This window comes from Bos taurus, chromosome 4 (assembly GCF_002263795.3).
Source record: "Bos taurus isolate L1 Dominette 01449 registration number 42190680 breed Hereford chromosome 4, ARS-UCD2.0, whole genome shotgun sequence".
Lineage (NCBI taxonomy): Eukaryota > Metazoa > Chordata > Mammalia > Artiodactyla > Bovidae > Bos > Bos taurus.
Genome location: NC_037331.1, coordinates 40,951,220 through 41,095,398, shown reverse-complemented (window position 1 = coordinate 41,095,398; position 144,179 = coordinate 40,951,220). Strand labels below are relative to the sequence as shown.

The 144,179-nt window shown below is 38.9% G+C and overlaps 1 protein-coding gene across 3 annotated transcripts; it reads left to right on the top strand.

Annotated features, from left to right (window-relative positions):
* The first annotated feature begins 33,815 nt into the window (after positions 1-33,815).
* GNAI1 (G protein subunit alpha i1) lies at positions 33,816-139,570 on the top strand. 3 transcript variants are annotated; one of them, XM_005205328.5, is made up of 9 exons: positions 33,816-34,067; positions 34,577-34,741; positions 104,903-104,945; positions 105,042-105,183; positions 115,699-115,856; positions 119,245-119,373; positions 126,914-127,043; positions 128,083-128,236; positions 137,457-139,570. In XM_005205328.5, the coding sequence occupies exons 1-9, from the start codon at positions 33,926-33,928 to the stop codon at positions 137,645-137,647; spliced, it is 1,254 nt and encodes a 417-aa protein (XP_005205385.1). In that variant the 5' UTR covers positions 33,816-33,925; the 3' UTR covers positions 137,648-139,570.
* Positions 139,571-144,179: the final 4,609 nt, after the last annotated feature.

Below are 144,179 nucleotides of genomic sequence, written 5' to 3'. Positions count from 1 at the left end.
CACTACAGAGTGATCCACACTACAAGTCTGGTTACCATCCATCACCACAGAGTCAGCCTTTATCCATTTTGCTCACCTTCAACCCCCTTCCCCTCTGGTAACTACTAACCTGTTCTCTGTATCTATGAGTTTGTTGTTTATGATCTGTTCCTTTGTTTTGTTTGATTCCACATATAAGTGAAATCATACGGTATTTGTCTTCTTCTATCTGACTAGGTGAGGTCTATTTGTTTGTCTTCCAGTTTGCTGATTTGTCTTCCCACTTCATCCTTTCTGCTGTTGAACCCTCTATAGTGCATTTTTCAGTTCCGTTATGTTCTTTGCTTGGTACCTAATTATATTTTCCATCTCTTTGTTGAAGTTCTCATTCATCTGTTCTTCTCCTATGATTGCTGAGCATCTTTATGGCATTACTTTGAACTCTTTATCAGATGGGTTGTTTTTCCATATCATCAAGGCCTCTTTTCTGGGATTTGTCATATTCCTCCATCTCCTCATTTTGTCTGACTCTGTGAATTTGTCTATATGTATTAGATAAAACATCGGCCTTTTGCAGTCTTGAAGAAGTGGTCTTGAAGGGTAGGAGTGTAGACGATGAACCATGGGGTCTAGAGTGCTGTCCTTCTCACCCCCTAGAGTCAGGTGCTTAAAGGTCATCCCTTGTGTGGACTGCAGGTCCCCGTTGGCGATGGTGGAACCTCAGTTCCTGCACAGGGAGTTGGGGTGTGATGCAGTCCCCCTGTGCAAATGTGGCATGGCTGTGGCACAGGGAAGTTAAGCATACAGGCCATACACCTGGTATCCATGTGGTGCAGCTGCTGATGCAGAGTGGGCTGGATGCAGGGAGCTTGCCCAGCTGCAGCTGTGCTAGTGTGTGGGGAAGGCAAGGCTCAGTGCACTTGCCAGAACTTTGGTCGTGGCAGAGCTGCTTTGTGGGGTGGGTGAGACCTGGGGCACATCTACCATGCTAGCAAGCTAGAGGGAGGCACCAAAAATGGCTCCCACCAGCTCTGTCAACAGCAAGTTAGAATGAGAGTGCACAAATGGTACCCATCAGCTTTTTCATCCCTGGAGAAAGTCATTTCAGTATTCTCCCTCTCCTCTGTCAGCCACATTAGGATTAGTAACTGGATTTCCCTCACATACTGTCTGGGTGTTTTTCAAGCTCTTGCTTTTTGATGGATCTCAGGTCAAGTCAGTTTGTGGTTGAGCCCTTTAAAGAGCGGGTTCTCGGCAGCTGTGTGGGGTGGGTGGTGTGCAGAGAATGCCCACTGGTGCTACCAGGCTAAAGGGAAGACTCCAAAAATAATGCCCACTAACCTTTCTGTCCCTGGAGAAAGTCCCTGCATGTTCCTGCCTCTCCAGGGAGGAGGTGGAATATTTGTGTCATTTCACAGCCACTTCATGGACTGACAGAGGTAAATGCCCCTTCTCCAGCCATCCTGAAGTTGCCTTCTCTTCACAGAAGCAGCTAGAAAAAGATTGTATCACTACTCACTGTGGGTAAAGACCCTCAAAAGTAAAAGTATTTTAATTTGACTGGGTCCCAGGTGGTAAACTGGCATTATCAGCTTTGAAAATTAAAGATGCCACTGCAGAAACTGATATAATTATCTTCATTTAAAAATATATTTATTTACTTATCATTTATTTATTTGGTTATGGTGGGTCTTAGTTGCAGCATATGGGATCTTAATACCTTGACCAGGGATCAAACCCTGCATCCCCTGCATTGCAAGGTGTATTCTTAACTGCTGGACCACCAGGGAAGTCCCTTCATTATTTTTTTAAAATTAAAAAAAGAAAAAAACATGATTATCTGTATCAAGGGTGATTCTTGAAAACACACACATACAAATATAATTTATAGTTCTAATTGTGCTGTTGCTGACTATGGGAATATAAATTATATAAAGAATTTGTAAGCTCAGTTTCTTCCTCTACAAAGAACACTTGCCTCACAGTTACCTTATATATTGTTTCATATTTTATTTTGTATACATTGTATAATATTTTTGTGAGTTTCCACAGTCTTCTACTGCTGCTACTGCTAAGTCACTACAGTCGTGTCCGACTCTGTGCGACCCCAGAGACGGCAGCCCACCAGGCTCCCCCGTCCCTGGGATTCTCCAGGCAAGAACACTGGAGTGGGTTGCCATTTCCTTCTCCAATGCATGAAAGTGAAAAGTGAAAGTGAAGTCGCTTAGTCGTGTCCGACTCTTAGCGACCCCATGGACTGCAGCCTACCAGGCTCCTCCGCCCATGGGATTTTCCAGGCAAGAGTACTGGAGTGGGGTAGGTGTACCCTTCTCGGTTATCATATTCTAGCCCTGTTACTTTTCTTTGAGCTAATTTGTAACGTTATAGGTGGTAGATAACTAAGAAAGAAATAATTCTGTCTGATAGTGGTTTAATTGACTTCCTCCTCTCTATGAAAAACTAATTTTGTTGCCATTTGCAATTCATCTGAATATTCCTCTTTTCCATAATAATTTATGCTGTTCTGACTTCTCCTTTGAACCAAGAACCCCTGATAGTAACTGCCCTTTCTCTTCATCCAGTGTGGATGGGTTGCCCTCCAGGCTGGCTGTACTGCTACTGGTGCTTCCCTTCATTGTCATCCTCAAAAATTCTGTCATTTCTTGAGAGCTGATCCACTGTGTACTGTATACTATATCTGTCTCTTTTCTTAATTTGCATTCATCTTTGTTCAAAGATATACTCTAGTAGTAGCTTCCATTAATGAGTGACTGAACAGTGTGTGTATATGTGTGTGTATGTACATAGATATATCCTCACATACCTAAAAATGTCCTCATTTTACTCTTTCTCTCTTTGTTTTTTATTTCTGTCGTACCATATGGCTTGCAGGATCTTAGTGCTCCAAGCAGGGCTTAAACCCAGGCCCTTGGCAGTGAGAGTGCAGAGTACTAGCCACACTGGACCACCCTTTACTCTCATTCTTAAACATGAGCTTGTCTTGAATATAAAATTATTCACTAAATATCACTTTTGTTAAAACTTTTGAAGACATTGCTCCAAAATGCCTTAGTAAGTGGACTCTGAATCCTCATAGACTTATCTACTAATTTTATTTCTATACTTCCTGTTTTCCCCCCTCTGTGTTTTGTTTTACTTTTGGTCCTTGGATTTATCTTTCAATTATTTTTATAATGCTATTTATTTCTATCATTTTTGTCCTCCAATTGTTTTTTTTTCATAGCATCCTATTCATATATCTATTAGACAATATTAGAATATTTTCACATTGAAAAATATTATCCCATATGTTATCTCTATTTTCAGTGGTTTTTTTTCTGGTATGGTATGGTTTTTTTTTTATTGCTTTATTCATTCCTTTACTACTGTTTTAGTAAGGTTTGAAAAGAAAGAAAAATAACATGTGATAAATAATTTGGTTAAAGAAAGACATCTCTTTTTAATTTTCCAGAATACTGATTTTTGGTTTTCTATTTGTACTGAGTTGAATAGTGTCTCTCCAAAACAAATGTTGAACCGGTGAATGTGGCCTTATTTGGAAATAGATCTTTGCAGATGTAATCAGCCTAAGATGAGGTCATACTGTGTAGGATGTGTTCTAAATCCAATATATCTGATGTCTATATGTGAAAGAAAAAAATTTGGCCACAGAGGCTCACTCAGGGGAGAAGGGACCTGAAGACAGAGGCAGATGTTAGAGTGATACATGTACAAGCCAGAGGCCACCAAGGATTGCTGGCAGAGATAAGAAGCTGGAGGAGATAAGAAAGGATTCTACCCTGGAGTCTTCAGAGGAAGTATGCCTTGCTGACCCCTTGATTTTGAACCACTAGCCTTCAGAATCACGAGAGAATAAATTTCTGTTGTTTTAAGTCACCCAGTACTTTGTTACAGCAGCCCTAGGAAACTAATACATCTTTCCCCATTAAGATGGATTTATATTTTAGCAAAAACAGAAAGATTAAGTTACTTTTGCAAAACTTGTCTCAGACTAGTTCATTCTAAGCTTCCTTTTCAAGAAATACAAAATGCAGACAGTTAAAAATCTAAACCTCTTCCCTGTAATCATACAATGTTGAAAGAATTAGTGTTGTCTTTTCCTTCTTGGTGGTTTCTCCTGGTCAGGTCAATTCAAGCACCCAGTGGTAAGTGCCTAGAATAAAACAGTTTTTCCCATGCTGATAACTGCAGGTAAAATTATACTTTTATACATTTAGCTAATTAGAAGGGGAGGTGATGACTGCTTTTTATATATAATTTTACGATCTGGGCAATTAGATGCCTTTTTCTATACAATGAGATTGACTTTTTTTTTTTTTCTTTTATACCTAAGAATTTTTTCAGCTCTATGCATAGTTTTATTTAAATATATTTTAGTTCAAGACTAATGAGAGATAGAGGGAAATGTATAAACAAAAAATGCAAGCCAAGAAAGGTATGTGTTAAGGAAGAGAAGAGTTGATTCTATCAGATGCCACAGACTCCAGCACGGGGAAGTTACTGACATTTTTGGTGCCTTGAGGGGTTCTCAAGCAGAGACTAAATTCCAATAAGACTGTGATTGAACCAGAGGTGAAGAAACAGAGTAGGGAATGCTCTTTTTTATGGAGAAGTCTGGTTTGCAAGGAAGGAAAAAGAGGGGCAGTTACAGAATGTTAATTTTAGAATAAGAGATTCCAAGTGTTTATATTTAGAGGGGAAAGAGTTTGAAAGGAAAACCAGGTGGAACTGAAGTTGAAATACAAGAGAGAAGGAAAGATGGAGGTGAGATAGGAATAAGGAGGGAAAGGTTGGGGAGGGAGGAGAGAGAAACAGAGATAATGAGAGGTGGGAGAGAAGATAATTAGTTATGATGTTTTCTTGAATGAAGGGGACACTAATATCTAAACGATGGCATATATTAGCACTAGCTTTGAACGTAGAAAAATGACTAATGTGATTTCAGGGAGTTAAGTGTGGAGGGGACAGGAAATAATAACTCTTGATTTTCTGTGAAGTTAGAAAGCAAAATCATACACTGAATATATTTATAGAAAGAAACTAAATTGAATAAGCTGAAATTATTCTTTTATTTCAAAGTCAAAATAGTAAAAAGAAAAGAATGACTACACAAGTGTTTTGAGAACTCTCTTTAAAACAACAGAGAAGGAGGATCACTGAGTAACATCAAGTGTCCTAAACACAGGGCTTCTTAGGCCATTAACAGAAATTATAATTTCACACAGCCCGTCAACCTTGTGTATTTAGCTCATTTACAAAACAATAAATGACAGGTATAGACTGTGGTTTCAGATGCTAAGAGACTGGTAGGTTCTGCTATTTTATCTGAAGGCTCTAAGTATCCTGTTTCGATTTAAGAAAAAAAAAAAAAAAAATAGTGCTTCCTCTGGAAGGAGGATGTGGTTTTATGAGACATACTTTTACTTTATTTGCCTAAGTGCTCTCTTCACAGGGTGTAAGGAAAAGCTGCATGGAAATTTTACTTGACTTCATCTGGTAACACTGCCTATTTCAGGAAAAAAAAGAATAAAACTGTTCATTAAATTTGTAGTTCCTATAGATAAACTGTAAGTTCCTGACACAAATTTCAAAATCAGTCAAATATAGATAAGTGACTGACTGAAGTACTTTATGTCAGTCTGCTTATTTAGAAAAGAAAGCACTTTCATCAGCTAAGCATATAATTTATTCAATCTTCTCAATTAAATGAGCACATTCATAATTAAACATGACACAAATGTTTGCTAGAATGCCAAGAGGCACCCAGAAAAAAGACTCTTGTTTGAAAAAAGTTGTATAGAGATTTTTGTGAAGCACACAGCTCAAGGAAAAATTGTATTTTAGTATTGCTGTTCGTAGTCATGCCTTTGCTCTTTGCTCTTATCATTTCTGTTTATGAAAGTAATCTAGACCGAAAAGGAGAGTAATAGTGCAGGTGTACTTTCTGTGTTCAGCTTGGGCACATGGTTACTTGTAGCTGAATCCATTTCCAAGTGAAATCACACAGCATTTGATATGAGCAAATCCTAACTTGTATGAAAATGATCTCTATTTCTAACAAATTATTCAACACTGCCTTTACTGTGAACGACTTTGTGATGCTTTTCTTCCTGCATGCTGGGTTAATGATGAAAGAGCAGAGCAGCTTTGAATGTGGTGCCTGTCTTCTTGGTTTTTTCCTTTTATACCAAAGATTTTCCTTCAGAATGGATTTTAGTTTTGCAAATGGTAGGACATTGTCAGGTTCAAGAAGACTAAGGAAAGAGAAAAAATATGGAAATGATCCTAGCCACACTTAAAAACATTTATCGTACTCATGTAAATGAGACTGCTTTAACTCAAAAATCAGAAAATGAGGGTTCTTAGTACCACAGAAATAGAATAACTGAGTTTGTTTAATGCTTCTTTTCTTAATATAACAACCCATTTCGAGGTTTATTGAGAGGTAGAAGAAACACTTTGTGGTTGGAAAGATCTTCATTCAACATATAATTAATTGATAAAGCATTACATTCATGAAATTTTATATTTGACACTTTCATACTTTTATTTTCCTATGAAAGGATGAAACTTATTTTAAAAAATGTATGTTATACAATAGAAATTTTATCGTAAATATAGAATAATTCAACTAGGGGAAAAGTAACAGATATTAATAAAAATATGTGAAATAGTTTGTAATAGAATAACAGCAGATACATAGGATATGAATCATGCTATTGTTCTCAAATTCTTGATTACTTTTTATATTTTAAAAAGTTTCCACAAGCATGGTGTGCAAACTGAGTTTTGCATTTTCAGTTAAGAAATCGAGATAAGCTATGAAATTGTCAGTTTTACTGATTAGCCTAAATCAGTACATAACTAAATATTAACGTAAATTGTACATACCTAAATATCTGATAATACGTAGAATGATTAACATACTGATTTGCAGTAATTTGGGTAAAGTCTCAGTCTTTAAAACAAAAGTCTGATTTCCATGGTTCTGCATCTCTGGATATTGCTGGGCCTAATGCTTAGACCCTCAGGACACATCAGTATTACTAAGATTATTTATTGCAATTTGCATATGTTCTTATTTATAAGAACTGTCTTTATAAAACACTCTGAGTTATTTGTATCTAGGTCTGTCTTTTAGGGCCATATTATTCAAATGTGGTATCCACATCTGGAAGCTTGTCAGAATTGTAGAATCTCAGGCTCTACCCCTGACCTGCTGAAGTAGAATTTTAGTTTAATAAGACTCTCGTATGTTCTGCATGCACATTAGATTTTGAGCAGAAATGCTTGAGGGAGTAAAAACCTAGTATGATAGAAGGTTTAAAGGTCCCAGGTGGTGTGGAAAGAAAATTCATTCCAAAGAACTTTAGCTCAAATTATATTCAACTTTACTTTTTCACATCTTGGGTTTTCTTTAGAATCTGTAAATTATAAGTGGATCATTTGAGTGAGTCATTTTGAATGAATGGGCATAATTCAGAATTGAGTAGAAATAAGAGATTTTATTTGCATAGTACTCTAACTTGGAAACTTTTTTAAAATAAAAAAGTATATCAAGTAATTATTAGTGACGTATTTTTCTGGTTAATTTCCTCATTATTTTAAATCATAACTTCAATGATACTCAATATGCCCCTGAACTAAATATAAAAATCCTTAAATATTCAAGTGATTGAGTATTCTATTCACTTTCTTTGCATGACTTGAAAAGATTTCCAAATCTAAAGAAGCTACAATAGGGAAAGTGCACATGAGTTGGTCTTATTTTGGCAATTCATTGAATGTGTATGCTGGAAGGTTTTCTCCCTTCACATGGAGTCCTCTACAAACATTTATTGAGTAAATGAATCATTGTTGAATTGGAGACAAAGACTGTTCTTTCAAAAATCTGTTGTACCAGGAAAAGATATAGGGCAGTATCCAAAAGGAAGATACATTTAATGTTTTTGTTTGATTATTTATAAAACCAGAAAGGCAATTTATTATTTAAAGATATGAATTACGTTATCAAGAGGAAAGGAAACTCATGTTTGCTGATCAGCACTTTCTCTTTCTGGTACAACTATGTGTGGGAAGCAATATTATAATCAGACAGTTACTGTGAGTCAAAGACATTTGATGGGTGATTATAAATGCTATTGCCATCAAGCCTGAAGAACTGATACATAGGTTTTTACCATTGTTGTTCAGTCACTAAGTCCTGTCTAACTTTGCAATCCCATGGACTGCAGCACACGAGACTCCTCCACCATATTAAAGCCACAGAATGGATATGTGATTTACTGGGTTCAGGGTCAATCTTCATCTGATTAGTACAAGAGACATTTTATTACTGTTTGCTCTACATATTCTTCCTTTTCTTTTTCTTTCTTTTGGAAAAATGCTTAGATGGCAGAAAGAATGGATTGAGGGAAGCCAATCCAGTTAGGAGCCTATTGTTCTACTGTGTGTGTGCTTATGTTTATCTGTGTCCCAGTTTAGCAGGAACAGGTCTCATTTACACCTGTTTAACATCTTATCACCCTACTTATTTAACTTATATGCAGAGTATATCATGCGAAATGCCAGGCTGGATGAAGCACAAGCTGCAATCAAGATTGCCGGGAAAAATATCAATAACCTCAGATATGCAGATGACACCACCCTTATAGCAGAAAGTGAAGAAGAACTAAAGAGCCTCTTGATGAAAGTGAAAGAGGAGAGTGAAAAAGTTGGCTTAAAACTCAACATTCAGAAAACTAAGATCATGGCATCTGGTCCCATCACTTCATGGCAAATAGATGGGGAAACAATGGAAACAGTGGCAGACTGTATTTTGGGGGGGCTCCAAAATCACTGCAGATGGTGACTGCAGCCATGAAATCAAAAGACGCTTGCTCCTTGGAAGCAAAGCTATGACCAACCTAGACAGCATATTAAAAAGCAGAGACATTACTTTGCCAACAAAGGTCCATCTAGTCAAAGCTATGGTTTTTCCAGTAGTCATGTATGGCTGTTAGAGTCGGACTATAAAGAAAGCTGAGCGCCGAAGAATTGATGCTTTTGAACTGTGGTGTTGAAGAAGACTCTTGAGAATCCCTGGGACTGCAGGGAGATCCAACCAGTCAATGCTAAAGGAAATCAGTCCTGAATATTCTTTGGAAGGACTGATTCTGAAGCTGAAACTCCAATGTTTTGTCCACCTGATGTGAAGAACTGACTCATTGGAAAAGATCCTGATGCTGGGAAAAATTGAGGGCAGGAGGAGAAGGGGACAACAGAGGATGAGATGGTTGGATGGCGTCACCGACTTGATAGACATGAGTTTGAGTAAACTCCTGGAGTTGGTGATAAGACAGGGAGGCCTGGCGTGCTGCCGTCCATGGGGTCACAAAGAGTTGTACACAACTAAGTGATTGAACGGAACTGAAACTGAACATTTGTCCATGATTTTTTATTTTTATTAAAGAATTAGTATTTATATGGGCTTCACAGGTGGCAGTAGTGGTAAAGAACCTGCCTGCCAGTGCAGGAGACATAAGACATAAGAAATGTGGGTTTGATCCCTGGGTCGGGAAGATCCACTGGAGGAGGGCATGGCAACCCACTCCAGTATTCTTGCCTGGAGAATCCCATGAACAGAGGAACCTGGTTGGCTACAGTCCATAGGGTCACAAAGAGTCGGACACAACTGAAGCGACTTAGCGTGCTGAGTTGTTAGATCTACTCTTTGTATTCCCAGGTCTGTCATCATCTGTCGGGAACACGGTTGTATCTTTTAAAATAACCTTTGATAACCACCAACCTTTTCCTGGGGCTTCCCTGGTGGCTAAGATGGTAAAGCATTTGCCTGCAATGCAGGAGACCTGGGTTCGATCCCTGGGTTGGGAAGATCCCTGGAAAAGGAAATGGTTACCAACTCCAATATTCTTGTCTGGAGAATTCCATGGACACAGAAGCCTGGTGGGCTACAGTCCGTTCAGTTGCAGAGTCAGACTGAGTGACTAACATTTTCATGTTCTGGGCCTCAGTGAACTCAAAATAATGAAAAGCCCATTTAATGAAAACTTTAGTATTAAACATCTACTTTTTAAACAAGTGGATATAATGTGAACTTGCACAGAAAGCTTATCAATGGATACCATTCACCACAGGAGCCAGAGTAAAGCTAATACTAAGCGAGAAAACACATTCTCTGAAGAAACATTGTCTAAGACAACAAGTAGTACATGCAGTTGATACACTTTGTTCAGAGAAGCCTGAGTTTTCATTTAGATCAAATGAACGTCTTTCTAGATAGCTGTATTTATTTTCAATCCCAATTTTTCTTGGGCACATATGGAAAGTGAACCAGTATCTCTGATGTCAGTTTTATATGTGTCTTTAGATGCTTTAAATAAGATTTCATTTGAATTAATTCCAATAATGCTTCAGGTTTTTTTCTACCAGCTCAAGGAAGCAAAGTAAAATTTTGGAGGTGATACATCTGACATTTACAACATTACATAAAAGTTGTAAATTCAATTGAAAGGTTCACCATGTAAGATACAGTTATTTTTACACCGATAAGATGAATGCAAATTTTGATTGGGCAAGCTTTGTGGTAGAAACAATGTGGCTAATTTAAGAAACCTATTTTATCAATTAGTTATTGTCACATTAATGCTACTTAATAAATCATCCCCAAATTCAGTGGCTTAAAAAATTACTTATTTGTGTGAATATATGATTAGTTGGCAGTAAGAAGGCCAGGTAATAGATGAATGCAGTAATCAAGAGTGAGATGATGGTGGCTCAAGCTAGGATGATAGGAGTGAGGACTCAGGGAGAGGTAAGAAGTGACTGAATTTAAATGTTATACATGGTCAGCTTTGCGTCAATGACTTGGGCTATGTTAGGTTGCTACTTTATTATATATCTCTCTTATCCTTCCTGTGGTCCCAGTGGAATAAACAAGGACCTGTTCTTCTCAGAACAGGTTATGGGAAAGGCTCTGGAGAGCAAGCAGAAGTGCTGCAGACTTCTTAAAGCCTAAGGTCAGAACTAGCACACTATCAAATCTATCCATACGCCACTGGCCAAAATAAGCCAAGGGCTGGGGAAGTAGATTCTGCTCAGGATGACAAGCGTATGGATGAAAAGCTTTGGGCCCATCTTTCAATCTACAATCCCTTTTTTTTTTGTTTTTAAACATTGCCTTGTGGCATGCAGAATCTTAGTTCCCCTCAAGGATTGAACCCATGTTCCCTACTTTGGGAGCATGGAGTCTTAACCACCAGACCACCAGGGAAGTCCCTCCAAACCCTTTTGAAAGCAATAAACACTTAAACAAATAAATTTGGAATTGGCTGTGGTCATGCATAATTGACTGCATCACATAAAGTACAGTGCTCCATAGTCAAAACAGAGGATGTAGATGTCAAAATTTATGCTTTTTAGTATGTTCACAGAGTAATTAAACTACAAAATTTGGGCGAATAAAGCTAATGTTAAATAAACATAAAGGCACTTCAGCATTGACGTATGTGGTTTTTCTCTTTGCTGCTCATCATCAATTTGATTTTTAAAAACATCTGAGACTTGGGAGACATAATTTGTAAAACAACCTAGAAGGCCTACAGTGGAATTAAACTTCTTTAAAAAAACTAAAAGTGTCTGAGTTTGGGTTGCATTTTATTCAAAATTAAAGTTGAAATATTTAACCAAAATGTTCTGCAAACAAAACAATAAAAAACTTCCATTTAGGGAAGAAAAAGTATTTAAAACAAAGCTAAAATCCAGAAGACATTAAAATATATTTGTTTAAAAGCAAAGGAGAAACTGAATAAATTAAGGTTGAGAACTCAAACAGAGAACACAATTTTTGAAGAGTAAAATTGCACTTTGGAATATCTCAATTTGAGATGAACCTTTTGACAGAGGCCTTATTCTTAATAAATTTATAAATTTTTAGAAAAATTGAAAAAAAGACCTATGCTATGTTGAAACATCAAAACAATAACAGAAGTAACTGACAAGTTTTTTTTTTATAAAACGTACATTAAATAAAGATTTTCTGAATGGAAACAAAAAGAAAACCTGTCAAAATATTTAGGTCAAATACTTGCATATCTGAATGGCAAAAGTAAAAAAGAAGAACTGACAATATCCTCCAGTTAGCAAAATTCGTTCAGATCTTACCAGGCATCTTAATGTCTGTAAGAGATTACATGTTTAATTAAAAACACAATGGTCCACAAAGAAATATTACTATAAATTATCAACAATCTCAAGTTTAGTAAACATAGAATACAAACTTGAAGAATATTGTAGGTAACTGTATAAAAACAAAATAGTTAAGACATTTTTTAAGAAAATCTGCTGAAAAAAATATATTCTTAAAAATACTAGTGACATTATATAACAAACTGATTAAAGAACATGAATATGTGGCAAGATTAATTTTTGTGCTTATAATTTTTAATGTTTATATAATCAATGTACATAATTATTGAAATTTTTGCTTTAACAATTACATTTACTTTAGAAATCTTTGTGTAGTTTCAGCATTATAACAAATAATTGTGGGAATAAAGAGATAAACATTTTAAAAAACTATGTAATTTTTATATCCTTAATTAAATTCCTTTTTAAAAAAATTTTATTGAAGTATAATTGATTTACAATGCTGCATTAGTTTTAGGTGTAAAGCAAAGTGATTCAATTTTATACATACACATGCACACACACACACACACACTTATATATTAATTCTCTTTCAAATTTTTTCCCATATAGTGTACTAAGTAGAGAGTCCTGTACTCTACAGTATGTCCTTGTTGGCTATATACTACATACTATATTATACATATACTGTACTAAATATATACTATATATTTTTTTTATATATAGTAGTACATTGTATGTTAATCCCAAACTCCTGATTTATTCCTCCCTGCCACGTTTCCCATTTGGTAACCATAAATTTGTTTTTTATATCTGTGAGTCTGCTTCTGTTTTGTAAATAAGTTCATTTGTATCATTTTTAAAAATTAGATTCCACACATGAGTGATATCACATGATATTTGTCTTTCTCTGACTTACTTCACTTAGTATGATCATCTCTAGGTCCATCCATGTTGCTGCCAAGGCATTATTTCATTCTTTTTAATGGCTGAGTAATATTCCATCGTATATATGTACCACGTCTCCTTTGTCCATTCCTCTGTCAATGGACATTTAGGTTGCTTCCATATCCTGGCTGTTGTAAATAGTGCTGCTATAAACACTGGAGTGCATGTATTTTTTGGATTATGGTTTTCTCTGGATAAATGCCTAGAGGTGAGATTGTTGGATTATACGGTAGCTATATTCTTAGTGTTTTAGGGGACATCCATACTGTTTTCCATAGTGACTTTACCAATTTACATTTCCCCCAACAGTGTAGGAGGGTTCTCTTTTCTTCACAGCCTCTCCAGCACTTATTGTTTGTACTCTTTTTGACGATGGCCATTCTGTCCAGTGTGAGCACCTCATTATAGTTTTGATTTGCATTTATCTGATAATTAGGGATGTTAAGCATCTTTTCATGTGCTTTTTGCCCATCTGCATGTCTTCTTTGAAGAAATGTCTTATCTTCTGCCCATTTTTTGGTTGGATTATTTGGTTTTTTGACATAGAGCTGTATGAGCTGTTTATATATCTTGGAGATCAATCCTTTGTTACTTGCTTCATTTGCAAATATTTTCCTCCATTCAGTGAGTTGTCCTTTCATTTTAAAACTGTGTAATTTAATTTGATTCTTTCATTCTCCAAATTGAGTTTAAATTATCCAAAACTGAAATTTAAAATAAATGGTCAAACCTACATTTTAGTAGTATAGGCCTGACATGATAGTCTGAACTGAGCAGATGCTAGTTGTCAGAAATGTGGATAGAGTTTAATTATATTTAATTAAAATTAATTAGAAGTGAAATAGACATATCTAGATTTTATATTTTGATTAGTGGATCTGGTTAGTATAGTTAGTTTAGTGAAAGTCACCTGTTAATAGTTGGTGCTGGCCTTCATGGTATTAGAAAAGACAGATACAGTTTGATAGGAAACTGTTTCCAAGGAGGAGGATCAAGAGATAGTGGGTCTTGATGGTTGGCTGACGCCTCAGAGATGAGGTTTTGATACATTGAAGGGACAATTATTGCTAAGTGACCATGTCAAAGTCATGTGTCCTAACAAATGTACTGAGTTTTGTTCATTTGAAGCCTTTGAACGTATTTTATGTGTTTTGAAACAGTATTAGAATAAATAATACATTTTCTGTGTTTATGTTGGTATGACAGACTACTAACACAAGAAAAATAATACTGTTATATATTAATTTTGTGTGAGACCTAGTCAAATCAATTAAGAGTGCAGTAATAAAGGGAATAAAGTAATAAAGGGAATAAAAAAGGGAAAGTGATTACATATTTTCATTTACCCAGTAAACATAATGCATAATTCAACTAAAAATAAATCTATTGAAATTCAGTGCACTAAGGAAATTAAAAATTAATATATTTGCATTCTCTATTGCTTTATTTGATTACTCTTGAAAAAAATAGTTTTGTTATATACAAGTGGACACACAATCATATACTGAAATCACAGCCCTTTTACTGTACTAGTTGATAATGTACAGGTATAACATTAAAAAAGATAAATATAAACATAAAAATATGGAACAGTTTGGCATTTTAGAGGGTGAAAAAGACTTTTAAATTTTAATCTGGTTAATTTTCTTCATCTGATTTATTAAGACACCAGCTGTTGCTTTAGTATGCATTAGATTTTTTATTTTTGTAATCTTGTTATGGTTATCAAAGTCTATGTTTTTGTGGTTTCTGTCCTTCAGGATCTCAGATTATTTTATAGTTTATCTTATTCACTTATTTGAATATTTTAAAAGAAATTTCCATGCTCATGCAAATGTATGTATTTTAGAAAATCCTGTGGAAAATATGATGTAGAACCCTTCAACATTATAAAATATGATGTAGAATCTTCCATTAATACTACAGTAAATGGTAGTTTTAAGACATTCCATCTCAGGAACTCTATTTAAACATCACTCTATTGAAGACATTTAGTCTGGCCGGGTGTCAGCAAATGTAGATAATCAAGTGCTTCCCAGATCACTAAAAATGAAACAGAAACTAGGCAAATGAAATGAAAACAGAATCAATTAGATTCTAACAAATAATTAGAAAGCAAATTCTAAAGTTTACATTCAGTTCAGTTCAGTCACTTAGTTGTGTCTGACTCTTTGTTACCCCATGAACCTCAGCACGCCAGGCCTCCCTGTCCATCACCAACTCCCAGAGTCCACCCAAACCCATGTCCATTGTGTTGGTGATGCCATCCAGCCATCTCATCCTCTGTCGTCCCGTTCTCCTCCCACCCTCAATCTTTCCCAGCATCAGGGTCTTTCAAATGAGTCATCTCTTCACATCAGGTGGCCAAAGTATTGGAATTTCAGCTTCAACATCAGTCCTTCCAGTGAACACCCAGGACTGATCATAGGACTTTATTTTCCTAAACCTTTAAAAATATGTGAGTCATATTACTTGATACTCTCATCCTCAGATCTTGAAAAGTAACCCATTCATTATGACATCAAAGTACAACAGATGTTGTGCATCTGTTGTGAAACATCCCCTCCTTCTCCTAGTGAGAATGTCACTCCCCAGTTAGTTCCCTGTTCGCCCCCAGTTAGTTCACTGTTGCTCATATCATCCATTCACGTGATACTTGCCTTTTCTCTCCCACAGTCTTTAACTCTCAGCTGAGGTACACTCCACCTTATTGCTCACTGAAAAAAGTTACTGCAGGGGGGCTCCCTCATATTCCCAGCAGATAATCTATTCATTTTCTCTGCACTCCTACTTGGAGTAGGAACGGAGTGTCCAATCAAGTCTGTTCTTGCAGGCACCGGCCGCCTTCCCCTCTTGGCTTATCAAGGACTTCAGTTCCTCAGCCATGCCTCCTCCCTACTACCTCCTCAATCTGTTCATCTGTCATTAGTCTCTTCCTCTGTACTGGTGTAATTCCATTAGCATACAGATATTCTCTACTAGTTCCTTAAAGATAAAAAGGCTGTATCATGAGGTTTGCAAGATCTTAGTTCCCTGACCAGGGACTTTGCAAGATCTTAGTTCCCTGACCAGGGGTTGGATCCATGCCCTCAGCAGTGAAAGCATGGAGCCCTAACCACTGGAATGCCAGGGAATTCCCTGCTATTTCCATTTTTAAATCCCTTCCCTAACCTCATCATTTCCTCCAGTTACTGTCCTATTTTTCTACTCCTCTTTCCAGAAAATGATATTTAGTTAGTGGCTTTATGTACTCTCTCCAACTTCATTTCTCCAATTCATCCATCAGACAACACATATATGACTTTATTCTCCCTTCCACTGACTCTTCTTTTGAAGGTCACCAGCTACCTCAGAGTTGCCAATTCCAACAGAAATTTCTCTATATTTAACCTACGTGGCCCCTTGGCAGTATGTTCAACATGACAGGAACACTGTTATTATGGAAGCCTTCCCTCCTGGACTCCTTGACCTAAGAGTTTCAGTTTTTCCTCATACGTCACTATCTCCTCAAGGTCTGTTTCTGATGTAGATCTTACTAAATGCCGTCCTGGTGTGCCTCTTACTCTTTATTATCTACATCTTTGTCTCAGGTTGTCTTTTTTTTTTTTTTTCCCCTCATAGCTTTAGATAGTATTCCTGCTTTCCCACATTGCAGGTCTATTTCTCCACGTCAAATATGTCCTCTAGGTCTGAATCCTGGCTCATGAAGTCTAGACTCATGTATTCACCTGCCTATCTGACATCTCCTAGACACCTAAGTGGTAGGAAATGTTCAAAAGGTAGCTGATGATTCTCTCCCCTAACCTATTTCTTCCTCTATTCATAGTAGTTCCATTTTTTAATTTTTTGAGTAACTGCCACTTTGTTTTCCACAGAGGCTATATCATTTTATACTCCTACTTTATGCAATGACTCTGCCAGTTATTCAAGTCAAGAAAAAAAAAAAAACTTAAAACTAAAAATCATACTTGATTCCTTTCTGTTCCATACCATCATCCATAAATCCAATTGATCACCAAGTCCTGTTGGTCTAATTAATTGTAAAATATGTCTTGAATTTATCTAAAAGATGTCAGTTGTCTTTCTGAACTTCACCAGTCCTAAATCATCTTCATTGTTTTGCCTAAAATATCACAGAAACTTCTTACAATCCCTGCTCTTCTCTGTTTTTGTTGTTCAGTCTGTAAGTTGTGTCCAACTCTTAGAGACTATAGCCCACCACGCTCCCCTGTCCATGGGGTTTTCCAGGCACGAATACTGGAGTGGGTTGCCATTTCCTTCTCCAGGGGATCTTCCCGACCCAGGATTGAACCTGCGTATCCCGCATGGACAGGCAGATTCTTTACCTCTGAGCTCTGTTTGCTTCCCAGGTGGTACTAGTGGTGAAGAATCTGCCTGTCAACTCAGGAGACACAGGAGATGTGGGTTTGATCCCTGGAAAAGGAAATGGCAAACCACTCCATTATTCGTGCCTGGTTTATTCTCCAATTGTTCCCCATAGCATCTTTCCAAATACGATCAAGCTCCTATTTACCTCTGCAAATACAGATCCCTTGTGTTACTTCTCAGTTAACAGCCTATTCTTCAGTCAGCTGCTCTTCCAGTATCCACATTGCCTTTCTATGGAAGGAAAAGACCTTCCTTCCACTCCTAGCCTTCCATTGGCTTATTCTCATCCTTCATATTTCAACTCAAATATTGTCTGTTTTGCAGAGTCCTCTCCTCCCCCAAACCATTTACGGTAGCCTCTGCCTACCACTCTTTATCTTCTCACTCTGCTTATTTAGCCCTACACCTGTCTATCACCACCTGAAAACATCCAATTTGGTTTCCTTCCTCTTTTTTTGGCATGTGGGATCTTAGTTCTCCCAACCAAGGATCAAACCCATATACCTTGCATTAGGAATGTGAAATCTTCCTTAACCACTGGACCACCAGACAAGTGTCCTGATTTGGTTTCTTCTTCACTCTTTATCCATTTGAATATTCATTTGAATGGGTGCTCCTGGAGAACAGGGACACTAACACTCTGAATGAATTTCATTTTTTTTTTTTAAGCCTAGGTCAGTGTTTGCCCTGTATAGCGATTGATAGCTAACTGTTGAATAAATGTAGAATTAAATGAATAGATTATTTATAAAGTATGTTTGTTATATTAAAAAGGTCAGAGCATGAAATTGGATGACATGACAATCTAAGCCAAACTCAATGGTCAATATGCTCAATTGTCTAGAAAATTCAAAAAATATAAGTAATCCAAGAATATCTGGAGCAACAGCACAGCTGAGAGAATAAAAACAAATATACTAAGTTTAGAGAGACACATTTTTTCTCTTTTGAAAACTTACAAAGAAATGTATATATAATTGCAGAAATCTTAGAAAAATATATAAGGAAAAATAATCTAAGTATACCTGCTATCCCATCAACATGTCAAAACCTCAACTAATATTTTATTACATAACTTCCATATTTTCCCAGGATATCTACATGTGGTCATTGAGCACTTGAAACATGGTTAGTGCAAACAAGGAACTGAATTTTTAGTTTACTTATTTATTTGTGTTGTTGTTTAGTTGCTCAGTAATGTCTGAATCTTTGCAACCCCATGAACTGCAGCATGCCAGGCTTCCCTGCCCTCCAGTATCTCCTGGAATTTTCTCAGACTCAAGTCCATTGAATCGGTGATGTCATCCAACCATTTCATCCTCTGTCGCCCCTTCTCCTCCTGCCCTCAATCTTTCCTGGCATGAGGGTCTTTTCCAGTGGGTTGGTTCTTCACATCAGGTAGCCAAAGTATTAGAGCTTCAGCTTAAAATTGAGACAGTATAAAATATTTTTCTCAAAAACCACTTTATTGTTTGGTGTGACTGTGTTTTGCTTAATTGAAAATACAGTGTCTGAATTGAGATGTGCTGTAAATGTAAAATATATGCTGTATTTTTAAAGCCAACATAAAAACATGCAAAAAAATTTAGTAATAACTCTTATGGATTATGCCATTGAAACATGTATAATATCATGTATGAAACGAGTCGCCAGTCCAGGTTCAATGCACGATGCTGGATGCTTGGGGCTGGTGCACTGGGATGACCCAGAGGGAGGGTATGGGGAGGGAGGAGGGAGGAGGGTTCAGGATGGGGAACACAGGTATACCTGTGACAGATTCATTTCGATATTTGGCAAAACTAATACAATATTGTAAAGTTTAAAAATAAAATAAAATTTAAAAAATAAATAAAGATGGAGGAAAAAATATTAATATTTAGGATCTAATGGATTAAGTAGAATTTTTTTAATATAATCTATTTTTATTTTTTGGATATTTTTATTTTTTAAATTGGCAAAAATTTAAATTACATTCATGGCTTATGTTATACTTCTATTTAATATTACTTTATACACATACATCTATATATATATATATATATACACATAGACATATGTAGGGTTTTATAAAACATATCCTTCTAAAAACTACTTCCTTGAATTAGTGATATTGTACAAACATCCTCTGAAGTCAGTGAATATAGATCTATATTTTGTTTATTTGACTGAGTGCTTAGTATTTCACTATGTGGAATATTAGATATATTTTTTTATTACTAAACATTTAGATGATTTCTAAATTTTCACTCTTATATACAATGCTGCTGCTGCTAAGTCACTTCAGTCGTGTCCGACTCTGTGCGACCCCAGAGACGGCAGCCCACCAGGCTCCCCCATCCCTGGGATTTTCCAGGCAAGAACACTGGAGTGGGCTGCCATTTCCTTCTCCAATGCTAGGGGCATAATTTAAGCAATGTTTATATATGAGACATGGTTATAAAGACCAAATACCTTCAATGCTAAATTCTAAAGCAGTTAAAGAAGGCAAGGAGAAATTTTTAGAAAAACCATTGAAGTAATGAAAATAACAGAAAGCAAAAGTAATAGTGGATTATTATACCTAAGGGTGAAAGAATGGATTGAGAATCAGTCACAAGGGGTTCCAGGAGGAACACAAGTAGTGACAAGAAGTGTTTTCATGACAATGAGAACAGGAACAAAGACAAGACAGAAGCGACTAGAAGCTGGGGCATCAGGGCTGTCTGAAGACATTTGGTCCAAATGACCTTACCCAACTCCTCCACATATTGTTCTAATAGAAGATGCTCCTAAGAATAATAAAAGAGAGTTTAAGTTTCATACCTTCTGTTTATTAAGGCAGAAAGTAAATAACATATTGTGAAGATTGATATCAATAATAAATTATGTTTTAAAATTCTATTTAAGATGGTTCTAATTTTCTCGGAAAATATGTTATATGATGATTTCATGTCTCCGAGAACACTTTAAAAATAATTTTAGATAAATGAAGCACTGTCTTTTTATTTATTTTTTTGAGTAATGATAATTATTTTTCTAGTTTTTTTAAAAATTTATTTTGGCTACACTGGGTCTTAGTTGTAGCATGTGGGGTCTTTTTAGTTGCATGCCAAATCTTTAGTTGTGGCATGTGGGATCCAGTTCCCTGACCAAGGATTGAACCTGGGCCCCCTGCATTGGAAGTTTGGAGTCTTTAACTGGAGAACCCCCAGGAAAGCCCCTTCTATTTTTAAAAATAGAATACAAGTTCATGGATTTAAGAGGCTAAAAGCTGTGGCCTACATATGTTATTTTTGCCTCACTCTAGAAGATGCTATGAGCACGTAAGAAGACAAAGAGCCTGCATGGACAGGTATACTGAACCAGCCCTCTGGAGAAAGTGTGTGTTATCTCTTTTCTGATAACACATCAGAATTTACCCACCTAGGGCAGCCTCAGGGGTTTGCCCAGGGAAGGATGTGGAATGGAATGGTTCTCAGACCAGTTCAAGGAGGTCTTTATCCTTTGTGTTCCAACTTGTTAGATCTGCTCCAGGTGTCCAGAATCAGTAACAACATTGTCTCCAGAGAACTTCTAATACACTTCACATTAGAGAAGATAAATGGAGTAGGACTGTCTTGTTTTCCAAGAGCTTTGAGTCCACTCAACCCATATATATGTTCAGTGATTCAGTATTGTATGAATTACAAATTCCAGAGTTCTTAGGCCACTGACAGGTTCCTAGACAACAAAAGATTAAAACCTAATATAGAGAAAATTATAGACTTTTATGGTATTATATGGGAATAAATTATAATACCATATTTAGCATTGCTAGAAAAAGTCTTTTAAAATTTGAATCCGTTATGCTACTTACTCCATAAATAAAAACATAAGACTATTAGTTAAGAGCAGTACAGTTACATTTTTTCAATCATCTTATTTCAGGAAGGGTTTTGTGTCCTGTGTCCCACATTGGAATTTTATTGCAATCTCATTTGACTTAAATAGATAATAAGTGGTATCTAGGCGTTGTTAAGGGCTTTCCAGGTGGCTCAGTGGGTAAAGAATCCGCCTGCAATGCAGGAGACAAAAAGACACAGGAGACGTGGGTTCGATCCCTGAGTCGGGAAGATGCCCTGGAGGAGAGCATGGCATCCCACTCCAGTATTCTTGCCAGGAGAATCCCATGGACAGAGCAGCCTAGCGGGCTACAGGGTCGCAAAGAGTTGGAAACTACTGAAGTGTCTGAGCACAGGGAGGCCAAGAGACCAAGACATGCTGTGCATCAAAGCTGCATGGAGTAAAGAACTTGTAAAAATCTCCTGTGTGGTAGGATAAGCTTCAGCCTCCATCTAACCCAAAAAAGTCCTTTAAGAAAAAAAAAATAACCTAATGTGGTTTTTAATTGACTCTGTGTAATTTGGTTTCTATGTCTGTTTTATAGACATTATGTAAATGATGTAAGAGTGTGTGTATGTGTGTGTGTGTCGGGGGGTGGTGTAAATTAAATATGTCTGGATGGAATCAGTAAGAAACAGAAGAAATGTATGCAGAAGCAGAGGCAGAGCACACACTGCCTCGGATCTCCAGAGCAGGGAGGCAGCAGCTGAGTCAGGGTTATAAGTGTGTTATTTCCTGTGACCTGCCAAACAACTTGTTGAGTAATTAAAACATATCATTTCTGTAACTGATGAGGAAGCTAAAAATCATTTATCCAGTGTCTTATAGCAAATTAGTCTCAAGACAGGATTGAAGCCTGTATGTTTCTTCACTCCTAGGCTCATATTACTGCACTGAACTTAACTGTTATGACACCAACAGAACAGGGGTGAGTATACCTTAGTGGCAAGAATCAAGAAGACACTGCTTTTCATGTTTTTTAATGCTTTTAATGAAATCACCAAGATTACCTCTTATTCATTTGTCTACTCGTTTATATATACTGGTTGAATTCCTAATCTGTGACCAGCACTACAGTAGGTGATAGGATGGCCCTTTGCCTATAAGTAAGAATAGTTTGACAAAGTGAATCTTAAAATTATGAAAGGAAAAGACTAAATAGTAATGGAAGACCATGCAGTTCACAATGTTCTCAATTTCTACCCCCCCCCCTTTTTTTTAAGTTCTCTTTGAAATTGCAGTGTCACACAAAGCCTGATTTGGTGTCAGCAGCAGAACTGGATAGTTAAAATTTCAAAACTAACCACATCAACCGTCACACACTGCTGGCAGGAATATAATGGTACAAGCCCTCTGGAAAACAGCTTGGCAGGTGCTCAACAAGTTAAACATAGAATTATCATATGAAGTGTTAGCTGCTCAGTCATATCTGACTCTTTGCAACCCCATGGACTGTAGCCCATCAGGCTCCTCTATCCATGGAATTCTCTAGGCAAGAATACTGGAGTGGGTAGCCATTCCCTTCTCCAGGGATCTTCCTGACCCAGGGATCAGACCCTGGTCTCCTGCATTGCAGACAGATTCTTTACTGTCTGAGCCACCAGGGAAGTCCAGAGTTATCATATGACCCAGCAATTCCACTCCTAGGTGAAGTGGAATGCTGAAGATAGATGAAAACATGTATTCAAACAAATACTTATGAACAAATATTCATAGCAACAATATTCACAATAACCCCAAAGTGGAAACAACCCAAATGTCTACCAACTGATGAATGGAAACATGATAAATGATGAAAACTGATGAATGGAAACATGACATACCCATACAATGGAATAATATTATCAACAAAAAAGGAAATGAAGATTAATACAGGCTATACCATGGGTGAAACTTAAAAACATTATACTAAATAAAAAAACCAGCCACAAAGGATCATATGTTTATGATTCCATTTTTATGAAATGTCTAAAATAGGCAAATACAGAGTCAGAAATTAGATTAGTAGTTGCCAAGAGCTGGGGTTTCCCTGGTGGCTCAGTGGTAAAGAATCCACTTTCCAATGGAGGAGACACAGGAGATAAGGGTTTGATCCCTGGCAACACCCTCCAGTATTCTTACCTGGAAAATCCCATGGACAGAGGAGCCTGGTGGACTAGAGTCCATGGAGTGGCAAAAGAGTCAGACACAACTTAACAACTAAATAACAACAACAAGGGCTGGGGTGGGTAGGGAATTGGGAATGACTACTAACGGGTGTGAGGACTCTTTTTTTTGGCATCATAAAAGTGTATTGAAATTAGTGGTAATGGGTGTACAATTTTATAAATTAAAAACTATTGAATGGTACACTTTAAAATGCTGATTTTTATATGTAGATTATATCCCAACCACATCACATTTCTAGTTGTGTGTAATAAATAATGTGATAATAAAATCACTCTCAAAATGAGCACTAACCGCTGCAGTCACTGCTTCCATTGCTACATTGTCCTTCTCAGTGTTTTCCTATGCTCTCCAAAATTTCCTGTCAGCTACTTTATGTTAAGTAAAAGGATTCTTAATAATCTGATGAACTTCTGAAAAAAAAATTTTTTAAGATTTATTATATTTTTTTACTTTTTTAAATTAATTTAATTAATTTATTTTACTTTACAATATTGTATTGGTTTTGCTATACATTGACTTGAATCCACCATGAGTGTACATGTGTTCCCCATCCTGAACCCTCCTTCCACTTCCCTCCCCATCCCATCCCTCTGGGTCATCCCAATGCACCAGCCCCGAGCACCCTGTCATGCATCAAACCTGGACTGGCGATTCATTTCACATGTGATATTATACATGTTTCAATGCCATTCTCACATATCATCGTGCCCTTGCCCTCTCCCACAGAGTCCAAAAGATGTTCAATACATCTGTGTCTCTTTTGCTGTCTCGCATACAGGGTTACCGTTACCTTCTTTCTAAATTCCATATATATGCGTTAGTATACTGTACTGGTGTTTTTCTTTCTGGCTTACTTCACTCTGTATAACAGGCTCCAGTTTCATCCACCTCATTAGAACTGATTCAAATGTATTCTTTTTAATGGCTGAGTAATACTCCATTGTGTATATGTACCACAGCTTTCTTATCCATTCATCTGCTGATGGACATCTAGGTTCCTTCCATGTCCTGGCTATTATAAACAGTGCTGCAATGAACATTGGGGTACATGTGTCTCTTTCAATTCTGGTTTCCTCAGTGTGTATGCCCAGCAGTGGGATTGCCGGGTCATATGGCAGTTCTATTTTCAGTTTTTTAAGGAATCTCCACACTGTTCTCCATAGTGGCTGTATTAGTTTGCATTCCCACCAACAGTGTAAGAGGGCTCCCTTTTCTCCACACCCTCTCCAGCATTTATTGCTTGTAGACTTTTGGATTGCAGCCATTCTGACTGGCGTGAGATGGTACCTCATTGTGGTTTTGATTTGCATTTCTCTGATAATGAGTGATGTTGAGCATCTTTTCATGTGTTTGTTAGCCATCTGTATGTCTTCTTTGGAGAATTGTCTATTTAGTTCTTTGGCCCATTTTTTGATTGGGTCTTTTATTTTTCTGGAATTGAGCTGCAGGAGTTGCTTGTATATTTTTGAGATTAATTCTTTGTCCATTGCTTCGTTTGCTATTATTTTCTCCCATTCTGAAGGCTGTCATTTCACCTTGCTTATAGTTTCCTCTGTTGTGCAGAAGCTTTTGGTTGTAGTGGTCTTTGTTGCTTCATGCAGGCTTTTTCTAGTTGCAGTCGGTGGGAGCTACTCTGTTGCTATGTGCAGGCTTCTCATTGTGGTGGCTTCTCTGGCTGCAGTTGCAGCTCATGGGCTCTAGAGCACAGGCTTCATAGTTGTGGTGCACGGACTTAGCTGCTCTGCAGCATGTGAGATCCTCCCAGACCAGGGATCCAAGCGGTGTCCCCTGCATTTATTGCAAGGCAGAATCTTAACCACTGGACCACCAGGAAAGCCCTGAAAAAGAAGTTTTGAATTTTACTTTCAAGGACTAAGAAATGCTTTGAAGGTGTCCCACCAACATAAACACTCTTCCTCAGCCAGGTGTCCAGAAGGAGCTGTTTAGGAAAAGAACACAAGCATTTTGTGAATCAAAGCGCCACTCTGCAAGCAGCTGTGTAGCCCTGGGTGACCCAAGGAGAGCTTTGGTTAAAGGATGAGGGTGAACTTGTGGTGGAAGCCTGAGAACTAAGCAGCACTTCTCCGTCAACAGATATTAAATATTTGCGGGCCAACACACTTAGCTTGCTTGGGCAAAACGGTGTACCCCAGGCAGACCTTGAGCCCACGTACCCACCCAGAGTGCATCAAAGGACAGAGAAAAGCTTTGCTGAGGCCAGGACTGCATCTGCCCACCCCACGAGGATTAGAAACAGGTCATGCAAGGGGAGCATGAGTCCCTAGGAGGAAACCAGTGTACCAGCCCTCATGCTGTGTTCCTGAGTGATTGAATTTTTCTTCCTGGATGTTAGGGTTATAGCAACAGTGAGCTGGGAATAAAGGGGGTAAGGATAGGCCAGGCGCAGGAAACAGTGACCAGAGATTTTCTGCCAATACATATATTTTATACCAGTCACTATTCAGACAGGAGACAAAGTCTGATCTTTAGCACTAACTAATTGACTCTGTTTTACTGTGGTTGTATGTATGGAAAACCTTGAAAATTTCATGCCTTAAAGTTCTTCATACATGTTTTTTTTCCCGCCCCCTCCCCCATTCAGTGACCCTGAACTCTTACAAAGAACTCATTTCTTAATATGTTAATATAAATCATATTTTGTCCTTTTTAGCCCCTAATCCATATATAGCCTAATAACATGTTGGTATATTCAACAAATGTTTGCTAACCTCTTTATTACCATGATTTGAAATAATATTGCTGTTACCAGTAATTGGGACAGAAAAGCACTCAGTGCTTCCCTGAATCCCCTTGGCCTGGCTCCTAATTCCAGTCCTGATCAACCCTTCTGTTGCAGTTCCTGCTGAGCTGAATAAGACACACACATGCGGGTTTCACAGTTTAAAGAGAGAGCTACCGGGAAGAAAAACAGCTGAGCAAGCAGGAAGCAAATGCTGCAGGGGAGGTATCAATACAACTGTTTTTTTAATGTAATGTAGTAAATAAACACGTAGACTTTAATAAAGCCAGGTGGCTTTCTTTAAGAAGAAGCTCGCTTATGCTTCAAGCTTGGCCCAAGGTTTGCTCGATCCTTTTTTAGAATAGCATGTTGAAATTTTGGTCAGGTCACACAAATAAATGTGAGGGGAAAAAACAAAAAAAGACATGACCTCATTCTTAGGCTTATTCTCACGAACAGAAGCATGCAATTTAAGAAGCAGGAGAAGACAAGGCAAATAGGAAGCACAAAAACCAAATCATTTAGCATTGTCCACCAAAATACAAATAGACACTATATCATGAATTTTACTATTCTGTAATTTCTTCTCTCTAGATCTTACTCAAACCCTCATCTTGGCCCTCAGCATCCTCAATTGTTCTCTCCACCTAATCTTTTGTTTCATATAAGAGTGAAATACTTAAACTCTTGGGTCTGACAAAGCAGAAAGAAAAAGTACAATAATTAGGAGCATATGATGTGCCAGGAACTGTGTTATCCTTGATGTTATTTAATCATCAAGACACATCTGCTGATATATCCAGTTTAGCAGAGGCTCACAAATTCCAATTTAGAATAAAGTTAGAGTAAATTCTGACCACCTAAGCATGGTCTGCCCCACTCTGCAGGATCTGACCCCATCTCCCTCTCAGCCCCCATCTCTCTCACCCCCGCCCCCCGCCTTCACTCTTATGGTTCAGTCAAACCAGTCTTTGGGTTCCTTGATTAGGCCAACCTCAGTTCTATCCTGGGGACTTAATACTGGCACTTTACAATGAGACTGGAATCCTCTTCCCCCAAATCGGGTTCCCTCTTCGCCTCCAGTTCTCTGTTCAAAAGGGTCACCTCCTCAGATTGATATCCCTGAACCCTCAGTTGAAAGTAATTCCCCCTGAACCCTTGGTTGGAGGAACAATTACTTTCTGGTTGCTAGTTACAATAGTCAGAGTAACTCCCTATTATGGCCGTGAGAGCATTACACTCGGATCCCACTTTAGGGGAGTGTAGTTGGCTGGCCACCTCCAACTGCCCCATCTTTAGGTCCACTGCAGTATTCCCATCTGAGGCTGCCCAAAGTCCATGACAGAGCAAGGTGGGGGTCCTAGACCTGGCTGTTTCTGCCCAAGGCAGGATTTGTCTAATGAGCAGTATTTACTGGGGAGTAGGGAAAGGGAGCCCCGTAGGCCTGGTTAAGACTTTCTCAGAGTCACACCATAGTCTGAGACTCTTCCTACACAATTCTCTCTCCTTCCCCAGGTGTCAGAGTTGCATCCCCTTTGAAAGTTCACCCCATCTCTTCCTGTTCCCATCTCACCTTTATCCTTCACAGGCATTTCCCCCAATAAATCTCTTGTGCCTAACCCTGTTTTGGAGTTTGCTTCTCAGAAGACCTGAACTGGTGTATTCTCTTGTAAAACACTTTGTTTCTTTATCTTCAGAGCACTTACAACTATTTTTAATTGTATCATGTTTAATTGCTCCGCTTACCTACTTATTTAACATCTCTCTTCTACCACTGCCCCTAACCCAACATAGTAAATCTTGTTTACCACTTCACTCCCAGTGCTAAGAGCATTATCTGGTTCATGACAGGTCTTTAATAGTTGAGTGAAAGAATCAGTGGTTCAGAAGGTTAGATTTATACTCTAAATCCAGCTCTTCCTCTTTATTTGTTTACTATGGGCATTTATGTGCTAGTGATTGGAGATAAAACAGTAAACTAAAGAGATAAATTCTCTGCTCTTTTGAATTTATGTGCTAGTGAGAGAAGGCAGGGAGTAAACAAGTCACAAAAATATGCGTGTGATGTGATAAGTTATAAAGAAATGGCAGTGCATAGTCAAGGAATGAAGAGTGACAGGTGGGTGGGTAAGCAATATATCTCCCTTTTAAGATGCCACTTAACTGAGACTGGACTGATGCATGAGCCAAGCAGATATCTAGAGGAAGAGTGTTCCAGGCAGGGTGAACAGAAGTACAAAAGTCCCATGACAAGTGTGTTTGGCAAGTTCAAAGAGTAGCCTGCATGTTAGTGAGGCTGAATCACTGAAGGCAAGGAGAATGGTAGGAAGTAATATTGAGTGTAAAAAAGTGAGCCTGATAAACCAGCAAATCTTTGTCGTCATAAGAACTTGAGGTGGGAGTTTTCTCTAAGTAAGGTGGAAAGTGAATGGATGGCTAGTTCCATGTAAAGAATGATCATTCTGAAAGGATGACTGTTTGCTGGGTAGAAAATAGGCGGGGATAAGGGGCAGAGACAAAGGGACAAGAAAGCAGGCTATTGTGAAATTGTATCGATCTCTCAAACTGGGATATATCAGTGGATGGTGATATTTGGCCAAAAGTGTATGAAGGCAGAGTATACAGGATTTCCTCAGGGGGCTGAGAGGAAGGGAGGAATCAAAGATGGTGCCAGCTTTGTGGCCTGAGTAAATGGAAAGGCAGAATTGCTGATCACTCTGTTTTCCTCCAGTCAAGCTGCTGTGCAGGTACAGACACAGATAAGCTAGGAGTTGATTTAACGAAATTTGAGGTTTTTTTGTTGAATTCAATGGTGTGGTTTTCTGGGAGGTATCTGCAAAGCAATGATTATCCTGGTACAAGTTGCATAAGTTGCTTAAGGAGAGAAATGATCACACGACAAGACATAAGGGACAGGGATAAAGCATATGGGCAATGGATGGAAGGTGGGTGGATTGAAGAATTGATGGTGATGACATTTCAGAGAGCATAAGATGGAAAAATCAGAGGTAGAGATCAGAAAGTGGGACAGCCACGTTCCTTCCTTGCGGTGGTAACAATTTCCTTTTCTATCCCTGCCTAATATTTGGGAAGAAGAGTCATGGCTTAAAGGAAACAATAGCATATCCCAAACCTACCTCTCCGTCTACTATCCCATGTGTCTACCATTCTTCGTGGTTAAACATTCTGGAAAATGTCCTCATTAATCTCTGCATTCTCAGTATTTTCCTCCTTCTTGATTTTACATGGTATGGCTTACTCACTGCAGTACATCAAAGTGCTTTAGTTCATTTGCCAACCATCTCCTGTTGGAATGACAGGCTCATAGGAACCCAGGATTATTGGGATCTTGCTGATGATCAGATTCAACATACTCACTTTTATAGGTAGGGATATTTTAAAGCATATTAGTTAAGGGACTTTCAAAGACAGATACCTAGTTGATAATAGAGCTTTGAATTGCTCCAAGGTTATTTGATTACCTGCTTAGAGTGTCTTCTACCATAATACTATTTCCAATTCTCTTTTCTTTATTCTTGTCCCTGGGAGTATTTTCGATGCATTTGAAATACTCTATTACCTCTCTCTTTTTTTTTCTTAAACATCTTCCACCTTTACTTATGCACTGTTATATTCCTCAATGCCCTTGGCCTCATGGACAATGACTCAAGATGTACCCTCTTCAGTAAGAAATTAAGTGTCCTAATTGGCATCATGTTCACATGTGCTCACAAATCAGTCTGTTGGTTGAAGTCACTGCCTCTTTTCTCTCATGTTTTCCCTCTTCTTTTCCCGTTCCTTTCTGTCATGGCCACTGTCTGTGAAGCTAAGCGGGGGAGCCTGAGTGTTGCCAGTAGCGCAGTGCCCGTTGGCAGCATGTGAACATCCATACCCAAGTGCTGTCTCTGTAAGCTTTCAGTTCATCAGCGCGCTGGTGCCTGAGCAGCAGTATGTTCTACGCAGAGACGATGGCCTTACGTTATCATTTTCTCTGCCCCACGGTGCTGTAAGTTGCAAACCAAAGGGTGCTGCTTGTCTTTTAGAGTCTTTCAGTAATTATTCCATGAGCTCTCATATTTCAATATTTGCCCAGATTCTCACATCTCTAATAAAAATGGTTTTGTTTTGGGGTTTTTCTATCTCTAACTATAGACAGGTATGGATGCCATGCTAACCCCTCTATTCTGTGTGTATAACCTGTCCCCAAACCAGACTCTTCTTAGCAGAACTCTCAATGTAAACAATGGAAATGTGTCCACATGTCACATCTGCTTCCAACTTAGTTAGACAAAGATACACACTGCCTTTTCTATTGTCTCTTTTTGTCTCCTCTTACCCTGGTGCCGTGTGTGTGAGTGTGTGTGTGTGTGTATACACATCAGATTGTCCTGACTCTCTCCTTCTTTGGTTCCTCCATATCCTCACACTAATCCATCCACACACTAAGCCAACATGTCTCACACAAACTCTCCTTTCCCACTTTTGCTTGTGTATTGATGGCAGGATGAGTAAGAAAGGAAGTTGGAGGCCAGAAGGAGTTTCTGAATTTTAATATCAGTTCTCACACTAATTCAACTTCTGAATGATATGGAATCACAAGGCTGTAAGGGATTTCAAAGGCATCACTCTCTAGATCTTCTAGATCACCCAGTCTAGATTTTTACATTTTGCTGCTGCTGCTGCTAAGTCGCTTCAGTCGTGTCTGACTCTGTGCGACCCCATAGACGGCAGCCCACCTGGCTCCCCCGTCCCTGGGATTCTCCAGGCAAGAACACTGGAGTGGGTTGCCATTTCCTTCTCCAATGCAGGAAAGTGAAAAGTGAAAGTGAAGTCGCTTTTACATCTTAGTTGAATATAAATGAATTTCTGAGGTTCCTTATTTCCTTTGGGGGAAATTATCCACTTTTTTTTTTTTTTTTCCACTTCAAGGTACAATTTATTGGCTTTCTTCCAATAGTTCTTAAATCTACCACCTTGAATCCAGACAGAAAATGTCTGTTGCCTCTGGTTTATGACATTTCTTCAGTCATTCATAAAGAACTATCATGCCATTTTGTATCTTCTCATTGCTGCATTAAATATCCCCAGTTTCTTTGATTATTCCTTATGACACAGTTTGGAGTTACTTTAAGACCTAGATGCTCTCAGCTGAATGTATCCCATTTCGTCTTTTAACATTGTCTCTAATTCTCTTAACATGTGATCATAAGTTGTTATTCAGCAGTAAAAAAAAAGTATGAAGTATGAAACATGCTACAACATGGATGATCCTTGAAAATTTTATACTAAGTGAAAGAAGGCAGTGACAAAAGACCATGTATATGATTCCTTTTATATAAAATGTCCTGAATGGGTAATCTATAGGGACAGAAAGTAGATTATTGGTTGCCTAGGACTGGGGGTAGGAGGGACAGTGGAAAGATTGGGGGAATAATGGCTTTAGGGCATGGGGTTTCTTTTGGGGGTTATGAAAATGTTCTATTAGAATTGATTGTTGTGATGGCCACACAACTCTGCAAGAATACTAGAGCCATTGAATTATATACTTTTAGCAGATAAAATAAATGCAGTGTGAATCATATCTTAGTATAGTTGTTTAAAACATGATGGCCAGAAGGTAAAACAGTACTCTGAAGTAGATTGCTTTAACCTCTGTATTTCAGTTTCACTCTCTATAAAGTAAATGAGTTGATACTATCTGTCCCACCTGCTTGATGAGGTTGTTGAATCATGTTTTTCAATGTCATAATTATGTAAATTATTAATTTGAATGATTTTTATCACCTTATATCTGGACTACTAACAAAATCCTCTTGCTGGTAACACGGTTTGTTAGGTGAAATGAAGTGAAGTAGCTCAGTCGTGTCCAACTCTTTGCCACCCCATGGACTGTAGCCCACCAAGCTCCTCTGTCCATAGAATTCTCCAGGCAAGAGTACTGGAGTGGGCTGCCATTTCTTCCTCCAGGGGATATTCCCACCCCAGGGATTGAACCCGGGTCTCCCGCATTGCAGTCAGACACTTTACCCTCTGAGCTACCAGGGAAGCCCATTTGTTTTGTTAAGTAAAATCCTTTATTTCCATCATATACTTTGCACTTAACTCTTTTAACTGGTTATTCCTCTTAAACAAAACATACTCTGTTATGAAGTGAAAGTTTGTGTCCCTGCCCCTGCCACTCACATGTTGAAGCCCTCACTCCAGTATGACAGAATTTGGAGGCGGGGCCTTTGGCAGGTTATGGGTGAGGGGGTCCCATGATGGGATTAATGTCCTTATAAGAAGAGTTAGAGAGATTAGAGCTCTTTCTCTCTACAGGTGAGAGCACAGAAGAAGGTAGCCATCTGAAATCTAGAAGCAGAGTCCTCAACAGGAAACTAAATTGGATGGTACTTTGATCCTGGACTTCCCAGCCTCCAGAGCTGTGAGAAATAAATTCCTATTGTTAGCACACACTGATGTGTGCTAAGATGCTTCAATCGAAAGACTCACAGATAATACAAAATGGAAATATGCAAACACTATGTTGAAAACTCACTTTGTCAACTTTAATTCCAGAGTTTCTGATGAACATCAACATTTAGACTGCCAAGAAATACAAAGAGGGTAAAGATGATTCATTATAATTCAAAGCTTGCTCCTTTTTGCTGGTATCTTACAAAAGACCATAGGAAAAGTTGAGGCAGTTCTTGAAATGGCAGTTCTTGAGCCTGGCATGTTTGACTACTGCAGAACAGGAAAGGGCATGTCCAATTAGGAGGAAACTGGCAATCTCTCCCAGGCCCCAGGCCCCAGGCCTTCCTTAGGAGACCCACTCTAAGGCTATCCTTCCTGTAGCATCAGCTCAGCCTTACCTTCTTGGAAAATTCAAGCCCAGTTTTTTTAACAAACTTTTTATTTTTAGAAAACAAGACTTATAGATGGTTGCTCTTTGGTTTAGAGCAATTTCCTAATATAACACATCAAAGAAGACGTTTTTCTTTGCTACCAACCCAATCTTATAATCAACCAACATTTCCTGTGATATCTGTAAGGAAAAGTGTAGTAGTGCAAGTGACAGAGACCAGATCTTAAACCTATGCTCATTGATGACATGGAATTCATCAATGGTGAGATGCCTCCAATGCCCACAGATTCCCCCAGACCAGGTAAAGCTGGAAGGATGGAGGATAGTGTGGATCAATTCCATCTCATTTTATGGGTGAGGAAGCCAAAGCCTGCAATAAGGAATGACATGCCCACTGGCTTCTTATTTACTAACATGGTCATGAATATTGGTGCAGAACTTGGCTTGGAAGCTTCTATGTAGTCCCAGAGGAGGTCAGTTACGGTGAGGAGCAGGTTTGTGTGGGTGTGTTGGTTCTTATTTTAAAAATATACTCTTTGATTCTTTGTCTCACATTTTCTCAGGTTTGAGGAAATCCTTCAAAATGTTTTCTGCTTGTGGAAAGGAACGTGAAAATGGATGGTAGGAGGGAGGAGAGAAGGAAAAAAAAAAAGGAAGAAAGTTGACCTCTTGTCCTCCCCGGACTTTTCTGTTCCGCAGTTGACCTGTTCTGCTTTCTCCATGGCTCCATTCCCGAACCAGCTCGCTCTATCTCCCACCGCCATGAAGGCCAGCTGACACGGGTTTGCATTTTGAAAACCCTCGCGCGCCCGCCCGAGCTGGGCATGCTCAAACGCCCAGGACTGGTTTTTTTTCGGTTTCCAACTTTGGCAGCTCTCCCACCCGCACCCCAAGGGGCAGGTCCGCACACATCCCTGGGTGTGAGTAAACGGGAAGAAATTATCACACTCTCGAGTAGGAAGCCAGGTAGGGGAATTCTCCGAGAGGTTTGGGGCTCCGGGGGCGCTTCCCAGGGGCGCGCGCGCGGGTGGCCGGCCCTCGCGGGCTGTGCGGCGCCGGGGTCCGCGGCAGCGCGGGCGCGCGCGCTCATCCGAGGGGGCGAGGTCCGAGGGCTCGTGCGCGGGCGCGCGCTCTGGGAGTGGTCGCGGGGCGGCGGGCGGGGCGGGCAGGGGCGGGGACGCGGCGGCGCGCGGACGCCTCGCCGAGCTGGGCTTCTTAGAGGCTGCAGCGCGGCCACCAGTAGGAGGCCGCTGGTAGCTGTTCCCAGAGCCTAGGAACCTGGTCTTAGGGGGCGCCTAGGGAGGCGAGGAGTAGAGCCTGACTGTAGAAAAGAGCTGCGCGCTGCTGCTCGCCCTTCGGCAGAGAGCGCTGCCCTCGCTCAGTTTCGGAAGGAGGTAGGGGTGGCGTGGCCGGCGTCAGGAGGAATTCGAACGCCTGCATCCAGAAAGAAAGAATTCACCTGTGTTTCGAGGCAGCGCGCCGGACTTCGAGGGAGCGGCAGCCAGCTTTCGCTCCTGGCACAATGGGCTGTACGCTGAGCGCCGAGGACAAGGCGGCGGTGGAGCGGAGTAAGATGATCGACCGGAACCTCCGCGAGGATGGCGAGAAGGCGGCGCGCGAGGTCAAGCTGCTGCTGCTCGGTAAGAGCGGCCGGGCCCGGTTGGGAGCCTGGTGGGCCTGGAACCCGGGGGTCGGGCGGCAGAGCCGTGCGCGGCTGTGCTGGGCTCTTTGGGGTTGGGAAACCCGGAGGGGAAGTGCCAAAGCGGCGGAGGGCGCATCGTGTAGGGTCCGAGGATGGTTTCGGAGCGCGAGCTTGTGCGGCGCAGAGCTGAGGCGGGGGCCCCTCTCCTCCCTTTCTCTTTGCTCCCTTGGCCGCGGAGAACTCGCCGGTGGCGCGGCAAGACTTCACTCGCGTGCCTGGTGTGAAATTTCACCAGGAGCCCAGGAGCGGTTCGCAGGGAAGCCCCCTTCTTTTAAGTTAGCTCAGCTTTATGAAAATGAAAGGGCATTCACGAAAAATAAAGAAAAGCACCCCCCCCGCGCTAAAACCCTGCGTACAAGGCATCGTATCGCGGTTGTGGTTTCCTCGAGGATGTCAAGAGTGCCACGTTTTGTGAAATCAGTGCACCTTTTGTGGGGCCTCCTTAGGGTTGAATTATGTCTTTTTGGTGAACTTCTTATGGCGACTCAGTAAGGGTTAAAGAAGCACTGATTACAGGGGAAGTAGGCTATGCTGGATGCTGGATTTTTTTAATACTGTGGGGACATGGGAACCACCAAAGTTGGGTAACATTGGCTTCAGTAAAACCGATGTGAAAGGTGTGAATGGGTCACACGGGACAACAGGATTCTCCTCTGCTGCCAAGGCTTCTGATGAATGAGATTTGCCAGGTCGATGCAAGGCTTTTATTTGTTCTTAGTATTGTTCTGGTGGTGAAACGCTCTGCGGAGGTCTTTTCCAGTTGTTTGAAGGAAGGGAACGTGAAAACAGTAATCCAGGATTTTGATTGAGGGATACATTTGGAAAATATTCACAGTTTAAGATTTTTGATGTGTGAGTTAGGATTTTCTTTTGTTTGCCCCGCCCCGCAAACACACCACACCACCCTACCTATAGGTAGCGAAGTAGGTGAAAGATTTCTTAGAATCTTTATTTGCACTGCAGCGACTGCTTTTATTTTTGTAACAGTTATAATAAAATAAATACTATTGCACAAGCCTATTTTCAGTAAGCTTCTGTTTCATTGGTTTAATGACTGCAGGAAAAATGGTGGGGTTTTTTCTCCATTACTAGTAGGCTTAGAAGCTGCAAACTTGGCATGACTAAAAGTAATAATGATCCGAGTCATTCTACAAGTAAACTGTGAAATAACTTTGCATTTTAGAGACCTGGTGGTTTTTCCACACCTCCCCCTACCCAAAGTAAATCTTTCTCAGTTCATACTGTTTACCTAAGTTTTTACATTAAAAAGAAATAGTCTTTTTAGGAAGGCAATATATTTTTAGTATCTTGAACACAGAAGGAACATACCTTGGTATGGAAACATATAGGTGCTCCTCTTTCAAATGGAATGTGCTTGAGACAAAAATGGAAAAAGGATTGAAAAGTTCTCTTCCAGCAGTTTGTGCACTCCTGCTCTGATGTATTATTTCAGTGTATTGTGTGACGCTCAGTTTGAGTCAGCCATCCACCATGTTTGTTTAAAGGCTTGAAAAATGAGTCCTCTGGTATGGTAATATGCTTTAAATAGATGTCTGTTAGAAATGGACAAGGATAAGGGCCCAAGGAGTTGGTGTTTGCTTATATTCAGAAGAGATCAGTATTTCTCAAACTTAGCACTATTGGCATTTTGGATGGAGTATCTCTTTGTTGTGCAAGCTGTGTTGTGCCTTACAGGAAGCTTAGCAGAATCTTTGGCCTCCAACTAATGTCTCAGGTATCTCCCAAACATGCCCTAGGGGCAAGTTTAATCTCAGCTGAGAGTGGCTCTTCTAGACTGAAAAATATATACTGAATTTGTAGGGTAGAACCTGAATTTGGATCTCTACCATGAACTGTAGTGAGAGCTCTGAGGGAGGTGTAGCAGAGTTATGATTTTCAGAAGAAATTAAGGAGTTTTGTTTCTCCATACCAATAACATTAGAAAGCTTTCAAAATGACTTAAAATCTTTAGGTAGCTAAATTTTTTCAGCTCTCTTTTCTAGCTTTAGTCTTGTGCTGTTCCCACACCCTTTCTCTGTAGAAATCCCATCACAGCATCATATTATTGGCCCAACATTCCTCCTTGTCTGTCTTACTCCCATCCTACCCTCTACCCTTTTGCCCAGAATTCCAACATTCTAGTTCCTTTAAACAGAATGTTGGCTTATTCTTGGAATGTTTGAAAAAATATTTCTTTTTCCTAGTTTGACTTTAGCAGTAAAGTGTTGACCTTTGGTTCTTTTGGGGATTTTTTTTTTTTTTTTAGTTCTTAGTGTGTAAAGAGCTCAATTAAATCATTCCATGTAAAACGCAGCAACTGAATCATCTAGAAATGTAAAATGGTGTCTAGGTAACCTATAACCAATGTCAATTCCATTTACATCAGGCTTTCTTTCTATTTCTTTTTCTCATCAAATGATTTTTTTTTTTTTAAGGCATAAAGCACCTAAGGTACCTTTAAGATGGTGTAGTAAATAGTCCATTATATTTCATTTTTTGTTAAGGCAAGAATTATATTTTAGACATGTGGTTGAGAGATTCAGGTATAAGACACATCAGTAAAAAGATTTTGGTACTGGATGTCTATGTTATTGGGAACAAATGTGTGTATTTTAAACTCGGAGGTATTTCACTGTCCTTACTAGGAGCAGTGAATTAGGCCTTACAAAACAGAGGACCTAGTCTAATTGACCTAAAGAAAATTAGGTCAGGGTTTAAATGGTTCGACCTTTTAGATTTAGCTTTCAGGCTTTAGTATTAGAGTGGTAATCCTAAAGAAACTTATTTTAATAATGAAAGTTTTCTTTCCATTATATGTGACTGTCTCAAGGGAAAATCTTATTGTTGTATCTTTGAGGATGTTATGACTTACCATCATCATTAAACCTGTTTCAGTGAGACTATATTGTACATATGGGTACTTATTACATATTTTATGATAATTTTCAATGATATATGAGGGTAGAAAATATGCCAATAAAATTTGTACAAATTGTTTTAAAATTATTTGATTCTGAAACTTTGAGCTGTTATTCTCACTCCACCCATTATCCTTCCCTCCACCAGAGTCATCCCCACAAACAAACAAATACAAATCCACACCTTTTATCTCCTTTAGCTTCTTAAAATGAGGTGAGGAACTGCATTTCTTCTACTTGGTGAATATTTTTCCATTCCTGCCACCCACGAGCTATTTGAGAAACTATACTGTTCATCGCTTTGCTTTCTTTAAACTTTCCCGTGACTCCTCTAGTTGAGAAATTATGGCATTGCAGGACTTCTGATTTTGCATTGCTTTAGCTATTTCCTTAGAGTTGGCTCAGGATCTCAGATGTCAGAAAGTTCCTTGAGTGAGTGAGTGGATCTGGTATTTCAACAGAGGTTGTTTCTCTCTTCCTCACCTGCTTTATATTAGCAGTTACTGTAATAGAAGCCACAGGTGGTGGTGATGTGTGTTTTGAAAGTGCTGATGTTTCTGTATCTTCTCTTTTTCATTCTCATTTTTTATAGTTCAGGTTCTGCTCTGCCTCTGGCAGCCCAGTTGCAGTAGACTTTCCTGCCTTTGCTCTTCATTCACCTCTAGCCTACAGTAGGTATCATGCTAACTCCAGAAAACCATTCTTGACGTCTCCTTTGCCTGTAAAATAGAAGCTTTCTTGTAGACCTAGCTTCCCCCTGTCCTTGCGCTCTTTTCCTCAGGGCACCATTCTTCTCCAAAGAGGAATGCTTGGCATATGGTGAAGCATATTTGCACTCTGGCTTCCAGCATGATTTCGCTTTATGCCCTGTCCGCTTCCCAAACTATTGTGAGACTTCAGGAACAGGATCTTTGTAAGTCGTCCTGACAACCCTTTTATTTTGTCAAGTCCATATTTAGTTCTTAATTATGTTAATATCTTGTGTAGGACTAGAATTCACCTGGAATATAAACCTTATACTTTGCCATTTTTAGTATTGATGGGAATGTAAACAGAAAGGAAACAGTAAAAGTAAATGACAACCAAATAAGTGCATGGTACCTAAAAGCAAGTTGATTGGTTTAATAATTTTTTTTTAATAAGAACTTTTCACAGTCATTATGTTTATTTGACACGTTAGGTAAATTCAAGAAAATGACAATGGATACCTGAGGAGGGTCTTTTATGTTGTTATAGTGTAGTATTATTCCTTAAAGAATTTTCTTTTATTAAACCTAGATCTCATTTTTTTACTCTTTATTTTTGGACTCTTAGCTATAAAGAACATGAAATTAATTTATCAGTGATAGAAAATTAGTTCAGTTCAGTCACTCAGTCGTGTCTGACTCTGCGACCCCATGGACTGCAGCATGCCAGGCCTCCCTGTCCATAACCAACTCCCGGAGCCTCCTCAAACTCATGTCCATTGAGTTGGCAAAACCATCCAACCGTCTGGTCCTCTGTCATCCCCTTCTCCTCCCGCCCTCAATCTTTCTCAGCATCAGGGTCTTTTCAGAGAGTCAGTTCTTTGCATCAGGTGGCCAAAGTATTGGAGCTTCAGCATCAGTCCTTCCAGTGAATATTCAGGACTGATTTCCTTTAGCATTGACTGGTTGGATCTCCATGCAGTTGGATCTCCATGCAGTCCTTCCAGTGAATATTCAGGACTGATTTCCTTTAGCATTGACTGGTTGGATCTCCAAGGAACTCTCAAGGGTCTTCTCCAACACCACAGTTCAAAAGCATCAATTCTTTGGCACTCAGCTTTCTTCACAGTCCAACTCTCACATCCATACATAACTACTGGAAAAACCATAGCTTTGACTGGACAGACCTTTGTTGGCAAAGTAAAGTCTCTGCTTTTTAATATGCTGTCCAGGTTGGTCATAGCTTTGCTTCCAAGGAGCAAGCTGCTTTTAATTTCATGGCTGCAGTCACCATCTGCAGTGATTTTGGAGCCCCCCAAAATAAAGTCTGTCACTGTTTCCATTGTTTCCCCAATTATTTACCATGAAGTGATGGGAACAGATGCCATGATCTTAATTTTCTGAATGTTCAGTTTTAAGCCAACTATTTCATTCTCCTCTTTCACTTTTCATCATGAGGCCATTTAGTTCCTCTTTGCTTTCTGTCATAAGGGTGGCATCATCTGCATATCTGAGGTTATTGGTATTTCTCCCAGCAATCTTGATTCCAGCTTGTGCTTCATCTACCCTGGCATTTCACATGATGTACTCTGCATATAAGTTGAATAAGCAGGGTGACAATATACAGCCTTGACACACTCCTCTCCCTATTTGGAACCAGTCTGTTCTATGTCCAGTTCCAACTGTTGCTTCCTGACCTGCATACGGATTTCTCAGGAGGCAGGTCTGGTATTCCCATCTGTAGAAGAATTTTTCACAGTTTGTTGTGATCCACACAGTCAAAGGCTTTGGCGTAGTCAATAAAGCAGAAGTAGATGTTTTTCTGGACCTCTCTTGCTTTTTCCATGATCCAGCAGATGTTGGCAATTTGATCTCTTGTTCCTCTACCAGCAGATGTTGGCAATTTGATCTCTTGTTCCTCTACCTTTTCTAAATCCAGCTTGAACATCTGGACATTCACAGTTCACATACTGTTGAAGCCTATCTAGAAGAATTGTGAGGATTAGTTTGCTAGTGTGTGAGATGAGTGCAATTGTGTAGTAGTTTGAGCATTCTTTGGCATTGCCTTTCTTTGGAATTGGAATGAAAACTGACTTTTTCCAGTTCTGTGGCCACTGCTGAGTTTTCCAAATTTGCTGGCATATTGAGTGCAGCACTTTCACAGCATCATCTTTCAGGATTTGAAATAGCTCAACTGGAATTCCATCACCTCCACTAGCTTTGTTCATAATGATGCTTCCTAAGGCCCACTTGTCTTCACATTCCAGAATGTCTGGCTCTAGGTGAATGATCACACCATCATGGTTATCTGGGTCATGAAGATCTTTTTTGTATAGTTCTGTGTATTTTTGCCACCTCTTCTTAATATCTTCTGCTTCTGTTAGGTCCATACCATTTCTGTCCTTTATTGAGCCCATGTTTGCATGAAATGTTCCCTTAGTATCTCTCATTTTCTTGAAGAGATCTCTGTAGTATTTCCCATTCTATTATTTTTCTCTATTTCTTTGCACTGATCACTGAAGAAGGCCTTCTTATCTCTCCTTGCTATTCTTTGGAACTCTGTATTCAAATATGATACCCAAATTATAGGATGTGGTGGAAGATGTTATTTAAACCTTGAAAAGAGTGCTATGATTTTTAAGACAACAATTGAGTGTCCAACCACAATCTTAATTTGTATTTTGTTATGCACTTCTCTCTGCCTTGGAAAATTCAGTATACCACAAATTTACATGGGAGGACCTGATGTATTTGTCATATTTCTAAGTCATGTATTTTTTGGTCACATGTTCTGGCTTGTAGTGACCCAGTGTCTGACATCCTAGAGTGTGACACTGGTGAAACTGGATCCCAGATGGCATTTGAGTTGAATAAGCTGAAGTCAACAGCACCTGATTTTGTAATGCTTAGGCTGCATTCTGTTATAATTTGTTAAATGCTACTTTAAAACTTTAACAGAAGTGGGGCTAAAAATCCTAACAGAAATGAGACAAAAATAATTTTAAAATGAACGTTCATTACCACAAAATTAGTGGCTTAAAACAATGCACAGTTTGTTACCTTTACATTTCTGTAGGTCAGAGCCTTATACCAAACTCAAGTCAAGATGTTGTTAGGGCTGCTTTTTTTTGGAGGTTGTGGGAGAGAATCCAACCTCTGTCTAGAGAGACTACCTGCTTTCTTTGGCTTATGGCCTCGTCTTCATCTTCAAAGCCAGCAGTGGCTAGTGGAGGCTTTCTCATGTAGCGTGACTCTCTTGTCTCCCTCCTTCACCTGTAAGGACCTTTGTGATCACTTTGGGCCCACCCCAATAATCCAGGATAACAGACTTATCTGAAGCTGAGTCTTGAATCACATCTGCAAAGTTCCTTGTTTTGCAGGATAACATGCTAATAGATTCCAGGGACTGGGGGCATGGGCATCTTTGGGGACTGTTATTCTGTCTACTGTAATCTGCCCTCTGGCTCCCAAAGATTCATGTCCGTCCCACGTGCAAAAACAGTTGTTGCTATTCAGTTACGAAGTCGTGTCCAACTCTACACCCTCGTGAACCGCAACACGCCAGGCTTTGGTGTCCTCCAGTGTCTCCCGGAGTTTGCTCAAACTCATGTCCATTGAGGTGGTGATGCCATCCAACCATCTTATCCTCTGTCGCCCTCTTCTTCTCTTGCCCTCAATCTTTCCCAGCATGAAGGAAGGTCTTTTCCAATGAGTCGGCTCTTCGCATCAGGTGACCAAAGTATTGGAGCTTCAGCTTCAGCATCAGTCCTTCCAGTGAATATTCAGGTTTGGTTTCCTTAGGAAATCAAATCAGACTGGTTTGATCTCCTTAAAGTCTCAGCGCCTTATGGCATCAACTGAACACCTGAAATCTCATCCAGATCTCAGAATCTACTTCTGGTATGGGTGAGAATCTTCATATAATTTATACTGGAACCAAATTTCTTTTTATCTGTGAAACTATAAAACACATTATCTGCTCCCAGAATATAGTAAGAATGCACAGCTTATAAAACAGGCATCAGTTCAGTTCAGTCACTCAGTCGTGTCTGACTATTTGCAATCCCATCAACCTCAGCACGGCAGGCTCCCCTGTCCATCACCAACTCCCAGAGCTTTCTCAAACTCATGTGCATCGCGTAGGTGATGCCATCCAACTATCTCATCCTCTGTCGTCCCCTTCTCCTCCTGCCCTCAGTCTTTCCCAGCATCAGGGTCTTTTCCAGTAAGTCAGTTCTTCTTATCAGGTGGCCAAAGTATTGGAGCTTCAGCTTCAACATCAGTCCTTTCAGTGAGTATTCAGGACTGATTTGCTTTAGGATTGACTGGTTTGATCTCTCTGCAGTCCAAGGGCCTCTTAAGAGTCTTCTCCAACACCACAGTTCAGAAATATCAGGATATCAGTAATAGTCATTCTCATTCAAAAAGGGATAAAGTGGAAAGAAAAAGGCCTGCGTATTCGGTCCCATACACTTTGCAAACTACGTTAGGTTTCAAGGCCTACGAACACTCTTGGTGACTATGCTTTACTTTGTGGCCTCTGGACTCCGCCCTTCAATTTTCATCCTTTCTTTTCAAGGAAAGGCAGCACCTTTTTATCAGCCTGTTTCTTGTCTGTATGATGGTGATCTGACAGCATTCTTTCATTTGGTACTTTTTTCCTCTCCCATTTTCCTATAACCAGTAAGAGAAAAACAGGTTGCACCTTCAACAGTTTGCTTGCCAATCTCCTTGTCTAAATATCCAAGTTTATAGTTCACAAGTTCTGCTTTCCACATAACTGCAGGACATAATTCACTTATGCTTTGCCATGAAATAACAAGGGTTCCCTTTCCTCTAGTTTCTAATAATACGTTCCTCCTTTCCATCCAAATCCTCAGCAGCAGCACATGTTAAGTTCACCTGTTTATTGACAGTCTGTTCGTGATGGTATTTAGTTTTCTCTACCATCTTCCTCACTTTCTTCTGAGTCTCACCAGGGGAGCCATTAATATCTGTATTTTAAAAAGCATGTCCAGGCAAATCTTGGCTTTTTTTCCCTGCTTCTCAGAATTCTTTCAGCTTCTACCCATTGCTTAATTCTAAAGCCATTTCCACATTTTTAGTATTTGTTGTAGCAATGCTCTACTTCCAGATACCCTCACTGATGTCTCGTGTTTAACTTGGGGAATGCATAATGTTGGTAATTTTATATCCTTTGCTGCTGCGAAGTCACTTCAGTCGTGTCCGACTCTGTGCGACCCATAGACGGCAGCCACCAGGCTCCCCCGTCCCTGGGACTATATCCTTTGGTCCCTTGTAAGTTACTTAACTGTTAGGATAACAGCGAAACCACCAATTTCTGGTGCTTCATATTGAACTTGCGGTATTTCACTTGAGGCGTAGTGTGAATGAATAAGACTTTTCCTTTGTTTGCCGCCTCTTCAGTGAAGTTTTTCCGGACCATTCAATCTAAATTAGTCTTCTTTCCTCTCCCTTCCAAGGTTACACCACTTTGAAATCATCTTGTCCTTTTGCTTTTGTGTTTGCTGCGTCTCTACATGCGGAGCGGTTTCATCAGAGCCCGAACCCTGTACGACTTATCACCTACTGAGGTGACACATACTAGTCTTTTCATAAGCATTAATTAAATGAGTAACTAGTTAAATGATTCATTTTGAGTAATAGTCTTTTAAAGGGAAAAAGTCAATATATTATCCTTGTACTTTGGGTAAATTAGTGAATTTTGGCCCATTGTGTGCCTATTTATGTTTAATACCTTGCTGCTGCTGCTGCGTTGCTTCAGTTGTGTCTGACTCTGTGCGACCCCATAGATGGCAGCCCTCTGGGCTCCTCTGTCCCTGGGATTCTCCAGGCAAGAACACTGGAGTGGGTTGCCGTTTCCTTCTCCCATGCATGAAAGTGAAAAGTGAAAGTGAATTTGCTCAGTTGTGCCTGACTGTCTGCGACCCCGTGGACTGCAGCCTAGCAGGCTCCTCCGTCCATGGGATTTTCCAGGCAAGAGTACTGGAGTGGGTTGCCATTGCCTTCTCCAATACCTTGCTGCTGCTGCTAAGTCACTTCAGTCGTGTCCGACTCTGTGCAACCCCATAAACGACAGCCCACCAGGCTCCCCCATTCCTGGGATTCTCCAGGCAAGAACACTGGAGTGGGTTGCCATTTCCTTCTCCAATGCATGAAAGTGAAAAGTGAAAGTGAATTTGTTCAGTTGTGTCCAACTCTTAGCGGCCCCATGGACTGCAGCCCACCAGGCTCCTCTGCCCATGGAATTTTCCAGGCAAGAGTACTGGAGTGGGGTGCCATTGTTTTCTCCGAATACATTGCTAGTTAAGAGTAACTAGATAGAACCTACTATGTTATATCTAACAGAGTTCCAAAAAATAACAGAGGACCAAATTCTTGTTACATGATCAGAAGAATATTTTGACTCTTGGTAAGTGGTTGGAGTGAAATGTGATTTTTTATTTGTATATTCTGAATACATTTTTTTAACTGTGTATTTTATATTGAAGTATAACCAATTTACAGTGTTGTGATAGTTTTAGGTGGGCAGCACAGGGACTCAGCCATACATATACATGTATCCATTCTCCCCAAAGTCCCCTCAGGTCCAGGCTGTCACATAACAATGAGCAGAGCTCCCTGTGCTACACAGTAGGTCCTTGTTGTAAACACATTGTTTTTAACAGGATTCTTCACATACTATTTGAATGCTTTCTCAAAATGCATACAGTCATGCAACAAGACATTAAATATACTCTCACAACCATATCTGTCCTACAGGATGATGCGACTCTGGGTAACTCTGGCTTGCAGGAGCCAGCAGGGGTGCTCAGAAGTTCATCAGTGTGTTCTTTATGCCTTGCTGACCTTCGTCTGGTGAGAATTGTTATTGGTGGCATTTGTTAAGTGTGGTTCATATTTTTGGTATTTTTCCTTAGGTTTGCTAAATCCTTGGGAGAATTTACAGTCTACTTAGGGAAAGAAGATGTATATATAAAGGTAACGCCTCACAATGGAAAATGGGGGAGAAGTGGCAGAAGAGACATCGGGGGCGGGGACTGCTTGTTGATCTTGTGAGATGAGGGTGGATGCGGCATGCATCTCAGAAATCAAGTGGTTACAAGTCTGCCCATTGCCTTCATGTACTTCTGAGGGACTTGTGGATTCTGTCAGCTGTAAGCTTTGTATTGAACCTAAACCTACAATCTAGAAGAGACTTTGCCATCTGTGGTTTACAGTCCTTTTTCCATGTACAAGGACTTCTGTTCCTCCAAGGCTTTGTTGTTGTTGTTCTTGTTCTGTAGGGAGACTCTCCACTTGGGAAAGGTGGTTGACCCGGAACTTGGGCAGTAAAATGTTTTCTTTAAGACCTTGGGCAAGTTAACCAGTTCTGTAAGTCTCAGTTTTCTATAAATTCCAGACGATAAGTATTGCTATCCTATAGGGCTGGGAGAGAAAGTCAGGTAATGTATGTGCAGTACTTAGACCAGTTGTTCATGGCACACACATCTTAATAAGTATTGATATAAACTGTTATTATAAATACTTCAGAGACTCCGTGGAATCAGCCCTCCCTCCCTGCCTCCTTGCAGTTTGATCCATTTATGGTCACAAATATTAAATCTTTTTGTTGACTCTTCTTAGCAAAGGGTGTGTACATAGCTGAAGAAGTATAAAATCAGTTGTAATTACTAGTTTCCAGTGCCACCTCAGCTTTCTTCTGGGACTTGGATTTCTGTTAACAGACTCCCCACTGGGAATAGACCAGCTAAATACCTGTGCTAGGGTGAGAATTCTGTAGAGAGTGAGTTTTGAGTAAATAGAAAATTTTACAAATGATTTAGAGGTAATTTTCTCACCATTTTATTACCCATTCATAGAATAAATGCAGCAGTTTCCTGCAAACTTTCCTTTTATCTTTCTTAAAAATAAAACGTAGCTGTTAATATAAATTATGAAACATAATTTGAGTTGATTCAAATGAATATCCCATTTATTACAGAAATTTATGATTATTTCCCACAAATTTTAGAACTTCTGAAACTTCCTGTATTGCTAACTCAAATAGATTCCTAATAAAACTCCAGAATTAAAATGAATTTACTTTTAAGAGAGAAGCAGTATCTCTTGAAAAGTGGTCATAACCTTGACATAAAAACAATGAAGCATTGAATTTGTTACAGTACTTACGCATTTTAATAATTTTTCAAAGAAGTCCCTTAAGACTTAACCTTGAATTACCTGGAATTGTTCTGTTTACCATGCCTATTTAACCTATTTAAGGTTTCTACCAGATTTTTTTTTTAAATCCTGTACTTATCTAATCTACAATATATTTTTTCTTGTTTGGGCACATGCCTTTTATTTATTTAAAGCAGAACCTGTAAGTAAACCATACAAGATCAATATAATGTAGTGGGAGAAGAAAACTGCCTTCTGATTAGTAGTGTTGAAGTTAATCTTTTGAAGAATAACAGATTTTTCTATGAAAAATTTGATCCCTTGAGTTTTTACAAACTGAGCACATCAGTGTCCCTAACAACCAGATCAAGGCATACCTGCCAGAGATGTGTTGTGACAGTACAAAGTGCTGATGCTGGTCAGTGGAGTTGCTGGAAATGATGAGATGGTGCTCCCCAACTCAAGGCCAGTGCTCTGCACGGGCTTCAACTCCTTCATCCTCTCTTGGCATACAGGACGGTCCCATCCTCTCTGATTCTGTCATCTTCACACTTCCTTAAAGTCTCCTGTGTCTTGTTCCATAAATATTCTCTAGTCATGCCTGGCATTAAAAGTAATAAAATCCAGATAAAAATTAAAAGTAATAAAATCATATACTCCTTTATAATGTTTCATTCCATATTTTATCATTAAACTTTTCAAAATACTAGGCTATATTCCCATCATTTCCACTTTTAATTCAGTATTTAAGCTGCTTTATGTTTTAAAATTGTGGACTTTTCTAGTGATACCAAATTATTGAAAACTATACAAATGCTCATGGAATGCACACCAATATCTTTTTTAAAGAGATAATGTCGTGTGACTTTGCTTTGTTCACTGAAGTTTCTTTTATAATTAGTTTGGGCGTCGCATTCTAACTTCCACATCTCTTAACCTCTCTCCTGTTTTTTGGGTTTTTTTTTTTTTTCATCCTTTGTTGCGTGCTACTTAGATAATCTTCTAGTTTACTTTCTCAATTCAGTAATAAATTAATGTGCCTTGTAACATAAGTGTTATTTTTTTACTTCTAATGGTGACAATTTTATTTCTAGAAACTTTTTAATCTTTAAAAAAATAGTTTATTACTGTATTTTTTGTCTTAAAAAATCACTTTTATTAATACTAACTTCATAGTCTCTTTGCAGCTACTTATAGTGTCTTGACTGTATCTCATGGTAAGTAGATTGTACTCTCTTGCAGTTTTTTTTGTGTGAGTGTATATTAACCAATACATGGCCTGTGTGAATCCTGGGCACCCTGTATTGCTGCAGTTTTCCTCTCAGTCTTGCGAACTGAGGGCAGAGGACAGGTTTATTTCTCATTTACCTAACATGGTGTTCTAAAACTGGAAGCATCATCGCTCCTCCACTCACTAAACCACTTTCTTCTTCTTCCTGTTTCCTTCTTCTTACTTCCTGTCATCACCAATCCTTCGCTTTTTATTTGTTCTCTCACCTAATTAGTCAAAATCACCATTGACTTTATTTTCTAAGTATTTTCCTGCCTTACTTTTTTTTTTTTTTACCATCCAGCAACCTTGAATTTGAATGTTTATGGTTCCTTTCATTCCTGTGCTCTTTTTTTTCTTTTGCTTCCCTCTACCCTTCACTTACGAGATCTCTGCTTAGGTTGAGAGGTGTGGGTGTGTGTGTGTGGGGTGTGTGTGTGTGTGTGTTCACGTGCGCCTGTGTGTGTGAGCCCCGTGGGGAGGGTCTTCTGGGGATCCTCATTCACTCCCACTGTGCCCGTGAGCCTGGCAGACAGCTGGTTCCCCATCTACTGGCACCCACTGCTGAAGTGGGGATATCCGTGCTGGTCCATTGTGTCTCGTTTTAATCACAGCCAGGACCATCTGTCTCACTGCCGTGGCTGTCCTCTGTCTCTACTGGTGCTGTGGGCCTCCTGGTCTCCCCCTTTCCAGACAGCCCTTTCTTGCAGAGCCAGAATGTGGTAGCCAAGCTGTGAGCCCCCTGAGAGCTCTGCCTTGTCTAGTCACCTCAAGCCTGTGGAAGGTTCTGTGTGGCATCGATGCTGTGGTGATGCCAAGGTGCTGGAGGGAGACGAACTTGCGTGTTCTCTCTGCAGAGTCACATCACCAGGCTTCCTGAAGGTGTTGCTGCCTTAGGCGACTTTCTTCCCCCAGGATCCCAAATAGGCCCCTCTTTCTTTAGCAGTCTCTTCTCTGACATCCCATTCATGCCTGAAACGTGGGCTCAAAAAGATGAGCCTAGAGATGACTCCATACCTCCCTTGTCCCCGTGTGCCTTTTGAGGTTGCTCTCAGACCACTGAGTGCCCTGTGGCTGCCAGGGTTGCAGTCTCTGCCGTGTGATACCTGGAAAGTACGCCATGTGTCTTCACCCATTTCTGTCTTGATGACACTGATGAACCCTTTTCTGCCTCTTTCCCATTATTCATGTAAATGTGAAAGAGAAAAAAAAAACAAAAAAATTTTAAAAGATTTCTCACATTACATTCTCTATTGTCCTTTACCTTCCTGCTCTGAAGCTGGTTTTTTTCCGCTACTGTCCTAATTGTGAGTTCTTGCTGCTCCATGTGTGCTCACCTTTATTTTCCTAAAGCAGTTCTTCTTAAACACAAAAAGGTAAGTCGTAATCTTTTAAAATGCAGGTTCTCATTCAGTAGGTCTGGGATGGTATCTGAGTTTCTGCATTTCTCACAAGCTCAGAGGGGATCCCTTGGCTGCTGATCCACAGCCCAGGCCATACTTGGAGAAGCAAATTCCTTGAGTAGGTGATCCTCCTGGATTGTTCCCATTTATCCATTTGTACACATTTTGCAAGACTTATCCTGTCTTTGCCACATTCTTGAAGCCTCCCATAACCTTCTCAATAAAGTATTTAAAAGAGTACTTTGTTCAGAGTAAGCACTCATTATGTTTTATGCATTCACATATATGTACATGCATGTATAATGCTTGTTGTTGTTTTATTGCTAAGTCATGTCTGACTCTTTTGCAGCCCCATGGACTGTAGCCCACTAGGCTTCTCTATCCATGGGATTTCCCAGGCACGAACACTGGACTGGGTTGCCATTTCCTTCTTCAGGGAATCTTTCCGACCCAGGGATTGAACCCATGTCTCTTGTGTCTCCTTCATTGGCAGGTGAATTCTTTATCTATGAGCCACTAAGGGAGTTCTGTATAATTCTTACCACTTACCATTTTGTTGTCAACTTTTAATGTTAATCTGGAGTCTTGTTTTAGTAGTGCATTTTGAAAGAAACTACTTGATACTATCTTGCATGGAAGCATGCACTTCCTGGAAAGTGATCAAAAACTATAATTAGTGATAATGAATCTTCTGTGTGTTTAGCAAGAATTTTTAAGTGGATTTCTTCTTTTGATGATATAATTGTTCAGGTCAGGTTGCATGTGACCTTATACTTTTTTATGAACATTTTCATCTGGTAAAGTTCATGATGAAATTCCTTTGTTAGAAGTAAAGAAAAGATGGTTATAAAGTCTGAGGAAGTTTATAGCCATTGCCACTTTTATAACCTCAGCTTTCCTAATCTATGTGCACATATAACACATTTCCCCTGCCCTTGAAGGGAGTTCTGGTCTTAGAAAACTTATCTGTCACATTAATGTTTACTGACTTGCACTTACAAAATGTGATTAAATATAGCATAAATGTTCAATGACTTCTGTTTTCATTATAGTATCATTAGCTGGCCGGGCTTACTTTAAGTTAGCTATGACATCTGGTTCTTATGAAACATATGTAAATTCATTCAACGAATATTTATAGAATGCCAACCCTATGGCCTGCATTTAGGTATCTGGGAATGGAAAAATCTCTGGGAAGCTGGTATTAATTAAAGTAGAGAAAGCATTCTTTAAGCATTTTACCATTAGATAAGAACAATATGGTTATTTTTGGCATGTTATAAGTTTAAGTATTAAAAACTGGATTCTGGGTTTCTTCCACTCTGACATTTGTCTTACCCTTTGTAGTAGAGATCATTTTAACTTTGCTCTGGATGATTGCACTTTATACGTCAAGTTGAATTTTACTGCTTTTTGCCAAAAGCTGTTCAAAAACTTTCAGAGCAGAAAATATGTAATGAGCTCCACAGTGACTTATACTGTGCACATGGTATTTCAGAACTAATTTCCAGGAAGGTTGTCAGTCTACAAACATGGCCCATTGTAGTTCTTGCAGTCACATCCAAAGTAACTGAAGCTCTAATCTAAGAAGTAAGCAGTATATAAAGAATGATTCTGAAAAATATGAAACTCTTAACAGATTCTTCATGCTGCTGCTGCTGCTGCTAAGTTGCTTCAGTCATGTCCGACTCTGTGCGACCCCATAGATGGCAGCCCATCAGGCTCCGCCGTCCCTGGGATTCTCCTGGCAAGAACACTGGAGTGGGTTGCCATTTCCTTCTCCAATGCATGAAAGTGAAAAGTGAAAGTGAGGTCATTCAGTCATGTCTGACTCTTAGCGACCCCATGGACTGCAGCCTTCAAGGCTCCTCCGTCCATGGGATTTTCCAGGCAAGAGTACTGGAGTGGGGTGCCATTGCCTTCTCCAACAGACTCTTCATAGTGGCTAGCTTTTGACAGTCAGTCAGCAGGACTTAAGCTTTGTGTGATTTATAGACTTGTGTAGAGTTTGAATTACGTTTGGGTGTGTGTGGATGTTTTTGTTCATTAGTGGGCAAATGTTATTTTAAAAAACAAAAATGTTAGAAAATTCAAACATCAGAATGAGTCTGTCAGGTACGCAACTTATTTTTTCTGAATAAACATAGCCATGAAGAATTTCTAGAATGAGTTCCTATACATGGGGGAATAAGTTGAGAGTTGAACTTTATTAATTTAAGAATTATATTCTTAAAACATAATTTGTCATAATGATTTTGTCTGGATTCTGAAAGTTAAGATTGTGTGTGTGTGTGATGACTCAGTTGTGTCCAACTCTTTGTGACCCCATTGACTGTAGCCCACCAGGCTCCTCTGTCTGTGGAATTCTCCAGGCAAGAATACTGGAGTGGATTGCCATTTTCTTCTCTAGGGGAATCTTCCCAACCCAGGATTTGAACACAGGTCTCCCGCATTGCAGGCAGACTCTTTACCGGCTGAGCCACCCGGGAAGACATCTTAAATTAAGAAAATCTAAGTTAAGATTAGGTGTTTAGATTTTTTGATATTTCTAACTATTAAATATTATGTGGGTAAGGTTGCAATCAATATAATCAGCTTATTTGCTAGAACATTTCAAGTGCATATATAGGGAAGTAATTGTTTGTCACGTGTTTCCCATATAGATAGTATGATTGAAGAGAAGTTGGTTTTTAATTATGTATAAGTATCATTTACATTTGTTGTCATTTCAAGCTTCAGTTTACTATAATTTTCTAAAACTTGATGTGTGGCCTTAAGGAAGCATTTAGCCAGAGCCTTTGTGTTATTAGTCTTTTGAATGCATTTCTTCTATTAATAATGGATTATATGATATAGATCCATGGTAGTTTCATACTTTAATGCAGTCTGCTGTTACAGCATCAGTAAAGAGACTTTATAAAAGACACATTGTTCAACTTTCTTGGACATAACATATTCACAAAGTTTTTTCTTCCTTTCTAGCTCTCTACTTCTCTTAATTTTATATTTAATGATAGATCTCATTCTCTTAAATGTAAACTGGCATCTGTGCTGATAGATACAGTAAATATCTGACAGGATAAGTGTGTGAAGAACATTTCTGTTGTTAGGTGGGGCTCTTTATTGGCTAGGAAGAGATGCTCCTCAAGCTGGCTCTGACACAGAGGGCGTTATTACAAGAGGCTCAGAGGAAGCCCAAGGCTGAAACTCTTTAAATTGGCAGGTGAGGAATCAGGGCTGGGACCTTTGGTTCTGGCTTGTGTACAGCACTGCCTCCATGATTTCCATCCAGCCGCTGGTTTCCACATTCCATGAACTTAAAGTTCACCTTGCACCACTCACAGCCTCAAACCCTTAATTCAGTTCAGTTCAGTTCAGTTGCTCAGTCGTGTCTGACTCTTTGCAACCCCATGAATCGCAGCAAGCCAGGCCTCCCTGTCCATCACCAACTCCCGGAGTTCACTCAGACTCATGTCCATCGAGTCGGTGATGCCATCCAGCCATCTCATCCTTTGTCGTCCCCATCTCCTCCTGCCCCCAATCCCTCCCAGCATCAGGATCTTTTCCGATGAGTCAACTCTTCGCTTGAGGTGGCCAAAGTATTGGAGTTTCAGCTTCAGAATCAGTCCTTCCAAAGAACACCCAGGCCTGATCTTTAGAATGGACTGTTTGGATCTCCTTGCATTCCAAGGGACTCTCAAGAGTCTTCTCCAGCACCACAGTTCAAAAGCATCAATTTTTCCAGGCTTAGCGTTCGTCACAGTCCAGCTCTCACATCCATACATGACCACTGGAAAAACCATAGCCTTGACTAGACAAACCTTTGTTGGCAAAGTAATGTCTCTGCTTTTTAATATGCTATCTAGGTTGGTCATAACTTTCCTTCCAAGGAGTAAGCGTCTTTTAATTTCATGGCTGCAGTCACCATCTGCAGTGATTTTGGAGCCCCCCAAAATAAAGTCATCCACTGTTTCCACTGTTTCCTCATCTATTTGCCATGAAGTGATGGGACCAGATGCCATGATCTTAGTTTTCTGAATGTTGAGCTTTAAGCCAACTTTTTCATTCTCCTCTTTCACTTTCATCAAGAGGCTTTTTAGTTCCTCTTCACTTTCTGCCATAAGGGTGGTGTCATCTGCATATCTGAGGTTATTGATATTTTCCCCGGCAATCTTGATTCCAGCTTATGCTTCTTCCAGCCCAGCGTTTCTCATGATGTACTCTGCATATAAGTTAAATAAGCAGGGTGACAATATACAGCTTTGATGTACTCCTTTTTCTATTTGGAACCAGTCTGTTGTTCCATGTCCATTTCTAACTGTTGCTTCATGACCTGCATACAGGTTTCTCAAGAGGCAGGTCAGGTGGTCTGGTATTCCCATCTCTTTCAGAATTCTCCACAGTTTATTGTGATCCACGCAGTCAAAGGCTTTGGCATAGTCAATAAAGCAGAAATAGATGTTTTTCTGGAACTCTCTTGTTTTTTCGATGATCTAGCGGATGTTGGCAATTTGATCTCTGGTTCCTCTGCCTTTTCTAAAACCAGCTTGAACATCTGGAATTTCACATTTCACATATTGCTGAAGCCTGGCTTGGAGAATTTTGAGCATTACTTTACTAGCGTGTGAGATGAGTGCAATTGTGGGGTAGTTTGAGCATTCTTTGGCATTGCCTTTCTTTGGGATTGGAATGAAAACTGACCTTTTCCAGTTCTGTGGCCACTGCTGAGTTTTCCAAATTTGCTGGCATATTGAGTGCAGTAGCACTTTCACAACATCATCTTTCAGGATTTGAAATAGCTCACCTGGAATTCCATCACCTCCACTAACTTTGTTCATAGTGATGCTTTCTAAGGCCCACTTGACTTCACCTTCCAGGATGTCTGGCTCTAGGTGAGTGATCACACCATTGTGATTATCTGGGTCATGAAGATCTTTTTTGTACAGTTCTTCTTTGTATTCTTGCCACCTCTTAGTATCTTCTACTTCTGTTAGGTCCGTACCATTTCTGTCCTTTATTGAGCTCATCTTTGCATGAAATGTTCCCTTGGTATCTCTGATTTTCTTGAAGAGATTTCTAGTCTTCCTTTCTGTTGTTTTCCTCTATTTCTTTGCATTGATCACTGAGGAAGGCCTTCTTATCTCTCCTTGCTATTCTTTGGAACTCTGCATTCAGATGCTTATATATTTTCCTTTCTCCTTTGCTTTTTGCTTCTCTTCTTTTCACAGCTATTTGTAAGGCCTCCCCAGACAGCCATTTTGCTTTTTTGCATTTCTTTTCCATGGGGATGGTCTTGATCCCTGTCTCCTCTACAGTATCTCGAAACTCGGTGCATAGCTCATCAGGCACTCTATCAGATCTAGCCCCTTAAATCTATTTCTCACTTCCACTGTATAATCATAAGGGATTTGATTTAGGTCATACCTGAATGATCTAGTGGTTTTCCCTACTGTCTTCAATTTAAGTCTGAAGTTGGCAATAAGGAATTCATGATCTGAGCCACAGTCATCTCCCGGTCATGTTTTTGCTGACTGTATAGAGCTTCTTCATCTTTGGCTGCAAAGAATATAATCAATCTGATTTAGGTGTTGACCATCTGGTGATGTCCATGTGTAGAGTCCTCTCTTGTGTTGTTAGAAGAGGGTGTTTGCTATGACCAGTGTATTCTCTTGGCAAAACTCTATATTAGCCTTTGCCCCACTTCATTATGTGCCCCAAGGCCCAAATTGCCTGTTACTTCAGGTGTTTCTTGACTTCCTACTTTTGCATTCCAGTCCCCTATAATGAAAAGGACATCTTTTTTGGGTGTTAGTTCTAAAAGGTCTTGTAGGTCTTCATAGAACCGTTCATATCAGGTTCTTCAGCATTCCTGGTTGGGGCATAGGCTTGGATTACTATGATATTGAATGGTTTGTGTTGGAAACGAACTGAGATCATTCTGTTGTTTTTGAGATTGCATCCAAGTACTGAATTTCAGACTTTTGTTAACCATGATGGCTACTCCATTTCTTCTAAGGGATTCTTGCCCACAGTAGTAGATATAATGGTCATCTGAGTTAAATTCACCCATTCCAGTCCATTTTAGTTCACTGATTCCTAGAATGTCGACGTTCACTCTTGCCATCTGTTTGACCACTTCCAATTTGCCTTGATTCATGGACCTAACATTCCAGGTTCCTATGCAATATTGCTCTTTACAGCATCGGACCTTGCTTCTATCACCAGTCACATCCACAACTGGGTATTGTTTTTGCTTTAGCTCCATCCCTTCATTCTTTCTGGAGTTATTTCTCTGCTGATCTCCAGTAGCATACTGGGCACCTACCGACCTGGGGAATTTCTCTTTCAGTATCCTGTCATTTGCCTTTTCATACTGTTCATGTGGTTCTCAGGGCGAGAATACTGAAGTGGTTTGCCATTCCCTTCTCCAGTGGACCACATTCTGTCAAACTCTTAATTAGTTTTCTAAAACTAGACAGATCTAATCTGCCTATCACAGCTTTTACCCCAAGCTCTGAAGTCACAGGTCTTTGGAAGGTGAAGAATGGGCCTCCTGTTGATCCAGTGCTCACTCTTTTCTGGTCCAGGCAGCTGTGTGAGAGGAGTGCAGGGTCACTGAGCCTGCTTCTCAGTAAAGCCAAGAGAAGGGCTGTCAGACTGTTTAAAAAATATATGGCATTGCTTCTGAATCCTTTATATATATCCAGTATAAGAAAATAATTTATTTGTTGTGTTTCAGACAACAAAATTGCTTTCTGTTAAGCTTTTCTATCAGTCCTATTCATTGTCTCCTATGTTCTGAGCTGTTCAGTCTTGAGGTTGATACAGTTCAGTTCAGTCGCTCAGTCGTGTCCGACTGTTTGCGACCCCCATGAACTGCAGCACGCCAGGCCTCCCTTTCCTGCACCATCTCTCAGAACTTGCTCTTACCTTGTGGCTCAGCTAGTAAAGAATCCTCCTGCAGTCTGGGAGACCTGGCTTTGATCCCTGAGTTGAGAAGATCCCCTGGGGAAGGGAAGGGCTACCCACTCCAGTATTGTCGCCTAGAGAATTCCATGGACTGTATAGTCCATGGTTTCTCAAAGAGTTGGACACGACTGAGCCACTTGCGCTTTCAGCCTTCGTTATGGTTTAGAATCGTTTAAATTGTTAGACCATGTAACTATGACTTGATATTTTTGTATTCACTTAGTTATATGTGCCTTTAGGATACACAACTTAAGAACTTTTAACAGAAGTAGAGAAGACTTTCTTATACAAGAAGAAAAAACATTGCAGATTGTAGTAGGCAAGATTGATTAATTCATTCGTATTAACATTGATGACATATGCACTCTAAACAAAGTGGGGGGGAAATGTAGCATATGTTTCGTGGAAGTGCAAATTAAAACGAGACGCCATTTCACACTTATTAGAATCAGACAACACCAAATACTGATCTGGACAACTTTCATACACTGTTGGTGGGAGCATCAGGGCAGAACCATTTGGGGTAATGTTTTGTCCATATCTAGTAAAGATGTATATCCCTCAGACCAAGGAATCCTACTCCTAGGTATGGACTCCAGAGAAAGTGTTAACACTTATACCAAAAAAAATATTTCCTGCAATATTGTTAGTAGTAAAAGCAAAATTTGGAAATACTAGAATTATTCATATTCAGGAGTAAATGAGCAGGAATAAATAAGAGTTTATATTAAAAATGGAGTACTATAAACAACTCTATGAATGAAATACTCAAAGAGAAAGTGCATATATGATAAATTTCACTGACAATGTTAAGTTACGTATGCATTTTGTAAATGTAAATGCTCTATGGCACATCAGGGCTTCCCTGGTGGCTCAACTGGTAAAGAATCCACCTGCAAGGAGGGAGACCTGGGTTCGATCCCTGGGTTGGGAAGATCCCCTGGAGAATGGAACGGCTACCCACTCTAGTATCCTGGCCTGGAGGGTTCTGTGGACTGTATAGTCCATGGAGTCGCAAAGAGTCGGACACGACTGAGCAACTTTCTAGTCTATGGCACAATCAAGTAAAGTTAAAAAAAAATCTTAAGAACTATACCATATGTTTATAGGTACAAATGTATATAGCAAAAGTATAAAGAAATGCATGGAGAGGATAAACATCAAATTCAAAGTGCAGGTGATTCCTGAGGAGAGAGAGAGGGGATGAACGAGGGAGGGCTATCCAGGGTGCTACTGCTTTATGTCTCAAGCAGTGTGCTGGATACACCACACAGGTGTGATTCTCTTATTTTCCAGATATTTCTGTTTGACTGAAATATTACATAAGAACACTGAAGTATTGTTACTCTTCGCTAATTCTTGTCAGTTTTGGCACCCTCTTTTTGTGTGTGTGTTTCACATCTGTTACTTCCCAAGACTTGTTTGCTAATAATTTACATTGTCTTGTTCATCATCCTTTTTTTTTGTTTTCATCTTAGGTCGAACTGTAGTAATTTCTTCCTACCAGGACTTCCTACCTACACACTTTCTGCCCTTCATTCTAACTTAATGCTTCTGAGTGACAGCCTTGATCTTAGCAGTAACTACTCAGAAGTATGTAGTAGTTGTGATTACTTACAGAAAATTACCATGTTTATTACTTTTGTAATCAACAACCTCTGTGGTTTGGCGTCTGCCCTGCCTTTCTGTGTTTCCCGTGATGATCCCTTGTCTCTCTCTGCACACTGCACATGCTTCCCCCATGGATACCCTTCCTCATGCTGTTCCTCTTTCTAGGAACACCCTTCCATCCTTCCCGATTTCCAGTCCTGCCCATATATGTTCATGAGTACAGAGAGTTTGGAACAGCCTTCGTCCAAATTGAATAATATCTGGATCCTTAATAAAGAGAAAATAATTCTTACAGATTTCTAATACTGTTTTAAATGTATTGCAGTATCACAATTATATACAGTTGTGCAAACATGTAATTAGGTTTAAAAAAGTCATACATTCTTACTCCTAATCAGCTACAAAGCCAAAAAAATTACAAACAAAACTACGTATACAATTCCCACTAACGTTTATTCTGTGCTGGTTGTGGTATGAGTCAGGTATACATTGCCTTTTACTATTAGGCAAAATGCCCCAATTCTCTCCCCCCTTTCTCTAATTGAGTTATTCAAACCCCTCACTCCTATGGTCTCACTATCATTGGAATAAATGCCCATTGAGGCATCATCTGTGATAACATGAATCATAAGGCTCAGTACTATACCCACCAAGTAACCTGATTTTGTATATGGGGGAAACAAGGTATATTTGGAGGTAAATGCAGATTCACTAATAAATATTAAATTGACTTCCATAGCAGATGCCAACACATATCAAACATAGGTGTTACTCTCAAGGAGTTTCAATTCAGTTGCTCAGTCATGTCCGACTCTTTGCAGCCCCATGGACTGCAGCATGCCAGACTTCCCTGTCCATCACCAACTCCCAGATCTTGTCCAAACTCATGTCCGTTGAGTCGATGATGCCATCTGGCCATCTCATCCTCTGTTGCCCACTTCTCTTCCTGCCTTCAATCTTTCCCAGCATCAGGGTCTTTTCCAGTGACTCAGTTCTTCACATCAGATGGCTAAAGTATTGGAGCTTCAGCATCATTCGTTCCAATGAATATTCAGGACTGATTTGCTTTAGGATTGACTGGTTGGGTCTCCTTGCAGTCCAAGGGACTCTCAATAGTCTTCTCCAACACCACAGTTCAAAAGCATCAAAATTCAAGGAGTTTAGTGGTAACATAAAGCAAAAGGAAACATTATAGGAGGAGTAAATGCTGGAGGTGGTATTTGAACATATACAGGGAGGCACCAGAATTTCAAATTCGGAGCTGTTCACTATTCAGTCCTTAAGCTATTAAAGGATACAAGCAAAAAAATTCGGTCAATGTGATTCATTTTGAATTGATTTCTCTAGTTTCATATTTATTTTCTTCATTCTATTTCCATTGCTGCTGCTGCTAAGTTGCTTCAGTCGTGTCTGACTCTGTGCGACCCCATAGACGGCAGCCTACCAGGCTCCTCTGTCCCTGGGATTTTCCAAGCAAGAATACTGGAGTGGGTTGCCATTTCCTTCTTCAGTGCATGCATGCATGCTAAGTTGCTTCAGTCATGTCCAACTCTGTGCGACCCTATGGACAGCAGTCCTCCAGGCTCCTCTGTCCACAGGTTTTTCCTGGCAAGAATACTGGAGTGGGTTGCCATTTCCTTCTCCCATTGGAAGGTTTAAGAGTATCTAAAATTTAAATATTAAATCTTTCACAGGAACTTTTTTTTTTTTTTTTTACATGAAAGGTACTTCCATTGCCTCTCTTCTTTTTCACAGACTTATTCCCTTCAGTTTTCTAGAACTAAGGAAGGTGATGATAATGTCATGTTACAAAGTAGGAAATGGAGGCTTAGACTTGTATGTAATTTGCCCAAGGATATACAGCTGCTGAGTGGCCAGGCTGGGTCTTTTATATGCATCTCTTGATTAAATTCCAGGTTCTTAACTCTCTTGGTATACTGCCTGATCAGTACTTTCTTAAGCTTAAATCTGAAGTAATCTACTTTTCTGTTGTTTCATGTAGGTTTTTTTTTTGCATTTGTGAAATTAAAGGGTGTATTAGGGTGAAAGGGTTTGGTAAAGAATAGACATTTCCTAAATATTGATTGAATAAATTAACAGTTGTGTCTTCTGTTGAAAGAGCAATAATTTAAAATACCAATATTAACTGATATACATAATGAGATGTTTTAGCTAGATGTTTTTTAAAGGGAATACTGAATGATACATGTACATTAAAATAGTTCAATGTTAGGTTTGAGAAATCAACCTCAGAATCAAATCTGAGGTTAGTATAAATTGAATACCATCTCTTCCATCTCCAGATCTAGGGCTGAAGTATTTCAAATGAGACATGAAATTTATTGTTTAAAAAAATAGTAAAATTGAATATCCTGAATCTTTGAAGAAAGAGTTAATTATACTTACTACACTATATTTGGCCCTCAGTGTGGCTCAGATGGTAAAGCGTCTACCCACAATGAGGGACACCTGGGTTCGATTCCTGGGTTGGGAAGATCCCCTGGAGAAGGAAATGGCAACCCCTCCAGTATTCTTGCCTGGAAAATCCCATGGATGGAGGAGCCTGGTAGGCTACAGTCCATGGGGTCACAAAGAGTCGGACACAATTGAGCGACTTCACTTTACACTATATTTACCATAGGAAAAAATTATGGACTATGTGATTTTAGAACAGCTGCTTTCTATATCAGTGACTTTCCCATTAGCCAAGGTAACTAAAATACTAAATTTTAAAGATAATGCCACAGTGTAAAAATAACCCTCTCAATGACAAACTGATAATGATGGAAACTGAGGACAGATTAAATTAATCAAGCTTGTCAGGTCTAATATACACTTCAAGAAAAATCAAAATATTTTCTTTAACTTTGAATTATTTTTTTCTTTGGCATAGGCATAATAACAGAGTTTTACATTTTTGGTTTAAGGGTTTGGTTATAAAATGTATGTCTTAAAATTGGTAAACATAATTAATGCTTATATTTTTCTAACTTTGTAAATATATTTGAACACTGGTATGTCTAATTATCAAATTGGAATTAAAACATTTCCATTTCTACAGGTCAATAAGGAATATATTGGGGGTGTTTTTGCTCTGATTCGCCATAGGAAAAATGTGAGATTAATAAGTCAGAGATTAGAAAGTTATCCTATTAATAAGATAGGGTGCTTATTCCTTCAGGAATGCTAAAATACTATAAATATATAAAGAAGTGTTTCTGGTGAGCTGCTTTGAGGGGTCATTTTAATTGTCTGAAATATGGCTATAGATACTTTACTCAGTTCAGTTCAGTTCAGTCGCTCAGTTGTGTCTGACTCTTTATGACCCCATGAACCGCAGCACACCAGGCCTCCCTGTTCATCACCAACTCCCGGAGTTTACCCAAACTCATGTCCATTGAGTCGATGATGCCATCCAACCATCTCATCCCCTGTTATCCCCTTCTCCTGCCCTCAGTCTTTCCCAGCATCAGGGTCTTTTCCAATGAGTCAGCTCTTCACATCAGGTGGCCAAAGGATTGGAGTTTTAGCTTCAGAATCAGTCTATCCAATGAACACCCAGGACTGATCTCCTTTAGGATGGACTGGTTGGATCTCCTTGCAGTCCAAGGGACTCTCAAGAGTCTTATCCAACACAACAGTTCAAAAGCATCAATTCTTTGGCACTCAGCTTTCTTTATAGTCCAATTCTCACATCCGTACATGACCACAGGAAGAACCATAGCCTTGACTAGATGGGCCTTTGTTGGCAAAGTAATGTTTCTGCTTTTTAATATGCTATCTAGATTGGATATAACTTTCCTTCCAAGGAGTAAGCGTCTTTTAATTTCATGGCTGCAGTCACCATCTGCAGTGGTTTTGGAGCCCCCCAAAATAAAGTCTGACACTGTTTCCACTGTTTCCCCATCTATTTCCCAAGAAGTGATGGGACCAGATGCCATCTTCATTTTCTGAATGTTGAGCTTTAAGCCAACTTTTTCACTCTCCTCTTTCACTTTCATCAAGGGACTTTTTAGTTCCTCTTCACTTTCTGCCATAAGGGTGGTGTTACCTGCATATCTGAGGTTATTGATGTTTTTCCCAGCAATCTTGATTCCAGCTTGTGCTTCTTGCAGCCCAGCATTTCTCATGATGTACTCTGCAGAGAAGTTAAATAAGCAGGGTGACAATATATAGCCTTGACGTACTCCTTTTCCTGTTTGGAACCAGTCTGTTGTTCCATGTCCAGTTTTTACTGTTGCTTCCTGACCTGCATACAGGTTTCTCAAGAGGCAGGTCAGGTGGTCTGGTATTCCCATCTCTTTCAGAATTCTCCACAGTTTATTGTGATCCACTTAGTCAAAGGCTTTGGCATAGTCAATAAAGCAGAAGTAGATGTTTTTCTGGAACTCACTTGCTTTTTCGATGATCCAGTGGATGTTGGCAATTTGATCTCTGGTTCTTCTGCCTTTTCTAAAACCAGCTTGAACATCTGGAAATTCACAGTTCATGTATTGCTGAAGCCTGGCTTGGAGAATTTTAAGCATTACTTTACTAGTGTGTGAGATGAATGCAATTGTGTGGTAGTTTGAGCATTCTTTGGCATTGCCTTTCTTTGGGATTGGAATGAAAACTGACCTTTTCCAGTCCTGTGGCCACTGCTGAGTTTTCCAATTTGCTGGCATATTGAGTGCAGCACTTTCATGGTTGACAACACATTTCAGTTATATAATTTTTAAGGTTATTTTCTTTGTTATAGTAAAGCAAATCGTTGGTACATTTTATATTTAAGATAAAACTGTAAAATATCTCTTGAAAATGGTGTTTTCTGCAAGTTGGAAGAACTTAGAAAGATTTCAGTTATTGTAACTAGAACTTTGGCTTTCAGAATAGCTTTCTAGGCCGTGTTCCAAAATTATACATGGAGTCTAAATGTGAACAACTTGGACTTGTTTATTAGGTTATAGATATAATATTTTTAAAATAGATTATTTTGATAAAGTATTGTTTCATCTTTAATTAGATATACTGCTACAGAAGAAATACCTCTTATATATTATGGGGAAAATTAAATAATATGCTGGTTATTCTGTATTTTGTCTTAGCCTGCATTTCAATTCATTTTTAAGTGCATTGTCTATAAATATTGTATTTCTAACTAAGTGTAGAGATTTTTTAAAATTACTGACTCAGTCAGTGGGATTATACAACTTTGGTTTTATTGAGCTTTTCTTAGTACAAGGAAAAGTTTAATGTTTTTAGTAGAATCTCATTAACTTGAATAAGGACAAATGATTCTGAGAGTTGATATTAAACAAATACATGGATTGTTTTGTGTTTTTAATATTAAAATCATAATTGAATTGCTTTCTCCTGCATAAAAAAGGAAATAAAATTTTCTTTGCTAGTATTATGAATTTCAGATAATTTCTAAGTCTATATTTCTAACAGATAATACATGTATACAGCATAAGAATGATGTTCTTTTGGTATATACCAGATCTATAATAGTTAGACTTCATTGATTTCAGAATGTATTTTTTGGAGTGTTTTTTTTGTTCTGAAACAAAATGATTTTGTCAAGGTTAAACAAAAACTCATATGTGCTTACCTTCCTTAAATATATTTTATGTAGTCTAGTGTTCAAGACTTTGCACTCTTAGTCATTAAGGTGTCAAAGTCAGTGAGTAGGCTGGTGTCTTTATTATTAAAGATCAGTGATTATAATTGAGGTTTTGAAATTTTAAGTAGCAATGGCATTCCAGAAAGAATGATAACAGAGCTATTCAGCTAGATGTTTAAGAGAATGAAATCCAGTGTGTCACTGAGCAGACTATTAGAAAGTGAATGTACAGATGAGCAGGCAAGTTTGCCTGTCTTCCAGATGACGTTAAGATCAGCGCTGTTGGAGCAGGCCTGAGTTGTGGAGGGCACCATGCTTCTTTGCATAATTCTTCCGAACACTTTCCCCCTGTCTTAAATATGCTGTAATTACTAAGCACTTACTGTGGGCTTACCATGCATCCTGTTGGATGCATGTTAGAAGAAGTAAAAGAAAATAAGGCAAGAGAAGGCTCTTGTTCCCTGGATTTAGTGGTAAGAGATTTAAGACTGGATCTAGAGGTGAGAGATTTAAGATACCCTTTTAGGTGAAACAAGCCCCCAAGTATAAGTATACTTTTTTAAAAGGAGGGCTTTTGAGTACAGAAATGAAATCATTTCTTTCAAATGGCAAAGCTTTTAATGAGGTTCACATGCTGAATAAGCATACTAATACTTAACAGTGTTTCTAGACATTTCATTGAACTTTTCTTTCCCAAAAAGCGACCTTCAGATAAAAAGTCACAGTGCAAAGGGCAAAGCACTGTATTCTCAGGAGGTTCCAAGCTACTCTTGCCAGCCTCAGGATATCCATCCTTTTCAAATTTCTCCAAGTCCACCCTGAGATTTGTGCTGCTGCTGCTGCTGCTGCTAAGTCGCTTCAGTCGTGTCCGACTCTGTGTGACCCCATAGATGGCAGCCCACCAGGCTCCCCCATCCCTGGGATTCTCCAGGCAAGAACACTGGAGTGGGTTGGCATTTCCTGCTCCAATGCATGAAAGTGAAAAGTGAAAGTGAAGTCGCTCAGTCATGTCCAACTCTTCGTGACCCCATGGACTGCAGCCCACCAGGCTCCTCCGTCCATGGGATTTTCCAGGCAAGAGTACTGGAGTGGGGTGCCATTGCTTTCTCTGTGAGATTTGTGAAGGAGACTCAAATCCCTCGTGTCTTTTTTTTTGGCTTCCTCATGAACTCTCTTGTTTTCCAGTGCTCTGGCTACAGCTCACAGTGGTGATGTCTTCTAAGGCTGTTGAGATCAGAGGTATCCTAGCTTTCGCCGTGTCTCATTGCCCATGCAGACACACTGGGACTCTTGGTGCCCCAGCTTGAGCTTGCTGTGTCTGTCTCGTGGTCTCTCCAGGTCTCTTGTGGTGGTTCCCATGCCAGGTTTTGAGCACTGTCCTTGGCCCCAGCTGCTGGCACAGGTTCCGGAGCCTTGTGTTCTCACAGTCCCATGGAGAGTTTTGTGAAACAGTTCTGTTTAGGTTGGACTTGCTTGTTGATTGCAGTGCCCTTGTCCAGGCATAGCCGTCTGACATCATGCTAAGAACCATAGCTCTGAGGCTCCATCCCTCTTTGTTCTTGAGCTAGTGTGTGTGGACTGACTCCTCACCACTCCCAGCCCCCAATTTCTTTCGATATAGTGTCTTCTAGTGTCTAGAAAAGCCTTAAATCCTAAGTGACCGCAGCTCAAGTTCAAGAAATACACAAGGTGGGTGGTTCTTAGCAGACACTTGAGACGTTTCTATTTACTGTCTTCTTTTTCAGCAAACTGTTTTCACGTTTTGAATTACGCTTTGCTTCCCGTTTGGGTGGCAGAGAATCTTTAGCCATAGTTGTCTCCAGGTCGATTTTTTCCACTTCACTTTTCTATGCTGAAAGATCCTAGTTTTCAAGCAGGCAGAATTCAGTTTCCATCTTAACATCAACACTTTAACTGGTGGGGGTGACCATGATGCATTTCTACATTTCTGGGAACCTTCATCTCATCATCTGTGAATTTATAAGAAAATATCTGTCTTACAGGGTTTGTTGTGAAGTTTAGATATATATCAGGGGCTGTGCACATGCTGAATGCTTATTATGTGGTAGGTAATGTTGACCTTCCTGGCTTCGTTGGATCACTCATTAACCATCAGTAAATAAATGAATCTTTCCTGTTACTTTGCTTCATAGATCTGTGCTTAACAGGCAGCTCTACTGCAAATCAGTTCTCTACAGCTTCTCTGGAAAATGACTGCTTCTTTTTAAAATGATCCCACCAGTCACCCCAGAAGTGACTTATATGTTGTTTATTGGTAGCTCACTGCAGACAGTTTTCCTTTAAAATGTGAGGGGAAATATTGGAATTGTTTGCACATGATGTAAGCATGTGACAGTCAGCAGAGTCTAGATTAAAACGCAACAGCTCTCAGAGCCTGGTATTTCTGCAGTTCCCTGGACCACAGTCTGGTTATTTTTACAGATGGGAGGAAGCAACCAGGTGACCTTTGAAGAGCTTCTCCATGTTAAAAAAATCTGTTACTCTCTAAGACAAGATCTGTTATGCTCAACTTTGTATTTTAGGCTAGAGGTTTCCACATAAGTAAGATGTATTCTGATGTTCCTATCCTGGAATAAGTAGATATCCAGGATAAACCTAATACAAGTCAGAGTTTGGAAATAGATCCAATAGCTTCCAGCCCTTTTGGTTGTGGCCTTTGATGATTTTCATTAAGTTTTAAAAATAGTGCTTATGATATCCATTTGCAAATCAGAGACTTAATTTCAAGTTATTTGCCAATATATTATTTGGAGTGATTTTACCAGTTAAAGAAGAATATTACCTTGAATTGTTATAGCATATTATATTCTTGAGAGCAAAAATATAATTTTAACAGTGAAAATCTGTTAAAGAGGATATTTTGATAAAACAACTTGAGTGTTTTCTAAAGAAGGCAGTAATTAATATTGTTTATATTCCTTCCGTTTTGTTGTTGTTTAGTCGCCAAGTCATGTCCAGCTCTTTGCCACCCATGGACTGTAGCACACCAGGCTTCCCTGCCCCTCACCATCTCCTGGAGTTCGCTCAAGTTCATATCTCCTTCCGTTTAGTAATACTGTTTTTCAGGAAAAAAATTTTGATAGCTAACATCATAGTTGATATTGTATGGTTTATTTTGTAACAGTTTTCTGAATTTCCATAAATCAAGTAGAATGGTTTCTTAGTTCTCATTACCTCTAAGAAGTACTGAGTTAAAGTTAAAAGTAGGACACTTCTTAGTCTTTAATATGCTTATGTTCACTGTGTATATCCTTAAAGTAGGGATGGTAAGCACCTTATTATACTGTACAGCTTGGTATTCACAGAACACCTATTGGCATATCTTCATATCAGTGTTCCAAGGATAGTTTGTGAGAAATTCAGTCATATATAATTCTTAGCAGTTTATGAAGTACTGTTACATTATTATCTCCTTTGATTTTCATGACTCTGTTAGGTATTGTTTTACTAGTCAGATGTATGAGTATTGAAGAAACTATGGCTATGTTACAAAGGCACATGTTTACTTAGCTGGAGATTTTATATTGAGAAGGAAATTTGATCTTAACTCAGCAATGGTGTGTTGTTTTAAGAAGTATTTGAGAAGTTAATTCAGTACAGCTTTGGTGATTAAAGGGAAATATACTAGAAGACATTGATTTAGGGAATGAGAGTTTGGGAATGTCAACTATTTACCACTGGGCGTGCGAGTGAAATTTTCCACTCCTTAATTATGTTTGTGTCAATAAGAAAGAATTTCTTTGAATGTTGTATGTTTTTAAAAGTACATTATCCCTGATGCTGGAAAAGATTAAAGGCAAGAAGAGAAGGGGATGGCAGAGGATGAGATGGTTGGATGGCATAACCAATTCAATGGGTGTGAACTTGGGCAAATTCTGGGAGATGGCGAAGGTCAGGAAAGCCTGGTGTGCTGCAGACCATGTGATCGCAAAGCATCAGACATGACTGAGCAACAGAACAGCAGTGGCTCTGTAATATAAACTCCTTGGATTCTTATTAACTTAAAATTTAAAGTACATGTTCATCTGTAATGTTATTGTTCGCTAAGGCAGCCTGTGTTTGTTTCTAAAGTGGGAGCCCCACAATCGAAACCATTGGATCATAGACTGATAGGAAGTTGTGTTGAAAGATTTTCTGTGTCCCTTAATCCATTCTTCTCTTCTAAAAGCTAAAATTATCCCTGCAACATTCCTACTGGATCATGGAATTGTATAGCACGATTGATAATCGCTGGAAAGATGCTTAGTTGTTTTATTTATTAGCAGATGCTTATATATTGCTTAGCATTTTCCAGACAGTGTCCCAAGGGATCTGTAAATATCAGCTTATTTCATTAATTGTTACCGAGTGTCTGCTAATATCCCAGGTAGTTTGCTTGGTTTTTTGAGTTATTTTATTAAATCCTACAGCAGCTGACTGTGAAAGTTTGTATTATTATATACATTTTATAGATGAGACAGATACTCTTCTCATGCATCTCAAATTGAGACTACACACCTGAATACCAAGGTTAATACCAAAGACAGGAAAAGAACTCTGCTACCTCTTCTGAAATTGGCTTTTTTGATACCCAAGCAGAATCAGCAGAATTCTCATTAGTTTCATGTTTTCCAGGAGGATTTGCTCTTGGATCTCCCATGTCAGTAGCAACAGCAAATCTCTCCTCTTGAAAAGAAACCCTTCTTGGGTTGAAGGGGTGCTTTGAACAGTTCCTTGAGTTTAGGGGGGAGATGTTTAAGATGCCTGGGAGAAATAATAAATGGTCCTCGTTCAGCCACAGACATTACATGTGGCTGTGCATGATGGCTGGGTTTTGAGAAAGCATGTGAGAGGAGAATGGAAGAGGTCGGGGTGACTTCCAGTGAGGAGAAACAGGGGAAGGAAGAATGGGTGTGTGGGGGCAATATTGTTAGGTTCTGGAATGCATTGTGTGATACAAATTTTATCCCTAGTCTCCCCACAGAATCTTTATTGAAAGGGGTTAAAAATAATGTGTTGACCTGGGTTTGTTTTTTAGTCCAAGTACTAACTGCAGTTTCGTGGGGAGACTCAGAGCTGACTTGCTGAGATGACCCAAGGGAGGCTGACACATCTAAGTTCCATGCTTGTCTGAGGTCCCTGTATATACTTCCCTCTGGCAGTATATGTGTCACTTCTCTTTTATGTATCATCTGAAAGGGTTTTAGATGATTAAAGGAGAGAATGGCCCCTTCCCTGAAACCTCCCACTCTTTTGTATAAGTTCTGTAATTATTCTGTAAGCATTATTCTCAGACACCTTAGCATCAGTAGCCCTGCTGTAGGTGGGCCCACACCTGTTTGCAGACTCCACATATGTTTATACAATAGCAAGGACTTAGACACTGCTTGATCTCTGCACGTCCTCTAGTAGTATGCTCTGTTGAGAGTAGATTCTCCGTCACTCTGTTCGGTGTTTAGCAAACCGCTCTTTACTCTTGGCATGTTAATTATATCCCACTGAAATTCATTACGTAACTGCTTAGCTCAAACCAGTAACATATATTTGAAAAATTGAAATTTTGAGTCTGCGTTCTGTTTCCTACATCCATTTTAACATATGTGAAGACAATTTGTCCTTGCCCTTTATTACTGAATTTTGAGATACTAAGAGATGCTGGTATTCCTTCTACTTTTTTCCTCCTACTTCATGATTAAAGAATAAGTTTTATAACTAATTATTCACAAATAGTAATTCATTAATCCCATTATTTAAATAGGTACCAGAGGCACACCCACCTAAACTAGAGCTTAGCATTGTTTTCTTGTATTGAGCACAAGGATATTCTGGGATATCTGTTAAAGCCTTTCTGAAACTAAGCTACTTTTGGGCTTGTGTAGTCATGCCTTTTTCTCTGTCTAATAATCTCATCAAAATAGTACTGACCTTTTTTAGTGAACCTGTAGCTACTTCCTCATGCCAGGGATTTCTGTTCTAAATGCTTAGAATTTACTTTTTGTAAGTTGTCTTCAAAGTTGTCCGCAGTTTGTTCTAGGCTTACCTAATTTCTCCACTCCTCTTTGTCTATTTCTCTTCTCTAGCCTTCACGATGTCTCAACTTTCATTTGATGACTTTACAAAGACACTAGCAATTGGAGAAGCAAGAATGATGGCTTAATAACAGTGGGTTGACGTTTTAGAGCATGAGAAACCACCTACTTCCTCCCTTGGCCTTTTAAGAGGAACGGAGAGAGATCAGAGAGAAGGATTTATAACAGATTAGAAAATAAAGTCTAATGAGAAAAAGCTAAAGATGGCATATTTGTGTCCCCACCCCGGCCCCGCCCCAAAAGAGAAAGCTAAAGACTTTACATGTAGTGTGATGGCCAGCTGTTTTGCACATTCCACGAAGACCATACGAAAGGAAATGGACTTAAGCAGGATTATTCAAGGATTTATATTGAGTATAAATAGAGGTTTGACTCTAAATATTGTTCATCTCTGGGTGACTTTTTAAAGGAAGTAGGATATTTTCCCTCCCTTCTAATGTCTAAAAATAACAGATTTTCGTCTCTCAGTAATGGTGTAGCCTTGTAGTGCTCCCCAAGGCTAACAGAGATACTAGGTGACCTTTACAAATCCTTTCTGGTCCAGTGATTCTGTCTTTTCACAAATCTCACCTCACATCTACAGATCTGATGCCTTAGAGTCACTCCAGTTCTTTCTCTTTCTGTCATTTAAAATGCTGTGAACATTCCTTCATGAAGCTGCTGATGGAAAAGTGACTGGGCAGTTTAGTGTGCTCTTCTGTATAAAAATAAAAGTCAATGTGTTTATGTAAAATATAAATGCTTCCTATAATGTTTTGGTAATTTAAATGGCAGGTGATATGCTTAATTGTTTTTAATGATGGTCTTTACTTTTCAGTTCACCCTAAGAGTTTTGGCTGAAGATGTTTTCTGTCTGTTGTGAAACTGAATATTCTAGCATTTATTTTTACTTGATATTTCAGATATTTCATTACTAGGTAGTTCTTTTAGCTAAACTATTTTATAACTGGGGGTGTTTTTCACTGTAGTACTTCTTAGAAACTAGATTACTCTTAAGCTGGTCGTGTTATCTATCTCAGAAGAACAAATGCTGTTTGGGAACATCAGTTCTTAATTTTCTCTGTTTTGGAAATAAAGTTAATTATAGATATAATCAAAATAACAAAGTTCAATCTGTAAGGTATTTCCATAACAGTTAGTGCATCCTTTTTACAGGAGGTGTCATCCTATTTGACCTTCATTACTTTGTCCTTCATTGAGAATTAAAGGCAGAGAAGGTTGTTGTTCAGTCACTCAGTCATGTCAGAGCCTTTGTGACCCCATGAACTGCAGCATGCCAGGCTTCCCTGTCCTTCACCATCTCCTGGAGCTTGCTCAGGCTCAGTGTCCATTGAGTCGGTGATGCCATCTAACCATCTCATCCTCTGTCGTCCCCTTCTCCTCCCACCTTCAGTCTTTTCCAGCCTCAGGGTCTTTTCCAATGAGTCAGTTCTTTGCATCAGGTGACCCAAGTATTGCAGCTTCAACTTCAGCATCAGTCCTTCCAGTGAATATTCAGAGTTGATTTCCTTTAGGATGGACTGGTTTGATCTTGCTGTCCAAGGGACCCTCAAGAGTCTTTTCCAACCAGTTTGAAAGCATCAGTTCTTTAGTGCTCAGCCTTCTTTATGGTCCAACTCTCACCTCCACATGACTACTGGAAAAACCATAGCTTTGACCATATAGACCTTTGTCGGCAGAATGATGTCCCTGCTTTTTAATATTCTGTCTTGGTTTATCATATCAGAGAAGGTAGATAAACATAGAACCTTTGACTTTTGGATCTCTACTTGCAAGGAGTGTAACCTTGGGCAGTTAGTGTAATCCAGGTTAAGCTTCAGTTTTAGCATTTATAATATAATATAGTTATGACTTAGTAATGGCAGTGCTTATTAGGACTGAGGAAAAATTAATGTGAAATGCTTAGTATAGTGCTTATCACATAGTAACAATTATAAAGGTAGCTATTTTCATACATTAACAGAAACAAATGCAGTTTGCTTCTTTTCATTAGGCATTATGCTGGGTACTGAACAGGTAAGAATGAAAATATTTTTTAAAAGGGTGCTATTTAGATCATTTTCCTGTGTGCAAAATAAGATCAATACATTGCTCTTATAAATAATCATAAAGTTAGTAGTAGTAATACATTTGGCATTTGCTTGACTCTAAGTGATTGCTTGTAGAGCACTGTTGAAGGAAGTGAAGTCTCACAGTTAATTCTATTGTGAATATTTGCATATTGATATTAATTTAGTACTCTGAGTTGTCTTTACGATTACTCTGATTGAGTGCCCATTTTAATATTGTTGCTTTACCTATTATAATTTAGTTTTAGTCTTTTCAATCTATATGGGAGTTTTGAATGATGATATATATATATATTTATATAATTATTTTCAGTCTCATTTTTCCTCCCCCTATTTTTAATGTCAGTGGTTGGGGATATAAATGGATCTTCTTCTACACATAGTGCTCTGTAAAGTATATACCTGTGGTTTTTAAAAGTGATTTGGTACAGTTGTCATCATTGAGGTCTATCACCTGGGGCATTGTGTTGCCTGTGAAAGCCTTTCTAGGACATTTGGTCCTGTTTAAAACATCCATGAGCATATTTGGCCCATGCCAAGTAGTTTTGGACAGAGCCAAATATCAAGGACGTTTTGGTGTGGGTAAAATGTCTCATGGACCTTTTAGACAGGACCAGATGTCTGCTAGTCCTGAGAGCTTGATGAGGTGGTTGGTTAACATCATTATAAACAACAACCATGAGAATGAGTGGGTTAATGACTTGCTGTTTCCTGGGGTTTGGTAATTTAAACTCACCTTAGAACTATTGATAGTATCATAGACTTTTTGAAGTTAGAAAGAAACTTGGGGCTAACTCTTGTCCAGCCTTCAGCTAATGTAAGAATGACCTGTTATCATTCTACATCCCTGACTGATGGGCATCCCGCGTTTGAGCACTGCTCCTGGATGGAGGGAACAAAAGAAGAAGGTCTTTCTTGCAGTGCTTGGCGTTCTGTGGAAAACAGACATTTACAATGTCAATAATGGACAGCAAGACTCATGTGGACTTAGCTTTTCTTTTCTGTACTTCAGAGTGGAGGTTAGTGTTCTGAACTGAAGTGAAAGTGTCTAAGAAAGGAAAAGTGGTCCATATTTTACTTGTTCTAGATCAACACTTCTCATCCGTATCAGGCCCACTGCCCCCTTTTGTAGAAGAAAAATTTTTAATGTGCCCTGTAATATTTCAAAACAAGATTGGTAGATAAAAATAACCTATAATTATAGACATATTAAAAAGCAATCAGTATAACACTTTGGGCTTCCCTTGTGATTCAACTGGTAAAGAATCCACCTGCAGTGCAGGAGACCTGGGTTCAATCCCTGATTGGGAAGATCCCCTGGAGAAGGGAAAGGCTACCCACTCCAGTATTCTGGCCTGGAGAATTCCATGGACTATATAGTCCATGATGCCTTGAAGACTCAAACATGACTGAGTGACTTTCACACTATAACAATTTAACTACAATGTATTATAAGAAATAAAGTAATTTATATTTTTCCATTTATGACTCAGCCACAACTGTACTGCTAAGTCGCTTCAGTCGTGTCCGACTCTGTGCAACCCCATAGACAGCGGCCCACCAGGCTCCCCCATCCCTGGGATTCTCCAGGCAAGAACACTGGAGTGGGTTGCCATTTCCTTCTCCAATGCATGAAAGTGAAAAGTCAAAGTGAAGTTGCTCAGTCGTGTCCGAGTCCTAGCGACCCAATGGACTGCAGCCTACCAGGCTCCTTCCTGCTACTGCTACTGCTAAGTCGCTCAGTCATGTCTGACTCTTTGCAACCCCATGGACCACAGCCTACCAGGCTCTTCTGTCCACGGGATTTTCCAGGCAAGAGTACTGGAGTGGGGTGCCAGTGCCTTCTCCGGCCATAACTATAGGTCATTATAAAACTCAGATGCTTGTTCTATGTATGGAATCTATGTAGTTTGCTACACATGCAGACTACAGTATGTGTGCTACTGAGAATAAGATTGTCAGAAATGCAGCTCAGCTTTCCTAAAATTTCTAAATGATAAGAACGTATTTTCCCCATTTATGCAGCAGTTGCATTCCTGGAAAAATCCAGCATATACTAAAACTGTGCAAAAAGATCTTTGTGTTTATATGAGAAATGGGGTTAGGTTCTAGACTCAGATCATGAACTTTTTTTTTTTTTTTTTTGAATGATAGGGATGTCCAAAGGATCATTTGAAAATTCTACAGAACACAAGACCAGTGCCTCATTGATAAGATTGTTTTGTATATTGCAATAAACCACCCAACCACTCCAACAACCAAAAATGCTCTCATAAATGTCCTTTACCCTGCCCATGAGGCTGTACCATCCCTTTTGAGAATCACTGCCCTGTGCTGATTCCAGTAGAACTTTACCAGCACCTTGAAGCCCAGGGAACTTCCTTAGGTCAAAAAGTTATATAAACCTGTGCATGTGAAATGTCTTATAGAAATCTTTAGTTGTATATTTAACCCCTTTTCACTAACTTGCTAGATTTTATTTTTAAATTACTGTGAAATTTATTATAAACAAGCCCCCCCACCCCATGCATACTAAAGCCATACCTAGAACATCATCAGTTCAGTTCAGTTGCTCAGTCATGTCCAACTCGTTGCGACAGCATGGACTGCAGCACGCCAGGCCTCCCTGTCCATCACCAACTCCCGGAGTCCACCCAAACTCATGTCCATTGAATCAGTGATGCCATCCAACCATCTCATCCTTTGTCATCCCCTCTCCTCCTGCCCTCAATCTTTCCCAGCACCGGGGTCTTTTCAAATGAGTCAGCTCTTCGCATCAGGTGGCCAAAGTATTGGAGTTTCAGCTTCAACATTAGTCCTTCCAGTGAATATTCAGGACTGATTTCCTTTAGGATGGACTGGTTGGATCTCCTTGCTGTCCAAGGGACTCTCAAGAGTCTTCTCCAACACCAGATTTCAAAAGCGTCAGTTCTTCAGCTCTTAGCCTTTTCTTTTTTTACATCATCCCAAGCTGACACTCTGTGCTTATTAAACAATAGCTCCACATTCTTAGCCCTTAGCAATAATTGTTCTGCTTTCCATCTCTATGAGTTTTGACTGTTCTGTATACCTTGTATAATGGAATCATGGAATAGTTGTATTCTCTTTCTGGCTTATTTCTGGCTTAGCATAATGTCTTCAAGGTCCACCTACTTCGTTGCACGCACAAAATTTCCTCCCTTTTTAAGACTGAATAATATTCCATTGTTTGTATATACTACAGTTTATTCATTCATTAATACACATTTCAGCTGTTGATACCTTTGAACTATTATAAATAATACTGCTGTGAACATGGCTGTATAAATACCTCTTTGAGTTGCTACTTATAATTCTTTTGGGTGTATACTCAGAAATGGAAATTGCTGGATCATATGGTAATTATGGTTTTTTAATTTTCATTTTTTAGAATAAAAATTCTGTTTTTAAAGTTTCAACTACCATACGATTTTCCATAGTGGGTACACCATTTCACATGACCATCGACTGTGTTCAAGGGTTCTGATTTCCCCACATCCTTCCCAAAACTTGTTATTTATAGGTTTTTGGTTTTGTTTTATGACAAGTAGTCTCCTAATGGGTGGTATCTTATAGCTGTTTTGATTTGCCTTTTCCTAAAGATTAGTGAGGTTGAGTGTGTTTTCATGTGCTTTTTGGCCATTTGTATATCTTCTTTGGAGAAAAGTCTATTCAATTCCTTTTTCCATTTTTTAATTGGGTTAATAACAAGATAAATATCTTGTTAAGTCATAGGAGTTTTCTGTATGTATTCTGGATGTTCATCATTTATCAGATATTTAATTTGAAAATATTTTTTCTCCTATTCTGTGAGTTGCCTTTTCATTTTCTTTTTAGTGTCTTTTAATGCACAAATTTTAAAGTTTGATGAAGTCCCATTTAGCTGTTTCTTCTTTTGTTACTTGAACTTTTGGTGTCATATCCAAGAAATCATTGTCAAATTCAATATCATAAAGTTTTCTCCTATGTTTTCTTCTAAGAGCTTTATGGTTTTATCACTTATGTTTAGACCTTTTATCTATTTTGAGTTAATTTTTTTGGTATGGTGCAAGGTAAGGGTCCAACTTCATTCTTTTATGTGTGGATTTCTAATTTACTAGATTTTCAACTTTTTACTTTCAAAATTGTTGTTTATAGTCTTAGCTGTCTTACCATTATACAATCTTTATCTTCTTTCACATAAAACTTTTTTGCATTTTTTAAAACAATCTTTATTTTCCAATTTATGTTATACAGTTATTTTTATTCTTAAATATGAGCATGTTTTGTTTCTTCAGTTATTGAAATTATTTAGCTTTGTCCTCTTTTCAATCTTTATTATTTTTACTCCTGATATGCCTTAGTCTCTTTTTGCACTTGCCTGCTTAATACATTACTTATATGGTTTAAATGCTATTTTTCCATTTTTATTATAAAGTGATATTTGATTATTAGAAAGTAATTTAGAAAAATATATAAATTATAAAATGAAAAAGCATTTCATTTCATAATCCTAGCCTCAAGGGTTAATAACAATTCCATGTATATTCTTCTAGATACTGATTGTATATGTATATATTCCAACACACATATTTAATCTATTTATACACTCTTATAGCCTGTTTTTTCCCACATAACATATCCTGAACATTTTTCTATGTTGACTCACATAAAGCTATCACATTTTAATGCTTTTATAAAAATACTTTTGTATGTCTATCATGATTTGTTAAATCAACTTCCTATTACTGGACGCTTAGGTTGACTATACTCTTCATATTGTTTAAAAATGTACAAATATGCTTAAGACAGATCTCTAAAAAGGATTGTCTGGTTTGGACTAGGGTATTTATTAAGGTTTTTGAAATGTGTTATCTGTTGCCCTCTGAAAGGTGGTAACTGTTCTACTTTCAGGAGTAGTATAAGAGTGTATTCACTTGCACACCATTTCTTATACCATATTGATTTAGCTAAAAATATTTCATTACTTTTCTTTTTAGTGATCAGTGAGGTTGGCTGTCTCTTTATGTTTATAGGGCTTGTATATTTCCTTTGTTGCCAGTTCTTGTGCTTTATTTTTTGTTTATTGTTGCTTACTTTGTATTAGTTTATTGGTTTCATCTTATCTAGTTTAAGTATTTTAAATAGTAGTTTTCTCATTACCCTTTTTCTGTAGTCCTTTTCCTGATTCTTATAGTTTTGACTATTTTGTTGTCTGTCAGAATTTTTAAAATTATGATTTTCCTCTTTTTAAGTATTCCTGGATTTAAAAGGAGGAGCAAGAATCATGACTTAACAATGGTAATTTTAGGACGATTCCACATCCTGCCCTACATCTGGCACTAGGAGTGGCTTTTTCCATCCCCTTCCCCCTGTAGGAGCTCTCTGAAGAGCTCTCCTTAACGAAGTTCTAAAATGACTGTTTGAGTGGCCTAAAAGCTTTTAACTTTTCCAAATCTGGAGACCTAAAGGTTAAATTTTCTTCCTCGGAATATTTTGCTAGTTCTCCATTAAGACTAAAGTCGTAGAAATACGTCATTCTCTCATAACAAACACCACTAGTCTGCTAGGTATGAAATCTTTGGACTTCTCCTTTAGGTAAAATCATTAGTCTTTCAGCAAATTGTGTAGTCGGAAAGTCTACATGACAGAAGAGGAGGTAGAACAGAGGTGCCATTTAGAAAAAGTTTGGTGTTCTGGGAGCAAAGAAGCAAGCATTAGTCGAGGTTCAAGACAGTTTCATAGGAAGGAGGTAAATGGAATGTTTATAATCTACTTTTTAAATAATCTATTTAAAAAATCTTTATTGGACTATAGTTTATTTACAGCATTGTTAGTTACTGCTGTGCAGTAACTAGCACAGTCAGTCATACATATACACACATTCACTGTTTTTTAGATTCTTTCCCATATAGACTATAACAGAGTATTGAGTAGAGTTCCCTGTGCTATACAGTAGGTCCTTATTAGTTATCTATTTTATAGTAGTGTGTATGTCAATCAGTCTTCCAATTTACCTCCTTCCTTGCTTTCCCCTGAGTAGCCATAAGTTGCTACTAAAATATTCTTAAAACTATCTTTTTAATTATAGTCTATCAAATTTTCACTAACTTTTAAAACACCTTTGTTGAGATATAATTCCCCAACCATACAATTTGCCCTTAAAGGGTACAATTCAGTGTTTTTAGTATATTCACATTGTAGTGCAGCCATTACTGTAATGAATTTTAGAACATTTTCATAACCTCCAAAAAAACCCTGTATCCTTGACCAGTTACCTCCTATTTCCTCTAAATCCCATGCCCCCATCCCTGGCCTTAAACAACCACTAATCTACTTCTGTCTCTATAGATTTGACATTTCTGGCCATTTAATATGAGTAGAATCAAACACTGTGTGGTCTTTTTGTTGACCTCTATCACTTCACATGATGTTTGTAGCATCTATCAGTACTTCATTGCTTAAATGGCCAAATAATATTCCATTGTATTCGTATGCCACATTTTGTTGATCTCTTCAGTAGTTGATGGATACTTGGGTTGTTTCCATTTGGGGGCTATTATGAATAATGCAGCTTTGGCCACTGATTACAACTTTTTGCATGGACGTGTTTCATTTCTCTTGGTTAAGTACTTAGGAGTGGAAATATTGAATCAAATGGTAACTTCCATTTAACTTTTTGAACTTCTGAGGATTCCAGTTTATTCACACACTTAGCAACACTTGTTACTATCTGACCTTTTGGTTCTAGCCCTCCTGGTATATGTGAAGCAGTATCATCTTATGGTTTTGATTTGCATTTCCCAGATGACTAACTGATGTTGAGTATCTTTACATGTTTATTAACTCCTATTTAACTTTTAAAATTTAAATATACTAAACCCCTAATGGAAACTCTAATCTGGCATTTACTCCATTAGAGAGAATGAATCAAGACATGTATTTCATTAATTGTCCGATACACATATTTTGGAAGATTGCCGGAGAAGGGAGAGGCGACCCACTCCAGTATCTTTGGACTTCCCTTGTGGCTCAGCTGGTAAAGAATCTGCCTGCAATGCGGGAGACCTGGGTTCGATCCCTGGGTTGGGGAGATCCCCTGGAGAAGGGAAAGGCTACCCACTCCAGTATTCTGGCCTGGAGAATTCCATGGACTGTATAGTTCATGGGGTCACAAAGAGTTGGACATGACCGAGCGACTTTCACTTCACACATTTTTCACATTTAACATACTGAAATCAGCACATGCACATCTTACAGTAAATATAATATGGCTTATAGTAAAGGCAACTTGAAAAAGAAAGCCCAGTTGGCATTTAAGAAGTTTACTGTTTCTGGTACCATAGTCCTAGAGCAACCGATTCATCTAAAAATTAAAGGGTTCTCAGATTAGGACTTAGTACTAATAATTCCTTCTCTTACAGATCACCAGACTAAATTTTTAAGTAACTCAGGATGTGAGGTCTCTTTGCCTCCACAATTCTTTTCTGGTTAGTGTACTGATACTTGCCAACCTATTTTATCATGTCCCTGCCAGTCATGAGGGATTTGATGCATTATTTATCCTCATTTTTAATAGATTGTTTCCCTTATTTCCCTATAAAATTATTGGCTATTTACTGAAGAATTTTTGTTTATTACTTATAAATTTAAGTCTCTGTGTTTCAGTTTGCATGGAGTATAGGAATTTAGTTAAAGCTGTTTCATCACTGGTCAGTTTTAGATTCACTTTGGTTTGGTGAAGAGAGCTGATGAAAAAAAGCAAAGGCTTGTGTTTCATTGATCCCTATAGGACTTTGACCCTGTACAGAAACTGGCTATGGCCAGAATGTATGAATTCAGCAGAGTCTTTTTTTATTATTGTTTGTATGAAACCTACAGTTTAACATGACTGTATAAACCAAGGTAGTACAAGTAGTTTTGATGATTTTGAGTAGTGTTGTCTAGAGTTCTGTACTGCCCCATTCCTTCCACCACCCCTTTTATTGTGGTAAGAGTACCTAAAATGAGATCTGCTGTCTTAACGAAATGTTAAGTGTACAGTATTGTTAACCATGGAAAATCAGAAGGTTGCCTCATTTCTTTTTAACGTATCTTAATGATGTAAAATGACGTCTAACAAAACTATGACTCCTGCTAAAATGAACTGTCATAGCTCAGTCAATAAAGAATCTGCCTGCAATGCAGGAGACGCAGGTTGGATCTCTGGGTCAGGAAGATCCCCTGGAGAAGGAAATGGCAACCCACTCTAGTATTCTTGCCTGGAAAATCCCATGAAGAGAGGAGCCTGGAGGGCTACAATCCATGGGGTCGCAAGAGTCAGACACAACTTAGTGACTAAACCATAGCCTAAACAACTGAGGAGAATAACAATCTTATTGACAGATTCTGGCATCAGTTTGTTAATAGCTTATTCCTTTTACTGAGGTTTGCTTCTGTGTCATTTCAGTTATTGATCCCAATTCAGCCTTCCTGAGTGTCACACAGTGTAACTTCCCTTCCTATGTAGGGCCTCAAGCCGTTTACCATACACCCTGCTTTCTCCTAGTCTTTTTTCTAAACATTCCTCCATCCCTCAGCCATTCCTCAAATGAAGTAGTTTAGAGTCCTCTAGACCTCCTCTCTGGACATAATTGTGTTTTATCCGTGTTCTTCCTAGATCTGTGGCTAGAAAGGATATTTTAGACATTATTGGACCAGTGAAAAGTAGATTAGGGTTGTACTTCTTAGGAATTATATACTTGTACATGTTTTGTTTTATAGTAACTGTCTGTAAGTTTCTACTATCGTTTTCTTCCTCTTATTAATTTAGTTCTTCCACTGACGTACTAGGTACATTAGCTTGTTAAGATCCATTAGTAGCAGTTATATTTTAAGTAAACCATCTGCATGTATTTATTAATCAGCCCTCTATGTAGCCCTTCCTCCCCACACGATCTGAAGTGTTTCCTGCAGCCTGTTCCTCCCCCTCATGAGATGAGGACATACAACTGTTATTCCCAACCATTCTGTTCTCAATACCCAGAGTTGTACCTGCCAGACAGCAACTACTTCATACTTTCGAATGAAAGAAAGTATGCTGAAATTGTTCATTTTCTTGACTGTCTCCTTTGATTCTAGATACAACTTTTATAGAGTCAGGACCTCTGATTTATTCAACTTTGACTTGGTTGTGTAATGTGATCCTTGACACACAGATGCTGGAATTCTGGCTGAATAGATTAGATAGATTATTTTGAAGACTTCCATGGCTAGAGAATGCTTGGAGGTATATGAAGGAAGTGAGGCTGGAATACCTGTGGGTTGAAATTCTAGTATCCTTGGAATGTCATGCTCAGAAGTTTGTGTTAAAGAACTGATACACTTTTAAACATTTTAGAAAAATGGTTGTGGGAGGATTATAAAAATTAGAAGATAAAGGTAATTAAGTTCTGAATTTGTTGACACGCAGGGGAAATTTTCCTTTGTAGAAGTTCTCTGTACTGACAGGATCAAAATTTACCGATCTTAAGGGTAAAAAAAAATATTACTTTTGTAAATATAACTTGAATTTCTATTTTAGTTGAAAACATAAGTATAGTTCTGTTTAGCAATCTTTTGGTATACAGTTTTGATCCCTTTTTGGGGGGAGTATGATTCACTGATTATATAGTTTATAGTTGTCTTTTTTGCATAGTTAAAATCAACCCCTTATTTCCAGTTTCTTTTTTTTTCCAACTAAAGATACTTGCAAAGGAATCTGAGTGAAGAATCCTCTTATATTTTTTTTTTCCTCCTCTCTGTTGAAGAGTTTCTCACATTGATCTAATTCAGTGGCCATTTTTAGCAGCTTGCTTTATTGCGTTTTTCCAAGGCACCCAACTTATTTTTTAAAGGAAATCAAAGCAGATAAAAAACAAAACACAGACCCTTTTATTTTGTATGTTAATATATTGACTGGCATAATGTTTCATTAAAAATTTTTTTTTAATTCAAATATGAAATAAACAGCACGGGAAAGAAAAGAATAGGCCTATGGGATAAGCAAAGATTTCTGGTTATTCTCCATTAGCCACTATCCTTTGATAGGACACATTGCCACACAGATAGTGACTGTATTTCCCAGCTTTACTAGCATGAAACTAGAAAGATAAATTCTGCTCGTGGGGATATGAAGGAAAATAAGCTACAGCTTTGGGGTTGTCCCCTTAGAGGGAAAGCACATTCCCTCCACTTCCTCTACTTGTTGTCACCCCCAGTGACTGCAAGTTCGTGTACCAGTGAGTTCCTGAACAGATCCCTGTACCTGAGTAGGAAGCCTTGTCATGAAGGTGGCAGAGCAGTAAGGCAGAAGGTGCTTGGGCCTCTCAGTTCAGGGCCTGGATGACTCACATATGGACTGCCGGGTGAAAGAGTGATGGAATTCTTTCTGTCTTGTTTAAACCACTTCCATTGCCTGAACCAGAATCCTCATCAAAACTTTAAGGTACATGTGTACATGCCAAACGCTTGGTGCCCCACGGAATTGATTTAATCTGAATCAATAAAAGTAGAAAAGGTAGTGTGTGCGTTGGATTATGTACTGAAGGGAAGTGTTTGAAGTGGTGAAAGGATGGAGTCAGTCCACATCAGGTATGAGACATGTCATCCTAGTCAGATTTATGATTCCTCTGAAGGTTGTGAAGATACTGTATAAAATTTGGGATGTTTGATAGGGGAAAGTATAATATCCATGTCTTTTAAAAAATATGCTTAAAGATTATTGCCTATAAATTGAGTAACAAAATTCACAGTAGTTTATTTTAATCTAAAATCAACTTACTTCCTGCTGATTAGTAGAGAAAATGATAAAATGTTCAATGTTGCTTAAGCTTTAGTCCAATATGGTTATTTGAACAATCATTTATGTAGTGTTCAGATAAAAATGTTTCATCCTTTGCCGTCCTTCCTTCCTGCTGTTCTCCCTAATTGGTAGCGGGGCAGTGAGTGGGCTGGGAGGGAAGAGTGACTTCCTTGGACTCACTGAAGTGCAGACAGGGTTCTGGTCCCTTGGATTTAATATACTCTGCTTTACTTCCTCTGGTCATGGAGGTGATAGTTTTCACCTTGGTGCTCCTGGCATCATAATTGAAGTCTCTGGTGCTATAACTCAGCCTGTTTAGACCCTGCCTGCTCTAGACGCCTCTTCGTGCAGCCCTCAGAGTCTCTCTCCTGGGTCTTTGTAGAGCCGTGGTCTTGGTCGTTTTCTCGCCTGCCATATTGGGCCATGGAGCGTATCTCTGCTCAGTTTCACACTCCCTGGGAATCAGCTGTGTTTTGGTTGGAAAAGTTCAACCCCAGTTGCTCCCTGCCTAAATATGGTGTGGTCCTTTTTATTGCCGATGTTAATAAAGGGCTCCACTTGGGAGAAAGTCTGGGGGAGGAATGGAGCAGGCATGATCATGAAACTTTTGGAAGTAAAAGTGATTTGCTGTGATTAGAATGTGAGATTTATGTGCATGAGTGATGAGATTGGAACGTGGGTTGAAGCAAAGGAGATTAAAGAAGATGATGTTATTCAGCTTTAATCATAGAGATATGACCAAATTTTTCTAAATAAATTGATTCATTTTGATTCTTACAGTGTAAAAAATTTGGAATTATACAGATATTTGAGGGATAAAATTGCATTATTCAGATACAAACACTTTTCAGTATATTTCTTTCAAGGTACTTTTTTTTTGGTGTGCATGCTCAGTTGTGTCTGACTTTTTGCAACCCCATGGACTGTAGCCCACCAGGCTTCTCTATCAGTGAAATTTTCCAGGCAAGAATACTGAAGTGGGTTGCCTTTTCCTTCTTTGTTTGGTATGAATGTATATATATCTGGAGTTTAAAACTATTATATATGTTTGTTTTTTCTCTGTAAGTTGTGTTTGTGTCCTTTGTTTTTAGAATATTGGTATTTTTCTTGTCATTTAATGTTAATCTATTATGAATTTTAAAAATATACAGTTTCTTTTTCTCTGATGTCTTTGTCTGGTTTTACTATCACGGTGATAGTGGCCTCATAGAATGAGTTCGGAAATGCTCCTTCATCTGCAATTTTTGGAATAGTTTCAGAAGGATAGCTGTTAACTCTTCACTAAATATTTGGTAGAATTTACCTGTTAAGCCATCAGGTCCTAGATTTTTGTTTATTGGGAGTTTTAAAATTACTGATTCCATTTCAGTTATGGTAATTGTCTTGTTCATATTTTCTGTTTCTTCCTGGTTCAGTTTTCAATTTCAGAGAAATTGAACCTTTCTAAGAATTTTTCCGCTTCTGTTGTCCATTTTATTAGCATATAGTTGCCCACATGGTGGTATTAGTCACTAAGTTGTGTACAACTCTCTGTGACCCCACAGATTGTAGCCCACCAGGCTCCTCTGTCCATGGGATTCTGCAGGCAAGAACACTGAAGTGGGTTTCCATTCCCGTCTCCAGAAGATGTTCCTGACCCAGGGATTGAACCCAGGTCTCCTTCATTGCAGGCAGATTCTTTACTGTTTTTGCTGAAGGGAAGTCGTCTCTTCTGTGTGTCATTTGTAACTTTTCCTTTTTCGTTTCTTATTTCATTTGGGCCCTCTCTCTTTTTTCTTGATGATTCTAGCTAAAGGTTTATTGATTTTGTTAATTTTTTTAAAGGACCAACTGTTAGCTTCATTGACCTTTTCTACTGTTTTTGTGGTCTCTGTTTCGTTTATTTTTGTTCTCATCTTTATGATTTCTCTCCTATTAACTTTGGATTTTTGTTTGTAGTTCTTTCCTTGGCAGTTTTAGGTGTAAGGTTAGGTTGCTTATTTGAGATTTTTCTTGTTGTCTGAGGGCAAGCTTGTATGGTGTAAATTTCTTAGAACTGCTTTTCCTACATCCTATAGGTTTTGGATGATTGTGATTTCATTTTCATATGTCTGTAGGTATTTTTTGATTTTCTCTTTGAGTTTTTCAGTGGTTCATTGCTTGTTTAGTAACATATTGTTTAATCTCCATATGTTTGTACTTGTGCAGTTTTTTTTTTTTCTTGTATTTGGTTTTCAGCCTCATAGTATTAGGCTCATAAAAGATACTTCATATGATTCTAGTATTCTTATATTGGGTTGGCCAAAAAGTTTGTTCAGGTTTTTTTGTAAAATGTTTCCCAGATGAACTCTTTGGCCAACCCAGTATTTGCCAAGGTTTGCTTTGTGGCCCAGCATATGGTCTGTCCTGCAGAATGTTCCATGTGCACGTGAAAGGAATGTGGATGAGATACTCTATAAATATCAATTAAGTCCATCTGATGTAATTTGTCATTTAAGGTATGTGTTTTTCCTTATTGATTTTCTATCTGGGTATCTGTCCATTGATGTAAGTGGAGAGTGTTGAAGACCCCTACTATTATTTTATTACTGTTAATTTCTCATTTTATGTCTATTAACATTTACTTTATATATTGAGGTTTCTCCTTTGTTGGATTGGAGATACACACACAAACACACAATTGTTATATCTGCCTTTTGGTTGATCCTTTGATTATTAAGTAGTGTCCTTCTTTGTCTCTTTTTTAAAATTATTTTAATGGAGGCTAATTACAATATTGTGGTAGTTTTGCCATCCATTGACATGAATCAGCCACAGGTGTACATGTGTCCCCCATCCTGAACCACCCTGCCACCTCCCTCCCCATCCCATCCCTCTGGGTTCTTACAGCGCACCAGCTTTGAGTGCCCTGTTTCATGCATCAAACTTGGATTGGCAAGCTATTTCACATACGGTAATATACATGTTTCAATGCTGTTCTCTCAAATCATGCCACCCTCGCCTTCTCCCATAGGTCCAAAAGTCTGTTCTTTATATCTGTGTCTCTTTTGTTGTCTCGCATATAGGGTCATCATTACCATCTTTCTAAATTTCATATATATGTGTTAATATACTGTATTGGTGTTTTTTCTTTCTGACTTGCTTCACTCTGTATAATAGGCTCCAGTTTCATTCACCTCATTAGAACTGATTCACATGCATTCTTTTTAATAGCTGAGTAATATTCCATCGTGTATATGTACTATAACTTTCTTTGTTTCTTTTGACAGTCTTTTATTTTAAAGTCTGTTTTGTCTGATATTAAATACTGCTATTCTGACTTTTGATTTTCATGTGTGTGGAATATCTTTTTCTACACCTGATTTCAGTTTGCATGTGTCTCTAGATCTGAAGTGGATTGCTTGTAAGCAGCAAGTATACAGGTCCTGTTTTTCTGTATCAGGTTGTACTACAAAGTTACAGTAATTAAAGCAGTGTGGTGCTGGCACAAAAACAGATATATTCATCAGTGGAATAGGATAGAAAGCCCAGAAATAAACCCATGCATTTATGATCAGTTAATCTATGATAAATTAGGCAAGAATTTGTCAACACAGTGGAGGAAAGAGAGTCTTCTCAGTGAGTTGTGCTGGACAAGCTACACGCTAGTCATAATGGGCATCAGCCTACAAACAGTAGAGGCTTGAGAAGGTGGGGAGAAAAAGGAGCTGTCCTACACTGTTGGTAGGAATGTAAATTGGTATAACCGCCATGGAAAACAGAACTCAAAAGGATACATGTACCCCAGTGTTCATAGTAACACTACGGGTAATAGCCAAAAAATGAAAGCAGCATAAATGTCCATTGATAGGTGAACAAAAGACATGGTGTTATAACTCAGTCATAAAAAAGAATGAAATGATGCCATTTGCAGCAACATGGATGGGCCCAGAGATTATCATGTTAAGTAAACTAAGTCAGAGGAATACAGATATCATATGATATCACTTATATGTGAAATCTAAAAGAATACATATGAACCTATTAGCAAAGTAGTAATAGACTCAGATATAGAAAACAAACTTATGGTTACCAAATACTAACCAAAGAGGGGATAGTGTGGGGAGAGGGAGAGAAGGAGCTAAATTAGTAGTTGGAGTTAACATATATAAACTACTGTATAGATAACAGATAAACAGCAAGGACCTACTTATTGTATAGCATAGGGAACTATATTCAATATCCATAATAACCTATAATGGAAAAGACTCTGAAAAAGAATATGTGTTCGGACTTCCCTTGTGTTCCATTGATTAAGACTCTAAGCTCTCAATGCAGGGGATATGGGTTCAATCCTTGACTGGGGACTAAGATCCAGTATGCCAAATAATGTGGTCAAAAAAAGTTCAATTAAAAAAATTTTGTGTGTGTGTTTGTGTGACTGAGTCATGTTGCTGTGTGTCTGGGGGGAAAAGAAATAAATCTACATTTGATATTCATTAACTACTGATAGTTTTCCCTATTCTATAGTTTGCCTTTTGACTTAATTTATGGTAATTTAAGAAAAGCAATGCCAAAGACTGCTCAAACTAATGCACAATTGCACTCATCTCACACGCTAGTAAAGTAATGCTCAAAATCCTCCAAGCCAGGCTTCAGCAATATGTGAACTGTGAACTTCCAAATGTTCAAGCTGGTTTTAGAAAAGGCAGAAGAATAAGAGATCAAATTGCCAGCATCTGCTGGATCATCAAAAAAGCAAGAGAATTCCAGAAAAACATCTGTTTCTGCTTTATTGACTATGCCAAAGCCTTTGACTTTGTGGATCACAAAAACTGTGGAAAATTCTGAAAGAGATGGAAATACCAGACCACCTGCCCTGCTTCTTGAGAAACTATATGCAGATCAGGAAGCAACGGTTAGAACTGGACATGGAACAACAGACTGGTTCCAGATAGGAAAAGGAGTACGTCAAGTCTGTATATTGTCACCCTGCTTATTGAAGTTATATGCAGAGTCCATCATGAGAAACGCTGGGCTGGAAGAAGCACAAGCTGGAATCAAGATTGCTGGGAGAAGTATCATAACCTCAGATATGCAGATGACACCACCCTTATGGCAGAAAGTGAAGAGGAACTAAAAAGCCTCTTGATGAAAGTGGAGAGTGAAAAAGTTGGCTTAAAGCTCAACATTCAGAAAACGAAGATCATGGCATCTGGTCCCATCACTTCATGACAGATAGATGGGGAAACAGTGGAAACAGTGTCAGACTTTATTTTGCGGGGCTCCAAAATCACTGCAGATGGTGACTGCAGCCATGAAATTAAAAGACGCTTACTCCTTGGAAGGAAAGTTATGACCAACCTAGATAGCATATTCAAAAGCAGAGACATTACTTTGCCAACAAAGGTCCGTCTAGTCAAGGCTATGGTTTTTCCTGTGGTCATGTATGGATGTGAGAGTTGGACTGTGAAGAAAACTGAGCGCCGAAGAATTGATGCTTTTGAACTGTGGTGCTAGAGAAGACTCTTGAGAGTCCCTTGGACTGCAAGGAGCTCCCACCAGTCCATCCTAAAGGAGACCAGTCCTGGATGTTCTTTGGAGGGACTGATGCTGAAGCTGAAACTCCAGTACTTTGGCCACCTCATGAGAAGAGTTGACTCACTGGAAAAGACTCTGATGCTGGGAGGGGTTGGAGGCAGGAGGAGAAGGGGACGAAAGAGGATGAGATGGCTGGATGGCATCACCAACTTGATGGACATGAGTTTGGGTGAACTCTGGGAGTTGGTGATGGACCAGGAGGCCTGGCATGCTGTGATTCATGGGGTTGCAAAGAGTCAGACATGACTGACCAACTGACTGACTGAACTGATGGTAATTTTTTAAAACATTTATAGATTTGGGGACTTTTTAGTTTTTTTATTTATCTATATATTAATATATATCAGTCAGTTCAGCCGCTCAGTCATGTCCGGTTCTTTGTGACCCCATGAATCGCAGCACTCCAGGCCTCCCTGTCCATCAACTCCCGGAGTTCACTCAGACTCACCTCCATCGAGTCAGTGATGCCATCCAACCATCTCATCCTCTGTCGTCCCCTTCTCCTCCTGCCCCCAATCCCTCCCAGCATCAGAGTCTTTTCCAGTGAGTCAACTCTTCGCATGAGGTGGCCAAAGTACTGGAGTTTCAGCTTTAGCATCATTCCTTCCAAAGAAACCCTAGGGCTGATCTCCTTCAGGATGGACTGGTTGGATCTCCTTGCAATCCAAGGGACTCTCAAGAGTCTTCAACACCACAGTTCAAAAGCATCAGTTTTTCACAGTCCAACTTTCACATCCATACATGACCACTGGAAAAACCATAGCCTTGACTAGACGGACTTTTGTGGGCATTATTTGCTCATATATTTACACCTAGACAGCTTTTAGAAGACAGTGGCAACCTACTCTAGTATTCTTGCCTGGAAAATCCCATGGATGGAGCAGCCTGGTAGGCTGCAGTCCATGGGGTCTCAAAAGGTCGGACACAACTGAGTGACTTCACTTCGTTTTCACTTCCATACATTGGGGAAGGAAATGGCAACACACTCCTGTGTCCTTGCCTGGAGAGTCCCAGGGATGGAGGAGCCTGGTCGGCTGCCGTCTATGGGGTCGCACAGAGTTGGACACGACTGAAGTGACTTAGCAGCAGCAGCAGCAGACAGCTGTTAAGAATTAGTATAGAAGGCTGTTTCAGAATCAGAGAAACCTAACCTGAAAATGGCCTAAAGAAGATAGGTGTTTAGTTCTCTCATATAATGGGATTTAAGGTTAAGTAGTGCTGGGGTGCTCTGCCTCGCATGACGATTCATCACCCACATTCCTGCCTTCTTACTGCCCTACTGTCCTTGGACATTGTCTTAATTCACCCAGTTGGAACAAGACCACAGGGAAGCCTATTTTCTGGCTTATACGTAGGAACCTAAATGATAGAATCAAAGCCTGCATTTTCCTTTTAGATACATAGTGATTTGATGAGAAATGTGGGGATATGGCTACACCCAGCAGCAAGTAAGGATGAGCAAGATAGTTTCTAGCTGCCGTGCTCTCAGCCACTACTCTTATTGTAATAGAAGAAGAGAACCTGCTTTTTTTCCCTTTATGAACCTGTTTTTAATGGTCAGTCACAGGCTTCCCATTCATTTATTTTGTCTTCCAACAGAATTCTGTTCTCCCTTTCCATGGTTCATATAAATATTCAGTTACATTCTCTTATGCTGCTTCATGTTGTGTATTCTTCCCTTCTCTCTACTCGCTCCCTTTCTGTCATCCAGCCAGTGAATAAATGTTTTCCTGTTATTAGGGATGTCATGATGACAAAAACCAAGTGCTCTCTTCCCTCATAGCTCACAGTCTAACGGGTGAGAAAGACATTAAATCTGTGGTTTTAGGAGGGATCAGTGGACTCTGGAGGCCCCTGAGACCATTTTCATAATACTAAGATATTATTTGCCTTTTCTATTGTGTCATTTGCTCTGATGGTACCAAAGTAATAATCGGTCAAACTGCTGAATCATGTCAGTAGCACTGGGTTGTACCAACGGTCATTGTATTCTTCACTACTATGCACTTGTGATTTTAAAATGTTGAAGTCATAAACATTATTTTTATTAAATCTTGACCATTGAGTAAATACCTCTTTACTATTCTGTGTGACCAGACTGCTGTTGCACGTGGTGTCTTGAGAAAGAGCAGTTGTGTGGTGAATTGTGAATTGAACTAGATACAGTTTTCCTGGAATACCATTCCATTTTTACTTGAAAGACAGAAAAATTATGGTTAATCCGACTTGGGATTTGGCAGTTAGTCAGTTTTCACTTCTAGGAAAACAGCAAACAGTATTTGTTGGCAATAATAAAATGTGAGCTTTCAAACAAAAATAAATAAATAAATAAATTGAAATTTTATAACCTTGTCCCTACCACTGGGAGCTTGATACCATTTCACCTAAAGCTTTTTCTGGTGAAATTATGTGTAATATTACAGTAAAGGCAATATAAACATAAATGCTTTTTTAAAAAATATTGAAAATATGTCAACATTCAGTTCTCTGTAAGTTAGTGAACTAATTTCCACATCAGACATAGAAGATCCATTCCAAGTACAAGATAGACCAATGGACTTTAAGCTACCAAAGTATAAAAAGTCCAGAGAAATACATTATAATCAAACTTTAAGCTACCCTTTTCAAATTTTGCTATAGAATCGATGAAAACTATCCAGTTATCTGCAAATGTTATTAAAATGCTCTTTCATTTTCTAACTTCATTATTATGTGAAAATGGATTTTCTTCACTTAACCAAAGTAATATATTGTATCACATTAAATGCAGACATAGATATAACAATCTAGAATTTGCAGAAAAGTAAAAGAATATTACTTGTTTCACTTATAGGAGGAGGAGGGAAATAGAAATATTTCATAAAAATAATAAGCTTTTTATAACTGATCAGCAACTTAATCACTATAATGACTCTGATCACAAGAAAAAAGAGGTGACCTTTCTACCTAACTGGTTCTCAGTCCCTAGCTTGTATTAGAATCACTTGGAGAGGTTGTTAAAACATAGATTCCTGGGCCCCACTCCCAGAGTTTGAATCACTAAGTTCTGGGTGGGACCTGAAAATGCATACTTCTTTCTTTTTTTTTAACTTTTTATTTTACATTGCAGCATAGCTGATTAAAAATATTGTGCTAGTTTCAGGTGGACAGCAGAGGGACTCAGCTGTGCATAACAGGAGTATCCATTCTCTCCTAAACTCCCCTCCCACCCAGGCTACCACAGGACGTTCCTGTCAGTGGGCATTTAGGTTGCTTCCATGTCTCGGCTATTGTAAGCAGAGAATGGATATTTCCTAAGTGTTGCTGATACTGCTGGTCTTTAGATTGTAGTTTTAGAACCACTGTTCTAGCTCTTTATTGGACAAAGCTGATTGAGCTGCCATTTGAGGAAAGGAAAAAAAAGATAAGTAGTACAGGTGTAAAGATAATGGTCAGAAGTGTCCTTAGTTGTCAGAAAGTTGGGAATTAACTAAAAATTAAGCAAAGAGCATGTCCAGAATGATTCAGTACCTGAGACTTTACCCTACTAACACACTAATTAGCTTACCCCAGTTTTGTTTTTCTTTGTTTTTTTTTTTTTTTTTTTCCGGCCAACCTTGATGCTTGTAGGATCTTAGTTCCCTGACCAAGGATGGAATACAGGCTCATGGCAGCCCTAACCACTGGACCACCAGAAAATTCCCACCTCAGCTTCATGGTTACTGGCAGAAGACATAAGAGTCTTGGTTCAGAGACAGAAATGACTATATTGCAGCAATTGCAGTTGCCATTATGGCAATTTACCAAGCCCTGATTCCCTAAGGCAACAGGAAGAGAGCCATGGCTACACAGTCTGAGTTATGTTGCAATAGAGGAGCCTTGAAATTAGGGATCCTCAGTATTTTTTTTCATAATGTGCAGTTCCTGGGAATTTATCCCAGAGGATATGTTATCTTTATTATACTGGACAGCAAAGAGACGTGCTCTTGGTTCCAGAGGACAGCCTTATCTCTGACTTCAAAGACTGTTCTCTACATAAACATCCTTGAAAAAATGTTTGAGGACAGAGGCTCATGTGCGTTCAGAAATGTGAGGGAGACCCATGGAGAGTTGCATGGCAACATAGGAAGAGTTGCAAGTTTGTGTATTATATTACTCAATGGTCCTTACTAGTAAACAGCTAAGCAAAAACCTGAGAGCACTTAGACTTGAGTTTTAGAAAATGCGATCTCTGACTCCCTAATAAAGGAAGCCTTCCCCTTCTGTGTGGTACCAAATCATTTTCACAAATGTGTGTAATTGTCATTGGGAACAAAGTTCTCATGCTTTACAGGTCTTCTATGAACTATAAAGTCAAACAGTTTTATGAAGTGTATATGAACATTTAAAAGGTAAATATGAATTTAGTCAGACAAATAGTGATACATTAGTCACAGTAAATTGCACTTACAGTGTGACTCTTGGATTAAGGCATACCTCTTCGACATGGGCTCTATGATGACTAATTTTCCCACATCTTTGCTCTCTCTTAACTTCGGTAACTTTTCTTTTTTAAAGGATCCAGTAATTATCATTTGACCTTTACTTGCTGCAAATGCATCATTAACCTCCTTTGTTTTCCCCTCATTAGCTAAAGATAATTAAAGTAATATTGTTTGGCACAGGGTTAGTCTAAAACTCTTTTCAGGTCCTTGTGACAGAACACAAACTCACAACTGACTCATAGCTTGGAAATTGAGTTGAAATTGTCTTCAGTTCTGACTAGAGTGGTGTCTTTTCTCCTTCTCCCAGGTCATCCTGGTTTGTGCTTCTGCCCCCTTTAACTCTCAGCAGTGCCCCACTTCCTATGGTCATTTGTAATGTGATTCCCTAAATGTGACTAAAGGCTCAGGGATGCTTCAGGCTTTTCTCATCCTAGCTCTCTCTTAGTGCTGCTTCCCTCTGTTCTGACCCCATTCTTTCCTAGTGTTTTCCATGATATGATCATAGGAAATGACTTCTATGGACCAGATTTCAAATTCTCCTTTCCTGTGATTTCTTTCTTTAACTTTAACGTAAAAGGCCAGGGAAGATCTCTGGCACCTAGATCTCATTCCTTCCTTGGAGCAGGGGGGAAAAAAATCACCGCATCCAAACTGATTCTTTGTTAAGCTTTTAGTATATATTATGTATATCATAATGTATATATTGTGGTCAGGTCCGGTCAGGAAGCAACAGTTAGAACTGGACATGGAACAACAGACTGGTTCCAAATAGGAAAAGGAGTACGTCAAAGCTGTATATTGTCACCCTGCTTATTTAACTTATATGCAGAGTACATGATGAGAAACGCTGGACTGGAAGAAGCACAAGCTGGAATCAAGATTGCTGGGAGAAGTATCATAACCTCAGATATGCAGATGACACCACCGTTATGGCAGCAAGTGAAGAGGAACTAAAAAGCCTCTTGATGAAAGTGAAAGAGGAGAGTGAAAAAGTTGGCTTAAAGCTCAACATTCAGAAAACGAAGATCATGGCATCCAGTCCCATCACTTCATGGGAAATAGATGGGGAAACAGTGGAAACAGTGTCCGACTTTATTTTTCTGGGCTCCAAAATCACTGCAGTTGGTGATTTCAGCCATGAAATTAAAAGACACGTACTCCTTGGAAGGAAAGTTATGACCAACCTAGAGAGCATATTGAAAAGCAGAGACATTACTTTGCCAACAAAGGTTTGTCTAGTTAAGGCTATGGTTTTTCCAGTGGTCATGTATGGATGTGAGAGTTGGACTGTGAAGAAGGCTGAGTGCCGAAGAATTGATGTGGTGTTGGAGAAGACTCTTGAGAGTCCCTTGGACTGCAAGGACATCCAACCAGTCCATTCTGAAGGAGATCAGCCCTGGGATTTCTTTGGAAGGAATGATGCTAAAGCTGAAACTCCAGTACTTTGGCCACCTCATGCGAAGAGTTGACTCATTGGAAAAGACTCTGATGCTGGGAGGGATTGGGGGCAGGAGGAGAAGGGGACGATAGAGGATGAGATGGATGGATGGCATCACTGACTCGATGGATGTGAGTCTGGGTGAACTCCGGGAGTTGGTGATGACAGGGGGGCCTGGCGTGCTGCGATTCATGGGGTCGCAAAGAGTCAGACACGACTGAGTGACTGATCTGATCTGATCTGATCTGATGTATATCATATATGGATATATTTACATATATTTCTAAGATTTTTTTGATGGTTTGTAAAAGATCTATAAGAATAGGGAGTTTTACCCTCAGACACAGCTGTGATTAGCCTGCTGGAAACACGTGGTCCTTTCTTTGCATAAGGGGGTCTAGTGATTGACAGCCAAACCGGATAGAGTCATGCTTAGACACCTTCTCAAGCAAGGTACAGTGTTTGGCACTTGCTTGAGTATCTTAGGACCTATAAACACAAGCTCAAATACAGATCCTGAAATTCAGCCATATAGAGGCATTCAAATGACTCAGGATTTCTAAAAATACTCTTGTTACACAAAAACAAAACAAAACGCTGAATTAATTTTTGCAGAAAACTTGTAAACTCTCAGGAGCTTGCTTGCAGCACCAGGCCTTTATCCTTCCTCACCTTGGACTCTGCAGACTTGACTCTCCGAAACATTGATCCCTCAGTTCAGTTAGCTACTTTGTGGTGTCTCTGACTAGGCTGCCAGGAAAAAGTTTCCTGTGTTGCCCACAATTCTCCTTTCTCTTGTCCTCCCTTTCTAGGGTAGCCTTGCATGTGTAATCATTCTTGCTCAGTGTTACAGTGTGATCCCTATTTCAGTCATGAATGGCTTGGGTAGTGATTTTATGGGGAATTAATATTTAGAGAAGAGGATCATTTGGGGGGAATCTATAGATTCTGATGTTTACAGTCACTATTTTTATTTCCCAGAATGTCAGGTAATCTTATAAAATGTATGTATTCATATAAATGTAAGTCCAGCTTACAGCTAAATAAGAAAGGTTTCTAGATTATTACCTATGTTGGGGACTTATAATTAAAAACAAAGTCTTCTCTCAACCCAGAAATCATCTTCACAACAGTAGTGGAGAAAGAAAACTTTTCTTTTTTTAATTGAATGGATTGCTTCACAGGCATTCCATTAAGAGACTGCAGAGACAGAAAGGTATCTCACCCACTTACGTAGACAAGCTGATACAACCTATTACGTATATGTTTTCAAGATAAACAACTAGTTCCTAAATGACAGGCTTTACAACACCTTATATAATACACAGTTCATCATAACTTTACTGGGTAATTGAAATAATCATCATTTAGCTAATTAGCCTTGTCCAGAAGAGAAACAAGCTTATCTTGTGATGAGGTAATTTTGCAACTTGGAGCAAGATATTCAACCAAGTTAGACTTCTGCCCACCTGCAGAAACGGGCAGTTAGGGGTGCTATCTCCCTGATGTTTACCTTTCAAAGAGATGATTCTCAGGTCCTTGAGAAAGACATTCTCCCTCAAAAGCTGACCAAAAATGTCTGTTTAGTTTTCCAAAGGGAATACAGTTGTTCCTGGGTATCTGCAGGTGATTGGTTCCAAGACCTGCCACAGATTCAACCAACCTGACAGTCTGTGTGTAGTACTATGTGAATTTACTGGAAAAAACAAAACAAAACATGTATAAGTGAACCCATTCAGTTCAAACCCAGGTTGTTCAAGGGTCAACTGTACATACATTTCAAGGAGAGGGGAAAGTTTTACTTACATGTAAAACTATTCTAAGTAAATGTCCTAAAAAGAAGGGAGAGAAATTGTTCTTTACTCCCATCAGGGATAATTAAAGCCTCTTTAATTTATATTTACCCTTTGCTGTTGTTCAGTTGCTAAGTCATGTCCACCTCTTTGCAACCCTGTGGACTGAAGTGTGGCAGGCTTCCCTGTCCTTCATGATCTCCCAGAGTTTGCACAAACTCATGTCCATTGAGTCAACGATGCCATCCACCCATCTCATCCGTTGTCACTCCCTTCTCCTTCAGTCTTTCCAGGCATCAGGATCTTTTCCAGTGAGTCAGTTCTTCGCATCAGGTGGCCAAAGTACTGGGGCTTTAGCTTCTGCATCAGTCCTTCCAGTGAATATACTGGGTTGATTTCCTTTAGGTTTGACTGGTTTGACTTCCGCATCAGTCCTTCCAGTGAATATACTGGGTTGATTTCCTTTAGGTTTGAATGGTTTGATCTCCTTGCAGTCCAAGGGACTCTGAAGAGTCTTCTCCAACACGACAGTTTGAAAGCATCAGTTCTTCAGCGCTCAGTCTTCTTTATGGTCCACCTCTGACATCCGTACATGACTACTGGAAAAACCGTAGCTTTAACTGTGTGGACCTTTGTTGGCAAAGTAATGTCTGCTTTTTAATATATTGTCCAGATTTGCATATTTGCCCTTGCATCCTCTTTATTTGCTTCTATCTTAAAAATAAGGACCTTGATCTTATTCATCTTACAGTAGCTTTATGATTAAACAGAAGTGACTTTAAATGCATTTGTAAATTTGGTTTTATTACAGGTTAAATTATTATTTCATCTTATTCAGTATAAAATGGTTTAATTGGGATTTTTTTTGAGTGGAGTAGTATTGTCATCATAGTCAACAAAAGAGTCCAAAATGCAGTACTTGGATGCAATCTCAAAAACAACAGAATGATCTCTGTTCATTTCCAAGGCAAACCAGTATCACAGTAATCCAAGTCTATGCCTTGACCAGTAATACTGAAGAAGCTGAAGTTGAACGGTTTTATGAAAACCTACAAGACCTTCTACAACTAATACCCCAAAAAGATGTCCTTTTCATTATAGGGGAGTGGAATGCAAAAGTAGGAAGTCAAGAAATACCTGGAGTAACAGGCAGATTTGGCCTTGGAATACAGAATGAAGCAGGGCAGAGGCTAATACAGTTTTACCAGGAGACACACAGGTCATAGCAAACACCGTCTTCCAACAACACAAGACAAGACTACACATGGACGTCACCAGATGGTCAATACTGAAATCAGATTGATTACATTCCTGGCAGCCAAAGATGGAGAAGCTCTATACAGTCAGCAAATCAAGACTGGGAGCTGACTATGGCACAGGCCATGAACTCCTTATTGCCAAATTCAGACTGAAATTGAAGAAAGTAGGGAAAACCACTAGCCCATTCAGGTATGACCTAAATCAAATGCCTTACAATTATACAGTGGAAGTGACAAATAGATTCAGGGGATTAGATCTGATAGACAGAGTGCCTGAAGAACTATGGACGGAGGTTTGTGACATTGTACAGGAGGCAGGAATTAAGACCATCCCCAAGAAAAAGAAAAGCAGAAAGGCAAAATGGTTGTCTGAGGAGGCCTTAAAAATAGCTGTAAATAGAAGAGAAGCAAAAGGCAAAGGAGAAAAGGAAAGATAAGAATAGTAAGGGGAGATAAGAAAGCCTTCCTCAGTGATCAGTGCAAAGAAATAGAGCAAAACAATAGAAAGGGAAAGACTAGAGATCCCTTCAAGAAAATCATAGATACCAAGGGACCATTTCATGCAAAGATGGGCTCGATAAAGGACAGAAATGGTATGGACCTAACAGAAGCAGAAGATATTTAGAGGTGGCAAAAATACACAAAAGAACTATACCAAAAAAATCTTCATGACCCAGATAACCACGATGGTATGATCACTGACCTACAGCTAGACATTCTGGAATGCAAAGTCAAGTGGGCCTTAGGAAGCATCATCACCACGAACAAAGCTAGTGGAGGTGATGGAATTCCAGTTGAGCTATTTCAAATCATAAAAGATGATGCTGTGAGAATGTTGCACTCAATATGCCAGCAAATTTGGAAAACTCAGCAGTGGCCACAGGACTGGAAAAGGTCAGTTTTCATTCCAATCCCAAAGAAAGGCAATGCTGAGGAATGCTCAAACTACCCGCCCAATTGCACTCATCTCACACGCTAGTAAAGTAATGCTCAAAATTCTCCAAGCCAGGCTTCAACAGTACGTGAACTGTGAACTTCCAGATGTTCAAGCTGGATTTAGAAAAGGTAGAGGAACCAGAGATCAAATTGCCAACATCCGTTGGATCATCAAAAAGGCAAGAAAGTTCCAGGAAAACATCTACTCCTGCTTTCTTGCCTATGCCAAAGCCTTTGACTGTGTGGACCCCAAATTGTGGAAAATTCTGAAAGAGATGGGAATACCAGACCACCCGACCTGCCTCTTGAGAAATATGTACGCAGGTCATGAAACAGCAGTTAGAACTGGACATGGAACAACAGACTGGTTCCAAATAGGAAAAGGAATACGTCAAGGCTGTATATTGTCACCCTGCTTATTTAACTTATATGCAGAGTACATCATGAAAAACACTGGGCTGGATGAAGCACAAACTGGAATCAAGATTGCTGGGAGAAATATCAATAACCTAAGATATGCAAATGACACCACCCTTGTGGCAGAAAATGAAGAGGAACTAAAGAGCCTCTTGATGAAAGTGAAAAAGGAGAGTGAAAAAGCTGGCTTAAAACTCAACATTCAGAAAACTAAGGTCATGGCATCTGGTCCCATCACTTCATGGCAAATAAATGGGGAAACAATGGAAACAGTGACAGACTTTATTTTTGGGGCTCCATATCACTGCAGATGGTGACTGCTGCCATGAAATTAAAAGATGCTTGCTCCTTGGAAGAAAAGTTATGACCAACCTAGATAGCATATTAAAAAGCAGAGACATTACTTTGTCAACATAGGTCCGTCTAGTCAAAGCTATGGTTTTTCCAATAGTCATGTATGGATGTGAGAGTTGGACTATAAAGAAAGCTGAGTGCCGAAGAATTGATGATTTTGAACTATGGTGTTGAAGAACACTCTTGAGAGTCCCTTGGACTGCAAAGAGAACCAACCAGTCCATCCTAAAGGAAATCAGTCCTGAATATTCATTGGAAGGACTGATTCTGAAGCTGAAACTCCAGTCCTTTGGCCACGTGATGCAAGAACTGACTCATTTGAAAAGACCCTGGTGCTGGGAAGGATTGAAGCCGGGAGGAGAAGGTGACGACAGAGGATGAGATGGTTGGATGACATCACCGACTCAATGGACATGAGTTTGAGTAAATTTCAGGAGTTGGCGATGGACAGGGACGCCTGGCATGCTGCAGTCCATGGGGTCACAAAGAGTTGGACATGACTGAGCTACTGAACTGAACTGAGTTTGTCAGGAGCTCAGCATAAGATGACCTTGGTAAATCACTGTTTTCATGCTGAACAGCCTGTGATGTTGGGTACCTGAAACTGGTAACTTGTATAAATGTGCACCTAAGCAGAGAATCGGACAAAGAACTGTTGGTTAGTTGCTAAGTGTGTCCGCTTCTTTTGCGATCCCAGGGACTGTAGCCTGTCAGGATCCTCTGTCCATGGGATTTCCTGGGTAAAAATATGGAGTGGCTTGCCATTTCCTTCTCCAGGGGATCTTTCCAACCCAGGGACAGAACCCGCATCTTTTCATGGACAGGCAGTTCTTTACCACTCAGGCACCAGGGATGTCCTGGACAAAGAATATTGGGAAAAAGACAAGTTTGTGTTCTGAAGTTGGAGGTCTTTTTTCTTTTACACTTCACTACAGTTAAGATTCCGAGTTTCCCTAGACAGCCCCTCAACAAACATCGGGAGTAGGCACTATTTGCTTATCATTTTTATAGCTGTAACTTACATAATTCTATTCATGGACTTAGAATCTTTTATATGATTTTAGCCTTTCCCCTCCTCCTGCCTCTCCTTGTCAGCACTTGATGCGCTGTTAATGAGCAGGCGTGCACTTGTGGCCGAGCCCGCAGGTGAGTCCCTGTCCGCGTCACTGTGGTGGCGTGCCCTTTTTCTCCCATCATCTGTGTGGTGTGTTATCACATGCCGAGCTCCACTTCACGCAACTGCTGGGCGCAGTGTTTGCTCGCAGACTTGCAGTTTTCCATCTGCCACTTCCTCTTTAAAGAGGGGCCTGGGGGATCCCCTTCAGTGGCCTTATGGTTCCTGTGGCCACATTGCACACACTCTTGCCCACTGTCCTGAAGTCTCTCATTTCACACCGACCAGCTTGTCGAGAGTTACTTCAGAGGCCACCTAGTCACCTTGGCTGGGTCAGTTTGTGACTGCAGGGGTCTGTGACTAGGAGCTCTCCTGACGATTGGTGCTACATATTCCTTGTTTCTTCTCTCACTCTTAATCTCACCTATGGATTGAATTGAAAAGTGATAGCTGCCGAGCTGAGTCCTACTAGGAAAATTTACCCTTTTCTCCTTTATCCTGCCTCCATGAGCTCTGAGGTTTGTTTTTGTTTTGTTTGGTTTTTTAATATATAAACAATTGCTTCTTGTCCATCTCTCAAACAAGCCTGTGCTGAGATTTATAGAGAGCTAGTCTCCTATATGCTGTATGGAAAGAATAGCAGTGTTTAGAATTTTGGAACCGTAACAAGGCAGCATTTCTAAGTTTCCTATTAAGAGTCTGTGTGGAACTAAGAATTGAAAACTAATTACACAAATCTTTAAATTTTGAAAGATCCCCCGCCCCCAAGTGTTTCTGCCTCTGGGATATCTATTCCACAGAGGGTACCTTGTATCTAGCAAAACAATCAGTTAAACATTCAACCAATAACACTGCCACCGCTCACTCTTAAATGTTAAACATGTTTTAGGATTTTTTTGAACCGCAAACCATTGACTAAATTCTCTATTGCTCATACAACAATTGATGACGTGGGAAGTGAATTTGAGTGTAAAAATAATATCTAACATTAGGAAAACTTGCTTTTTTCTCATTAAGATTTTAAAATTTTCATCCCTACACACATAGTTTAGCTAGTAACTTTTCTGTTCTTTACTGTTTCATCTTATTCTTACTGTTTCTGATTTTTTCACCTTGTGTGGTTCTCAGACCTCATGGACTTGTGTCATATAAGCCTTTCTCTGAGCCTCTGAGTTGTTTCACTAACAGAATGGGGGTGTCACCACAGCATGCCTGCTGCTGAGTCAACGTGCAGGGCCCTGGAAGCTCAGAGGTCCCGTGGAGATAGCTCTGCTGAAAACTGTTGATGGTGTGTGACTTGGGAAGTCCTCTCCTGAATTGGAGAAATGTGTGAGCCATGATGCCTACAATTGTGCTTTTCATAGAGCCAAGTATACTGTTGCTGATTAATAAATAATGGGTTGTTTATCTTGGAGTTGTTTGTATTGGCAGATGCCCTCTAAGATTCAAAGGCTGTCTGTAAACGAAGAATGCCCTCATTGTTTATTCAGCGCCTGCTTTTCTATTTAATATGCAGCTATCTTGAAGAAATTTCTTGAATATCAAATCACAAGTAAAATGTAAGCAGTTTTTTCCCCCAGATTTCCAAATAGGCCATTTAACTGTGACTTATTCTCAGATGCTCTGATGATCTGGTTGTGTGCATGTGGCTGAGGGGGAAGGGCAAGGGAATGAGGCCCAGAAGTTTGCCATCTACCAGATCCATCACAGATAGCTTAAATCAATTCACGTGCATTTCTGGTTGATGGTGTGTCTAGCACAGGTTAGCTGCTGAGCTTTCAAGTGGAAAATGTGCAAAGGGACAGGCAGCAGGGATCACAGTGGGAGTGGGTTGGGAAAGGCTGATGAAGGAGGTGGGTTTGATGGTTGATACAGCATCACTGGTGTGGCACGAGGAACAGAGCAAATTACACTCGGCAGGAGAAACAGTATGTTTGAAGACTTGTGGCGTCATCAGCAGTAGGCGTTCTGGGAACTGTAAGTTCAGTGATACTGGAGCATAAAGCACTGTAGGAATGGCCCTGGGAAAATGGGAATATGAGGCCCAGATAATGAAAATCCTGAGCCCCGTCTCTCTAACAGGAGTGACAGCTCCATGACGTGTAGCTCTGGCTAAGACAGCATGAAGCTCTCACACCTTCCTTGTTCTGTGTGCTATGCTCACATGTTCTCAGTATGTAGAGGGCTCTAGTTTTGTAAAGGGCCATTTTGTGATTAATATTTTCGTGTTGTGATGGCATAATTCTAGAGACTCAAATGGTGAGATCGTGCATGAGTATAGAGGGTCAGGGAGAGTTGTTTTTTTTTTAAAGGGATAGTTTTGAGACTGGGTTTATGACTCGGGTGATAGGGAATATAGAAAAACATGGGCGGAGATACTTCTTTCTGCATACCTTTGCATCCTCACTGCTGGCAAAGTGTGTTGGCCCTATGTTGGTTGTTTAATAATGGTGGTCGACTATATATGATGCATGAGACATTGTTATTTTAACGTAATATTTAAAAATAATTTTCATGGTTTCTTGGTACTGCTGGCTATCTGTTTCACAAGAGGCAAAGGTGAAAATTATGATAATTGGCCAAACAGTTAAATGTCTTCCAATGAGGGGCAAAATCTTGAGTAAAATTAATTTATACTGCTTCAGTATAAGTCATAGAAGAAGAAGTTTTTTTAAGTGCTTTAGGGAATACATAAAAACAATGATGAAAGCATTTTTTTTTCAGTTGAGTTTTAAGTATTATGATGTAATAAATATTTGGACTTATTTTTAAGAAATTTTTGGTATTTTGGAAACCAGTAAAGATCATTTTGATACAAAATAAAATTTAGTCACAGATGTTAAAAAAAAATGGTTACCAGGGTAAAAGGGGGTAGACTGGGATTGATATATATATATATATATATATATATACACACACACACACACACACACACTACTATATATATAATTGATAACTAATAAGGGCCTACTATATAGCACAGGAAACTATACTCAATACTGTGCAATGATCCTATATGGGAAAGTACATTTTTCATATATGTGTGTGTATAACTGATTTACTTTGCTGTATAGCAGAAAGTAATACAGCAAGGTAAATTGAACTATCAGATCAGTTCATTTCAGTCGTTCAGTCGTGTCCAACTCTTTGCGACCCCATGAATCGTAGCACGCCAGGCCTCCCTGTCTATCACCAACTCCCGGAGTTCACCCAGACTCACGTCCATCGAGTCAGCAATGCCATCCAGCCATCTCATCCTCTGTCATCCCCTTCTCCTCCTGCCCCCAATCCCTCCCAGCATCAGAGTCTTTTCCAATGAGTCAACTCTTCGCATGAGGTGGCCAAGCATCAGGGTCTTTTCCAGTGAGTCAGCTCTTCACATGAGGTGGCCAGAGTACTGGAGTTTCAGCTTTAGCATCATTCCTTTCAAAGAACACCCAGGACTGATCTCCTTTAGGATGGATTGGTTGGATCTCCTTGCAGTCCAAGGGACTCGAAAGAGTCGTCTCCAGCACCACAGTTCAAAAGCATCAATTCTTCGGCACTTAGCTTTCTTCACAGTCAAACTCTCACATCCATACATGACCACCGGAAAAACCATAGCCTTGAGAAGATGGACTTTTGTTGGCAAAGCAATATCTCTGCTTTTTAATATGCTGTCTAGGTTGGTCATCAGAGAAGGCAATGGCACCCCAATTTCTTGCCTGGAAAATCCCATGGACAGAGGAGCCTGGAAAGCTGCAGTCCATGGGGTCGCTAAGGGTTGGGTACGACCGAGTGACTTCACTTTCACTTTTCACTTTCCTGCATTGGAGAAGGAAATGGCAACCCACTCCAGTTTTCTTGCCTGGAGAATCCCAGGGATGGGGGAGCCTGGGGGGCTGCCGTCTGTGGGGTTGCACAGAGTCGAACACGACTCCAAGTGACTTAGCAGCAGCAGCAGGTTGGTCATAACTTTCCTTCCAAGGAGTAAGCATCTTTTAATTTCATGGCTGCAGTCACCATCTGCAGTGATTTTGGAGCTCAAAAAAACAAAGTCTGACACTTTCCACTGTTTCCCCATCTATTTCCCATGAAGTGATGGGACCAGATGCCATGATCTTAGTTTTCTGAATGTTGAGCTTTAAGCCAACTTTTTCACTCTCCTCTTTCACTTTTATCAAGAGGCTTTTTTGATCCTCTTCACTTTCTGCCATAAGGGTGGTGTCATCTGCATATCTGAGGTTATTGATATTTCTCCCGGCAATCTTGATTCCAGCTTGTGCTTCCTCCAGCCCAGCGTTTCTCATGATGTACTCTGCATGTAAGTTAAATAAACAGGGTGACAATATACAGCCTTGACGTACTCCTTTTCCTATTTGAAACCAGTCTGTTGTTCCATGTTCAGTTCTAACTGTTGCTTCCTGACCTGCATACAGGTTTCTCAAGAGGCAGGTCAGGTGGTCTGGTATTCCCATCTCTTTCAGAATTTTCCACAGTTTATTGTGATCCACACAGTCAAAGGCTTTGGCATAGTCAATAAAGCAGAAATAGATGTTTTTCTGGAACTTCTTGCCTTTTCGATGATCCAGCGGATGTTGGCAATTTGATCTCTGGTTCCTCTGCCTTTTCTAAAACCAGCTTGAACATCTGGAAGTTCATGGTTCATGTATTGCTGAAGCCTGGCTTGGAGATTTTGAGCATTACTGTACTAGCGTGTGAGATGAGTGCAATTGTGCAGTAGTTTGCACTATGCTGCTGCTGCTGCTAAGTCACTTCAGTCGTTTCCAACTCTGTGCGACCCCATAGACGGCAGCCCACCAGGCTCCCCCGTCCTTGGGATTCTCCAGGCAAGAACACTGGAGTGGGTTTCCATTTCCTTCTCCAATGCAGGAAAGTGAAAAGTGAAAGTGAAGTCGCTCAGTTGTGTCCGACTCCTAGTGACCCCATGGACTGCAGCCCACCAGACCCTTCCATCCATGGGATTTTCCAGGCAAGAGTACTGGAGTGGGTTGCCATTGCCTTCTCCCAGTTTGCACTATACTCCAATTTAAAAAAAATGTTAAAAAAAAATTCAACTGTGAGAGAGAATGTGTGTGTTTGGGAGTTGGGATATACATGTGATAAAATTAGAAATCCCTTAATTATTTTATTTCACATTTTTTAGGTGCTGGTGAATCTGGGAAAAGTACAATTGTGAAGCAAATGAAGTAAGTAGATTTAAAACATAATTTTTTTTTGATGTTGTTTCAGTGTACCATTCCCTCAAAGGAAGTAAGTATTCTTTTTTTCCTTTGTCTCCTTAGAATTATCCATGAAGCTGGTTATTCAGAAGAGGAATGTAAGCAGTACAAAGCTGTGGTCTACAGTAACACCATCCAGTCAATTATCGCTATCATTAGGGCCATGGGGAGATTGAAGATTGACTTCGGTGACTCAGCCCGGGCGGTAAGTTACTAAAGTCCTTGGAGCAGACCAGAAGAGTTTAAAAAAAAAAATTAAAAAAAAAACCTTACATGATAACACCATACTGTATTTATCAACTGTCTCAGCACCAGAAGAATAGTAGTGAGTGAAGTAGGTCAGAAGCTTTAGAAGTGAGTAGAGTAAGAATACACAGATTTGCATAATCTTCCCATTAGAGCCAGAATGCTTTCCGTATCCATCAGATGGTTTGGACCGCTCAGTAACCATTACCGTGTTTTCTATATAACATAGTATACTGACTACCTCTGAATCTCCATCATGGTTTTGAGTAGTTACTACCGAGTTCAGTAAACTGCCTACACTGGCATTCTTCAGAATTTGTTTATATGATTTGGAATGCTGAAATGATCTAAATATTTGTGTTCATGCCCAGACTACAAAGCAGTCTGGTCTCAGATGATGAAAACAAGTATAAAGTTTGCTTATCTTTGGAATCAGAAAATACTTGCTATTAGAAAACATCTTTCAGAATTTCAGAGCTAGAAGGACAAGGACCTTAGGAGACAGGCTAGTTCCACCCCTTCGTTTTAGCAGTAAAGGAACTGGAACCCAGGACGTCACGTGATAGGGAAGATTGCCACACGGTGGTGACAAGGCAGTGGGCCTGTGCTTCCTTATGTGACCCGGTATGGAACTTGTTTGCAGTTTGATTGGAAACAGCCCCAGCCTGGCCCATATATTATGTTTTCCTCTTTTCTCCCCGGTCCTGGGTTGCTTGCTTAATCTGTTTCAAGTTTTTTTTTATTTGTGTATGGTTTATTCTTCACTGATTCTTTTTTTAAAATAACATGGTAAAACTTGATGTTTCCAGAAACCTTTAAGTGAGTCTCTAGATTAGTTTTTAATATTTTGGTACAAAGTAGATGTATATTATTACTACTGTTATTACTACTACCCCCTTTTATATAGTTCCTTTTATTTTTATGTGTTCAATATGTGTGTTATCTCCCTAATAATACTATAAAGACTTTTCTGTTTAGAGACCATAACTTTTAGTCTTCTTAGGTCTGCCAGGTTTTTAATTTTATATACAGGCTCAATTTGTACTTAATAGGAAAAAAAATGAATGAAAGCTGCATTAGAAAACATATATTGGGGAAATCTGTAAAAATTTGTTTATTTTGTATAATAAGTCACTAAAATTTCTTTATAAGCTGTGAGGCATATTAATTTACTAAACTTTTCTTTTTAAATAAAGAATATTTTCAAAGACTTCAAGATCATTTTTAATAATAATTCATAGCATTCTTCTAACTTATCTTTTCTGAAACAGCATCTGATCATATCCAGACAATTTTTGCCTTATCTCCTATCCATTCAGGCTGTAACTTATTCATTTATCGTTATTCATTCAGGAAATGTTTTTGAGCTCTTAGTCATACACAAGAGAGCTACCCTAAGATAAGGAATTGAATAAATTGTACTTTACATTAATTCCAATTCACGTGTACAGTATTATGCATTCAGATCTTATATGCGATTATTAAAGAGAAAGGTTTTGTAGCCTCCATTGTGTGAGGTAATGAAGGGTCAATGCAAGCTGCTTTTTTATGAGGTCTTTTTATTTTCATATTTTTCTCAAGAAATATTTTCATTTTCTGTCCTTTGGGGGCAGATTTGGGCTTAATTTCAGGACTGACTGGGCTTCCCTGGTGACTCAGCTGATAAAAAAAATCGGCCTGTAGTGCGGGAGACCTGGGTTCGATCCCTGGGTTGGGAAGATCCGGGAAGGGCTACCCACTCCAGTATTCTGGCCTGGACGATTCAATGGACTATATATATAGTCCATGGGATGGCAAAGGTCCGTCTAGTCAAGGCTGTGGTTTTTCCTGTGGTCATGTATGGATGTGAGCATTGGACTGTGAAGAAGGCTGAGCGCCGAAGAATTGATGCTTTTGAACTGTGGTGTTGGAGAAGACTCTTGACAGTCCCTGGGACTGCAAGGACATCCAACCAGTCCATCCTGAAGGAGATCAGCCCTGGGATTTCTTTGGAGGGAATGATGCTAAAGCTGAAACTCCAGTCCTTTGGCCACCTCATGTGAAGAGTTGACTCATTGGAAAAGACTCTGATCCTGGGAGGGATTGGGGGCGGGAGGAGAAGGGGACGACAGAGGATGAGCTGGCTGGATGGCATCACTGACTCGACGGACATGAGTCTGAGTGAACTCCGGGAGTTGGTGATGGACAGGGAGGCCTGGCGTGCTGCGATTCATTGGGTCTCGAAGAGTCGGACACGACTGAGCAACTGAACTGAACTGAGCAACTTTCAGAGACTTTGTTTCAGGACTGACTGGGAATAACTGCTCCCTCACACAAGGTTTTTTTTTGTTTTTTGTTTTTAACTGGTTTTCTGATGCTTTGGTGGAGAAGGTAATTGCACCCCACTCCAGTACTCTTGCCTGGCAAATCCCATGGACGGAGGAGCCTGGTGGGCTGTAGTTCATGGGGTCACTAGGAGTCGGACACGACTGAGCGACTTCCCTTTCACTTTTCACTTTCATGCATTGGAGAAGGAAATGGCAACCCACTCCAGTGTTCTTGCCTGGAGAATCTCAGAGACAGGGGAGCCTGGTGAGCTGCCATCTATGGGGTCGCACAGAGTCGGACATGACTGAGGTGACTTAGCAACTTAGCAGCTGATGCTTTGGAATCTACATGGAGGCCTGCAGTGGTCAGTTTTGTTTCATCGTTGCTAGTTTCACCCACTCTTTCTAGACTCTCCAGCTGTATCCTAGTAACTTATTTTCTTCCTTCCTTCTGACTGTTACCTCTGCTAATGTTAGCCATTGTTACTCTTGCACACAAATGTCTTCAGACTGTCTCATTGGTTTTGATTGGTCTACTCCGTGTCTTTGCAGCCTTGCCTCTATGCAAATTTTAAAATACTATGAGGCTCTGGAAATTGTACTCAGGAATACACAGATGAATTAAAGACGGCTTGGACTTTGAGCTTGATAATTGGAGCATGTGTTACGAGTTTTCTAGACCTAAAGAAGGGAAAAAAGCATTCTAGAAAGAAGAAACTGTATAGTGAAAGGCTGAATATATTTCTTTTTCTAAGGTATCAATTCTTGGAAGTCAGCCTTAAGTTGAAGGATAACCAGATACTTAAGTGTGAAGGTACTATAGTTTTTTCTGTTTTGGGGGGAAAAAAAGTGAATAATCTCTTGTAGCAACTGTGCATCAGTGTGAACTCAGTCTCATTAACTTAGATACGTCAACATTGAATTATTTAATACCTCTTTTGGTAAGTTTATTTGGCTTTACTGGGTTGTTAGTTGTAGCATGTGGGATCTAGCTCCCTGACTAGGGATCAAACGCAAGCCCCCTGCTTTAGGAGCCAAGGAATCTTAGCCACTGGACTGACCACCAGGGATTGTCCCGAATTTGCTAATATCTTAGTGAAAAATTACTCTTTTTTTCTTTACTAGCTTTTATTTTCTTGATTTTTACTGAGGTTGAGAATCTTTCTTTTTGTATCTCTTCTTAGTATTGAACTTAGTATTTGGACTCATCTTAGTAGTCTTTACTCAGTTCTGTTTAATACCTTGTCCTTTTTCACATTGAGTCTCTTAGAATATTAGGGATGTTACTTCTTTATGCTTTGCAAATAGTTTTATCCAGGATATTTCTTTTATTGTTTTAAAACAGTATTTTTCTTACGTTAGAAGTCCTTGTTTTCTTCAGTCAATTCTGACTTCTGAGTTTTGTACCTTTAGATGTTCTTCATCTTAAAATTATTTTTAAAAACATATCTTTTTCTAGAATAACATGTCCGTTTACCTGGAAACGTTATTTGTGTCTCCTGCTAGGTGGAATCTAAGTATGTTTTATAATTTGATCATCTCTTGCCTTACAAACCATGTTTAAGTACTCCATTCCTGAGTGACTTGAAAATGCTACCCTTAGCATTATACTGAGTGTTTTTAGACTCCAGTTCTTTTTCTTACCGATGTATTCTTTTTTCCCCGGCTCAGTCACTTATTTTCATCATAAGATGGAAATAATAATAACATCTACCTTTTAGGGTTGTAAGGAATAATGACAAGACTTTACCACATGCCTTGCTCGTAAGAGATTTCAATACGTGTTTATTGCTGCTACTGTCATTTGTAATGACTATGCTACTATTATAATTTTTGTCAGAGTAACATTTAGTTTCTCTTGATTTATAGGACATTGGTATCTGCTAGGGTGAGTGCATCCATTCCACTATTTTTTAACCAATATATCAAGGCTACTATCCATTTCTCTTCCATATGAACTCAGGAATCATTGTAATTCCCCACATCCCTATTGAAACGAAACAAACGAAAAAGCCTATCAGTATCTTAACTGGAATTATATTTTAATATGTCAGGTAACTGAGTGAGTGAGAACTGATGACAAAATGTATTTTAAATTTTAAGAGATGGTGACTCATTTGCTGTGGTTTGCTTCATATTTGGCAGCTAGTGAATTTGCAAAGCAGATTACATATTAGTTATTTAAAATGAGAGGAAGCAAAATTGTTTTCAAGGCTGGCATAGAGCAATCAAATTTTGTGCCTAATATACTTTCAGAACTCTCATAATAAGTGTAGTTAATCTGTGGGTGACAATACTGATAAATTAGATTATTTTGTTTTTAATAATGTGCAGTTAAGGAAGCCTTGAATCAGGGCCTGTAAACATGTCTTAGGCACTGCACACAAGCATGTACACAGGTGAGCACAGAGGTAGGGGAAGTAATTAGACAGACTTGCAGCAATTGACATAGTAATTTATATGTTAACTCATAGTTAATAAAAATGTATTATGTCATTTCATTAATTTCCAATAGTATTAGTATTAAAAGTTTAGAAACAAAAGAAGGTAAAACACAGGGCTGATCTTTCATCCAAGAAAGCTTGAGAAGTACTTCCTTAGAGTAAGCTGGGCTGTAAGGAACAGAAAACCTTGCCTTGAATGGACTTAAGCTCCCTTTCTCCCCCAAACCTCAGTTTGCTCCTGCGCTGCTGGTGCTGCTGCTAAGTCGCTTCAGTCGTGTCCAACTCTGTGCAACCCCGTAGACAGCAGCCCGCCAGGCTTCTCTGTCCCTGGGGTTTTGCAACAAGAATACTGGAGTGGGCTCCTGCCCTATGGCCACTTTCCTCTTCCTCTGATTTTTAAATTTATTTCATTAGTTAGTTAAATTATATCTGTCTGCCAAATTTGCCAGATTGCTTCTGAGAAAGGCTGTATCAATGTACTTTCCTAGCAGTAGTGCTGTTTCTTAGCAGTCTCAGTAGCCAAAATCTTGCAGTCTTAAATTTTAAAAATATTGGCTAATTTAAGTCTTACTCCAATTTACATTTTCAGTTTTTTAATACAACTATGCATTTTTCCATGTCTTCATTGACTCTTTTTCTCTACATTTGTCACCTATTTTATCCTGTATTCATTTATTGATTAGAGTCTTGGTGTTTTAATTAATCTCTTTGCTTGTTTGTATGTATATGGGCTTCCCAGGTGGCTCATTGGTAAAGACTCTGCCCTTGCCAAGCAGAAGATGTGGGTTCAGACCCTGGATCTGAAAGGTTCCATGGAGAAGGAAATGGCAACTTACTCCAGTATTCTTGCCTGGGAAATCCCATGAACAGAGGGGCCTGGTGGGCTACAGTCCATGGGGTCACAAAAGAATGGACACAACTTAGCCAGTAAACAACAACAAATGTACATATATAGTAACTCTTTGTGCACTAATTCATACTTCTCTCACATTTGGCTTACTGCCTTTCATCTTAGGTTTTCATTTAAAAAAATCCCCTATTATTTATTCCATTATGTTTAAATTTAGATAGTCTTCTCAACCAAAGATTTACTGAATATTTATGATATTTTAAGAGTTTTTTTAGGGAGTGAATTTCAGCATTGTTTCTATGCTAGATCCTCAAATCCCTCTGAAACTTTGCTGTATGCATGGAATAAGGATCTACACTATTTTTTTTTTCCTCTTCAGATGGCTATCTAAGTATTCACAAGTGTTTTTTAAGTAATTGCATTCTTTCCTGATTTATCTTTCCACCTTTACCATATAAGTTCAGATTTGGGGCTCCCCACCCCCATTGATCTTTATACCAGATGTTCTACATATTGTAGACTTTTAATATCTGATAATTTCAGCCCTCTGTCGCCAGTATTCTTTTTCAAAATGTTTCTAGTTATTTCTACTTGTTATTTTCCCAGATCAGTATTTGAATTATTTATAGTAGTAGTCTGGTTTATATTTGAGAACTAAGATGAAGTTACATTGTTTTTGATTCTGAGAAATAATGATTTATATATGTGGAAAGTGATACTTACCTTAATTTGAAATATATTATGTCCCTCCAGCACAGTATGTTTCTGCTTTACTCAATTCATGTATCATTCATTACATATTTAACTGTCTTTTGACAATAGGTCCTATTGTCCATACAAAGAACACTTAAATATTTTTTTATTGATTTGATATTTTAAAACACATACATTTATAAGATTAATAAACACATGTTATATTTGTGTAATATATTGTAATTTCTTTTTTTGACATAATGAAGCTCACGCTTACTGCAATTTAGTCAAGTTTTGCCATCTGCAATTTAAAATTAGATTATTTTATTTTTAGCACACCCCCATTTCCTTGTCTCAGTCATTTTTACTTTAGTTATAGTTCTGTTTTTAGAGAAAAAAGAAGTTTTATGTTTATTTTTTAATCAAAGCAATTCTTTAATGTCTCGGATTAGCACCAGGAGCCGTGGAGAGGTGACTTCACTAATGTTCTCAGTATTTCCTGTTGAGTACACTAACTTTGATAAAAGCTGTATAGTCGTTTAAATTTATAGGAGTGATTGTATGCTATAGAAATGTGGTAGATTAAATATAGGAGCATTTCTCATTGTATATGGTATTCAGTAGTGTCAACTAATACTATTAATGAAAATAATTATTCAAAACCATTGAAACAAAGGATTTCCATGTGTATATCCATCATGACATCAATATATTGATACTTTCCCTGCAGCCAAAAATTTGAAGGTGTCACAGTTTTTTAACACTCCTTGAGCGTATTATTTAGCCTCTATTAATGTAAAGGACTTTCTGATGATTTCTGTTTAAACTCTTCATCTGATTCATAAATTCTGTCTGCTAGATCACGATAAATAATCATGTAGCCTTTGCTTAAAATTGAAGTCTCTCACTCTCCCTCCATTTTTTGTTTTTTAGGCAGCTTTGGTTGTTAAAAAGTGTTTTTATTGAATTGAAATCTGCTCTCTTTTACCCTAAGAATTCTTTTTCTGCTCTGTGTCTAAGCACAAAGTCTACTCCTTCTTCCCTTTAATGAACCTTAATATATCAGAAATCAGAAGACAGCTGTATATATTGTCACTGAGTAATAGGTGCTCACTCATCGTCAGTGTGGGAAAAGAGGCTATTATGTGTCTCTTGACATGATAGCAGATAGCATTTCTTATGTCTTTTCTGAGTTCCCCAAACACCCAGTTTGTATGAACTAGAACTTCCATTCTTCAAACCATCTTATTTTCATTTAGTTCTTAGTCATTTAAAAACATACTAACTTGGCTACATTCACAGATTTTTTTCTTGATACTTGGAAGTAATTGCCTGATAAGTACATTTCTTCTTAACGTCACAAACAAGAGTCCTTATCAGCTGTTTTCACTTCCCTGTAGCCCTTTAGTAATACCTGTCAGTTTTCTACACTGCATCACACTGTTTTGGTGCACTTGAGTTTTTCTTTCTTAAATGTTCTTAGTCATCGTAGTGTCACTACCTTAGTCGTGTCCGACTCTTTGCAACACCGTGGACTGTAGCCCACCAGGCTCCTCTGTCCATGGAATTCTCCAGGCAAGAATGCTGGAGTGGGTTGCCAAGGCTTTCTCCAGGGGATCTTCCCTACCTGGGGCTCGAACCTGGTCTCCTGCATTGCAGACAGATTCTTTACCATCTGAGCTACAGGGAAGCCCTAAATGTTCTTAAATAACATTTTACATGAATCTTGAAAAGACTACAGTTGATGATAAGATAGGACTCTTGTCATCATTCTGCAATTTTCAAATGTGTCTTAGGCAGTGGCTACTTAGTAACTGTTGACTAATATGTGTGATTGGGTGAGGTGACTAATTACCTGTGGAACTCCAAATGAATTTCACAATCTTTCTGTGCATCAGATTCTTCTTATATAAAACCTAAAGTTAGGTAGAATAATTTTAAAAGTACCTTCCAGCTTATATTTATTCCTTAAAGCTCATTTATAGACATCTGAATATCCTGCTAATGACGTGGGAGTATTCCAATGTATTTATTAAGGAAAAGAGACTTAACACTTTTGTGAAGAGGAGACATTTTTGAATGCTACAGAGAGAATACAGTTTATAAATAGAGTTTCCACAGTTTCCCAAGTCTTTTCTTCAGGCTTCTTGCCTGCTAAGTTTGAAGAGAATGTGATCTTATGACCCATACCATTGGGCATTAGTCTTTTCTATAAAAAAATTTTATGGAAATTGAATAAATACATCATAATGAAATCTCACTTGTAAGTGAAAAGCACTTTTCTAAAATGGATAGAGAAAAGTATGTTTGATACTTAGTTAAAAATAAAAGTATGTTTGATGATACTTAGTTAAAAGTAAAAATGACCAAGTTTAGAATTTCTTATATGTAAGTCATTATTTGGAAAACTGAGTAACTGTTTACTGGAATAAGGCAAATGGTGCTAAGAACGACTTGAAATCATGTTTTGTTGGAGTTTATTAAGGATCTTGTACACGTGTTACTTGCTTGCATGCATTTCTCTTGTGATTTACTAAAAAGGGAAACATATGCTTGAATAATATGTTCCCATGCTGAGTGACTTAATTATTTCTCATGATGGGTTCCATCTGAAAAGAAAATGTTTCACAAATTGGCAGTAGAATGAATTTATATTGTCAGCTGGTACCCGCTGCTAGCCTGTGTCACCAAATGCTTCCCTTCTGTACACCGTATCCTGAGATGTGCCATCACTTTGTAAAGAGCTACTACACCAGGCTGGAAAGATGCCCCTAGAGAAAAGTTAGGAACCGTCTACCCAGTTAACATGAGCTGCAAATCCCAGCCCAAGAATCTGTGTGACGATGGTATCCTCACATCTCCCTTATTTTGTATTAACCATGTTATTACCCGAAGACTAGAGTTGTGTGGTAGAGCGCTGTTGCTACTACCTGTATGTGGCTATTGAGTACGTGAAATGTGCCTGATCAGAATTGGGATGTGCTGTCTGTATAAAAGAAATACCAAGTTTCAAAGAGTAAATATCTAAGTTTATATTGGTTAAATGTTGAAATATATTTTATATACAGGTGATAGAAAATATTATGGAAATGAATTTTACTTTTTTTTGGTTACACTTTTTAAAATGTGCTGTTAGAAAATTTAGAATTCCGTCAGTGGCTTAAATCTCTTGGACAATACTGACTTAGTGGGTTTTATTACCTATAGATCAGAATAACTGTAACTGTTGTAGACGCTGGGCTTCCCAGTGGCACTAGTGGTAGAGAACCCGCCTGTCAATGTAGAACAGATAAGAGATGGGGGTTTGATCCCTGGGTTGGGCAGATCCCCTGGAGGGGGGCGTGGCCACCCACTCCAGTATTCTTGCCTGGAGAATCTCATGGACAGAGGAGCCTTGTGGGCTACGGTCCATGGTGTCGCAGAGTTGGACATGACTGAAGTGACTTAGCACACATGCATTGTAGGCTCAACACTTAAGCAGAGTTTAATTTTATGTGCCGTTTTCCTCGTTTTAAAAACTTTTGCATGCTATCTTCTATATGCATCCTGAGTTATTTCTACTTCAGAGCTGTGTTTGTTTCCTATGCTTGGATTAGCAAACACCTATTCCCACTTCTGGACCCACGGATGTTAATGGATACACACTTTAAGGTATTCTGAAACCTCAGACTATTCTGTGGAACTATTCTTGCTTTATTCCACATTGACTTCTTCCTTATTTGAGTTTATTATGCCTCTACAAAGTATATCACAGAGCTGACAATTCAATTCTGAAAATAACTTCTAATGGTGTCAATGTGTTTTTTTTAGATTAGAAAACATTTTGGTGATGGGAGGCAAAGAATACAATCTTCTGTTTGGTCACAAGTGATCATCTTCCATGCACAGCTGACTGTCAGTGGGTAGTTGGTTAATATATTCCCTCATGAGCTGTCTCGTCATTGTTTCAGCTTTCTGGTGCCTTGATAGCTGTTACTAATATCACCAAACATGGACACATGACTTAAGATTGTGCTTTTTTGATTAAGCCAATTTTTAAAGTGGTATTTTAGGGAAATCCAAGTTATGACACCAGTAGACAGCATAAAGGAAACTCACGATTGTACCTTTTGTAATCAACAATGTATTTTATCTGTAGTGTCTTTTTACTTTTTAAATAAAAATGGCCTTTGAATGTTCAGGATGATGCCCGCCAACTCTTTGTGCTTGCTGGCGCTGCAGAGGAAGGTTTTATGACTGCAGAACTTGCTGGAGTTATAAAGAGACTTTGGAAAGACAGTGGTGTACAAGCCTGCTTCAACAGATCCCGAGAGTACCAGCTTAATGATTCTGCAGCATAGTAAGTAATCATAACTTCATGATCATGAATAGTTACTTGCAAGTCAAATATACCTCCAAGTCAGTTTTAATGCAGAATTGGCTGACACATTCTTGTACAACTCAAGGTATTCAGGATGACAATATTTGAATACTTTTTCTGTCTGTGTGTGTGCGTGTGTGCAGGTAGCAAGGCTCATATTCCTTTTGTGTTCCAAAATTGTCTCAGGGGACTCATGCTTATGCAACTCTAATCACGCAGCATGGAACTGTTTCCATTATACTTCCAAGAAAGTATTTGGGATTTCCCAAAGCTTACTGTTAACTTGGGTGGACCTCTAGTTTGGACCAGCCAAAGGGGAGGGTAACTAATGTGAGTGCTCCTCATTTACTAACGTGCCTGAGAAGTCACTTGTCCAGTGACAGGCACCTTGAGTCACAGGCACCCTGTTTGAAGGGGTGTACGATGATAACATCAAGATATTCTTACTGATGAAAATAAAGGATCTGTAAACTTGACAGTTGTCAAGTATATATGCTGTGTTGCATTAGACATTGTTTATATTAATAGATATCGAACTGCAGTTTTTAGAAGAATAATTTGTCCCAGTTTTCTACGTGGTGGCCTTAGAAAGTCTATAAAGTAAGTTTTGATAAAACCTAGTCAGGGAGTTTTCTGTTTGGTAATCTGCATAGGGAAAAAAATATCAAGAATTTATTTCCATTATTTGGCACACATACTCAGCAATGTCAGAGATGATAATCTGAGTAGAAACAAGTGCCTTACGCTTATTTTATTTTCCAAAGTTAGTTTTCTTGACAGAGCTCTTGGCTCTCAGGGATACAAGTGAGGATTAAATAGAAACTGCCAAGTATTAGAAGGTCTAGGTAAACACGTATACTTTGCCACAGTGAAAAACAAATGGGTGTGGCTGCTGAGAACCTAATTATAGAATTGTCATGTGTTGCACGTCAGTGTACTCGGCATTACGTTAATGATTTAGTGTGAATGAAGAAGTAATACAAGATATTGTATAACCTGTCATAATTTTTATAACGCTATATTTTTTAACATGTATTTTTAGTGTTTTACAAGTGTATAAGCCATATGTATTATTACAAGGGTATAACATCTTATTGACATGTAGCTTCATCTTTCCATCTGGTGTCCTTACTTTTTACAAGGAAATATTCTTTGACTCAGTGGGTAGGCCTTTGTCTCCGTGTTGTGTACTCATGATCTGAGAGTTTGTTGTTTTTTTTTTTCCCTAGCACTTACAGATTTACATGTATTTTGAGGTAATATTATTTATACTTAACATTGAGGACTATTTGATTTTCTTTTTTAAATCTCTGCCACTAAACTGTAAACTCAGTAAGGTCTGTTTTTGCCCAGTATTCTATCTCCATTACCTGATACATGGTCATCACACAATATGCCCTTATATTAATAAACCAAACTCCAGAAGCTAGAGGAAAAAATTAGAAAAAAATTTTCTTATTGCAAAATACAACTCTTGGTCCACAATACTTGCTTTGGCACCACCAGAACCTGCAGAAAGATCAAAGTGGAAATTACTTATGGTGAGTAAGTTGCTCTGAGCTGAGCCCAGCAAGAGGAGCTATTTGAATAATTAAGGGGTGCTTGTAGATTAAAGTTCATTTCCCCGTATCCTCCTGGATGGACGTCCCACTTCCCACCAAGTATATTTGCCCAGACCCCTTGTCCTGTGCACAGTACTTGGAGTCACTTTGGCTCTCTGTTATTTCATTACTAATAGTTCTGATCTTAAGATGGCAAAAATGGAGCCACTTTTCAAGAATGAAGGAAGTCATGAAACTCATTATTCTCCTTGGTAGTTACAAGGCATCTTGATTTCTGAATTCTTGACTGGAGATAGAGGGTGCTGCCAAGCTGCCCAGTAAGACCATCTAACCATCAATCTATGAAAAATTTGTGATCTTTTAAAACAACCGGAGTTTTTCACAGTGCCCATTTTTCTTTTTTGTCTTGTCGAAATATAAATGTGCATTATTTTTACAGGCTAATAGAACTATAGCAGTTTTATGCTATAAATGTTAATATGAGTAATCAGAACACATCTTAAATAAGAACAGCTCATTATTTCAAAGGGACAGTTAGTAAACTCTTATCATGGCCTGTTTTAAGTCAGATTTTATTATAGTAAATTGAGCTTTAATATATGTGGAACTAAAAACATAAAATAGTAGGAGATTATCAACAATACAGTAATACATTATTTTAAAATACAGATAAACTATCATCTCTGTGTATTCTAGTATCAACATCACATACATATACTTGTCTATAACATTTTGATTACTAATTCAGCGAATGGCTTTCCAATTCCATCTCCACAAATCATATACTTATTGAGCTCCCTTTGTGGGTAAGACCCCATTCTAAATGGCTAAAGAACACTTTGAGAGGACACATCAATTAAAGTTGCAAAAGTTGGTGCTTCTGTAATGAACCCCGATGTATTTGCTAAATTATCTTGAACTGTGTCACTCTAGTATTAGAAAACACTGCAGTCATGCTCCCCACATTCAGGCGACCTTAGAATTTATGCATAGCCTACTAGTGGACTTATGTTCTAAGATACAAGATGTGACTGTTGCTACCTCCTTACTATGCTTTTTCTGATGTGAATAACATTCCCTTTATCCATGCACCTTTCAGATTTCTGTTACACTCCTCACCTCACTCTCCAGTAAGCCCTCCTCTTAACCACTCAGGTTCACCTTAATCCTTCTGTACCTGCACTATATGTAACAGTATTGATTCTACTGCACAATTGGACACAAAAGAATTGCATAGTATGATACCACTACATTTTTATAACACAACATATTTTGCATTATTGGCAGAGAGAGTTGAATGAGTGGCTGAAACCAGAAATAAAATATGAATGTTGATTCATAGAGCCAGTAAAATGTAGAGTACAGGAGCATGTGTAGTGATTTTCTGTGTATAACTTAAGGTGAGTTGAAAAGGAACAATACTGAATTCAGCCTTTGGCCAGGGGTTTCCTCACTACTTTCTCCAAAAGGAAGGCTTTCTACAATAACTCCTCAACAAAAAAGAAATGTCTAGAAAATAAACACAGTGGTACATCAAAAAAATGTAATAAAGAGTTTTTAGAGACAAATTCATGGCTTGCAGTGAGTTTGGGTGCTTATGGAATTTTGTGGCTGGAGAAGTATACACATTTTCATTTCAGAGAGTTGTGTAAGATTCAGATTTAAATTGGTCAAAGTACATCATTACACAGAAATGTAAAAACTTGCAGTAATCTGTAGTACTTCATGCATCAAAATGTTTTGCTCTTTGATTTAGATGATCTTTATTGATAATGTTAACTATTAGCATATTGTTTATTTTTCAGCTATTTGAATGATTTGGACAGAATTGCACAACCAAATTATATTCCAACTCAACAAGATGTTCTCAGAACTCGAGTGAAAACCACAGGAATTGTTGAGACCCATTTTACTTTCAAAGATCTTCATTTTAAGTGAGTAGCTTCAAGGCAGATAATATATGAATTCAGATATATAATACAGAATAAAATGTTTAAGGGAAAAGGTATAAAAAAGTTTAAAATTTTTTAGAGTTGGAAATTACAAAAAATGTTTTTCAGATCCAAAGGGGGATATTTTTATTTAAGAAAAAGTAACCATTCAGATTTCTTTTGCCTGTATTTTTCACAGTGGCTTAAATAAAAATAGATTTTGGTTTTTATTTTTAAATAGAAACTACTGCTCTAATAATGTATATTTTGGAAAAGTGTTGCCATCTATTTCTAGGTTTTACTGATAGAATATATGCTGATTTATGGAAATGTTTTTAAAAGCTACCTTTTTAAAATTTTTCACCAAGATTTTTACGCACACTTACATTTCTACTATTTCATGATTAAAAATGTTCATTTAACTTACAGTGTACTATAACTTATTGAGGTCTGAACAGAGAAGCATTGATTGGTAGCCTATAGAATGAAAGGGATCCTGAAGTTCATTTTGTCTTGTTTGCTCATTTTATAATGAACCAATTTCAGGGAACTTCAGTTAAACATTGAAAATTGTTACTTATTGAAAAAAGAAAAAATGTGAGAAAAACTGCTGAATTTTGCTCCAGTTAATTCCAGTGCTCTGAAACAGTATGATAACAAATCAGAATTTCTGAAACTATCTTAAAAAGAGGTTTCTAGTCAGAGATTAAAAACAATTATTTGTCAGCTCACCTCAAAGAAGCTCGGTATTACACATTGTGGGGAGCACAGCTAGATATGCACCTATACCCCTGAGTCTCTCCATAAGTATTTTAAATATAATACATCTGTTACTAGCATTCATCACTACATTATCCCACATTCAGGGATTCATGTAATTGAGTTTTCCAAGAAATTAAAATTTAATTTCAGTTTTCCATGGCAGCTTCCCTCTCAGAAACAAACACTGCCTTGCTTTCTTAAACAGAGATACAGATCATAATGAGTTTATCTGAGCATGTAACTTTTGGTACTATAATATAGTACTGTTTTGTATTTGCTTGTAATTTTTTCCTCCTCTCCCTGCTGGTATTATCTTTTATGTACTGAAATCATTTGCCTTCTTTTAGTTTGCTTACTATTCTGTAGAATATTACATAACCAAACTCAGGAATATTAAAATAGCATTATTTTAAATCATCTGATTTGCCTTACTTGATTACTACTGCTGGATTTATTTAAAAATTATGAAATGATTTTAAATATAAGGAAATTCAGTGCTTGACTTGTAAGGTTTATTGCTTTTTTTTTTTTAAATCCTAGTTCACCTTAAATTCTGATTTAAAAAAAAATTTTTTTTAACCTTGCTTTACGATCATATTTGGTAGCAATCTTAAATTATGTTCAGATCATCACTTTATTCTAACCATGAAATTTGAGGAAAAAGTACATGGGGTTTAGGTTACCAAATAAGGATTCTGGACTTGCCCTTGCTAGGTAAAGGCAAACGTGTTTAAGATTCTTAGTAGATTGTTCCAATCTTGCCCAGTGTCAGAGGTTTATACATAAAATGGGTTATTATCTGTGAAAGGAAAACATAGAGGCCTCAGCTCTGTAAATGATGGGAAATGGCAAAGGTAAATATTACACCAGTTGTTTGGTGCTTCAGGCAATCTGTGTCAAATTCAGTCACGTTCTTGGGTCGATGCACTATAAACATTTACTTCCAGACCATACTCATCACTGCCAGCCTAGATTTCCCGAAGTTGTCATTTCAGCACCAGGTAGGTTGTCTGTTATCATGATCCTTCCAGGAAGTCCACTTTCCTTGCTCTGTTTAGTCTTCTTGGGTGACGTAAAGTTTCACAGGATGTTTTCAGTTACTGTTTTCACTTGCTGACTTAAACATAGGTCTGTCAGGAACCTCAAATAAACTTTGTCTTATTTTGGATTTGAATTGTTAAATTACTATCATTGCTAACATATGGTTCCAAGTATGCTTTTTATATATTTGAGAGTCTCAGAAAAATGAAGACAAAAATGTGCTTAGAACAATTCTACTGGAAACTCCTGAGTGTGTTTTATTATTTTGTGTGTTGTGTGGTATAAATTCATTGTCCAGGTTTTTAACTGCTGATATAAAATTTTAGTTTCACTTGTTTTGTGGTATGGGAATTAACAAATTTAGAATGAGGCAACAAAGCATTATAATTTAGGAATATATACTATCACCTCTGTGACCAGGCATTTATGGACAGTGTCTATGAGGATTATTTTGCTTTAAAGAATCAACAGTCTTATTGGTATTTTGTTATATTTTTGTTGAAAATCGAATTTTCCAATAGAAGGGATACTTTATGATTGTAATGTTTCTGTTCCTTTTCTTTAGTAATGTAAATGTGCAGTTGGTTTTGGGGTGGAAAGTCATTTATGGGGTAGTATTCATGTATAGTCAATTAGGATTGCCCCAGTCTTGGTCACAGTGATAGCAGGTAACAGTCTTGAGAGTAAGTCAGCACAGTTCAGGATCTTCAATACATTCCCTTCCATCTTCCCTCCCTCCCCGTGCTCCTCTAAAGAAAGAAATCTAAGAAAGCTCAATTTCACTCCCTGTTTAATACTAGTCAACAGTCTCTTCATATGAAGGAGAACATATTATAATCATTTTTTGTTTTGGGTTAAATAGAAATTCAGAATTTGAAGATAATTTTAATATACATGTGAAACAATGAATAATGCTCTGTGTACAGTCTGATCCTTCGTTGTATTAGTTCTTAGTCATTTTTGCTCGAATTAGGCCAGTGATTCTCAAAGTCCAGTCTGCAAATCAGCACCATCAACATCACACATAACGTTTGAGAAGCACTGGCTTAAAGGTTCTTTGTTTATGCTAGGCTTCACTGGTGGCTCAGATGGTAAAGAATCCACCTGCAGTGCAGGGGATCCAGGTTTGATCCCTGGGTTGGGAAGATCCTCTGAGGAACAGAATGTCTACCCACTTCAGTATTCTTGCCTGGAGAATCCCATGGACAGAGAAGCCTGACAGGCTATAGTCCATAGAGTCACTTATGATCAATAATGAATGACCCTCATTCATTCATAAGTTAAATTGAAGAGATTGTTTCTGTATTCATACTACTTATCAACTTAAAGCTCTTTTATATTTAACATTCCCAGAACATAACTGGAAGGTCTGTATCTTTAACATGGTAAAATTAGTCTATTATTGATCCATTTTGAGTTTAATTTTGTATATGATATTAGAGAACGCTCTAATTTCACTCTTTTTACATGTAGCTGTCCAGTTTTCCCAGCACCACTTTCTCCATTGTATTTTCTTGCCTCCCTTGTCTTAGATTAACTGACTGTAGGTGTGTGTTTATTGCTGGGCTTTCTGACCTAGTCCCTTGATCTGTATTTCTGTTCTTGTCCCAGTATCATGCTATCATGGTATTTTGATTACTGAAGCTTTGTAGTATCGTCTGAAGTCAGGGAGTCTGACTCCTCCAGCCTCATTTTTATTTCTCAAGATTACTTTGGCTATTTGGGGTCTTTTGTGTTTCCATATAAATTTTAGTTTTTTTTAGCTCTAGTTCTGTGAAAAATAGCATTGGTAAAAACTAGTCTATTACTGCTTAAAAGTGTTTTAAAATGCTCTGTAGACACAGTCCATTATTTCATTCAAGAAATACTTATGCAGTACATTTGTTTGTCCAGTGGAGGCCAAAACAAAGTCTTTGTCTTTACATCATTGTAGGGTTGGGGTACGAGAGGAAATGAAATACATATTTAGTATTGTGGGGGTGGTAACTGCTATGATGAGAAAAGCAAGATGGCATATACTAGCTAGCTCCCTAAAGCTTCTGTAACAAATTACCACAAATTTGGGGCATAAAACAACAGAAATTTATTCTCTGATAGCACTTGAAGTTAGAAATTAGTTTGTTAGCAGGATTATCCTCTTCCTGAAGGCTAAAAAAAAAATCTAATTTTCATCAAAATCATTTTTAATATCTGTATTTCTAACCAACCGTATTTCAAGGTATTTTGGACTTTTTCTAACAAATTATTCAAAATTCTTCCAACCTTTCTCTACTACCCACATCCAAAGCCACATCCACAGGAGTATTTGATTTACTGCATTACCCAAATCTGGGTACTAAACATGTGTCACTTAGGGTTCTCGGAGGAAACAACCTGTTCAGTTCAGTTCTGCTCAACTGTTCGACTCTTTGCAACCCCATGAACCGCAGCATGCCAGGCCTCCCTGTCCATCACCAACTCCCAGAGTCCACCTGAAACCATGTCCATCAAGTCGATCATGCAAACCAACCATCTCATCGTCTGTCGTTCCCTTCTCCTCCCACCCTCAATCTTTCCCAGCATGAGGGTCTTTTCCAGTGAGTCAGCTCTTCCCATCAGGTGGCCAAAGGATTGGAGCTTTAGCTTCAACATCAGTCCTTCCAATGAACACCCAGGACTGGTCTCCTTTAGGATGGACTGTTTGGATCTCCTTGCAGTCCAAGGGACTCAAGAGTCTTCTCCAACACCACAGTTCAAAAGCATCAATTCTTAGCGGCACTCAGCTTTGTTTATAGTCCAACTCTCACATCCATACATGACTACTGGAAAAACCATAGCCTTGACTAGACGGACCTTTGTTGACAAAGTAATGTCGCTGCTTTTTAATATGTCGTCTAGGTTAGTCATAACGTTCCTTCCAAGGAGTAAGTGTCTTTTAATTTCATGGCTGCAATCACCATCTGCAGTGATTTTGGAGCCCAGAAAAATAAAGTCAGCCACTGTTTCCCCATCTATCTGCCATGAAGTGATGGGACCGAATGCCATGATCTTAGTTTTCTGAATGTTGAGCTTTAAGCCAACTTTTTCACTCTCCTTTTTCACTTTCATCAAGAGGCTCTTTAGTTCCTCTTCACTTTCTGCCATAAGGGTGGTGTCATCTGCACATCTGAGGTTATTGATATTTCTCCTGGCAATCTTGATTCCAGCTTGTGCTTCTTCCAGCCCAGCATTTCTCATGATGTACTCTGCATATAAGTTAAATAAGCAGGGTGACAATATACAGCCTTGACGTACTCCTTTTCCTATTTGGAACCAGTCTGTTGTTCCATGTACAGTTCTAACTGTTGCTTCCTGACCTGCATACAGGTTTCTCAAGAGGCAGGTCAGGTGATCTGGTATGCCTATCTCTTTCAGAATTTTCCTCAGTTTATTGTGATCCACACAGTCAAAGGCTTTAGCATAGTCAGTAAAGCTGGAAAGGATGTTTTTCTGGAACTCTCTTGCTTTCTCGATGATCCAGCGGATGTTGGCAATTTGGTCTCTGGTTCCTCTGCCTTTTCTAAAACCAGCTTGCACATCTGGAAGTTCACAGTTCATGTATTGCTGAAGCCTGGCTTGGACAATTTAAGCATTACTTTACTAGCATGTGAGATGAGTGCAATTGTGCGGTAGTTTGAGCATTCTTTGGCATTGCCTTTCTTTGGGATTGGAATGAAAACTGACCTTCTCCAGTCCTGTGGCCACTGCTGACTTTTCCATTTTTGCTGGCATATTGAGTGCATCACTTTCACAGGGTCATCTTTCAGGGTAGAAATAGCTCAACTGGAATTCCATCACCTCCACCAGCTTTGTTTGTAGTGATGCTTCCTAAGGCCCACTTGACTTCACCTTCCAGGATGTCGGGCTCTAGGTGAGTGATCACACCATCGTGATTATTTGGGTCATGAAGATCTTTTTTGTACAGTTCTTCTGTGTATTCTTGCCACCTCTTCTTAGTATCTTTTGCTTCTGTTAGGTCCCTACCATTTCTGTCCTTTATTGAGCCCATCTTTGCATGAAATGTTCCCTTGGTATCTCTAATTTTCTTGAAGACATCTCTAGTCTTTCCTATTCTGTTGTTTTCCTCTGTTTCTTTACATTGATGGCTGAGGAAGGCTTTCTTACCTCTCCTTGCTGTCAAGGACCTGGCTTACCTGACAGGGGTGTTGGTTTGCAGTGCAGGACAGCAGGCTCAGGTAGATATTCATTTTGCAGTATTGAGGCAGAATTTTTTTCTTCGGAGAAACTTCAGCTTTTGCCCTTAAGGCCTTTCAACTCAATAGATGAGGTCTGCCCACATTATCAAGGATAAACTCCTTTAGTGAAAATCAACTGATTATAGATACTAACGATAACAATAAAATACCTTCACAGCAGCACCCAAATTAGTGCTTGATTAAGTGACTGCATATGATAGCCTAGCCAAATTGATAGATAAACCAACCATCAACAGAGGGAAAATGTGGGAGAGGGAGGGTTCAGTTGTTATTTTACATGGAGTGATATATGACCTATGATCAGAGAAGTTAGCTAAAATATATTATTTTTTTGGTAACATAGTCTTCAAATTGTGTTCGTTGGCAGTTTAGCAGATGGGTAATCATTTTAATTTCTTTTATTTTGTTTGATCTTCATTACCAGCTGTCCTTTTTGCATCTTACCCATTTTAATTTAGTGTGTAGTAGAATCATTTTGTTATATAGCATACTTAAGCTTAATGAACAATTTACTAGGTAGACTAATAGAATACCACTTAAATGATGATAAAACTAACTACTATTGTTACTTTTATATTGAATACAAATCTGATGCACTTGGATTTGGTTTATAGGCCAGTGCTACTCTACTGGGAAAATTCGTTTTGCCTGAGAATTAAATAGGGACTATTTTAATTAGTGCAGTATCTAGATAAATGGAGTCTTTTAAAATGTACCAGTTTGCATAGTGTTTCCATTATGTAAGCGGCTATTTCTAGATTGCATAACAATCTATGTGAATTTCAACTTTTGCTTAACTTGTGCTCTTAGAGGAGAAAGCAGAAAGCATCATCATCTTTCTATTGTTTGTGTTACCACCTTGTGCAGCAACTTAGAATGGTCTCCTATTGCATATCATGGAAAAACGTAGTTTTTTTCACTCCTAGTATTCACACTATTCAGTAGGCCACCCATTTATCTCATCTCTCTTTTTTTCTGTACCTTGGTTTTATTTTTTGACTTAGGCAAGCTGTTTGCCCCTGTTTAAATATGACACTTTTCTTACCTCTAATGCTTTCTCCTTTACATTTAAGTCCTGCTATATTGCTTCAGAGAGAAACATTTTGTAGTTGGACGAGGGGACCGTGTTCTCTGCCTCTAATGTTCTGTGACTGGTGAATTGAATATATTCTATCCTCTCTGCATTCTGTAGATGTTCCCTGTGACTTCTCGGTTTACACATAGTTCAGCCCCTTCATTTGTGTGTTTTAATGTTCTTGTTCTAATGTGGTCTCATATGTTAATGAATTTGGGTATTTTTTTTTTAAGGTATTTTGGGTTTTTTGTGTTTTATTGTGAGAGACCGTCCCTTCTAGCAGACTTTTTCTCCCTTAAAGTCCTTTTCTCCTTACCTTCCATCCCACATTCTCCATGCGATTTGGAGCTTTTTTGTTGATTTTTTTTATAGAACTCCTTGGTGTGTCTGAGCATTCAGGGTGATGTCAAACTCATTTCTCCTCTTACAGAATGTTTGATGTGGGAGGACAGAGATCTGAGCGGAAGAAATGGATTCATTGCTTCGAAGGAGTGACCGCCATCATCTTCTGTGTGGCGCTGAGTGACTATGACCTGGTTCTAGCTGAAGATGAAGAAATGGCAAGTAGAGCCTCTTTTAAAGATTGAACACGGAATAGGAAGAGTTGGAGTTGTTGCCAAGAATTTTTCTAAGAAAAAGTCTTGAGAAATTCTTGCTAATGCCTGAATAATGTGAAAGTTCAGGCACTTTCTCTAACTTTTCTATTTAGTACATTTCCCTCTTAGTATGCAAAGAAGCATACTTTTTATGATGGATCCTCATAAAAAGGAGAAGACAAAGAGTTGAACCCTAGATGCTTAACTAGGCATTTCTGAGATCTGGTATCTGCATACTGAATAAAAATAAAGTTAGCTCCATTATAGTCCAAGGCTTATATATCCTACTTCTGCCAGCTTAGTAATCCCTGAGCTATATTGTACTTCGCTGCTGTCATATAATTGTCACATGTGTTTCACTGTACCATTAATCTAGGGGAAATATTTTTAAATAGAGCTATAAATGTCAGTTCCTTTTTTTTTAGGATAAGGTATATACAGTTACCATTCAGTAGGTGTAACATACAACATTCATTTCTGTCCTTCTGGCGCTCTATAATATATCAGTGCCCTTTTTGAAACCACAAATACCAGAAGGGCAGGAAACAGGAATTGGAGGTTTCCTTCCCTCATACACTATTATATAGGGTACTGGTCTAATTGTATTTCAGCTTTTTCAGTTTATTAATCTTTAAAAACCTCTACTTACCTTTTAATGGAAACTTCAGTTCACTCTGTAATGATGAGGTCTCCTCTGAGATGTCTGCTCTTGGCATTTATAGATCACAAGCTCCTGCAGTAGAGTGACACACCACAGGCACTCAGCAAGTGCTGGATGGACGCAGAAGGGTGATCAGTGATGGAGATATTCATCTCGCCTAAAATCATCACGTGTGCTTGTTCTTAAATGGCAGGTGTATTTTTCTGATAGGTTATGTATTTTTCAGCTGGCTAAGCTCTATTGTACTGCCACACTTTTTTCCCAGACACTCATTATTTTTTAAAAGTAATATTTCTCAGAATCTTTGCCCTTATGACACACTGGCTGTGTTTTCTATTACAGAACCGAATGCATGAAAGCATGAAGTTATTCGACAGCATATGTAACAACAAATGGTTTACAGATACATCTATTATACTTTTTCTGAACAAGAAGGATCTCTTTGAAGAAAAAATCAAGAAGAGCCCTCTCACTATATGCTATCCAGAATATGCAGGTATTTTACTTTCTCTGTCAACTCATACATTTTTAAGTGAAAGTTCCCCTAAGCCAAGATTTCAGTTGTTGATTTGAATCTCTTGGCTTAGTAGTTCTTAACCTGTAAAAGCAAAATTATTTAGCAAACTGCATTCAAGCCCAGCTTGCTTGGGCTAGCTCCTTGAGGTATGGAGGATTAAAAATAACATTCATTTTATGGGAAAGCTGTTAGATAATTTTCTGTGGTGACCCCAAGTCTTTGTAAACGTAAGATCCTGATTTGTTCATGCAGTGAACAGATCTTAGCTATTGTGTGATGTACAATAAATAAGATGTGTCTCTGTTCACTGACTAATCTCTAAGACAGAGGTACTCCTAAGGAAGCAGATAAAACACCACCAGTGCAGCATGTGACCACAGAGGAAAACGAACAGTAAGTAATTGTAAGGGGGAAAGATTAGAAAGGAGTCCTAGGTAGCTAACTGCTCAGGGGAATGGGGGAAGGGTTCACAAGAAACCAAGGCTTTGGTAATGAGACCTTAAAGCTACTTCAGTTTTACTGCTGTGGAAAACGGTCTGCTTTGAGAAAAGGAAAGCTGAGTTGCAGTCCTGGCTTTCCCATAATTTGCTCTTTGATCTTGAATGAGGCAGTTAATTTCCCTGTCTCAGTACTCCATCTGTGAAATCAAAAGTTAGGCAAAAACACTGCTTTAGTTCTTTGGAACACTTCCCTGGCTCCTACTGGAAGTGGGCACAAGGAACACAGATATCCCACCCTCGCCCCCCAGGTCCCCTCCACAAAGAGTCGAACATGACGTAAAAATAACCCTTGCTCCATCCTAATTATTTTAAGAATTTTTTTCTTATAAACAAAATTTTAGTTTTGTATTGAGTAAATTATACAAATATTTACTTCCTTTCCATGGGCAGTGTTAAAACAACCGTGTGCTATGGATGCTTTTATATCCCACTAACACAGGTGAGAGCACTGGGAGGAATGAAGCAAGAGAGTCCCAGTCCAGACCCAAGTCCACTGCACCCGCTGCATCCAGAACATCAGCAGTCAGAATACATTTCATTATATTCGCACTGGAGGCAAAGCAGAGGCTTCTTCAATCAGTGTGACCCTACTGCTCTTTACTACAGCCCTTTTTATAAATCACAGAGTTATCATTTCAGTTCAGTTCAGTTGCTCAGTCGTGTCCGACTCTTTGCACCCATGGACTGCAGCATGCCAAGTCTCCCTATCCATCACCAACTCCCGGATTTTACTTAAACTCATGTCCATTGAGTCGGTGAAGGCATCCAACCACCATTAGGGTCTTTTCAAATGAGTCAGTTCTTTGCATCAGGTGGCCAAAGTATGGGAGCTTCAGCTTCAACAACAGTCCTTCCAATGCATATTCAGGACTGATTTCCTTTAGGATGGACTGGTTGGATCTTCTTGCAGTTTAGGGGACTCTCAAAAGTCTTCTCCAACACCACAGTTCAAAAGCATCAATTCTTCAGCACTCAGCTTTCTTTAGAGTCCAACTTTCACATCCATACATGACCACTGAAAAAACCATAGCCTTGACTAGATGGACCTTTGTTGCCAAAGTAATGTCCCTGCTTTTTAATATGCTGTCTAGGTTGGTCATAACTTTTCTTCCAAGGAGTAAGCGTCTTTTAATTTCATGGCTGCAGTCACTATCTGCAGTGATTTTGAAGCCCCAAAAAATAAAGTCAGCCACTATTTCCCCATCTATTTCCCATGAAGTGATGGGACCAGATGCTATGATCTTAGTTTTCTGAATGTTGAGTTTTAAGCCAACTTTTTCACTCTCCTCTTTCACTTTCATCAAGAGGCTCTTTAGTTCCTCTTCACTTTCTGCCATAAGGGTGGTGTCATCTGCATATCTGAAGTTATTGATATTTCTCCCGGCAATCTTGATTCCAGCTTGTGCTTCTTCCAGCCCAGCCTTTCTCATGATGTACTCTGCATACAGGTTAAATAAGCAGGGTGACAATATACAGCCTTGACGTACTCCTTTTCCTATTTGGAACCAGTCTGTTGTTCCATGTCCAGTTCTAACTGTTGCTTCCTGACCTGCATACGGATTTCTCAAGAGGCAGGGTAGCCTTTCCCTTCTCCAGGGAATCTTCCCAACCCAGGGATCAAACCCCAGGGTTCCCACCTTGCAGGTGGATTCTTTACCAGCTAAGCCACAAGGGAAGCCCACAGAGTTATACTTTAGTTCAAACTAATTTCACAGAATTAACTTGTTTTTAGTTTAATTTTTGAAAGTCTTAGTATCCTAAGTCACCTTACTCAGATATTTTAGTGCTTTATTGGGGATAGAATTATTAATAGTTCTGATTCCAAGATTGAAGATATCTAGAATCAAGGCAATTCAGTTTTGCCTTTACTTTATCTTTAAGGTCATATTCATTTTCTATAATGAAATAAAGGCTTCCCTGCTGGCTCAGCAGTAAAGAATCTGCCTGCAAATCCAGGAGATGTGGGTTTGATCCCTGGGTTGGGAAGATCACCTGGAGAAGAAAGTGGCAAGCCACTCCAGTATTCTCACCTGGGAAATCCCATGGACAGAGGAGCCTGGCAGAATACAGTCCGTGGGGTTGGGAGAGTCAGACAGGACTATGGACTAAACAACAACATTGTAAAGTAGCCCTTTTGTGTTAATGTCAGAGGACCCAAGTAAAAAAGTAAGTGTTAGTCACTCAGCTGTGTCTCTTTTGTGATCCCATGGACTATAGCCCACCAGGCTTCTCTGTCCATGGGATTCTCCAGACAAGAATACTGGAGTGGAGAGCCAGTCCGTTCTCCAGGGGATCTTCCTGACCCAGAGGTTGAACCAGGTCTTCTGCATCACAAGCAGATTCTTTACTGTCTTAGCCACCAGGGAAAGTCCCAGAGAACCCAAATCACTCCTCAAATATTACATACCTGCAGAGATTTTAGAGCCACCAAGAGCATACTTGTTAGCTCTCTTTTTTTTTTTTTTTTGCCAGGCCAGGTATACATTTTTTAAAGTTAGTAATAATCACTGATCTAAGATTCTTTTAGCAAAGAGTATTATAGAATTCTTGATTAACCTGATTCAGATTCTCTGATGCACCTTCAATTCTTAATTCCTGTTCTATACTGTTTGCTATAGAAGAAGACATGTAGCCTGCAAACTCCTCACTTGGTTTATCTCCTACCTCTCTCTGCTCCTGTCTTCTCTTCTTTTTATCTGTATGGTGGCATTTCACCAAATTGTCTGCAGTCTTATAATCTTCCAGCATTCTATTCTTTCATAGGCATATTTATTTTCAGCATGATACATTCTGTTGTCAACTCTTATTTCTCTGTGGAGACTCAGGCTTGCATTTCCAACTCCTTGCTGAGCATATCTGTGTTTTTTAGCACCTGAGACTCAAATTGAACTCACGCTATTTTTTTTCTTTTCAAATCACCTTTATCTCCCTTTGAATTATATCACCAGCCTCCCATTCTCCAGTCTTGAGCCAGGCTATATCATCTGTAATAAACCTTTAGTCAAGACAGTTCTATTATGTTAGAAACTAATGTCATCTTCCACCACCCCTGCCCTCAGTCATTCTTTGCCAAAACTTAAAATCAGGTTTAATACAGTACTTACTAGTTCATTCATGTATCTTGTAGTTCTGGGGATTAAGTAATGTAACTAGTTACCTGGAATATATATAGCAGATTGAGGAATGCACACAGGGCAAGCTGTTTTCTCAAAACATATTTTTAATTTAGAGGTTGCATTAGCTTCTGTGAGTCAACAGGACATTATTTATTCCTTTATATTTCAGTGTACCAACCTTATTATGATTTAATAAACTAAAACTTAATTTGTAGAGTATATGGCTCTCTGCTATTGATGAGATAAAATGTAAACTTATTTTGACAACCTGGAGAAAATTTCCTAGAAACAGTCAACCAAGTTTGAATCATTAAGAAATAGAAAATCTGAATAGACTGATTAGTAAAGAGTTCAATCAAAAACCTTCCAGTCAACATAAGTTCATAACCAGATGGCCTTACTGGTGAATTCTGCAAAACACTCTGAGAAACACTGCTAGTAATTCTTCTCTAACTCTTCCATCACTCGTTTTACCAGGCCAGCATTACCTGTTACCTAAACCAGGCAAATATGTCACAAGAAAATTCAGTTCAGTCACTCAGTCATGTCCGACTCTTCGTGACCCCATGGACCACAGCACACAAGGCCTCCCTGTCCATCACCAACTCCTGGAGTCTGCTCAGACTCACCTCCATTGAGTCAGTGATGCCATCCAACCATCTCATCCTCTGTCGTCCCCTTCTCCTCCTGCCTTCAATCTCTCCCAGCATCAGGGTCTTTTCCAATGAGTCAGCTCTTCACATTGTTCTTTCCAATGAACACTTAGGACTGATCTCCTTGCAGTCCAAGGGACTCTCAAGAGTCTTATCCAACACCATAGTTCAAAAGCATCAGTACTTCAGTGCTCAGCTTTCTTTACAATCCAACTCTCACATCCATACATGACTACTGGAAAAACCATAGCCTTGACTAGATGGACCTTTGTTGACAAAGTAATGTCTCTGCTTTTTAACATGCTGTCTAGGTTGGTCATAATTTTCCTTCCAAGGAGTAAGCATCTTTTAATTTCATGGCTGCAGTCACTATCTGCAGTGATTTTGGAGCCCAATAAAATAAAGTCAGCCACTGTTTCCACTGTTTCTCCCATCTCTTTGCCATGAAGTAACGGGACCAGATGCCATAATCTTTGTTTTCTGAATGTTGAGCTTTAAGCCCACTTTTTCACTCTCCTCTTTCACTTTCATCAAGAGGCTCTCTAGTTCCTCTTCACTTTCTTCCATAAGGATGGTGTCATCTGCATATATGAGGTTATTGATATTTCTCCCGGCAATCTTGATTCCAGCTTGTGCTTCTTCCAGCCCAGCGTTTCTCATGATGTACTCTGCGTATAAGTTAAATAAGCAGAGTGACAATATACAGCCTTGACGTACTCCTTTTCCTATTTGGAACCAGTCTGTTGTTCCATGTGCAGTTTTAACTGTTGCTTCCTGACCTGCATAAAGATTTCTCAAGAGGCAGGTCAGGTGGTCTGGTATTCCACGCCCGATTAGAAGAATACTGTTAGAACGGTCCATGCTACCTACAGTTGTCTAAAAGACTCAGTGTAATCCATATCAAAATTCTAATTGCAGTTTTCACAGAAAGAATAAATAATCCTAACAATTTTAAGTCATAAGAGAGTCCAAAAACTAAAGCAGTCTTTAAAAGGAACAGCAAAGGTGGAAGCACCGTGCTCCCTGGTTTCCAACAGCTAGAGTAATCAAAACGAGTGTGGTGTTGGCATAGAAACAGAACTGAGGAACAGAATAGAGAGCCCAGAAGTAAACCATGTGCACACGATCAAGTAATGTATGACAGAGGACTCAAGGATACACAATGGGGAAAGAGCAGTCTCGTTAATAAATGTTAGGAAAACTGGACAGCCACATGCTAAAATGAAACTGGACTGCTGTCTCCACCATACACAAAAATAAACCCAAATAAAGATTTGAGTGTAAGAAATGAGAGAACTCCTAGAAGAAAACATAGGCACTAAGCTGGAAATCCGTCTTGACTGTAAATTTTTAGGTTTGACACCAAAAGCAAAAATAGACAAATGGGACTACATCAAACTAAAAAGCTTCTGCATGGTCAAGGATATCATCAACAAAACAAAACTGTAGCCAAAGGAATGGGAGAAAATATTTGCAAACTATTTATCTGCTTAGGGGTTAACATTCAAAATGTCCTTTATTGAGCCCATCTTTGCATGAAATAGTCCATTGGTATCTCTAATTTTCTTGAAGAGATCTCTAGTCTTTCCCATTCTATTGTTTTCCTCTATTTCTTTGCACTAATCACTGAGGAGGGCTTTCTTATCTCTCCTTGCTGTTCTTTGGAACTCTGCATTCAAATGAGTATATTTTTCCTTTTCTCCTTTGCTTTTCAGTTCTCTTCTTTTCACAGCTGTTTGTAAGGCCTCCTCAGACAGCCATTTTGCTTTTTTGCATTTCTTTTTCTTGGGGGTGGTTTTGATCTCTGTCTCCTGTACAATGTCACGAACCTCCGTCCATAGTTCATCAGGCACTCTATCAGATCTAGTCCTTTAAATCTATCTCTCACTTTCACTGTATAATTGTAAGGGATTTGATTTAGGTCATACTTGAATGGTCTAGTGGTTTTCCCTACTTTCTTCAATTTTAGTCTGAATTTGGCAATAAGGAGTTCATGATCTGAACCACAGTTAGCTCCTGGTCTTGTTTTTGCTGACTGTATAGAGCTTCTCCATCTTTGGCTGCAAAGAATATAATCAGTCGAATTTCGGTGTTGCCCATCTGGTGATGTCTATGGTAGAGTCTTCTTTTGTGTTGGAAGAGGGTGTTTGCTAGACCAATGCATTCTCTTGGCAGAACTCTATTAGCCTTTGCCCTGCTTCATTCCGTACTCCAAGGCCCAAATTGTCTGTTACTCCAGGTGTTTCTTGACTTCCTACTTTTGCATTCCAGTCCCCTGTAATGAAAAGGACATCTTTTTTGGGTGTTAGCTCTAAAAGGTCTTGTAGATCTTCATAAAACTGTTCAACTTCTTCAGCATTACTGGTTGGGGCATATTGGATTACTGTGATATTGAATGGTTTGCCTTGGAAACGAACAGAGATCATTCTGTCGTTTTAGAGATTGCATCCAAGTACTGCATTTCGGACTCTTCTGTTAACTATGATGGCTACTCCATTTCTTCTAAGGGTTTCTTGCCCACAGTAGTAGATATAATGGTCATCTGAGTTAAATTCACCCATTCCAGTCCATTTTAGTTCACTTATTCCTAAAATGTTGACGTTCAGTCTTGCCCTCTCCTGTTTGACCGCTTCCAATTTGCCTTGATTCATGGACCTGACATTCCACGTTCCTATGCAGTATTGCTCTTTACAGCATTAATCTTGCTTACATCACCAGGCAAACCCACAACTGGGTTTTTGCTTTGGCTCCATTGTCTTCATTCTTTCTGGAGTTATTTCTCCCCTGATCTCCAGTAGCATACTGGGCACCTACTGACCTGGGGAGTTCATCTTTCAGTGTCCTATCTTTTTGCCTTTTCATACTGTTCATGGGGTTCTCAAGGCAAGAAAACTGAAGTGGTTTGCCATTCCCTTCTCCAGTGGACCACATTCTGTCAGATTTCTCCACCATGACTTGTCCGGCTTGGGTGGCCCTACAGGGCATGGCTCATAGTTTCACTGAATTAGACAAGGCTCTGGTCTATGTGATTAGAGTGGTTAATTTTCTGTGATTGTGATTTTCAGTCTGTCTGTCCTCTGATGGAGAAGGATAAGAGGCTTATGGAAACTTCATAATGGGAGAGACTGACTGAGGGGGAAACTGGGTCTTGTTCTGATGGGCGGGGCCACGCTCAGTAAATCTTTAATCCAATTTTCTATTGATGCCTGGTGCTGTGTTCCCCCCCTGCTATTTACCTGGGGCCGAACTTGGTGGAGATAATGAAGATAACGGTGACCCCCTTCAAAAGGTCCCATGCATGCACTGCTGCACTCAGTGCCCCTAGCCCTGCAGCAGGCCACCACCAACCCATGCTTCCTCTGGAGACTCCTGGACACTCACAGGCAATTCTGGGTCTGCCCACACTCTCTTGTGGAGTCACTGCTCCTTTCTCCTGGGTCCTGGTGCACGAGGTTCTGTTTGTGCCCTCCAAGAGTCTGTTTCCCAGTCCTGTGTAAGTTCTGGCAGCTCTATGGTGGGGTTAATGGTGACCTCCTCCAAGAGGGCTTATGCCATACCCAAGTCTGCTGTTCCCAGAGCCCCTGTCCCTGTGGCAGTCCACTGCTGACCCGTACCTCCACAGGAGATGCTCAAACACAGTTCTGTCTCAGTCTTTGGGGTCCCTGGGTCCTGGTGTCCACAAAGTTTGAGCCCTCTTAGCATCTCTGGTGGGAATGGGATTTAATTCTAAACACAAATTTGCTCCCTCTACTTGTTGCTGGGTCTTCTACTTTGCCCTTGGATATGGGGTATCTCCTCACAGCCGCTCCAGCGCCTACCATCTTACTGGGGTTTTTCTGACCTTGGACGTGGGATATCTCCTCATGGCCTCTCGCCACTCCAGCGCCGCACAGCCATTTCTGTAGCGCAGTGCGCTCATTTCTATAAAGGACAGAAGTGGTGTGGACCTAACAGAAGCAGAAGATACTAAGAAGGGTGGCAAAAGTACACAGAAGAAGTATACAAAAAAGATTGTCACGACCCAGATAATCACAGTGGTGTGATCACTGACCTAGAGCCAGACAGCCTGGAATGTGAAGTCACGTGGGCCTTAGGAAGCATCAGTATGAACAAAGCCAGTGGAGGTGATAGTCTTCAGTCATCTGATGAAAGTAGCAGTCATTCTGTCATTCACTTTTTGTAACCTCATAGCCATATACCACATTGTAGAGCACTGTACAGTTTTTGAATAAAAAACTGAGAGATAAATGCTAGTTAATGAATATATATAGGAAGTTGAATAAAAATGGCTTCCTTTGTGGCTCAGACAGTAAAGAATCCACCTGCAATGTGGGAGGCCTGGGTTCAGTCCCTGGGATGGGAAAAATCCCCTGGAGAAGGAAATGGCAACCCACTCCAGTATTTTTGCCTGGAGAATTCCATGAACAGAGAGGAGCCTGGCAGGCTACAGTCCATGAAGTTGCAAGGAGTCAGACAAGACTGAGGAACTAACACAACACTTTGAATAAAAATATACCAGTCAGTACTCAGTCAGCATTTCCTGATCAGCCACTATAGGCTAGAAGTGTTATAGCAAGCCACATCCGTTATTTGTGTAAGTTGTTTCCATGTTAGGATGTAGAGTGTAAGGGGTAAAAGCAAAAAGAGGCTCTGACACTTGGAGTTTGAGGCAGGAACAAAGATCATGGGGAACATGGAATACCATGTTTTTTTTTTTTCTTTAAGGGTAACTTACAGTCATTAAAGGGTGATTAACATTGGGTATTTTTCACTTAAAGTTTATCTTATTCTCAAATGGCATAAAGACAATTATGATGGAATCTACATATTTTATACATATGAAACCTATTTCTGTATTTTAAGGTCCATGTTGCTTAGCAGTATACCCCTTTTAACTTCACCTTACATTTCTTTCCATTTCCCTTCTCAGGCTCAAACACATATGAAGAGGCAGCTGCGTACATTCAGTGTCAGTTTGAAGACCTCAATAAGAGAAAGGACACAAAGGAAATATACACCCACTTCACGTGCGCCACGGACACCAAGAACGTGCAGTTCGTCTTTGATGCCGTAACAGACGTCATCATAAAAAATAACCTAAAAGACTGTGGTCTCTTCTGAGTGTTGGCGGCAAATGGTAAAATGCATTTTCAAACCAAATGAGTACTTACATGTGGATCTCTCTAGACTAGAGTCTTGCAGCAACACAGAATGTAGTATATGGCGAGTGCATCTGGGACCTGACCAAAGCTGTTCTATTTGTTTTTTTTTTAACTGAAAGTAATGGAAGGACCTTTCGTAAGTGTGAGAGGTGGTCCTGCAGTGTGAAACTAAGGGCAGTGTTAAAGCTGGGCTCTAGTGTACGGATGACTTCTACATACATGTAAATATGCAAATGTATGTATACATGTATTTATGACTTTAGTTTTCCACATTACTTTTAGACATTCAGTAAGCGGCAACTTATAATTTTAGCGTGGTGGCTTTGGAAATAACAGAAATATTAAGTACTTTGTACTGAATGACAGACTATTGTCATGTTTGCCAGTTCTAAACAGCTTTATTTATGTTTCTGTCCTGTAAATTTTTAAGTACAATGATTAATATTAGGACACATTGCAGCTCTTGTCTTGATTATATGTAGTATACTTGTAATCATAAATGTTATTTGTACAAACATTGCACAGACTATTTTAATAACATGATTTGTTCTTTAAATTTATGTGTTTTATTGAAATGTTCTTGAAGAAGATGACTATACCTGCCTTTGGATCAGTTAAACACTGTATGCATTTCAGTTTTTCTTTTAAGGGTGCATGCTAATCTGATTCTACATTAGATTTGGTTTAAAAACTGTAAAATGCAGGTTTCTGAGGATATACATATAGACTTATAAACACTTAATTTTTATTCAGTTGGTTTGTTTTCACTTTGAATTTTAATATTTGGATGGTATTCATGCATTGCCTTAAAGGTGATGCCAAGTTAATTTTTATACACTTCAAATAACTACATTTTTATTTATAAGTAAGTTTAGGTGGGTGCAAGAGCATTTTTGTGGGTAAAAAATAAGTTAGCATAATGAATTTTGAGACATTCATTTGTGTATTTCCTTTGGGAAATCCCTTGTACGTACCATACATGACAGCTCTTTGTTCGGAAGGTAACAGGAAAGACCTCGAAGATTCTGCTACCGATAAAATGCAGCCTTTAAATTCACATATGTAAGTAACTAGTTTCAAATTTAATTATCACACTATATTAAAATTACTTTTTTCCCTGAGATTATTCAAATTTCCTCCACTTGCTTGAGTTTGTATTATTTCTTTAAACTGTGCTATTATCTCTGAGAATGAAATGGGCAATTACACTTAGGAAAATGAGTAATCGTATTTAATTAAGTTAGCAATTGTATGTATTCTCAAGTAAGTATTACATTTTTGCTAGATATTAAAATTTTGATAGTCACTTTTGTTTTAATTATTCACAGTATCTCTCTATGACCTTGTTTTCAGCAAAGTGAACAGCATTCCATACCTTACTTCTCTTTTTTTACTCATCTTAAAAACATTAAGTAGTGTTTCAATAAACTTTGTGGGTAAGTAGTTTCTAAATTTAGTTGTGTGTTATCATTTTGTTGAGGTCTATTTGTTGCAGTGTGTGTGTGTTTGTGTGTGTGTATGTAACCAGAAACTACATTTACATCTGTTTCATTTGGGGGATTTTTCTTTTTTGTAATGTAAAGAAGTTCAAAGTTATCAGAATTCTTTAAATAAATGTGTTAGTTTAGATTCTTTATGTGCCTTTCATGAAAGAAATGTTTTCATTAATTTTATGGATAGAAGACCTGTTGTATTCATCTTATGAAGCTATGTATGAAATTCAACTGTCCTGTGAATCGATTTGAATCATGAGAAATAACAGCTTAAAAAGCCACAAAGAAGCACATATTGGTGACCACCATTGATGAATTCCTGAACTTTACTCTGTGTAATTGTGTTACTAATAAAATCTAATAAATTCGGATTTTTAAAATTTTACAAACCTCTTGGCTAATACACGTTTTTGTATTCGCATTTATCAGTCTGTAGTTCATTTCTTCTTTACTTTTGTGTTTGCAGTTTCATCTATTCCCGAAGCTTGAGTTTTCCCTGCCCTAAATTTTCTCACAAGATGTGGTGCCACATTTGGAATTTCCTGCTCCAACTCCGCACGCCCAAACCAAATTCATCATCTTCCCCGTCAACCACTTCTCACCCTGTCTTGGCCACTGAACCGCCATTCACGTAATCCCTCAGTGGGGAATTTGTCAGCCATTGGGAACTCTTCTTAGCCCTCATCTCCATCTCTGATAAGCCACTGTTTGCACACAGGTCTCCTTCCCAGTGCCTTACATGTGGTTTTTGTTTTATTTCTCTTTCCCATTCCCACTACCATCTACTGAATTCAGGTCTTTGTTTAACTTCCAATTAAAATGGATTAGTAATTAAATTCCCCACTTCCAGTTTCTCCTTTCTTCAATGCAGCTTACTTACCCTAATCTAGAACTGTGCCTGTGTTACTTTCTGTGCATTAGCTCTGACTTGTCAGTAAAATGAAATCTACTTAGCCTTCCATTCATGCTCTTCATCATACGAGCCCACTTCACTACGTCCCCTCCCCCTGCCACCTTCCACACATTCTAACAGCGCTTTGTGCATAGCCCGGGCTTTCCTTCAAGCACTATACTACCTGCAAATGCTTAAAACAATGCCTGGGACAAGGGAAGTGTTCCTTTATGTCTGTTAATGTTATTTTTATTTATTAGCACTTTTTTTGGTGGTCTCTTTTTTAGATCAGCTGGCATCTTGTCTTCCATCTGCCCTACGTGAAACTGCATGGTTCTCATAGGGCTGCCAATCACAGTTCTCACCTCCCTGGCCAGAGGCTCAGGTCTGATCAGCCCTCATCCCCCTCACTGGGAAGCAGCTCAGCTAAGCCAGTCATAGTGCCAGTTCTCATTTCTCAATTTCCTAAAGCTCTTCTGGCTGCTAAAGTCCCTTTCATTTATTTCAGTATCCTTTTAAAAAATAACACTTCATGTCATTCATTCAGGTTCAGACTTCTGCCAAAAAAATGCTGACTAAAATGCACAAGTTCTTACTAAATGCCAGCAGCAACTGTGAGATCAAAAAAGTCTCAGGTTAATCAACAACCAAGATCAACATTTCAAACCTGTGACTTCTGACTTCATATCTGTTTAATGCTACCTTATTTCCAGAAAATGTCTTAAGTATTCTTTTAACCACCCCCATTGTCACCTTCTGAGTTTATCAGAATCATATTTTTAGAATAAAAATACATAAGATAGAGATTATGGAGCATGTGTCCCGCTTTGTACGAACTATACTAGAAAACTATAGTAGAGTAGTGTTCTATTGGCATAAAAACGTGCCCATAGAGCTGAGAAAAAGAATAGAGAGCCTAAAAATAAACCCAGACATATATGGTCAACTTATGAGACAGAGCCAAGTATACACAACAGGGAAAGAAGAGTGTCTTCAATAAATGATTTTGGGAGAACTGGACAGTATGCAAGAGAATGGAACTGGATCATTATCTTATACCACACACAAAAATAAACCCAAAATGGAAGGGCCTGAATGGATTAAGACCTGAAACCATGAAACTCCCAGAAGACAGAGGCAGTAATAAGCTCCTCTACACTGGTCTTGGTGATAATCTTTTAGATTTGACAGAAAAAGTGGGACTATATCAAACTAAGAAGCTGCTTCTGCACAGCAAAGGAATCCATCAACAAACTGAAACAGCAACCCTGTGGGATGGGAGAAAAAACTGCAAATCATATCTTATAATGCAAATATAATCCAGTAGTTAAAATCCAAAATATACAACTCAAAAAAAAAAAAAAAACTGATTTTAAAATGGCCTGAGAATATCCTTTTTTTTTTTTTTTTCCCCAAAAAAGACATGGATAGCCAATAGGCTCACAGTAAGTTGCCCAGCATTATTAAGTATCAGGGAATTACAAATCAAAATCACAGTGAGCTATCACTTCACTTGTTAGGATGACTATTATTAAAAGACAAGAAGTAACAAACATTGTAAGGATGTGCTGAACCAGGAACCCTTGTGCCCCGTTGGTCAGGATGTACACTGGGGCTGTCACTATGGCAAAAAGGATGAAGGTTCCCCAAGACATAAAAGTGGAATGACCATATGATTCAGAAATTCTACTTGCAGGGTATTTATCCAAAAGAGAGTGAAAACACTGACTCAAAAAGACATGCACCCTCATTTTCATGGCAGCACTATTTACAATAGCCAAGACAGGGAAACACCCTAAGTGTCTATGCACAGATGATAAAGAAAATGCAACACACACACGCATGAACATCAGCCATAAAACAAACAAGATCTTGCCATTTTTAACAGCATGGATGGACCCTGAGGAGGACTTTACGCTAGATGAAGTAAGTCTGAGACTGCCAAATATGGGGTATCACCTATATGTACAATCAAGAAAATTCAGCTCATAGATGCAGAGAGCAGATTGGTGGTTGCCAGAGGTGGTGTGTGGGTGGTGGATGAAATGAGTGGAAAGAGTCAATAATAAAAAATTCCAGCTATGAAATAAGTCATGGGGATATAATGTACACCATGGTGAGTATAGTTAATAACAGTGTAGCATATTTGGGAGTTACAAAGAGTAAGTTTTTAAAGTTCTCATTACAAGAAAAAAAAATTAACTGTGTGGTGATGGATGTTAACTAGACTTATTTTGACTATATATATAAACTCATTAGTGTACACACAAAATGTTAAATGTCAAATATATCTCAAAAATGCATAAAAGCTTAAAAATACGTATACTTATATCTTGTATCAAAGCTATTTATGATAATACCCATTAGATGTGAAGATTCTTAAGGACACAAACAGTTATGGACATCTTTACATCATTTATTGTTAACAGACTTACCCATGGTGCCTTGTGTAAAGGAATTTAATAATGTAATCTGTATTATAGATGTTAGCATTGTCATTGCTCAGTGTGTGATTTTAGAGAAAAGTTGAAAGTGGCGGTGGCCTAGGCACTGATGTTATCTGAGTTCAGATCCTGACTGTCCCTTATTAATTGGATAAACTGGGGCAAGTTATTTAATTTTACTCCGTCTCCTTTTTACCTGGAAAAAAAATAGAGATTAAATAATCAGGCCATTAAATTCACAATGCATGTTACACACTTGGAAGTGAGTCTGGCCTGTGGTAAGCATTTGATAAGTTGTACTGCTACTTGACTATAAAGACTTTAATTTGGGGGTGCCTTTAAAACCCTACTCAGCGCTTAAATAATAGTTGTTGATACAAAACAAGTATCATAGTTCATCTTTATAGATGAAACTTCTGAGTGTCTCACATTGATGATGATATTGGGAAATGTCAGAAGAAAATGCATTTCCTCATTTTCAGGACACTTCTGTTATTTTTATTCTTTATTATTACATTATTTAATGTAACCAAAAATATGGACATTTATGTTATTTTAAACTTCGGGAAATTTTCTCTTGTAATTGCTTCTGGAAACCTACATCTTAATCATTAAAATGTCTTTATATCAAGAGTTTTATATTTTACCACTCCATTGGCCTGTTTCCTGGGCATTTTTCCCTCAACCAGTAACTGCTTTGCTTTGGTGTCTGTTGTGATGTGTTCTATTATTTACTTGTATTTTTCAGTTACTTTAAAAGTTATGAAACACAGTTCATCAAGTCCAGAAACAGCCAAATATGCACAGGCAGGAATCTGTTGTAATCATGCAGACCAGGGCTGAGGAGGCCTGACCTAGGACAGTCCTCTGCTCTGTGTGCTCAGTCGTTCAGTTGTGTCTGACTCTGCGACCCCACGGACTGAAGCCCGCCTGGCTCCTCTGTCCATGGGGATTCTCCAGGCAAGAATACTGGAGTGAGTTGCCATGCCCTCCCTCCAGGGAATCTTCCCAAACCAGGAATGGAAACCAGGTCTCCCACATTGCACGCAAATTCTTTACCACCTACGTCACTAGGGAAGCCCAAGAATACTGGAGTGGATATCCTATCCCTTCCTACCATATTATAACTCTCGAGCACCATATCCAAGTTCAAATATCTCTAACTTTGATTTACTGGCCATCTTCCTGGGTTTCCATACTGAATGGAAACATTGCCATTGCCAAAGGATAGTTGTTCAAAGTAAGAATGCATTGCAAATGATTAAAAACTAGACACTGGTATTAGCAAACCATGCAGAGACGATAAAGCAGATCTTAACTCCTAAATACTACTTTAGAAAGTAGTGCCACTTTTAGCAAAAGAAGGTACCGTATCCTTCTGAATTGCACAATGCCTCACCAAAAACACATGGGGACTCTTGAGAACCTAAGGACCCAAATTCCTTTTCCAAGAGAGATGTACAATTTTGCATTTTTAACTTAATTGATATATTTGTACAATTTCTTTGTAAAGCTGGTCTTACAAATAAGCCAAGTGAAGATTGGATATTACCTGGAATTTTCTGTTATGTCTTCTTGACTTTTCATTATTTTCTTTGAAAATAATTTCAGCTTTGATCCTTTCCTTACTTTTAAAAATAAAAAAATGAGTAAAGTCAAAGC

What these genes read in the sequence shown, in the direction of transcription:
- GNAI1 (XM_005205328.5), top strand. Translation starts at nt 33,926, where the DNA reads ATGCTCAAACGCCCAGGACTGGTTTTTTTTCGGTTTCCAACTTTGGCA. An exon ending in ACAATTGTGAAGCAAATGAA is followed by an intron (nt 104,946 to 105,041) that starts GTAAGTAGATTT and finishes TTGTCTCCTTAG; the next exon opens with AATTATCCATGAAGCTGGTT. An exon ending in TCGGTGACTCAGCCCGGGCG is followed by an intron (nt 105,184 to 115,698) that starts GTAAGTTACTAA and finishes TTGAATGTTCAG; the next exon opens with GATGATGCCCGCCAACTCTT.